Source organism: Bicyclus anynana, chromosome 11, assembly GCF_947172395.1.
Source record: "Bicyclus anynana chromosome 11, ilBicAnyn1.1, whole genome shotgun sequence".
NCBI lineage: Eukaryota > Metazoa > Arthropoda > Insecta > Lepidoptera > Nymphalidae > Bicyclus > Bicyclus anynana.
In genome coordinates this window covers 1366778-1488673 of record NC_069093.1, presented here as the reverse complement: position 1 = coordinate 1488673, position 121896 = coordinate 1366778, and the positions used below count along the sequence as shown (strand labels likewise).

Here is a 121896-nt window from a genome sequence, read left to right as displayed (position 1 = left end):
TATAAAACTTAACACAACAAAGGTTTTTGAATTTCATATTTCACTCCTCCTGTAGCAGAATCTTATAATATTTTTCTGGACAGACGTTGAATTATTTGTTGTCGTTAATAAAAAAACATTTGTTATTTATTAAATGCGGACGAAGTCCCGGGCATCCGCTAGTGTGTAATAAGAATATTTAAAATCCGACAGTAAATAAGATAACCCACTCTTCCTTCTTAAGATGATATTATTACAGATGTTCATTTTTACTATCAATGTTAATGATTAATATTGAGTGGACAATATATTAACGCGCTCTTCAAAGTACAGGGTGTAAAACAACCAATATCCCAGTTGCAGGCTCCTACCCCGAATTTCTTAGAAGATTAAAAACCTCAATATTTCATAGCACAACCCAGAACTGAAACCCAGGACCGTAAGTTACAAAACTAACTGGATATAGGTGAATGGTAAATAATAAAAAAAAAAAAACAATTATTTTACAAAAGTTTTTAATAATACTCTTACATCTCTTTTTTGTATCTAAATACAATATTTACAAAAACCTTAAATTATTTTTCCTACTTATAAACAAAATATATAATTCCTACATTATACGTAATATTGTCACAAATTTCGTTACTGTCGATATATTTCATCTAAATCGATACAGTAATGTAGAGACAGCTTTAGGCAGTGTCGTTGCTGATTTGAGTATTGATTATAAAAAGCTTGAAGAAACTAAATTTACAACTAATAAATACTATAACTATCACAAAGGCACACAAGATGATGAATTTGATGATCCCACTATAAGGATAAACTTAAATTATTTCTCATAAACTTTCTCTACTAATCTAAACTGTATCAAATTTTATAACATAGAAATGAATTTATCCAATTAGGTTATTCGTGCTTCTTCACTTCCATTCTCATTTGGCATTTGCATGAAGTTTGTAGATTAACGACTAATTAAAGATTCTTTAAAGTTTTAATAATTTTGTAAAAATTAAAATTGCCAAATTGATGATCTACCATTGTATGTGAGACTCAATATAAAAAACGAAAAATTTAGATGAAATGCGGTGAAGCGAAGACCAATCAACAATTTTTAGGTCTTCTTATTTTCGAAAAAATTAAATTAAAATTGTTCGATATTTTGATGCATTCCAATATTCATATCAATCATTTGTGCACCTTTGGGAGAAAAATCTTAATACAAGCCAATGACGATAATTTAGACTTCGAATTGCAATTCACTTGATAAATATATAACTTGAAGATCGAGATAATTTTAAATTTAAGCAAAATATCAATACAATCAATATGTTATTTTAAGTAAAATACAACTAAATAAAGCTAAATATATTTAGCATAAGATAGCTGTTTGAATAACTTAATTTTCGATAGGTGTAACACAATTTTCATAATAATTTTTGGTGCTAAGTTATCGCAAAGGCTTGTTATAATAAATCTACATACAAATACCAATAATGTTATATAAAAAATTTACATTATATCACACGAACCCTATCATCCGATATCTAGTGCTGATATAAGAGCCTTTACATATGACGACCTTGTTATGCTTAAAACTCTAACTAAACTAGCGACCAAAGTAATTCACGAAATAATAACTGTATAGATAAACGAGACTGAACAAGAATATGTTGTTGAATAAGAGTTGCATGTCAACATTAAACTCTTCATCAATAACAAAAAAGATAAAGATCGCTTTGCAAAATAACTTTTCAAACATGCAATTGGCTCGTTTGGAGAACTTGATAAAACTTTACATTAAAAACTTCAGTGTAGAAATAAGTCGTTACATGAAAAGGCTACGAAATCATTTAAGACCAATAAATATAAACATATTCAATATGGCCCTACAAAGGTCGATATAGGTGGTTTTTAGTTTAAAAATTAATCGATTATGGACGGAGTGTGTTAAAATGAGTATTTTGAAAACGACATCTTGAGGTTATTTTAACGGCTACTGATTTTGTATGAACTAAAACTTAGCTTAACCTTGATAGCTAATTTGTAAGCAGTGTAATAAAACTCTTTTGAAATACAAATTAAATCAACTAATCCAAACAAAGATTTACGCAAGAAACAAAGTAAGAAGACTCCTAGAAAAACTGTTAAGTTAATCTATGATCTAAATTATGGTAATCATTGTATGTATAACAGTTAAAATAACCTAAGCCGTATATCAATTTATAGATGGTATTTTAGTCGAATATCAAGGGAGGATTAGATACTAGACACTATTCTAAAGTTATCCTTATCTCCTAGCTGCGGGAGCCTGAGTGTGGTGCTGACAACCTTCGACGTTCTCTGGCCAATCGCAAACGTTCTCATTGTAGTTGAAGACCAGGTTCTGTGGGCACGGCATGTGGTGTTTTCTCTCACCCTCGCACATGTAGTACATGGTACAGTCCGCTTTGTCGGGGTGGTAGGATATGTGGCCGTCTTCCTCTTCGCAGGTGACCTCGTTGGCTGTGAAGCAAAGAAACGCAAATTGGTCATAATGTAAAATTTATAACTCAAGAACGGCAAAACCGATTTGACTGAAGATTGGAGACGTAGCTAAGAACCAGGAGACGGCTATAGGATACTTAGGGTAGTTGTAGGGTGAGAGTAGAATAGGATAGAGGTAGGGAATGAGTCAAAGCGAAGCTTGACCGGGTCCGCTAGTTACTAATAAAAATTATTCTGAATGAAATTGCCGCATAGATTTATCAGGGGCGAAAAAAAGCAACAATTCATTATTCATTGTGCATATTGAACTTCTTCAAAGAAACACATGCTACAAAACAATCAGTGGCGTGAACATGGTTGATATTGCGTGGTTGTTAATTAGGATAGGCACTATATGTACAATACATAATATTTAAAATTATTTTTCCAATCTCTATCTCTCTCCAATCGGTCCCTTGGTCAACCTTGGCGAGTTATCTTTTGGTATACAATGCTCCTCCATCAAGTACGGTCGCTGGTCATTTGGACGGCACTGTAAAAGGTGATCCTGGTTCCATGAGAAGACCCTACAGGCAACTCCTAACAAGTTAGCCCGCTTCCATCCTAGATTGCATCATCACTACCATCAGGCGAGATTGTGATCAAGGGTTAACTTGTAAAGAATAAACAAAGTGTATAGTCCAATTAAACGAAATACTTACGATTTTTCGTCGTGTATTGACTATTAGGATTCGAAGATTCATAGGGTCCGTCATACTCAAGCTTGACCTTGAAATCACCAAGCTCTTGTTTCATAGCAGTGATGAGCGGGTACTTTCCGGTACCACACGATCCTCTGAAGTCGTCCATGTCGATTGACCACACCATGATGCCTCCGAAACCTTCTTCTTTGAGCCACGCCATCTGAAAATAGAATGCATATGTTTAATCGAATACTCGAAGCCAGTGGACGTTGGGTTCTAAACTTTGTACTGAACCCTGCACCGGAAAGTGCAGTGTTGGTTGACCCCCAACTAGGATGGTGGATCGACGACATCTAGCGGGTTGAAGGTTCTGGATGCAGGCGGCGGTGTAGTGTTTGGAAGTCGTTAAAAAAGGTATATGTACAATAGTGATGATATAAACTTTGACTCAACAGAGGAGTTTACAGGTGTATTTATGTGTCTGTCTGTAGCATTTTGGTTTACATACGAATGATTTCCAAAACAGAAATCACTTTTTCGGAAAATGGTTTTATGACGAAAATTGAATTCAAAGATATAGGCATATTTTAGTTGAAATAAGTTAACCAATTATCTCTCAAATTATTTAATTGCATTTGAATGCGGTTTGGTTTAGGTTCTTTTTGATTGAACTGATTTTAAGAAAACGCCACTTAGCTAATCTTGGCGTTGAAATAAAATAATATTTTAAGTTCTTTAAAAAAATGATTAAGTACCTACAGGTAGAATAGTTTTGAAACTAATATATTTAAGTATTTAATATACTTAAGTTTTGGCTGGTGGGAGGCTTCGGCCGTGGCTAGTTACCACCCTACCGGCAAAGACGTACCGCCAAGCGATTTAGCTTTCCGGTACTCATCCTCATCCTAACAAGTTAGCCCACTTCCATCTTAGACTGCATCATCACTTACCATCAGGTGAGATTGTAGTCAAGGGCTAACTTGTAAAGAATAAAAAAAAAAAGTAGTTTTAATTGTTGATAACTTAACCATGCAATAAATAAAATAATCAACGTACCTTGGTCTTCAGTGACCTCTCGTCATCGAAGCCGACCCACTGGTCTCCGCGGTACGCGAAGGGCACCATCTGCTCGTTGTCCCACACCAGCGTGGTGTTGTCCTCGCGCAAGAAGTCGCAGATCTCGTAGTACGACATGAAGCCGGCTTCGTTCGTGAAACGGCTGGCAGCGCCTGTAAGATCATGCAATGTGTTTACACGTCACTCATTACTTTGCTAATTTTAAAGCAAACAGCCTTTTGAGAGGAATTTCTTCAGGCAGCAGGGGCGTAGCTACTGCCAGATTAGCCATATCAATGATACGGGGTCCCCGTATTTAAAAATGCCTATAGAGTTTCACCAAAAAATCCCAAAAAATTTGATCACGCATTTTGGTTTCTTTTGTGAGAAATTTTTACCCTGCATTTTCATTCAAAGATTTTCGCTCTAAAAGCACTTGTAGTTTACGTTAATGGGATTTTTTAATACAAGAAAAGTTATAATAGTAGCCTGGAGTTGGATTTTTGGTGGTGTCAATACACCCCGGAGCACTTAGTCCTAGGGGCAGACGCAACGGTTTTACATGCTCTCCGTCTTTCACCGGTTGTGTCTATTATATTATTTAAGTACAGTAAAACAGATAGCCCTGAACATGAACTCTGCCTCCGATTCCGGAAGGTGTGGGTTTGAATCCAGTCCGAGGCATACACCTCCAAATTTACATGCATTTTAAGAAATTAAATATCACGTGTCTCAAACGGTAAAGGAAAAACATCGTGACCAAACCTGCCTACCAGAGAATTTTCTTAATTCTGTGCGTGTGTGAAGTCTGCCAATCCGCATTGAGCCAGCGTGGTGAACTATTGATTGAGAGAGAGGAGATTCGAGCTCAGCAGTGAGCCGAATATAGGTGGATATTGACAGGAAAACAGCATAAAGAACTCACCACCACCAGACGCTGGGGCGCCGATGTCGAATTGAGTCTCGTTGACGAGAGTGAACGACCGTCCGTAGGTCGGCATACCGATCATTAGCTTCTCTTTAGGAGCACCTTGCCGCACCCATTCGCGAGCTGAGTAATCCTGTGGAATACAAGCTTCAATTCAATAGAGTTACATCATCACACTAATTAATATTATAAAGGCGAAAGTTTGTGTTAAAGTGTGTATGTTTGTTTCTCCTTTGCGCTGTGGCTACTGTACTGAAATTTTGAATGGAAATAGACTTTTCACTCAAATCCATGGTTCCCGCGGGATTTGTGATGGATGAAGCCGCGGACGGCCGCTAGTATAACAAAGGTGACCCAGTGTGTAGTAGGTACATAATATAATATGATTGTACCTTTTATATAAAATTCTCGTGTCACATTATTAGTCGCAATACTCTTCCGAAACGGCTTTGACAAAGTACTATTCTAATAAATTATTATATTGCTTGCAAGCTTGTTAAAAATTTTTCATACCATGCAAAACTATCAGGCAAAACACGTTTGCGGGGTCAATTAATATCATTCTAGGTTACGTTACTCTGAACTTCTCCTGTAGTTACTTCAGGGTTCATTTCATTTAGGCTTTACACGGACATTAAAAGCAGAAATCAAGGGCGTATGAGGCCAGGATTATTAATTAGTAAGATCAAATTATCACAATATTGGTAAATTTGATTTTACTAAGTTTTTTAATTTTAGGTGCAACTCAAAAACGAAATACAATAAAACACTTTTTAGTTTATCTATAAGTTTACATATAATATATCTTTTTAGTTTATATATAGTAAACCATAGATTTACGAGTCGGTACAAGTACATTTAAACCTACCTTTCAGAAACTAAAAACATGAACTTTTTCACATCAAAAAAGTTTACACTGTAAAAAATTAGTAGGTAAATTCACAATATTTCCCTGTATACTTATTGTTGCATCCAAGCTATATACCATACTAGTTTCAGAAATTGCAAGCATATTTATGCAGCTTTTACACATCGAGAAAGTTTCCAGTATAAAAAATAAGTTAATTTAAAATATTTCCCTGTATATTTTGTATCCAAGTTAAAGAAAAAAAGATACTTCGTACGTTCACCACCTGCTAGCAACTACGAACTATAGTAATATAACAGTTTAGAAAACTCAGTTTACTGTAGAATTTACTGGCCGGTAAACTGCAGGCGCTTTAGACTCGCGGGAAAAATAACAAGGAAGAACCTGATAGAAAAACTTCGCTCAAACCTATTAAAATTAGGGTCCACCCACATCTATACTGTTTTACCATGTGTAGTACATAATTTTATTTAAGAGGCAAAATAAAATGCGTGTTTTTGAACGTGCATTTTAATATTCTTATATATGAATAGTATAATGTACTGACATGTGGATTCTGTCATAGATTTTAAGTAGATATACGTAGGCTTAAGTATTGTACTAACACCTAAATTAAGTTTAATGTTAACTAACACTACTATGACCCCCTTTGTAAGTCGAAATAAAAGATTTTTATTTTTTATTTATTTTTATTTAGAATGTCGACTTATGATCTCAAAAAAATATTAAAATGAAAAATGGCATTATCAAAATTAAGTGGATACGCTGCACGGGATTATGACCTTGATTAAGTGATTATTATTTTATCTTATTTTTCATAATCTTATGAAGTATCAACTTGGTACCTTATAAGATTATGATCTTGCCTACTTATGTGACTAATTAGTAATTTAACTCATAATTACTTACTTTTCTTAATAATGTTGAATAAAGTTGAATTAAAATAATTCATTATTAATGAATTATTTTAATTATATTTGTACCTTTATGCCACATTGTAACTTTAAGGAGAACCTTATAAAAAAAGAAACATCTTATAAATTTAAATCTAATTTTTTTAAAATCTTATACAAAAATATTTTCACGTCAAATGTGGGCGTAGCTTTACTTACTCGTTTAGGTAGTTATTTAGTAAGCAGTATAAAGTTGTTCTGAACTTACCACGGTGAGTTTCTTCTGGTAGCTGGTGGCGGTCTCCAGGGGGAACAGGGGACTGTTGTGGCCCACCTGTCTCTCCCACTGCCCGTGGAAGTCATACGTCATCACGTTGATGTAATCCTGTACATATTATGACGTCATTGTTGTGTTTATATTTCATCATCATCATCATCATTATCAACCCATATTCGGCTCACTGCTGAGCTCGAGTCTCTTGTCATAATTAGAGGGATTAGGCCAATAGTCCACCACGCTGGCCCAATGCGGATTGCAAACTATATTTGCAAACGTTTTTTGACACAAATGAAAGTATTTGTTTTGAGAATCTTAAATATATAGGTATCTTTTTGTCAAATATTTAATTTTAAAGTTTCAAGTTATTCATGTAAATAGAAATATGGAGGAAAAATGGCTACTGTATTTTTCTAGTTATCAGATTTTATTCGACCTGCACGTACTATTTAATTTTGAAATATAGCCTTAACGGCTCAACGGTAAGAGCGGTCGGACTCATCACCGAGGGGTGGTGGTTCGATCCCCGCCCCGTTGGACTATTCTCGTACCCAACCACACACACACAGCCTTTCCCGACTAACTGGAGGGGAATGGGAATATTGGTCATATAAAAAAAAATATATAGCAAAAAAAATGACCCGAAATTAAAATACATTTCTATATACCTAGTGTAAATAAATTAGCTTACCAAATACTTGGAAATTTCAGGAACGTCGTATCCGGCGGCGATAGCTTCAAACGATGCTGGCACAGCGGCTGAGAGGAGCAGTCGAGGCTGTCCGGATGTCTTGGCCTCACCCTCGAAGGCCAGTCGCAGCTCTTTCAGAAGAGAGACGAAAGCGGCGCGGTCGTCTGCTCCACTGTTAGATGAAAGAAATTGTGAACTGATACATCAATTTTTTTTTTATGATCCGTGATAGCCCCCCCGATTCCGGAGGGTGCGGTTTCAAATCTGGTGCGAGTCCATGCACCTCCAACTTTTCGGTTGTGTGCATTTTAAGACATTAAATATTACATGTTTCAAACGGTGAAGGACAAACGTCGTGAGGAAACCTGCATACGAGACAATTATCCTTATTCTCTACGTGAGTGAAGTCTACTAATCCGCATTGGGCTAGCGTGGTGGACTATTGGCCTAACCCCTCTCATTCTGACGATGTGGGTGACGTATTAGCCCAGTGGATATGATGTGATAGCTTATAATACCTTCGATTCGGAGGGCGCAGGTTCGAATCTGGTCCGGGGCATGCACCTCCAACTTTCCAGTTAAGTGTATTTTAAGAAATTAAATATCACGTTTCATAAACGGTGAAGAAAAATCCCCGTCAGGAAACTTGTCTACCTAAGAATTTTCTTAATTCTGCTAATCCGCATTTGGCCAGAGTGATGGATTAAGGCCTAATCCCTCTCATTCTGAGAGGAGACTCGTGCTCAGCAGTGAGCTGTATATGGGTTGCTAATGACGATGATGATGCCTATGACGTCTTATACACAGCATTGTAGGTACTGGAACGTTAAATTGCTTGGTACCTATGTCTTTGCCAGTCGGGAGGTAACTAGCCGATTTACCACTAGACCAAACTTGAGCTAATTTAGATATTATGAAACCTAAATTATTGACCTGAGCTGGTAATCGAACCCAAGACCTCTATGTTGAGAACCACAGCATTACCAATTCATTGCCCCAGAGAGGTCATCGAACTCTATTATAACTGCATGCAATCATTTGCATTTAGATTAGAATACTTATGACTGAGCATACGCTGAGTCGATGCTATGCATACAATATGATGAAACTTATCATGAAGAATTTTGATTTAAGCTATTGAAACGATGGATATTTATAACACTTCAGAGTCAGGTCTCCCTTATAGTAGATGGGATATAGACCATAAAACCACCACGTAAGTCGAAGGCGGGCTAGGAGACATAGGGTGACAATGTTGACTGTTTAACGATCACTATCAGAAATGTCATTAATAATGACCAAGACGGACGACTTATATATATACATAGTTTACGAGACACGAGGTGTGAGATCACCTATTTACCACCACTGCGCTACGGAGGCCGAGGCAAATCTTACATCTCATAGCCCAGGAAGCTATGAGATAGTAAGATTTACTAAAAAATCGAATCAGGAATCGGATCGAGGAAGTTATAATCCACCACTGGGTCATCGAGAAAGATACGTTATAAATTGAAAAGTATAATGTTTCATGTTATGAATTTGGCGGATACGCTGTCGCGTATCTCGTGAGTGACATTGCATACCGCGGGTACTCCCAGTCGATGTCCAGGCCGTTGAACTGGTAGTCCCGCAGGAACTCGATGGCTTCGTACACGAACTGGTTCATGCGGAACACGTTGGAGGTCAGCTCTTTGAAGGGAGTGGAGCCGAACGCCCAGCCGCCGATAGCAAGCAGAACCTGATGAATGAGATTTTATTTTTACCCGACTTAAAAAAAGGATGAGGTTCTCAATTAGATGCGTATGTTTTTTTTTTTTTGTGTTTGTTACCTCATAACTTCTTCATTTATCAACCAGGTTTGATTTTTTTTTTTATTTGAGAGAATATACTATACTACAGCCTTTCTTGATAAGTACTGTTAAGTATTTATAATAAACTAGCGGATGCCCGCGACTTCGTTCGCGTGAAACTCGATGTAAACTTTCAAATACCTCTACCCTACCCTACCCCTACCCTACCCCCACCCTACCCCTACCCTACCCCTACCCTACCCCTACCCTACCCCTACCCTACCCCTACCCTACCCCTACCCTACCCTACCTCTACCTTACGCTGAAATTTTTCCTGAATTTTCTTTGCTATAAACCTCACGGAGCCTGAGACCTTTCCAACGAATGCAAAACCGTGGAAATCGGTTCGTGCGTTCTGGAGTTATAGCGTCAGGAAGGAAAACCCGACTTATTTTTATATAGTATAGAAAAAAGATAAGTCATGAAATGACATGCATTTTAACCGACTTCATAAAGGAGGAGGTTCTCATCTACCTTCATTTGTAATTTATTTGTTGGTAAACAGTACTCATCAAGAGAGGCTGTAGTATAGATAGGTCACATTTCATTTTCAAGAAAATCGGTTTGGTTTAATATTGTGTTAAAATCAAAATAACTGAAATACTTCTTTGAAATCGGTTCAAGTTATCACTTTACGCCCGCACAATTCAGTTTTTCACAAATCCTGCGGATACCATTTTTTACGGAATAAACAGTAGCCTGTATGTTGTTAAGTCTCTTTTATCTTACATTGAAAGTCACATAAAAATCGGTTCAGCTGTTCCAGATTGCCCAGATGAACACACAGACAAATAGACAACAATTAAAAAAAGTTTGATTGTGCATTAGTATCGTATAAATAACTATAAACTCTTAAGTCCTAGTAGTGCTATAATGTAAATGAAGTGAATATCAAGAGAAATGGGAATAAAAAAAACAACTAGACTTTTTAAGTTAAAAAGCTCAGACAGAAGCTCAAACCATTGTTTGGTCAAGATGTCTAAAGTGCCAATCAGTCTGAGATGAAATGCAATGCTACTAGAATGAATCTAAAGTAAAAAAAAAGGGAAAAACAATTCGTAGTGATCTTACGTACACAACAAGAAAGAAAAAAATATCAAAGGCTTGTTTACATAATTATCTGTGTAAAATTAACGTGTCTTAGCAAATATTTAGGTTAAAACTTAAAAAAAATCATTTTATGTGTCACTAAACACAAAATATTACTTATATAGAAGTTGATAAACTCAGTAATACAATCTTACAATACATTTGCATGAATGAATTGGTTTGAATCCAAATTTAAATATGAATTTATTCAATTAATGAAGTTCATCTGATACCGAAGCGATACGCCTCAAGACAAATATCCTAATCGGATTTCATCTCTAATTAATTGGCACTTCGCGATGAGTTTATTGTCTGATCAGATAATGGTTTTAGTCGAGTTTCATATTAATGATAGCGAATTACTGTATAATTTTCAATCAGAATATTTAAATGACCGTGATCCGCTGTTTTTTTTAGTTAAACAGTTAAAAGTAAACAATAACGTAGGACTATCGTAATATATGTAATAAATAATGTTTTATACATGGACATTGGACAATAATAATTAAGGGTGTAAATCCTCGAAAGCTTGAAAATTTCGGTGTAGTGCCTTTAGGAGGTTAACACCTAAAGCTACCACAGTCCAAACTCTATAGTTGCCCACCGTACTTGTGGTATAGTTCATTTCATGTAGGATGGTTCGGGTGACAGTTCGTTTCACTCTTGAAAGTTTGCCGCGATTCACGATAATAGTACGTATTATGAACAAATCTTGATGTAATGCTATCTAAAAAACACTATAGGAGTATGAATTGACAAAATTTAAATTTTTATTAAATGACAAAGGTCTGGTCACCACAGCTTCTTAGTTATTTTTAAATTTGGAATCGGTTATTACCTTCAAATTAGGGTTCTTCTCTCTCAAAGCGACGACCTTGTCATACATATCGGCATCTTTGTCGTCACCTTCAGCAAGTTTGTGGTCTTTCAGAGTGGCGAAGGCGTAGATGACGTGTGTGCAGAGAGTCGGGTCAATGTTTTCGGGCGTGAATCTTCCAGCGCTCGGCCGTTTTGCTGACCAGGATGTGAGGTAGCAGAGGATGTAGGGATCACGTCCTGAAAAATGGATAAAAAATTACTAGTTGAAGTACTATGTTGAATTACGAAGCGTAAATAGCTCAACCGATAAATAAGCCAGCCTCAGCTCCGTTCCATCCCTGGTTACTCCTAACTCGGTCTTTTCCGATTAATTAGAGGGAAATGGGAATATTTTTTATCTATACTAATATTATAAATGCGAAAGTAAGTCTGTCTGTATGTCTGTTACCTTTTCACGGCTAAGTCGCTGAACCGATTTGAACCAAATTTAGTATAGAGATAAAGTATACCTTGGAGCAGAACAAAGGCTACATTTTTCCCGGAATAATCCACGGATTAAAAAATCAGATTTGACTTGAAAGAAGTTGCGGGCATCCGCTATTATTTAAAATACATAGTTATTATGGCAGATGTTATTTTCATATTAAAAAAATTTGAGCACGGCGACCGAATCAAGAAATTTCGTAACGAAAATAAACCTAACAGCCAAGCCCTCCATCAAGTTAACACATTTCGACATTATCATATCGGCTCAACTGGATAAGGGGTGTGAAATTTTGGGGCAAAACTTATTAAAGAGTTCAATTCCAGCTCAACATAAAGACATTCGTTTTATTTATTTTTTTATTTACTCTTCTCTAGAGAAAATAAAACCCTGCATAAATAAAATTAAATAAATAAATAATTATAATTGCATAAGTTGATAAAAAATGCTATGCAACAGCTTTACCGGTGCCACCCTTTTTTATTTAGTTCAGTAACTAGTAGATGGCATAGTTATTACAAAATCGAGCTTTAATAATAAACTTGTAAGACTCCTTCTAAGCAAAGTTTTCATTTGACGCAGCTTTGACTTATTCTAATAAAAACGCCCATGCTAACATCACGACCGACGGAATATGAAAACTTTAATAATGTTTCATTAAACGTCTCGGGATTTACGGAATTTCGTGATAAATTTACTTCTTACGAGGTAGGCACTCGTATTTGAAATTCTTCGTTCAAAAAGTCAATTACATTATCAGATATCGACGAGACCAATAAATTGTCTGATATTAAATTCCATTAATCATCATGGTATTATTAATATCAAGTTTCTTCTTATATTCCAATATCGATATTTAAATTAAGATTTGTCAGCTACTTTATGTACTGATTTATTATAAAAAAAAATGTAATATTATTCTGACTTTTGATCGAATCTTTGCACCAAATCTATCTGAATGGGTTACCTACTAAAGGTCACAGTCTACTAAAAACAGACTGTGTCGGATTAAGGAGGTCTAAGAGTAGACAAAGCCGCGGGCGTTCGCTAGTTCTAGTATATAGGTTTTTTCCCTAAGCTGACTAACCCGAAGATAAAACATTGTGGTGGGTATAAGTTTCATCTTCCAATATTTTGTAATACTGCCTTTTTTCATTGGGTATTTTAAATAACTATCTGGTAGCTTTAATTATTTTATTAACTGGGGTAGTGTTATCACGAGCGTAGATTATGATAAGATAATTTCCTAATAAATTTAATTATATTAAACGTAGAAAAAATATCTACCAAAAATTGCACAAATCAAACATGGCTTCCATATATTCATAGTCACATACATTTTTGATGTTATCCTAGAAAGTTCGAGAAGAATACTCATAAACATTGAAGTACTTTACTAACGCCCCATCAAGAGGGCGTAAAACATAGAAGCGCTTGTCGGACTGCCGCTTAACGTCATAAACCTGGTAAGCCTAAATCTCGAGGCGCAAACTTCGTGCCACAATGTACCAAACACCTGAGAGCTTTGTTTCCCAACAAAAAAGGAAAGTTGTTCTGCAAATTCATGGGTCTCCGTATTCTGGTTGTTATGGGCCTCAACTTGAAAGCACTCGATGTCTAAAACTTTTAGTAACTATGTCGCGAGCGGTCGTTGTTCGCAGCCATTCTTGGCAGTTGGGAAAAACGGAGCACCTAAAAGTGACCCTTGTAACACCCCTTTTTAAGATCGGTCGCTTTTAGTGTCACGTACATACGCGAGGTTGGAGTTTTGCGAGTGGAAAATGTAAATTTATGAAAACAAAGCTGCGAAGCATGTTGTTTATTATGTATGCTGTCGGCTTAACGGGATGTGTCATATCTCCATAACACTGTTTAAGATGGATGTTGTCAGTTGCTTGTTGATTTACAGGTGTTCAAAATATGGCTGTTTATTGCGTGGTCATTTTAATGAGTTATCCTTGTTAAACCCGTTCAGCTATAATGGTAATAGCTCAATAACTGTACCTCAACAACGAAAGCTGTTTTCCATCCCCGCCGCTGGACTATTATCGTACACTCTCCTAGCACAATTTTTCATTCTAATTGTAGAATAACGAGAATATTGGTGATATTCAAAGATTTGGCAAATATTCTTTAAAAAAATTAAAAGAAGAAAGAAAAATGATCTTACTTACAAGGAAATACTCAACGACAAAGTGGTATTAACAAATCAAAAACAGCCGAATAGTTTCTGAAGTTATTTATAGAGAACACATAATATTAAGGGCTCAACAGGTATACATTTCAGGGAATTTAATTCAATTTCGAGAGGTCTTACAAGTAATTAAATAAAATTAAATCTTTATTTTAAGTCTATAAAAATAAGAGAAACAGGTCCTACAAGAAGATTCTGTCATAAAAACAAAACATAAAACTAAAAGAAATAACAATATAATTAACTTATCTTGTTTTACTGAGGTTCTTGGCGCATCTGTATGCTATGAGTACTCGTATTGCCTTCATTAAAACTACTATAAACATAATAAGTTAAGTCATAAAGTTAACATAATGTTATGGTTAAGGAATGAAATATGTAATGAACCTTTTTAAAAATAGTTTTCATTCTGTTTTATAAAAGATTCATTTTAAGTTTTTAGATAAAGAACTTAGAGCAATGGTAATGGAATTATATAACTTATCTACGTATCTGATTTTATTATAAAAGATTAAATGGTTTATGATTTAAAATTATGGGTAGATAGGACGTGATCTTTAGTAAACTTAAGAGTTTATATTCTCTTAACAAATTGGCTAAGGCCTGGTCTAGTGATGGGATTCGGCAGTAACTAGTTCTTACGCTAGCGCCAATAATGTACCATCAAGAGACTTTGGTGTTCTACCACGAGAAGAAGAAGAAGAAATACTTTATTTCACACAAAAATACGAAAATAAATTAAAAATATTAAATATTAATAATTAATAATTTAAACTTATAATTAGCATGCTAATCTCTACCAGGCAACTCCTGATGAGTACGATATCTTGAAAAATGCCGTCAATGGTGTGAGTAAATTATACCGGTACGTGTACTAGGTTCATCCGCTATAATATAGTCACTTAATAGGTAAGATTGATTTTGCAGTAAACAATGAAATATGCATCCAAATTCATACTAGCACAATTGAAGGAAAAACTATTAGTGAAATAAAAATTACGTGAAACATAATGCTAACGTGCCGATTGCTTTGGAAAAAGTGCGGAGAAAGTTTTCGCAAGCTGCCATTTGATATATGTATAACGTTTCTCTAGATTATATTTTGATAGCCTATTAGACGTGGTAACGTCTCAAAACTTTCTTGTTATAAGTACTTGGTGAAAGTTAAATACGTTCTTTCAACGTTGGTGACATATTGTTCAACTTCTACTGAATATTTGATAAAGGAAAATTTTCGTTTACATCTTTGTAATATGATGTGTCAAGAAAGAAAAAAGAAAGAAAGAAAATAAATTTATTCAAATTTAAAAGTTACAAACAGTATCCTTAACTAAAAAGAGCATGTCTGTCTGTAACCACAGGCACACAGTTAATGTGGAACCAAAATGTCTACAAATGCAAAAAGAAAATAAGATATGAACGACCGATGAAAGTTTTTATACCAAAAAATGGTTCCTAATCTTTTAAATGTGAACCTCCCTAGTCGATATTTGTAAAGTTTACTTTGAAGTTCCTTCTCTGTGTCTCGGAGAACAAGCGGGTAATAAACCCCAAGCAATATTAATTATTGTAGCGTTAATTTAAACCTTACCTGAAGGGGTTTTCTGTAACGATATTTTAATAAATGGACAGTACGTGTTACTAACTCTTCACTCTCTCCAGACATTAACAGAATTTAATTCGGAACATACTTTCGATTCGAATGACATTGTTCTAAAAATTTAATGCTGAATTCACTTAATCTGATTGACAAATTAGGGCATAGAGATTAATTATTGTATTAATAGTAGGTATATAATCAATTAATTAAATTAAATTGTAAGGAAAAATTTAAAGGCCAATTAATAAAAATAAATCAAAGAAATCTTGAGATCTTTAGAAATCTACATAACTCAGACATAATTTCTATATCTTTTTAAAACTTACTAGATTTGTCGACAGCAGCTAACGCGTTGTTCTTAATAATGCGGTTGATTTTAGTTGGCTTCTTGATCTTGCTGAGGACGTCTGACAGGCTGATCTTGATGGGTTCAGGCTTCACTTCTTCTTCGATGACGATGGTGGAAGCTACTGAAGCCCAGTCCACGTCCTTGGCGTCTTTACCGCGAGATATACCGCGTAGTTCTTCCCTGTTGACGTTAAGAATATATATAACAAGGAATTTTTTAAATATTCATAATTGAATTGTCAGATTTCCTAAGCCCTCATTTGCACGAGAATTTTTTTGACGGACGTTAAATAGCGTTTAAATATAGTGTGAAGGCAAATGAAGGTCTAATTTTAACGTCCAAAATTAAAAATGCAACACTGCTCGAAAAAAGCGACGTGTTTTAAAAATGCTCTCATGTGAACATATATATACTCGGGAATGCATTTGTTGTATTTGAACGTTTTTTTTAACGTCCGTTAAAAAGCTCGCGAATGAGGGCTAAAGAATGTGATAATTTGTAGAAGTTGGTAGTTTCCATAAATTGCAAGTTGTTTAAAATTTGGATGTTTTGAATTTGAATTTTTTTATCTTAGTGCCGCAAAAGCAGTGGGCGTAATACTATTTCGGTTCAATTTAAAATTATATAAACTGTCTATACCTATAATAATTTAAATTAAAATAACTGCTAAAAATATATATTTTATTAAACTAAACAGCTAGAAAACTTGTATCAGCTAAACAATAATGATAATGATGATAATAATTGTAAACTGTAATCCAACGAAAATTATTTTTCTTCAATAATTTTACGTACGAGCACTCAAACACAATATTCGAATATAGAAAACCAAGTGTACAAGCTACTTGTAGATCAAAAAATGAATGCGAAATTTAATAGAAATAAAAGAGTCAACGTTATTGTATCAAAAATATATTATTTGAAGTTGGCAAAGTTCAGTCTGTTCCCGAGAGAAATTCTCGTGATAAAAGTAAATTTTGATTTGCTCACTCCATTAACTCTCAAGACGAAATGTTTACGAACCATTTCGTTGTTTCTCTTCAGATGTAGATTAGGGTGAAATACTTCTTTTCTGCTGAATCCACTTAAATGACATAGAAAATTGCTCGAAAGTCGTAAACTTTGAGCTGGATTTATTCAAAGTATTTTATACCTTGAACTGGTATAAAATACTTGGGTTTATTTCCAGTGTTTTATATTTCCAACTGGTGTAAAATACTTGGAATTAATCCAGCTTTTAGACAGAGCTGTTACAGGACTTTAACTTAGCAAGCTTACTGGCATTTTGACGACTTCTCTAGCGCCTTTTTTATTGTGTATTCCCTGTAAGATCTTTAATAATGCTGTCGCATTTTCACCGGTTTGGGCAAGGGCAGAAGTTTTTCTAAAATCGAGCTCGAGGGCTATAAGAATCTTTAAGGCTCGAACATTAGATGAAAGGGAATATTTAAACCTATAGGGATTTGTGATCTAGTTGTGTTCGTAGCTTGGGTTAATTTTATAGTTAATTTTGATGGCGTCCGTGGCGCAGTGGTATGCGCGGTGGATTTACAAGGAGTTGGGTTCGATCCCCATCTAGGCTGATTGAGGAGGCTTCGGCCGTGGCTAGTTACCACCCTATCGGCAAAGATGTACCGCCAAGCGATTTAGCGTTACCGGTACGATGTCGTGTAGAAACCGAAAAGGGAGTGGATTTTTAACCTCCTAACAATTTAGCCCAATTCCATTTTAGATTGCATCATAACTTACATAAATGTGAGATTGTAGTAAAGGGCTAACTTGTAAAGAATAAAATAAGAAAATGATTAGTTTGTCTCACCTCATAGCACCAATGAGGGGGTACTTCACATCCCCACCACACACAGATCCGGAGAAGTCATCCATGTCCACCGTCCACACCATGGCACCACCGAAGCCGTTGTCTTTTATCCATCTGTAAATTTAAATAAAAGAATTATAGTAAAATGTAAAAAATATTGTATCTATTATCTATACCTAGCTACATAAGATGCAGTAAGTTTAGCATAATCACGAAGTTTCTTACTTATTAGATCTTAGCAACTTGTACGTCGAACAGCTCAATATAATTGCCGGAAAATTTTACACTAACGCCCTGAATTATGGGTTAGTGCCCGCAAGACGAAAATGTTGCCGCTCTACGTCATAATAAAACCGTTTCCCACGATAAATTGGCGAATAGAATTTATTAAACTTATACAAAAATATATACCACAGAAGGATAACTACATCAATTAATCTTAATCCACATCAACCTAAAATACGTTAGCCAATGGTAGTTCTTTACTAAGGACAAACTTAAGTTGGGACTGCAAAATCCACAGTTCTGAGCTGCAATAACCTTCTTCTTGGATTCGTTTGAAGTTGTTTAATCCATGTTGTAAGCGTACATACAACCAACCGTCCAGTTACTAGTGCAAGATCGCCATTTCAACACCTCGGGAACCCTACGACGAATAGTAATTCTTCAACCGTGTGCCTCCTTGCTTTATTTCATTATTTAAATGCGTGCGAGGTCTAGTACTTTTTACATTTCTTTTTCTAGTTCTGCAAAATGTGTAAGTATAGAAGAAATACTCTTAAGTAAAATTTCTTACCTCATCTTATTTCTGATTGATTTCTCGTCATCGAAGCCGATCCACTGGTCACCGTGAACGCAGTATGGCACTTTCATCTCGTCATCCCATACGTAAGCTCCGCCGTTCCTTAGAATCTCGCAAACCTTTGAAAAAAGAAAACATCATCTAACTATCATTTCATATGGAAGATGGGAAGGCCTTTGGAATGGGATGGAACTTGTGTGGACACCCTTGCGCCTTCACACATTCCTGACACGATGGGCTGTGCGAGCGCTGCTGCTGCACCAGCAGAGATCTTCAAGCGGCGCAAAGAGAGACGAATATCTTAGCAATCCATGGATTCACTGTGCGGGGTCGCGTGGTAGAGATAAAAACTCCGAGCAAAGATCAGGACTTGTGACCACTGGATGTAGTGTTAAGGTTTCACACCTTCATTCTTTGATATCCTTTTATATTGACAGGATATGAAAGGATATAAAAGAATACGTCCTCCGATGTCTGGAATGATGCCATTCGAACTACAGCGGAGATATTAAAACTGTAAATGCCTGTAAATTCAAAGACAACTATAAACTTTAACTCTTCAAACATTGACACTGCTTCTGGCAGAAATAATGCCACAAGCAATATCAAAGTCTTCTAAGATAATTCCTTAGACAAGTTTTATTTCAAAGAACTCTATTATAGCTTGGTAAATTCGTTCGTAACACTCCCGATGGTCCCGAGGGGGTAGCGTTGCCCCGTTACTTCATACCCGTGCAGTCCTTCTCCTCACGTCGCCCGCATATCATGAGTGTTATTAAAGAACTTGCCAAGCTATAGTATTATAGAAGAAATGAAGTCTATAGATAAACACAATTCCGTGGTTTCTATCCTCTATATTCCTTTCCATTAAACTTAATCGCTGACTTACCTTAAACATACATAACCGTTTCGCAAATTGCGTTCACCGAGGTTTGAAAGAAAATCATAAAACGTGTCATAAATTTTATTACTCATTAACTCCGCCGTTAACTGCTAACAAGAAAAAGCTGAGCTTTTAGCTGGCCTTTAACCTTGAAATTAAAGATCTTGTCAGTTAGTAAGTTTCTTATGAGACAGGGCTGTAATCCCTCGAAGATCCTCTTAGCACGTTTACACTAAACTATTACGATTATTTCTTACTAGTGGTTCCCGTTATTATAGGAATACGGGGATAATATATACACTATAGCCTTCCTCGATATGGTCTAACTCACACTGAAATAATTTTTCAAATCGAGATTAGCGCGTTGACAAACAATCAAACAAACTCTTCAGCTTTATAATAATAGTATAAGGCTTTGTGAATTTAAGTAGGTATCTCTTTCTATACGTAAGGTATACACGAAATTGTCACGATCGTTTATAAGCCTAGAAAGAAAATAAACATTTTGTTGGAGATATTTTTATTGGACAGATAAATGACAGCACAGAAACCTGAAGGAAGATTTGTGCGTGCGAGTTATATTTTTATTTATAGCTGTTGAACTTTATAAGCCAAGGAATCGGCTTCTTTTCTACCGTGAGAGACCAGATTCATTTTAGAGATTAACTAAAACCAGTTTAAAGTGACAAGACCACAAACATATGCAAATCACACCAAATCTCATATTGTCCTTACACTGTTTACCATATTATGCAAACATTAAGTTACTCAGATAAGACCTTGAACGATGACATTCTAACACGAAATCTCGTTAGAGCACACACACACTAAATGACATAACGGTGAAATATAGCGAGCGCGACAAAACTGCAAAGCGTCTCATTTCGAAGCTAAACTTACACGGAGAGGCAATATAATCCGAGCACGTGTGTGTATACAAAACAGTAAGTCTAAGCCAGTGGTTCTTAACCGTTGGTCTGTGTTTCACTGGTAAACCATCTACCAGTCTCGAAGATATCAGAATAAAATCATATATCAAAAATGGTTTGCGAGACCTTTTTGAAATGCTGGCTTTCAGTTTTTAGCTGAGCAATTATAATTAAAATATTTTTTTATTATTCAGTCAATACATTATTTTATGATTTAGGTATCAATTTAATAAAAACTATGCAGTCACAATTTTTCATTTCAAGTTTCAAGGTTTTTTCAAGGCAAGTGTTAATAGAATACTAGTAAAGTATTCTATCAGGTCCAGCGTAAAAACTTCCAAAAAAAAAATCTACCGAAACAAAAAATTTTCTTTTGATCTTTCTTAATTAATTAGAAATAATATAAACTAACACATTAATTTCCAATTTAAGAGAGAATAAAAAAAAAGATTAAGCTGACCTGAAAATTTTCAAGATATCCAATATTATTATATATATATTAACATCAAACAATATTATAGAGCAAAACAAATAAATATTAAATGGTCCACCGTCACTAAACGGTTAAGAACCACTGGCCTAAGCCATTTATCAAGTGAATGCTTGAAACTAAATTTAGTTTCCGGATCAATTTATAATACAGCGCCTTGTTGAACTAAAAGTTGGTACTATAATTTTTATAAAACGACATTAACGTGCGGAAATCTGCAATATTGGGTGCATTGTGACTGCTGCAACGTAATCTTAGTTCTAGTCTTTACATAAAGCTGAAGAGTTTGTTTGTTTGTTTGAACGCGCTAATCTCAAGAACTACTGGTCCGATTTAAGAAATTCTTTCACTGTTAGATAGCCCATTTATCGAGGAAGGCTATATATTATCCACGTACTCCTACGTCAACGAGAACCACGCGGGTGAAACCGCGCGGCATCAACTATAGCATAGTACTTTATATGACGTAGTTCGTCTGGGGATGTACTGCAATCATGCTTCTTTGCATGCATCTACCTAGATCTTATTATTGACGGATTTTATAGAAGTGACTTTAAGCTTTGGCTCATCACACCACCAAGAGTAGTGCGGCGGGTCTTGGTAGTATGATGAGGATTGCATGCCAATTTATTGTTCTATTTGCCCCCTCCATTTGTGTTTTTTTTCATTTTTTTTTTGTTTTTAGTACGTAACTTTTGTTTGTGCCCGTGAACCTTTTTAAAGGCTTTCACTGTAAACCAGCGTCTGAAACTACTGAATACCATGCTGTGTAGGAGACCTTTATTTGGTCAATGCGCTTTTTTTATATATCTGAAAGCTTAAGTTTTTACTGACCAAATCAAAATATTTTGCTTTCTATCTTTTTATTTTGTATTTATCTTATCTTGTGTGTGATGAAGTTTCTTCTTCTTCTAGATCAGTGATAATCTTTAATTTATTTGATTTCAATATTTTATTGCCTGACCATTCCAACTCAGGCATCATGATCCTATGCCGCATATAACTTATGAGCCAGAGTCAGAAAATTAACATAAGTAGATCGTATCTACGTATTGAAAACGGAGTACGACCTAATGCCGGTAATAATTTTTAATTAAAATTGCTTCGTAATACGCAAGTCAGTCGACGTCCCTTTGCGAATTCCCCGCTCGTCTGCTGTCGACTCGAGAATTGACTTTAAAGTCCATATTATGTTCTAATGGATCTAAAGCTTTTGGAAAACTTCTAACATTATTGTTCATCTTTAAACATAGCTTTATTACTAGCAAAGTATAGTAATATATATGACTTTAAACTACCTTGTTTGTTCAGTGATTTGTGTCTGCTACTTCATTAGGCTTTATCTTGAGTAAAATTCTCAGCCCGGAAATGTAAAGTTGGTGGTGTGGTAAGTGATGATGCAATTTAAGATGGAAACTGGAGGAGCATGAAACCCACACCCCTGTCGGTTTTTACACAAATGCCGGTAGGGTGGTAATAGCCACGGTCGAAGCCTCCCACCAGGACCTGGACCAATTAAGAAAACCTCAATCAGGAATCGATCTCAGGACCTTCGTCTTGTAAGCCCTCCGCACATACCAATGCACCACGGAGGCCGTGTTACGTAGTTTATATATTAGAGATCAATTGCGAGTATTTATTTTGGACTGCATCATCGCTTAACGTCGTAGTCAAGGGCTAACTTGTCATAAATAACATGTACAAAGAGCCTATTTATATGCACATCTCCGTGTTTGTCCTTTTATAATGTCACTTTAAACGCAATCGTGTAAACACACCAATATGTTGGCTGACCTAACAAAAAGCTACATAACATTTTCTCACCTCATAATACGCAAGGAAGCCGGCCTCTTTGGTGTATTCGCCCGCCTTCCCACCGCCGCTGGCCGGGGAATTCACTTTAAAGTTGTTCGGGTTGGACAGAGTGAAGGTTCGTCCATACGTCGGCATGCCTGGAACGTACATCATACTTAGAACGCTCCACGGTACGAGGGGTCGCAGATTTCTTAAAGGGAGTTTGTTATCCCTGGAATGTAAGGGTAGATAGTAGAACGAGAGGTTGCGTAGCCAGAATATCTTAGTCAGTTTAAAAAAAAATGATGTTGTCAGTCGGTGGACTCGTCGGAGTCGTGTTGGTCGACGTCAACGTTGAGGTGTCAACGTTGACGTCGACCAACACTGCGCATTTTAGTGCGGGGTCGTCATTACAGCACCAACCAACGTCCATCGGCTCTTCGAACTAATCATACCAGGATATTGTAAAATAACAATTACATACTCGTAGGTAATCTTTACTCCTTTTATCGTCCTTATTTAGTAACTTGGGTTTATTCTCGGTAGTCCTTGTAGGCTGTAGACCCTAAAGGCTCCCGTGGTGCCTTCGAGACATAATTGTTTATTACTTTCTTAATTGTTGCATCCATCAAAATATAGAATTTTCGAGTAATTTTTTCATGGTACACCTGGTTTTCTAGTTATACCAGAATATTGCAAAGTACTAGTAACAATTACATAATCTTTTCTTTTTTATCGCCCTTAATCCCTATACTTTTTTTAGTCTGTACTCTTTTATTCGATGTACCCATCTAATGTATGATGAAATCTCGAGTAATTTCTCCTTAATAGACTTAGTTCTTACGTACCAATAATAAGTTTGTCTTTAGGTGCTCCAAGCTTCGCCCACAGATGGGCGGCGTGGTCAACGGAGAGCTGTTTCCTCCACTCCGAGTCAGAAGAGGGAGAGTACAGGGGAGCGTTGTGGCCGGTCTCTCTCTCCCATTTGCCGTGGAAATCGTAAGCCATCACGTTGATGAAGTCAAGGTAGCTGTGGGAAGAATTTTAGAAGTGAAAAATCAGGGAATATTTTTGATATTTAATCATTTATTTTATAACCAACAAAAGGTGCCATGTATCAAAACAACACTTTTACCCCAAACCTCTGATTGCGAAGATTGGTGGCTCAAACAATGGTAACTTAGGGCAAGCTAAAGACACAATATGCGCTCTTAATGATTACTGCCTTCTTTATATTTTGATCCATTAGATGTCGGTGGAAGTTTTTTGCTAGAAAGCAAACGTCTATTGAAAGAATACAGTCTCCGTTATTCTAAAGCCCGCACCTGATCCAAAAATTAGCGATGCTTTAAAAATAGTCTTACTTGATCTGATCTTTCAGATTTCTCAATTTCTTGTAGACACATTAGTTAAAGAACGACTTCCCGAAATCTAAATATTTATAGGCGAAAGGTCATTTATCACGAAATCGCTAAACCACTTGATGTACAAAGTTGAAATTCCCAAACACAACAGCCACAAATGCCGCTACAAGAAGCAAGAAGGGGCCACAAAAGTAGCTGAAGCGCGCGGAGCCCTTAGATTGGATTTTGCGAGAGAGCCGGATTGAAGAGATCAAGGTCGGCCGAAGTCGTGGGCGTCCGCTTATAGAAGTTATAACTCACCTAGCAACAGCAGGTACGTCGTATCCACTCTTGATGTTGTCGGGTCCGACAGGCACCGCAGCGGTGAGGAGGAGACGGGGCTTCTTGACTTCTTGCGCTTCTGCTTCGAATGCTTCGCGGAGTTCTGTGGACAATGGTAATAAAATTTAGATATAAAACACAGATTTGTCAAGAGCACAAAAAGTTTTCTGCCATCCATCAAACTTCAGTTTGAAAAATGCGGCAGATTATGTATAAAATTATATTTCCCTAGGAATTCTGGTATAAAGTTTATCTCACATTAAAGCTTGTATAAAGTCTTAATGTTCCGAAGATTCCTTAAAGGGTTTATATGAATCTCCGAACTCGACAAAATTCAAAATCAAATTTCCTCGAGTTCGAGGTACTTTTAAGATGAGCTTTTTACTCGAATAGGTGTAAATACATCAAGACACTGGTAAATCGCCAAAACATATATATTTTCTAATCTCTCATTATTCCTACCATCTGTCTTGAAAGATATGAATACAAATCCCTAGAGATTAATATTTCTGAAATAATTAGATTTCAAAATTGTCCAAGACATTGGAAATTTCATTAATGATGCAAAAAGGTTTTTTAATATAACACACAAAGCAGGTCTATGTGACTACAGAAGAATGATTACATATGAAATTTGGGCCCAAGAGAACAAGATCTCGAACTAATGCGAAAATAATTGCAACTCCCGACAAGAGGGACATTTGCGAAGGAATTTTAGAAAGGCCCGTCTAAATGTAGCAAGGACAATGCGGTTTGACTAATGCCTAGGTAACTTATACCCGCATCACTCGTGATACTCCTATTATTAATAAAAACTGTGAAAAGGTTGCTTATAATACTTTTGTGACTAGGCTGGTAATAATACTTGTATTTATTACGACGACCGCGTCTTCGTCCGCGTGTAATTTAGTTTTTAACAAAAACCTCGGGAACCATGGATTTTTCCGAAATGAATTGTAGACTATGTGTTACTAAAGGGTATTATCTATCTTTGTTTTAGCCAAATCGGTTCAGTATTTGCGACATCCATACAAACTTTTGCATTTATAATATTAGTAGGATTCTGCAATGTGTTACCTATACACAACTTCGGGTAAAGGATATTGCTTAGCGGATACATAAAAAAGTAGGCCTAGAAATCGAGTCATCAAATATGGATTAACGAATTGTTAATAATAGATACTTAAATCCACTTTAGTGCAAAATAAAGCAACATACACTTTTTATAAAATATTCCTTAATGTCCATTAAAATGTAATTATTACTGAAATCGAGGTTAAAACATTGCTATGAATTACATTAAACGTTTCATAAAATTACAATTTGGCCAATGTTTTTTCTTTATAAACTTGAAGCCAGTGATAGGCTGAAAAATTATAATTCTTTCTTCAGAACTCACACGGAAATTGAAGTTTTTTAATTTATCATGCTGAGCTCGAGTCTCCTCTTAGAATGAGAGACCATATAGAGGATTGTTCCACCACGCTGGCCAAATGCGGATTGGCAGATTTCACACACGCAGAGAATTACGAAATTTGAGGCAGAGGTTATCACTGGGCTATCACGGCTCTTATTAAAATTCTTGCAAAAACCTAAATATTAAATTACAATGAAATAAATCCTTTAAATCATCCTGAGACCACCAAAATATTCGTGACAAACTTTACTAAGAGCTTTAATATCGACCTTGAAAGAATAACAGTGTTTTGTTTGCCGCAAAATCTTCTAGAAGAAATTCTGAAGCATTATTGGAAAACTTCTGTTTCGTATAAACAATTACACTTACAGATATTTATTTAACAAATAATCCAATCCAATACGAGTAAATGTACTTAGTCCAGACACAATAATTGTTCACAGTTTCTTGTGAAATATTTGATTTAAATTTATTCCTCAGTAACAAAGGATATCGTAGTCTGGTTAATAAATGACAGCATGTCATGAATCGGACCCATAAATCTCTCTCCTATTATTAAATTCAGATTATTACGAGAGGACAGATGTCTCGTTAGTCGACAATGTACTGGAGAAATAATTAATCGAATGTAGTCAGAAAGCTGGAGGCAAATAACAAATAACAATTGTTGTATAATCACAAACATCAAAACAAGGACCGCTTAGACCCCGAAGGCTTTAATCCCGAAGGTCGGTAGGCTTTGTTTTCGTAGACATTAAAATTAAATGAGCGATATTCGAAGGCACAAAAGGTATTAAATATTTAAAACGAAGTGCTGATTCAAATAAGCAGGTAAAATCTGTCTCAAGAGTACTTAGTGTTTAGAATTGAAAATTTCATTTTGAAAGACTTTACAAGAGGACGATTTTAATTCGAATCTATACTAATATTATAAAGCTGAAGAGTTTGTTTGTTCGTTTGATTGAACGCGCTAATCTCAGGAACTATACTGGTCTGATTTGAAAAAATCTTTCAGTGTTAGATAGCACATTTATCGAGGAAGGCTATATATTATCCCCATATTCCTACGGGAACGGGAACCACGCGAGTGAAACCACGTAGCTTCAGCTAGTGTGGTAATAAAGTACAGACAAGCATTGGACAGGTGCATTGATCTGTAAGGAGAACCAGGAATGCAAAATTTATATCATAATACACTTCATGCAAAAAAAATTCAGTTTCATAATATCATGGATGTAGATTTAGATAAAATTTAAATTGCTGGCATTATTTCTTCATAATCTGAATGATTTATTACCTTCATGTTGTTTTGCAGGCACGAATTACCGCTGTGTACTTTACTGGATAAAATCATTAATATCTTAAATGTAGACGAGTACTTTTGCCACACCCTAGTGCGATCTACTCGATGGTTTGTTTTTTTTAAGAAAATAAACAACAAATACGGTCGAATTGAGAAACCTCCTCCTTTTTTTGAAGTCGGTTAAAAATGTAAAATTTTTAAAAAATGCAGACTTTAAAGGCAATTTTAATTACTTCGGCTTAAAAGAAAATATTAGCTATTATTTATGAGATTATTTCCTTCAAAAAATAGTGAAGGTAATGGCAAAAATAAGCTATAAAATAAAACAAATAAGGTTTAGCATTGACTGGTTGAATTTTTTATATACTCGAAAACAGTCAACGATTTCGAGCGAGTAAATATCACACTAGGGGAACAGATAACTGGTGGAATTTATCTTCCGTTCACTGTCTGCTCGTTAGAACGTTCGCTGCTTGTAAACCTTCAATTTGTGAGAAAATATCTCGAAAATATGCTCGCTTGAGAGTTTTGAGTGTACGTACTTCAAACTTAAGAGCGGAGTCACACTGTGACGTAGCTTCTGGCGATCAGAGAGCTCGTTTTAAGACGAAAATGCCAAAAGTGGCTTGGGAAAATACAAACAAAATAAAAATTATATAACAATTCTGTTGTTTTTCTATTTAATTATATAAATTTTAAATTGCAATAAAATATATTCTATAAGTATATGACCTATAGTTTGGCCAATTCGTTCGCATACTCCCGATGGTCCGCGCGGGCCGGGAGAGGGGTAGCCATGCCCCGCGTGCACGACTTCATACCCGCGCAGTCTTTCCCTCAGCCACGCTCGCACGACCTCACAACCGCGCAGTACCTAAATATTGTCTACAATGGCGAAATGTTCATACATGATGTAAGTAAACACAAAATCGTACATGTGTGCACATTGTGGTGATTTTGTAGGCACGTAACGTAACATGTCTAATCAACAAATTGTTTGTTTGTTTGATTGAGCTCGCTAATCTCAGGAACTACTGGTCCGATTTGAAAAATTCTTTCAGTGTTAGATAGCCCATTTATTGAGGAAGGCTATAGGCTATATATTATCCCCATATTCCTACGGGAATGGGAACCACGCGGCATCAGCTAGTAGGTAGTATAAAATCATCTTTGGCTTATGGATAAAGCCATGGCTTGTTAAACATCAGTTCAGTTTTTACTGTACAATTTTATGTAATCAAAAAAATAATCATTCAATCAATCATTAGAAAAAACTGTACAAATTGACAGACACAGACACAATCTAAACAAGTCGACTGTTCAGTTGTAACTGTATACTAGGGTTTACTGAAACCCTCGACTCCTTTTGAAGAATCTACGCTATGTATATGTACATGTTTCATCGCTTCATTGTGACGTCACAGTATTGTGTGGTCACAATAGTTACTTGCATACAATACGCAGTTTTTCTAATATTTCTTATCAAAATACAATGACAATATACACGTCCAAGCTTGATGTTGTTTGTTCTCTGTTTTCACCTGCAGATTGAATTAAGTATAGAGATGTGCTATCACCAATCAATAAGTAGGTATTCTACTTTCTACTAATATTATAAACGCGAAAGTTTGTATGGATGTTTGGATGTTTGTTACTTTTTAACGCCGCTACTACTGAACCGAATTAGCTGAAATTTGGTATTGAGATATTTTGTAGCCTGTATTAACACCTAGGCTACTTTTTATCCCGGAAAAATCCATGGTTCCTGAGGGATTTGTGAAAAACTTAATTCCACGCGAACGAAGTCGCGGGCGTCCGCTAGTATATAAATAAAATTGAAGTGTCTGTGATTTCAAAACAATGGTGTTTCCTCAAGTGCTTGTAGCTTTTTACACGATATTAAAATACAGTCAAACTTTTTTAAAAGTTTGGGCTAAAATCTGGTACGGTTGAACCGATTTTGATGGGTATTTCTCAGAAGATGGAGGAATTTATTGAACAACATACAGGCTACTTTTATCCCGCTAAATACCATTTGACACCTGGGTCGGGCTGTGAGATAAAGAGACCTTTCTTCCTCTAACAAATATTCAATAAACATACTAAAGACAGAGTTAAAAAGTTTGCCGGCGCCCGTGGCGCAGTATTATTCGCAGTGTATTATATATATAAGTCGGAGGTCCTGGATTCGATCCCCGGCTGAGGTTTTCCTAATTGATTGTTTGGTCTGGCTGGTGGGAGGCTTGGGCCGTAGCTAGTTAACGTTCGTCAAAGTTCTATAGTAGGCCATTAGAAGAGGTTGATAATGATGAATGAAGTAAATTTAGTTACATGATAATGGCTGCACCATTTAGGTAAAACTCTTAGAATAAAATAAACACTTCAGTATAAGGTCAGTTATAATAAACATTAACAAAAAGTGGGAAAATATCCTGAGCATCTTCAGCACAAATGTCGAGGACGTATGAATCACAATCTTATATAATTTTACAGCAAACAAAGGTCAGCAAACAAAGTTCTAAATGTTATGTATTCACCCATCACGTTACTTTGATGCGTGTTGGTGGGTTGAAAGTACAATGTACTGATCGTGAATGGCTGGCTTTAAATGTTAATGTTTTAGGGCAAATTTTTAATGTAAAGAATGTTAAAGAAAGTTTGTTTTGTCTAGACATAGTGCAGTTCAACGCACTACAGAGTAAATGAACATACATTTAGTATAGGTTATTTGCTTATTTGAAAATGTAAATGGATATATGTGAAATTTTCGAAAGGCCACTCATAACAAAATCTCGAAAACTAGACATTCAAAGATGAAATTTGGCAGGGGGGTAGTTTATAGCCGGATTAAGGGCGGGCGGACGAAGTCGCGAGCTAATAATATGATGTTTAAAATGATTGCTACTAGCCAATGATGTGTTGAAACACGTCATACGTCGACAAAGACACATTTTTGATGTGTGTTTTTTATAAGCATTGATTGTCCACTTATGTAAGTTCTTTTAATTCATGACAGGTACACAATATGTTTGGTTAGTTACTAATGAAGTGGGTTAAAGCTCTAGGTAGCCTCTCTAAAAGGAGGAAAGCCATATAAATTTACTGATAATGATGATGGTGATATTACAAAACGCCCAAATTCTGTAAAACATCATAATTTTAAATTCTTAAGTATTTAACGATGACCTTTAAGAAACAATTAGTAATTTCTATTGTGTCATTAGTAACCATACATATTTTTTATACCTAATAGCTATTACATAAGTTTATATAATAGGTATTCAAAAACAAAGGTTACGTAATTAATTGCATGAGCAAAGTACCGAAATATGTTATAAATCAGGAAAATAATAATTGTTAGGTATTTATTGCTTTTGCTGTGTTGCTAAAGCTCAATCTCTTTTTTTTTCAAAATATTGAATAATAGTATAACTAGTAAAGATTAAAAATAACAGTACAGTATAATAACAGTTTTACCTACAAATAAAACTTACCTATTATTTTTCCTGAGATATCCGGAATCCATGTTGAGTTTAGCCTTCCGTTTTTCATGTGTTTTGACTTAGCATTCCCCCGTTTCCATTACATTAAAAATCACGATGAATCAGTGTTGCTAGCCCACTTTATTTATTTTACATTGAAAACCTAAATCAACTCTCGAATGAAATGTAAACAACTAAATAACAACAAAAGTAACGGATCCAAACCCTGACCCTTTTTAAAAATTCACACAACGAAGGCGAACAAACAAAATTATCGTGTGTTTTGTTTTCAACGGAAATTCGTAGAAACATAACCTTTTTGTATATTGATACATTTTATATAATTATTATTAGCACCCGACGCAAAAAAAGGAGTGTTATAAGTTTGACTTTTTTTTTATTATTACTTATTTATTATTCAACAAAAAACACATTTCAATTAAGCCTAACCATAGTGCAACACAAACCACAGTTGGTTTTACTGTGCACAGGTTATTATTACATAATACAATATTTAACAACTAAAATAATTAACAAACAAAAATCAGTATCGGGTAGTTAAATAAATATCGTAAAAGTGTGAGTAAACCGCTGCTGCGACGTGTCTGTCTGTCTGTCAGTCTGTCTGTGGAACCATAGCTTCCGAACGGATGAAGCGATTTCAAGCTTTCACTCGAGACCCCAATCATGTACATTTGCAGATATTCGGTTATTCTTCCCCAATTTTAACCCCGAAAACGGCTTACCCGATTTTCATCAAACATGTCTAAAAACACTCGCACATAAGTCACCTTTCTTATAAAATAAACTTAATTAAAATCGATTCATCCGTTTGGGAGCTATGGTTCCACAGACAGATAGACACGTCAAACTTGTATCTCGCAAACACGCCTCTTTTTGTGTTATAAGTGTTTACAAAAGAAGAAAGAAAAGATCTTTATTTTTAAGTAATGCCACATATCACATTAAATCTAAATTATAACGTCATATTATGGCTTAACGTCCACTCAAACAGTGGAGCACTAAAGAATGCCCTGTAATATGTGGCATAACCTAGAAAAAGGCCCCAACTCAGCATTTTGCCGCATACTTTCAATAAAAAAAGTATGCAGCACTGATTTTCAGTTACTACCCAGTTCAGGTGCCGCCACGCACACAGTTCAACACTTTACGTAAACTATTAAAAAGTCCTACTCCTATCAAGTTAATTTTACTCTGTATTTATATTTTTGTGTAAGAGAAAATAAACCTTTATTAACTAGCTAGATAAGAATTTTATATTACAAAAAGAAAGTAAAGGCAATTACCCAAAAGTCCGAGGCCAAACTTAATCTCAAATATAAAAGGTAAATAAGAATCCTAAATACAAAAGAAAAGCTTTGTTACTACTTTTCCAGTCTACCCTCTTATTAGCGCGTTTATTAAAGGCCCAGTCGCTGGAACATGAACAAATGAACAAACCCGTAAATTTAATTAGAAGGAAACATTTTGTTCACTTTTGTGTACACTAAACGGTGATTACTTGATTCCACCGCCCTCTGGAGTTTGGTGTAATCATAGACGTAATAAGAAATCCAGACCCCGTCTAATGAGCTAAAAAGTGACGCACACCAATTCTGCCAGTTTGCGCCGTACGAACACAGATGCACACATGAAGACAGACTGCTATTAGAGCGGTTTCAGACTAACATTTTAAACGCGCGTATGAGCTCGTTTTTATACGCGCGTATAGGCACGCCTTTTGGCACACGCTCTACCTACTCGTGCGAGCGTTGAGGCGCTTCTAAGCTCGTATATGTTATGTTGATACACGACACCACCGTTTCGAGCGAACACGCCGAAATATGCCCGTTTACGCGAGAGCGGTTTTTTAAAGCGCGTAATGTTGTGCGCGTGTAAGCAAGCGCAAAAAATACGCTAGTCTGAAATCACTCTTAATCACTTCACACTCACAAATAGATAAATAGATACTCGTCGCTATTAGGGTGTTTCAGTTATTTGGCAGCGAGATACTGTCTGTTTTTTATTAGTCAATGGGTGTAATCTTATTTAAGACTTGGAGCTAGTTAGAGGCCAGTTCCTACTTTTCTTGACGCAAAATTAAACTATACGCGCCTTGGTCCGAGAAGAGCTCACGACAAACTTAGCCAAAGCGTAACTTTACCGGAATTATGTATTATCCGCTTCTATCTTACTTATCCGCTTCGTAACGTAATGCGTTACGCGCCACTGTCTGTCTCTGTCTGGTTTCCTTTTCTCTCACGCATACGTCAGCAGGTTTGAGTTATCACTCGATCGAGCGTCCCGAGACGCACAAATTATTTTTTAATATTTTCTTCGGCAGAATATGACTTAGCTTCGCGGCAAGACTTTGTTAAAGATAAGGGTTACTTTAAGGGTCGGTCGAAAAAGGATATTTTGAGGGTCCAAACCTTGAAACCCACTGCTTTCCAAAGTCACCATGGTCCAAACCCCATAATTTGCTAACTTATGATAGGATATTTATTATACTCAAAAAGCCGAGACCTGTGAAGCTAGTTTAAAAAAGTTTCAAAGGCAAAAACCAATCTGCCACTTTCAAGCACTCTATTTCCCCATTTATCACATACTATTAATGCAAAAACGACCTAATACAGTTACAAATAAAGTCTAGAATCACGTAAATATATCTCTACAAAGTAAAGAGTAAATAATGCAGAGATAAATTGTAATCAGGCGGCAGATTTTGTTTAATGTTGCAAATTTGTTGACTGTCTCGCGCCAGTGTGTACGCGCCCTAAAAACGCTTTGAAAACTTTTTTATATGCAAATGGGACAATACTTTGAAGTAGATTGTTAAGGACCGTATTCATTTGGACAATTTTTATAATTCCTCTTATTTATTGCTCAATATTATGTATAATTTGGCACTTCAAACGTAAAGTCATTCTTACAATGTTAAATCTTACTAAGTTATTTGAGGAAGGAGGAAAAAAGCTTAAAAATATTTTTGGTATGCGTTTTGCAAATAGTAAACGAGATATTATTTTATAATTTTTGTTTTTTGTCCTGTTTACATTTAACATTTTGTTGAGATCTGATGGTCAATGAAATATCTTAAGAGATGAATCGTTGAAAATAAACGACGAAGTGCGTGTTGGATTTGTGCACTGATGATAATGTCTCAGAAAACATATAATGTACGATATCTTAAAAATGTTTAATTGTTACAAACATCAAAAAAATTACTTGAAGTCTAATGAAATTTTCTTTTAATTTTTAAAAGAAAATTTCATTATACTAATTTTTTTTTTTCTTTTAATTGTATTTTATCAGTGTTACAACTCTAGTAATGTTGTAAACACATACTATTAAATTACAAAGGAATAGGTAGTATAAAATGTGACATTTTCAGTCCATCTTTGTAAGACCATTGTCAACCTTATCAAGTAAGAATGTCATAGTACGATGAACACGAGTCTTTATACAAATTGAAGGTTTGTTTTATAGGAGTTTCCGCGAAGTTTTATTACGGAAATCCATATCCAGTGTTTGGTAATAAATCTAAACGCTACTACGGTATGGTAAGGACTATTTGCCGGGTCTACGGTATTTTAATGCTATGGTAACATCCCTTTTATATTGCGAATATTTGCGCTATAAAGAAGTTATTAATATGCGTAAGAATTTACTACAAGTTGCAGACCTGCTCTACTTTACTACTTTTATTAACTAACCGAAGCCCGTGTCTTTTTCCGTGTAGAATACCTATTACCTGTGTATTTGTAATGACTAATAGTTACAATTATTTTTATTATAAACAAAAATCTCAGACCAATTATTGTAGAGGACCTGCTTCGCTATACGTTACTTTTCTGTCTAAGTATATGATCAAAGATCTAATGCGATTATTAAAACTGTCTATATAGTTGTAATCGTGTTCGTCGGTTAAAGAGCTCCGTAAAAATACTTTTTTGAGTGATTCAATGGTGTAAAAAACGGGTAAAAACTTCTAGTTTAGTATATGATATATACCAAATCTAAGCTCGTTTTCCTCAGAAAATGACAGACAATTTTGTTGGTGACTATGAGTGCGATACAGGTCTTTCTATAATTGGTCTGAGACAAAAAAAGGATATTTTCCAAATCGTTTCAGGTGTCTTAGAGTACGGTCGGTGTACATGCATAAAAAACATACCAATCAACTTGAAAACCTCCTCCTTTTTGAAGTCGGTTAAAAATATAAGTCATATACACATGTTAATATCCTAATATGCCACTAATGCGTGTTCCTTCATTTTTAAGTTCCGTTCCTAAAAGAAAAAAACGGTACCCTGAAGTATCACATTATTGTCCGTTTATTTATAAGTAGCCTGTATTATATTTTTATTGAAAACGTAATAAACTCGCACCTTCAGTTCACCTTCGCACAGTTTCACAGGCTTGATCAGAGTTGATCATCGCTGGTTCACTGTTTAGAACCAGTGATGATCAACTCTGATCGACAAACACACATTTATATGTTGACTATGGATATCTATGTCATAACGCAGTTATTGTATGCTTAAGAATTTACTATAAGTGGTCATGTACATAACTAAGAATATGTTTGTACTTAACGCATTGCGTCCATAAGGCCTAGTTCGCACTACTTTAGTATATTAGTCGAGTACGAACAATTTTTGGGCGGCAAATCTATAAATTGTTCGTACTCGACTAAAATACTATAGTTGTCTGTACGGCCTTTCACTTTAGACAATATTATGTATCCCATCCTTTAAGACCCAGCCAATGTAGGTTTGTTTATTTAGTACGGGTCCCTAGTCCATATAATGACGTCATGCTCTATTATTCACGAAAAAGCGAATTCAGCTTTGTGATTGTAAGCAGTTTTAGTAATTGTTATGTGGCGGGGCTCATTCGGGGCAGTCGGTACTACCGCCTAATTATTTTTAGCCAAGCCGAAATGCAGGCGGAACAAAAAAATCAGCCTTTAATCAGTGTTCGTGTGACATCACACTAATATTATAAAGGCGAAAGTTTGTGTGTAAGTGTGTAAGCGTGTAAGTGTGTAAGAATGTTTGTTCCTCTTTTACGCTGCGGCTACAGAAGCGATTTGGCTGAAATTTAGATTGTAAATAGATTTTACTCTGAATTAACACATAGACTACTTTTAATTCCGGAATAATCCATAGTTCCCATGGGATTTGTGAAAAACTGAATACCACGCCGACGAAGTTGCGGGCGTCCGCTAGTACAAAATATAATATAAATCTTGGATCAAAAGATTTTGATTTTAGGCCCTGCTAGTATAATATTTGTGATCAATTTGCAACTCATTTTTATTGTGATCAATCAAAACCAGCAAAGTTATATTTAGCATCGGACAAAGGACGTGAGTTACCCAACGAGTCGTGTGTTGCTAACTAAGCAGTAGGTCTATTGTGGGCTGCAGTTGAAATCCACACGCATTGCGATAGAGGCAATGGTACTTCGCCGGTCATCACGACTGGTTGCGCAAATGGGTATTGGTTGAAGCCTTCGATTAACAATTTAGTAAAATATGACGTATTATTTGACTCATTGGTTCAAGGATTAACCTATGATGCTTGTTATGAAGCTTTGAGAAGTTTGGAAGTTGGAGTTGCACTAGTCATTATGATCAAAATATGATAGTAATAGCGCTACGCATTAAATATTGTTGCCCACCATCCCGGCATTTGAGGAACGTAGGCCTAAGTTTCGAATATTTCGATGAGAGTGGTCTGAATCTGTATCGTAATCGGTACTGGTCCAATTTGAAAAATTCTTTCAGTGTTTGATAGCTCATTTATTTAAATTCATCATTTGGCTAGTTTAGCTAAAATAGGTTGATTGAATTTCAATATTAAAAACTGAAAAGAGTCATGTTTGGAAGTCCATAAATAGGCCTATATCCAGCAGGGGACGCCCCTTTATTGATAATGATTAGGATGAATTAATAAAATAAATACATAAATCAATAGATAGAATCATTATAGTATCCTTTTTTTGAAAATTACTGAGTTAATAGCGTATGTAAGGTAAGACTACATCTTTGATGATAATATTTACAAATTAGTTATCTATCTATAACTAATTTGTAAATATTACAATGGTGAATAACATGTAAATAACCATTTTATAGGCGAGATCACTGGTCATATTTTTTTAACTCTTGTATGTTTTTGCTTCTATGTAAATTGTTGAGTTAAAGCCAAGATCTATGTCTGTCACGTTATATTGCTAAACCTCATAGTTACACTGACATACTGATGACCAATGAGTCACAGTACGAAACGGGGTCATACGCCATGCGATAGAGCCTTAACGGAAAAGTAATTGCGAAAATGTTTTATCTCCTGAATTCGACGTAAAAATGAATCATTTTCCATGTAGGAATTCTTTTTATACAATATGACGTAACATGAAATCATTATCGTCAAACTAGATCTAGGTGAACTAGTAAATCTAGGTACACTTAATTCTGACAAGCGTCAATGACCACCGTGACGATAGTCTGACGCAACGCGCTCCGCATTATAATGAGTGCAGTGTGGGGTCACTCTACGTGCTGACCTTACTAAGAAACCATGAGTTACTTTCACTGAGACCCCGTATAAGGTGCGATGTCTAAGTCCCATTGCGTATGACATTCAGATGTGTAGTACCGTTGGTGCTGGTTCATCAATAATAACGCATATTCGACTCACTGATGAGCACGAGTCTCCGTTCAAAATAAGAGGGGTTAGTCCATCGTACTATTCTAATGCGGGTTTGTAGGGCTAATTATATAATCAACAATATTCTATATGAAAACTAAAGCAAGCTTAAAATGAATCATTTTCCAAGTGGGATTTCAATTTATACGAAAAGTGATTTTTCAGACTACTCGTAATAATAAAAAATAATTATGACTATCGATAATATGATAATCTATCGATAGTTGATAATTTAGCTACTTTACCACAGGCCAACACTAGTGGTGACAGGTGCGGGCTCGCGGCCACTCTATCGATGCTGCGGTGAATTGTGTTTAGATTGACCATAGACAAAATACTTCGTAGAAGTGGCAAATTTTCAAAAGTATGTAATTTTAACCTTTCGTCTATTATTAGTTAAAGTAGAAAATTGTTAAAGTTATTAATTAATTGAAAATAAAACAACATTATAAATTAGATATGAAATCGTTAATTTCGAAATTCATATAATTCATAGAACGGGATCTACTTATACATACAGGGACACAACTATACATTTATTTTAGTATGTGGGGCTACAAATTACAACTACATTAAACTACCATGTATCCATCAACCTGAGGCGTAGGTAGACACATATGGCGGCTGAAATAAGCATAGCGGTAATAGTTTCCCGGATGAGCTTTGACACAAATAATTAATAAATAAATATACTTAAACAATACACATCACTATCTAGCCCCAAAGTAAGCATACAGAGTAGCTTGTGTTATGGGTGCTAAGATAGTTGATATTATAATATTAATATACAATTATATACTACATATAAATACTTATATAATGTATAAATACACACAGACACTGGAAAACACTCATGCTCATCACACAAATATTTTCCAGTTGTGGGAATCGAACCCACGGCCGTGGATGCAGAAAGCAGGGTCACTACCCACTGCGCCACGCGGCCTTCAAGTAAGTACAAAAAACTACTACATATTTACTATTTTGTGCTGTATGCTAAATTTACGTATCTATTGCTGATTCTTATCACTATAGGTACAGCATATTTAACTAAATAATAAAAGTATAGATAGTTTCTAGACAAAAAAGTATATCAATTCTATTGCTGTAAGTTTATAAAGTCTACGGCACGGGCTATCCGTGTCCGATATTAGCCAATATTTAGTCTGGACCTGATATTGGTCGACTAGCGGTCGGTATCGTCCGTAGACATGGCTTACAGGCTATTTCTTATGTTTATGTACTATACGTACTCAATTTCCTATTACAGAAAGAAATAAATAATATTAAAAAATGACAGTACAATCAGTGGCGCGCACTTCATATATGCATTAAATCACTGCATACCCTAATAAATGATTTGTCAATGCTTATCAAATACACATTTTCCCAGTTTGGTTACATTTTGTTTCTAGTGCATACCCTGATCTACAACCTTATGCACGCCCCTGAGTACAATAGTTAAATAAGCACTTATGAAAATTCAAGACTATTATTTACAAGTATCTCTGACACCTTCAGACTAATTCTCTAACTTTGACGTTAGTTGACACATAAGAAGTTGAAATTCTATGTAACAAAATGTAATTGGGTTCCTATTGCCAACCCTTCGTGGATATCATACAGTAGGTAGATGACATTTCTCAGTTGATTGGATGTTTATTTTAATAAAGAGGGGAAGAATCGATGATAAACTAAGCAAGCTCTTTTTATGAAAGAAACGTGACTTATTTTTATTATGTTTTTGATTTGATTGTCGGAGTTTTAAGTGATATTTGGGGTAGACATACAAATATTATAAGCAGTCTAACCAATTTTTGACGACCTCCGTGGCGTTGTGGTATGTGCGGTGGATTTACAAGGCGGAGGTCCTGGGTTCGATCCCTAGCTGGGCCGATTGAGATTTTCTTAATTGGTCTAGTTCTGGCTGGTGGGAGGCTTCTGCCTTGGCTAGTTACCACCCTACCGAAAGGGGTGTGGATTTTCATCTTACTCCAGTTAGCCCGCTTCCATCTTAGATTGCATCATCACTTACCATCAGGTGAGATTGTAGTCAAGGGCTAACTTCTAAAGAATAAAAAAAAACTCACACAACTTTGTGTTTATATATAGATTTATAATATAATATATAAACCCGTTTTGCATACGCTTTCATTGTAAATGTATACCAGGACAACATTAATCCATTATTTATGAATCATGCAAAGGAAAGTCACTTTCAAAAAGTTTATTTTAACATCTGAGTGGCTAAGTTTTGTTGACTCACGGTAAAATGCTTTCTAATATCTATCGGTAAATTAGTAAGCTGTAAAACAGACATTTATGTGTTTTTGTTTTTTGGGTTTCTAGGTAAGTAGGATGTAATATTAGATGACAAATTTTTTCTTCTGCTGATTAATATATGAGGTGAATTTTTACCGAAAACCAAAAATTCTGATTTTAGGTTATTTAAATAATGAGGTAAACCTATATATCTAATCATTCAAATTTTCTAATCATTATCAAAAATATTGTAAAAAATATATTTTGAATGTCCAGAATTTTCCATTCGCTTACAAAAAAATTCAGGTTAATTTAAACATTTTTTATTTCCATTATATTTTTTAATTATAAAATAGAATTGCCTTTATGATTATTTCTTCTAGTGTCTGTATTTATTCGTCACTTATCTATGTGTTTGTGTCAGCCACACTATGTCAAAAACACACAAATACGTTTAGAAAAGTCATACTCATAGTATATTTTATTTTTTAGATACATTTAAACTTGGGAATTAATTTGATTTAAATAATGTAGTTTAATTTTATATATCTTTTTCTTTCTTTTTTGTTATTATTTTAACTAGTTATTAGTTTTAATATGGTTTAGTTTGAATATGGGCTTATATTGTTTTCATGGTGACTCTTGTTCTTGGAACGGGGTCTTACCTGAAAATCAGGGCTGTATGCCCTTTTTCTAGGTTATACCACATATCGCAGCTTATACTATTCTAAAATAATTGTGATGTGTGGCATAATGTAGTAATAAAGATATTTTCTTTCTTCTTCCTTTATTTCTAGCAGTCCTATCAAAATATAGTATCTTACCTTTAAGCAACAGTACGAAGTTCTTCTTATCGTCGCCGCCCTTGGGGTACTCCCAGTCGATGTCCAGACCGTCGAAGTTCCTGTCCCTCAGGTAGGGGATAGCCGAGTAGATGAAGGTTTGGCGCGAGTAGCGAGTCGCTGACATCTCCTTGAACTTCTGCGTTCCGAATGACCAGCCGCCTGGTAACGGGAACATTCAATTATTTAATATATCTATACTAAGAGGAAAGAACGAAATGCGTATGTAGAGATGGATGTGTGGTGTGACAAGATAAAATAAGGAATGAGTATATAAGAGGAAGTCTGAAGGTGGCGCCAGTGACAGAAAAATTGAGGAGTAGAAGGTTAGCTTGGTATGGACATGTAATGCGTAGAGAAGAAAGTCATATTACTAGAAAAATGTTGAATGTGCAAGTGGAAGGTCATAAGAGGAGAGGAAGGCCAAAGAAGAGATAGTTGGATTGTGTGAAAGAGGACATGTGTGTAAAAGGAGTGGATGATGAGTTGACGAGTAATGGAGACGAATGAAAAAGATTGACATATTTTTCCGACCCCTCTTAAGTGGGATAAGGGTACGGTGATGATGACTAAGAGGAAAGATTTGATTGTTTGTTTGTTTGCATTGAGTAGGCTCTGAAACTACTGAGCCTAATGATGTTAGAAGAGAAACGATGTAGATAAGTTATACGCGGACCGCAAGTGGCACGTTAAAACTATGCTAATTAGCAAATCTTTGAATTAAGCTAGTTGACATATGCGAAATTGAGATTCTGTGTAACAAATGTCATCCGGTGCCTACTGGTGGATATCATAATAAGAGATTTGATGTTCATTTTAATAAGTTGATAATAAAGACCAAAATAGTGAATAGTTGTACTGAGCTCAGTCGCCGAACTGTCATGGCGCCGTCGACATCGCGGCTGAAATAATTTACGTGTGCCAGTTTTAAACATCGTATGTGGTTTATGTAACCAATCTACCTCTTTTTTCTTCTAACATAATTGACTAAACTGATTTGAAAAATTATTTCACCGTTAGGAAGCTACATTATCCCCGTGTTTCTATGGAATGGGAATCAACAAATCAATCAATCGCGGTTAACCTAACCTATAATTTCCATGCAGTTTTGACTAATAGATAGTGTGACCTACCTCTAAGTTAATATATTGAAATAAAATGTTAAATAAATTAAAGAAATAATAGACATTACACATTAACAAAAAGTTGAGATCCTAGTTAAATACAATTTATATATACTAGGTACCAGTGTACCATACTGGTAGGAAACATGTGACGAAACTCAAAGAATTCCTTTTCAATGTTACATACAAAAACGTCTATACAATATAACTATGCCGCGTAAATGAAAACCTAACCTACATTTACCCACCAATTGTCTCAAAATTCCATTGTGCGAAAATCAATTTAAACTCTGCGCATACCGCTCTAGTACGAGTTTACCCGATGCGTATTCGATGATCGAATTATTACGTTACAGTTTATTTTTCCAAGATATTTGACATTTAAGATTGGAATTCTTGGATGGCGTAACAGATCGTTTAAAATATAAAAATAATTAATTACGCTCATTTTGTACCAATATATTTTGATGTTTTTTTTAATAAATTATTGGTGTTTTTATATACTTTTTAACCGATTTCAAAAAGGAGGAGGATCTCAAGTTGACCGGTATTTTTTATGTATGTACACCGATTACTCGAAGGCGCCTGAACCGTTTTGAAAAAATCTTTTTTTGTTTTATTAAAAGCTTAAAATCAAATACGTACCAATAACACATTAATCATTCGTAACTTAAATACTTCTAATAGTCTGTCTCCAGAAGGTATGTATCTCTTGAAATTATAGTGATAACCCTCATAGAAAGTAATCTATCGATAATTATCAATATTTCCCCATCCTACCTCCATCCCTGTACCTATGGGCCCTATCTCAATTCGATTTCACTGCAGAAGGTTTTTCCTAATTAAATGCTATGTTTGCTAAAGACTTTTTACCTTTTCATTGTCTCTCTATTGGCATCTTGATATCATCCGCCCAGCAAAAAATACTTGATAATAATATCGAAAACATCGCCGCTTGAGATCTCGTGCTAAAGGTATAAGTACGACAAAATAGTGAGGTGAACGTTGCAAAAAACCCGATGTCGATTACATTAAGAGCCTTTGTTACGTTCCGTTTCACTCGAGCACAGTTTTTGTGTGCCGCGTGAAAATAGGTGAAAATATCGAACGTTCCGAGGCCGTGAGAACAACGGCTTGTTCACACGATAGTGATGGTATCGATGTGCCGATAGTTTTTAGTGTTGTTACGCGAGGTGTTATTTTATGGTCTAATTAATTTTTATAATGGTTAATTTCTACAATTTCATCTAAGATTATTAATAGATACTCATATTTTTATTTAACCATTCGCTGCCCGCGAGTATTTTATCGAAAAACCCGTCTGCGTTGAAGAAGCCGACAGTCAGAGAATGCGGTTTTAATCTACCGTTGTGAACCATTTAAAAAATCTTTATATTCCTATATCGCGCGGAGCATGATACTGTGCTCGCCTATTGCCCTAAGTTTACTTTATATTTTTTTACATGTCACGTAACGGATACGAAGGGCACCCGGTCGTCCATTTAGGAGTCAAGAGGAGTCAAGAGTTAATATGATAAACAAAGTATACAATATGAGTGCACGAGTTAAACTATGTTTTTTTCGAACATACATCATACTTTATCTCATTAGTAAAATTATAATACAGTATAGTTCAGAAGTTGTGTAGAAACTCATGGACATACATGGGTACCAATATACCGGTTAAATCATATATGTTGTCTTTACTTTGACAATTTTTAAATCCCATTATAACCGCACGCGGATTATGTACGATAGTAATATAAGCACTATACTAGCCGACGCCCCGCGTTACACCCGCATAGTTCCCGTTCCCTTGAGAACACGGGGATAAAATATAGCCTATGACACTCACAAATAACGTAGCATTCTAGTATTAAAAGAACTTTCAAAATCGGTCAAGTAGATCCAGAGATTACCTTCGACAATACAACAAATTTTACCTCTCTATAATTTTTTATAAACGGGCAAAGGTCTGGGATAACACAGGCTCTCAATCTAGAGTGTAAATATGCAAAACGATCTAATGTGACAATCGGCGATACACAGAGGTGTTACACAATAGTACCAGTGTCACAGTATGACAGTGTTACGTAGACGAATGTACTTTCTAACGCACGCGCGTGACACTTCCTCACAACAACGCCTAATGAGCACAGGGAAATGATTGTTTAACTGAACCTTTATGTAAATGATGAGCTATCGGAGTTTTCAATGTTTTCATACAGTGACGATCGCGTAAACGTAAACGCGATTCTATATGGAATTGAAACAGTTGTGCAGATGGCATGGAAAGGCGCTGTTCCGATTCCTCAGAATTTCGCGTTTACGTTACGCGACCGTCACAGTATGAAAATTGCCACTAGGCAAAGTAACTCTTTTGAGCAGGGGCGTAGCTATCACCGTATCAGCCGTATCAATGACTAGCTGACGCTGCGCGGTTTTATTCGCGTAGTTCCCGTTCCCGTAGAAATACGGGGATACTATATAATCTATAGCCTTCCTTGATAAATGGGCTATCTAATACTGAAAGAATTTTTCATATCGGACGAGCAGTTCCTGAGATTAGCGCGTTCAAACAAACAAAGTTCAAAAAAACGTTGTTTTTTAGGTTGTGTGTTCACAAGAATAAATAAGATTTTACTACCGTATCTATAAGTATCAAAGAAAATAAACATGTTTTATAATACATAAAAAATAAGCAAACTAAGAAATATGCATAGAATATGCATTGTAATCATATTGAATTTGTGTTTTTATTTAGATAGACTGTACCAGGAACTAAAATAATAACTACTGCATTATGGTTGATCGGAGCAAAGGTTATTTTTTTCATTAAAATACAAAAACTATTATTACAGTTTTTTAATCAAAAATAACAAAACATTTTATACTAGGAAAAAAGATATTTTAAATGCATTTTAAGGTACAATATTAAAACATCGACTTTGATTTTTTTATTTTATCGGCAGGCTTTTCTTTTAACACGTATGAAATCCTTTAAAAATATTTACTGAAAAATAAAAAAGATGATTACTGAAGAAGAATCACTAATATTTTAGAACAATAAAAGAGAGAAAATGTAGCCATGTGGCGCGTCGATTCTTTATCTACAAACGCAAACGCTTCGAAAATGAATTAATGCATGGTAATGACATTTGATAGGTCACGTGTTCAAGTTATCGATCGGATCTGTCATTCTCATAAATTTTTTAGGGCAGTGGAATCCGCCAATCCGCATTGAAGCAGCATAACGGGTCTAAGCTCCATAATATCCCCTCTCCTATATTAAGGGAGGCCGGGCGCAGAAGTGGGCAGTTAAAATGGTCTGTTAATAATGATGATGTACATACATACAAAGAATATGGTAAATATTGTGTTACATACGTACCTAATTACAGTTATTTATACGTTTATGCAACTTTGTTTTAATTGACGTGTTAATTTCGTAATCACTGAAATTCATACAGCGGGCAACGAATAGAAAAATAAACGTAGGTATACGCCATATATGGTCATAACCAGGCCGGAAGCTGGCCGGAAAGAATAACTTTTAGCTATAATTGCACATCAATTAATCACAGTGTGTACCAATTACTGATGATTTGTGTAATTGAATATATTACTACCGGTGGACACGCAACTTTATGTGTTGATTTTGTGGAATTAAAATATTGATATTGATCTATTATTATTATAGAGCATTCTATTTTCTACCTTTTATTTTACAGGAAAAATCTAGTCGCGCGTATCTTGTATGTATGTATGTTGTACTCTTATGTATGTAACCAATAACAAAAAAAAACAAACAAAAAGAAAAATAAAAAAGCCCAGTCCAGAATTGTAGAAAGAAATTAGAAAACAGTCGGGACCTATTAATTAATGCAGACTCAAATCATTCTTTCCAATATTGATCCCGACTGTTTTCTATTTGCTTTCTACAATTCTGGACTGGGCTTGTATTTTTTCTTTTCAGTTTTTACATTTTATGCAGTCGGGTTTTATTATTTTATTATAGAACTAGCCTATTATACAAAAAGTACCCACTCCAAACAGTCCAGACTGCAGTGTGCCTGAGAACGTTTACCATTTCTTAGTGGAATGTGTCCGAAAGAACATTTTATAGAGTTTGATGTGATAAATGTTGTATTAGGAAGCCCTGCCAGCAAAAATGCAAGATTTTTTGTACAAAATAGTAAAAGATAATTTGGATAAACGTACGTAATAGTACATCTATTCTAATATTATAAAGCTGAAGAGTTTGTTTGTTTGGTTGGTCCGATTTGAAAAATCATTTTAGTGTTAGATAGCCCATATAATGAGGTAGGCTATAGGCTATTATTTATCCCCGTATTTCTACGAGAACGAGAACCACGCAGGTGAAACCGCGCGGCGTCAACTAGTTATGATATGAGTCCGGAAAGTTGAAAATTACAGCCGAGGCGATATTGCAATTGGTGAAATAAGACATACTTTACGAGCAAATGTGTTATAAAGTTATCAGTCTTAAGATAGTTTCTGTTAATGAATGTTTTAGCTTATGTAGCATGACGAGAGCTACATAGTCACTTTAGTGACTAAACTAATTTAAAAGAGAGAAAAAAAACTAGCTTTGTCCCTCAAAAGAGCTGATACTGATGACAATGTGATCTGACTTTAAGCTAGATGATCTATAAACAAACCAACTTACCAATAGCCAACAAAGTCTTCAGCTTAGGGTTAGCTTTCTTCAGCGCGTTGATTCTGTCGTACAACCCAGTCTTGCCGTCCTTGGTCTCGTCATTGGTCTCGAAGGAGCTGAGCTTGCCCTTCTTCATCCAGCCGAAGGAGAAGATGATGTGGGTGCACAGGTCGGGTGAGATGTCCTCGGGGACGAACTTGCCGATCTTCGTCCGGTATTGGGACCAGTTTGTGTAGTAACAGACGATCTGAGAAAGATACGAATTATTGAATTGAAGCAGGTATTTTGTGCATTTTTTTATCTTTTACAAGTTCGCCCTTGACTACTTATCTTACTTGATGGTAAGCGACGATGAAATCAAACAAAAAAAAATCCACAACCCTTTCGGTTTCTACACGACGTTGTACCGGAACGCTAAATCGCTTGGCGGTTCGTCTTAGCCGGTAGGATGGTAACTAGCCACGGCTGAAGCCGTGGAAGGATATTGAATATGAGTGAATAATTGATTTATTTTGCTGTTATCAGCAAAAAACCGTCGAATCCAAGCGACAACGTAATTTTCAATTAAAATTAACTTCGCAATTGAACATTTTCTGTCGGATCTCGGTGACGTTGTCGTTTGGAATAATCTAATTTTTGATAAAAATTATATCGACAGTAGTATGCAGTATGGAAAAAGAATACAATAGAACAAGAATTGTGCCCTCGGTTAATGGTAGCAAGAATCTTTATAATCATGGATACAAATTAGATTAAAACAAAAAAAAAAGAAACTCGAGTGGATTAAAAAAATGTTTTATGTTTAATATGGTTATAATCTGTGTAGCTGATATTAATTTTCGATTGTTTAAAATCGGATAATCAACGATTTTCTTTTATTTGAAAAAAAATTTGCCTAGCTCTCAATGGACTCTCTCTCGGTCTTGTTTTTTAACCGACTTAATTTTTTTTTTTAATGTTTGTTACCTCAACTTCGTCATTTATTAACCAATTTTGATTTTCAAATAGTATATATACTTCCAGATTGGTCCCATTTAATTTTCATGAAAATCTTAATTTTGTGTTAAAATCAAAACAGCTGAAATACGTCTTTGAAGTCGGTTCCATTTTTAAGTTATAAAGATTTATGTTATATTAGTGCGCAGTTATAGCTTGTATGATAGAAAAACAATCTAGAAATAAAGATTTTTGTGATTCGAACACATGCCGCGTCCTTTTCATTAGCTCATTCACGCGCAAGGTGTGATTAATATCAACAACTTGTCGTCGGTTACAAAAAAGCATTTGAAACTGTACCACAACTCTGTCCTTACACTATTTTAAACTATCATGTCCTTACATATATGCTATTGACCTACCGTCGCGCTCAAAGGAATCTAACCTTAATATACATAAACATAGAGACCTTTATGCCACTAAACTGTATATAAACATTAAACATACTCATTTTGAAGGCTAACAACTTTACTTTTAATACATTCGAAAAGCTTTGTCGACATCCGCGTTAACTTCTGGGGACAACTTTAACCGTGTCCTCAAATAACTGTTCCTCTGCATTTATTATCATAGCATTAAGATTCATTTTCGTTTGGATTTATGTGCCTTCGATGGTGTATAAGCGTTTGTAGCAGGCGTTGGCAAGGTTTAATTTGCGCCGGTGTCGTTTCCTGACATGCCTGTCTGAGGGAAATTCTCTTGCCTTTCTAAACAGGTATATTCCATATTAATTTTATACAATTTTTTCTCTAAAATTAACTTTTGTCTGTATAAAACACTAACAGTCCTACTTTGTTAACCGACTTGAAAAAAAGGAGGAGGTTCGCAATTCGACGTGTATGTTTTTTTTTAATGTTTGTTACCTCAGAACTTCGTAATTTCGTAACCAATTTTGATTTGTTTTTCGTTGGAATGTGTATACTCCTGAAGTGGTCTCAATGTCACATCATATAATTTACTAACTGATGATCAGCTTGAAGGCGATGCTGTGTTAATATAAGCCGTTTCTGAAAGAACTACATGAAATAACTAAATATTTATGAAAACCTAAATCTTTATGATATTCTTACATGGCTTGAATAAATACATCATCGGGCTAGCACCGCCTTCAAACTGATCATCAGTTAGTACATAATATGATATAGAACTTAGCATGATAATATTTTTCGCTTTTTAGTTTAGTCACTATGTTTTATGTTTTTGAAGTCAGTTGAATTTTTGTTTTATTACAATTTTACATGTTATGTATCGCTTTAACTTCTAAGAAAGAAAGAAATTAGTAAGTATGTCACAAAGTTTCAAATTGAAACTTTGAAACAAAAAGGCCGTGAGAGCCTCGTGGATGACCTCTGCCTCCATTTCCGGACGGTGTAGGTCCAAATCCGGACCGGGGCAAACACCACCAACTTTTCAGTTACGAGTATGTGCATTTTAAGAAATTAAATATCACGTGTCTCATACGGTGAAGGAAAAGCATCTCGAGGAAACCTGCATACCTGAGAAATAGGAGTTGAGGCTTGAGGCGACTATCTCAAGTGGTCCAGAATACGATTTCTGGATAGAGTGGCAATTTAAGAGGAGCGCTAGATTTATAATACATTCATAATATTATGTTTGAAAAACGCTAATCATTAACTTATTTGTGAGTATCTACTCAAATGCTTGCTTTTTTACCACTTTTTATACTATCCTAAATAGACCGAAGCTGTAAATTGAATTTAGGACCAATATGTCGTAAACCAAGACATTACCATCAGGCCAGAGAGGTGGTCAATGACAAATGACCAATAACCAATCAAGCCACACTCACATCCGTTGTCCTTGCTTCGTATAAGGTCACAATAACGTACTGATTACATTAAAATTATCTCGAAGGAATTCGTTTTTACATAAAAGGGATATCCGTTGTATGTACCGATATGTAAAACGAATTATATGTATTATTAATGTTTGTATATAATTTTTTATTACAATTATATTTTTATTTCATTACAATATCTATTTATATGCTAGTTTAGCTGACTAGACAAACCTGTTAGTCATTTTTCAAACAAAAATACTAAAATGCTTTTGCAATGATATCATTGCCGATATCATTGCTTTAAGTTGCAGGCTTACTTAATTTTATAAGGTTGGCATATATATCAAAATTATATTTTATCTTATTTAGCCTTTAGGTTACTGTAAGTTGACGGGTCACCTAAAGCTGAAGTTCGAAAATACGCTAACTTTAAAACATATTGTAGAATAAGTCTAGGCCAAATTTTAACCATAAAAAATCCCAAGTTTATACCAACCTTGTATCCATCTTTGTCTTTATGGTCATCAGTGCCAACTGAGTTGTCTATCGCGGCAGAAGACTTGCGGCTCGCAATGGTTGGCCGACCACGTATTTTTGGCCTGTTCACGCTAGCCGATATCACCTGATCCGTGGACCTTGATACGCTGGTTGTGACTGATGTGGACACCTTGCTCGGCTTTCTTAATCTTCTGCGTACACCTGGAAAGTGATGGATGTTGAATTTTTTTATTGTTGTAATTGTGGAACATAAGCATATCGAATCTCCTGTCAGAATGAGAGGGGTTAGGCCAGGGTCCACCACTCTGGACCAATGTGGATAGGCAGACTTCACACATGCAAAGAATTGAGGAAAATCTCTGGTATGCAGGTTTCTTCACGATGGTTTTCCTTCACCGTTTGAGACAATGATGTTTAATTTCTTAATACATTTCAAACCTTTTAGTATACTTTTAATATTTTAACACTTTTTATTGTAATAATTTTTGGTAACTCTATATTTTCAACAACATTAACATAAAATAGATAATAAAATATTACGCCGCAGAAAGGAATATGAAAATGAAATGTTATACTTTTAAACTTCTTCCACTAAATCAGCATTAACATGCATACAGATCTAAAATTTAGCACATAAAACCAACTTGCAGAGCCTTCAAATATAACGAAATAATAAAACCAAACTGAAATACACCTTTATTATTTTAATATAAGGTTCATTTTGGAATAAGCAGCAGTCATATCAGATATGCGAAGCGTTGTTCCCATGAGCTTTTGAATCCAAAATAAAGAAAATTTATTGCTCGGAACGGATTGGAAAACAGTAACCCCGGTCTCGCGTGAAAATATTTTTTGAAAATCTCCGCTCTCGACGCTTTTTTTTCAGTCGCAAAATCTCATAAATAAAATATTATACCGCATTAGGTATTTACCTACCGGCGATTTCTTCGACGCAATCGTGTGAATATTTGAACAGCTCATAAGTTACGTGCAAGATATATTCTGTTTTCATTTGGTTTACTATTTTTCATACATATTTATTTAAATAAACGAACCGTTAGGCTAACACACACACCTAAGAAAGTATAAGTTTGTCTGTCTGTCTGCCTACTTATTTCATTAGGTGCCTTTTGACTATTAATGGTTAAACTGCTTCTATTTAAATTTCGTATATAGATAAATGGAATCTCTATAAAGAACATAGGCTACTCATTGTTACGAAGATACAAACAGAAGGGGGTGATATATGGGTTGAATGTATATTCGATAGTCCTTCATTTTTGATACATTAAGAAAATTTATACAGTAAGATGATAAAAAATCTACTAATATTAAAGTTATTTTACTACTAATCTTACTAATACTAATACTTAGATGTAAAATACATGTCACACAAAAACTACTAAATAGACTTAGATGTCATTTCAAACGGAGATAGCTTATGCATTAGATTAACACTATACTTTTTATCCCAGAAAAATCCATGGCTATCATATTATTTGTGAAAAACTGAATTTCATGTCATGTGTGCTAGTATTGAAATAATTTCGTCGTATGATTTTAGCCGAAGGACGTTGGTGCTGTCGGGAGCACAGCGGCGTCTTTAGTTCACCTAGCACTCTCTAGTACCTATTAAAATATAATAAATATATATTAACAGCACTTCAAGTTACTACAAACTGTCTTTACATTAAACAAACACCTTGTAAGTAGATTTGTCTAGTTTAGGCTCTGCTACAACTAGACACATTTATTTAGGGACAGCTCTAGATTCCATGCATAATGTAGGAATGCATACAGGAGTATTTTTTACTTCAGGTTATGTTAGGTTACACCGCGCCCGGTGACGTCATCTTATCCCGCGCGGCGAGTGGCGCTCGTGCGCCCCTGGGATCGCGGCGCCCGTGCAACGCACTCCCTGCCCTATAGGTAAAGACGCCTCTGCTTAAAATCTATGCCCAAATCAGATTGCAATATTTTTAAATTGTATGTATCCTTAGAAGTAGAGTGAAACTCACTGGTGGAATCTGAGGTGGGCGTGATGACAGCAATGACGAGCAGAACGGTGAGCGTCCACCGCAGGAGTCGTGGCGGCCACTGCAACAACACACGGACGTTAGTACTCAATACATTGAACAACATTTACAACAGTCTGTAGAAATTAATTCATTGTCCGACCTAATCTTTGGAAAGGCTGAAAAAAATTGAGTTTTAACCATTCGCTGCCCGCGAGTATTTTATAGAAAAGTCCGTCTGCGTTGAAGAAGCCGACAGTCAGGGAATGCGGTTTTAATCTACCGTTGTGAGCCATTTAATAAATCTTTATATTCCTCTATCGCGCGGAGCATGATACATGATACTATTGCCCTTAGTTTACTTTATATTTTTTTACATGTCACGTAACGGATACGATGGGCGACCGGTCGTCCATTTAGGAGTCAAGTGGAGTTAAAGGGACTTTTACTTAAAGATAGGGGAGGTTGGTTTTAAAATTCAGACAAATCTGTAAGTAGTTCCGGCGTGTAAGGGTAATTTTTTTTTGTTCAAAAAATAAAATTTGTCATATCTTTTATAGTATGACCAATATTCCCATTCCCCTCCAACTAGTCAGAAAAGTCTTTGCCAGGATTGGGTACGACAATAGACAAACGGAGCGGGGATCGAACCACGCCTCGGTGATGAGTCCAACCGCTCTTACCGTTGAGCTATTGAGGCTTTAATTAATAAAAGTACAAACTCTCGCGTTTATAACATTAGTAGAACTAAGTTATAATTGAAGAAATTGAAACCGCGGGGCAAAGCAAGTGGGAAATAAAAACAGTTTTAGTGGGTAATTGGAATTCACTTTTTCGTTTTCACACCAGAATACTGTTGCAAGTTAGTTTAAAACTCATTGCAACAGTGCGCGGGGAAACTAAACGCAATGTACAAGCCAACTTTACCGCAGAGTTTTGGCGCGTTTACCATTTTCCCGGTTTTTCTTTTCGCGGGAAAGTTCTACTTGCGTTTGCATGAAAGAAAATCTGAACACATTTCGCGAAAATTTCCCAAAAGGTACTTGAAGACTTGTGTGCTCTGAGTTTTTGAATACATTAAATAGGTTATTACGAATGGGCTTTCGTTTTTTGCACTGTAATTTGTAATTTATAAACGCAATACTGAAGGATTTACATAATCCTTTATAGGTACGGTAGTTTTTGGTTTAACGCCCTTTACAAATTGTGTACCTTCTTTCTGCTCAATATTATAATGGCTATATATAATCTATACTAATATTATAAAGCTGAAGAGTTTGTTTGTTTGATTGAACGCGCTAATCTCAGGAACTACTGGTCCGATTTGAAAAATTCTTTTTCACTACTCTTGCTCAAAAACACTGTCATATTACCACTCCACAGCGGGGCTAAACAAGCATATTAGCCTCTAGGGGCTAAAGTAATTTTGTTTTTTTAATTCTTGTCTGTTACGAGTACTAGCCTACTATAAAAAGGAGGAGGTTTTATTCGAAAATTGAATCATTATAGGTAAGGCTCTGATTGTTTTGAAAAATAAATAAAAAAACTTTAAATTGGAAATAAATGCAGCGTTCTTGTCTGTGGAATGCGTTCATTCTTTTATTTAATTTTTATTGAAGACATGGGACATCCTTTACGGTGTAATACCTTTGCCTTTAACTCATGTGAAAAAAATAAAATTAAAAAGCGAGAATTTAAAAAACAAATAATACACACTTGATTTAATTCAGAAAATAATTGTAAATTTGTGACCGTAACTTTCATATATTTCAACATTAATTGTGATTGGTGTCTTTATCTACTCAGAATGGTGATCCTAATTTGGAGGTGGATGAAATTTTCAATCTGTTACCATCAAAGTCCAGACGCATTTCCTTGAATACTTACCTACGAAAAATTTAATAAGTGAAGAAAACAATAACAAATGGATTTACTTACGAAAGGAGTTTTTTAAACTATTATCTCCCACGTTTACCTCATATACTCGTTATCCATCTTCACAGTAGTCGGAAATTATGTTACCTACCGGGTAAAAGCATCTCCCGTAATATCCAAAATTGTAGACTTTGTACATTTAATTTTCAATTAAATAAATCATTGAATATTGAACTAAACTATTTTATTTTCTCGCAATCGTAGTGAAAAGCAGAGTGTAACACGCGGGGCTAAACCCATTATATACTCGGTTTATATTTAGGCGGCCCTCGACTTACGTCTCAGACCCTAAAAATACCTCGTATATAATGGGTCTTTTTAGCCCCTTGTATAACAATCTACTATTAATGTTAGATAACCCATTTATTGAGTTAGGCTATAGGCTATATATTATCCCCGTATTCCTACAGGAACGGGAACCACGCGAGTGAAACCGCGCGGCGTCAGCTAGTAGCTATATAATAGCTTGTGCTTCCTTTGCCTTTATAAATGCAAAAAAATATTTTTGAGATAAGACGGTACTTCCTTTTTTTAAGCTTTTAAGATAACTTTTCACCTCAGGATTTTTTTAATCAATCGAAAAATATACTTGAAGCGGTACATAGGTAGAAACTAGCTATTCATATGGAAAAGCCCCGTAACTAGGAGCAATATTATGGCAAAGGCTTAAGCTATAACAAGGGATCCTTAATTAGGCTCGGTTTGTAAATCGCCACTAAAATTAGCATTTTAATAGCACACATAGTGCCCTGAACTGATCTCTTATCGTTCACTAGTTAATCATAAAACTTTACGAGGTACCGTCGGCATAAACTTTCAAAAATGTGTATCATCACATCACATCACACTCATCACACTCGTATTATAAAGGCGAAAGTTTGTGTGTAAGTGTGTGAGTTTGTGTGTAAGTTTTTTTTTTATTCTTTTCAAGTTAGCCCTTAACTACAATCTCACCTGATGGTAAGTAATGATGCAGTCTAAGATGGAAGCGGGCTAACTTGTTAGGAGGAGGATGAAAATCCATACCCCTTTTCGGTTTCTACATGACAAAAAAGTATGTTTGTTCCTCTTTTACGCTGCGGCTACTAAAGTGATTTGGCTGAAATTTGGGAATTTCATCCCGGAAAAATCCATGGATCCCGCGGGATTTGTAAAAAACTGAATTCCACGCCGACAAAGTTGCGGACGTCCGCTAGTATTACATACAACACTACTGCTTGTATGTGATATACTAATTTATGTATATTACATAAATGGTGTTTTGTATTTTTAGGCTTGCGCGACCCATCTAGTACCTTCATTATTGCTTTCCATCAGGCAAAGTTGTTGTCAAATGCAGGATTATTATTATCTAGATATTATTAATTAAACTCGGCTGTTTTTCTCTGATAAAATAAGATTACATTATCCACGCAATATCTACCATAATCAGCTAATGTTTTCATATATTTTATGTTTTTATCGATTTTGATTATATTTTTTTGCTGACTGTACACTTCAAACAGGATTATCTTCAGGTTTTATTATTTGGTAACCAAAGTAACTACAATAGATAAAGGCTTAAATTCTAACGGAAAGTAGAGTCGCTGTAATTTTTGAATGTTATTAGGATTAGGAATCATATTTTTCCTCTTATTTCCTCTAACTCTAAATATATAACTAATTAACCATAAATATATAATTTTGGGTTACTTAATAAGGTGGGTTCAGGGTTAAAATATACTGATAACGATGATAGTGACTGACAATGCCACGAGCAAAGTCTATTCTTACATTATTTAATTTAGAATTCTGTGGGCTAATCTCGCCCATATCATATTATATTATTTCTATTTTATATATTATAGCTTAATCACATAGGCACATAATTAAATAATTACCTGAACTAAATAAGCATATTTATGTAAAATGTAATATTAATGACATTTGAATGGATATTATAATATAATGTATTAAATTATAGATATTACGTAAGTTTTAATTATGTGCCTATGTGATTAAGCTATAATATATAAAATAGAAATAATATAATATGATATGGGCGAGAGTAGCCCACAATTCCACTTAATTTATAACGGATAAGTAGGTAACCTCTTTCGTGTGGATTTTTCTCTTTAATCCAGACGTGTAGAGCGGTAACGACGTCATAAGAATTCAAAATGGAGTCACTCCAGTGAACTAAGTAGAATTTTATTATTATTTTATGTCTCGCCGAATCGAATTTCATGCAATTTCATAAGAATAGAATTTATGAAACTATGAAATGGAACTTTCTAGGTGACTGGATATTTAAATAACAAAAAGAATTTTATTCTTATAATTTTACTGTTTACGGGGGTTAAAGTACTAAAACGATTATAAATAACTAAAGTAGCAGATTTTTAATATCTCCATAAACATGGTCAAAGTTACCTTAACTATTTGAGATGTTTCTTAATGGATAAATGAAGTTTCTACGTAGAAGAATTTCACAAGTTGGACGTATAAATATTTTGCAACTTACTTTATCATCATCATCATCATCATCGTCATGTCAGCAGATGGACGTCCACTGCTTGACATAGCCATTGTAGGGACTTTCAAACATCACGATTCTGCCACCTGCATCCAGCGATGAAACTTACTTGATTCCGAATTATTAGTTATTTTTTTGGCAGGAACAAACCTCAATGTTATCATCAAAATATCATCCTTCTCTCTTCATGTTCACAAGCCGCACAGCCTAATCAACGAGTTAAAAACTATTTAACCGTAGCTGAGATGCGGAGGTAGTAGAAAATAACTAATTAATTAGTTGTAAAAACCAGCAAAAACCAGCCGTTGGTCTGTTCAAGCCACATGCAGAGGAATAAGGACAAAGCCCGGAGCAGTTTTAATTTTAAAATCACCACAATAGGGCGGTGGGACACAAAAAAAGTAATTAAAACGAATGCAAAAGGTCCGTAAGTAATTTCTCCTAAGATTAAAATTTCTCAAGCCTTTTCATGGCGCGCACTAATGAAACACCGTCCGAATACTAAACTTTTCCTAACAGAATGATCGGGCATTTCTCTTTTAATCCTTATGGATCGTTGTTATTATCTTTGTTACTTTGAAAAAGGATTAAATTTAGAAAAAAAAATCGGTAAAATTCGGTAAAAATTTTCAGCTTCGACTTTTGAGTTTAGAGACCTTGGGGATCACGTTAACCCTTCAGTCCCATCATGATTTAACATTGTAACCCTAGAAATGGAAAACGCAGCAAAGACGTACACACTAAGACTAAGCGGGCGATATATTAACAAATGCACAAAATGAACGTAGAATCAAGTGAAATCGTGATTTATCGTAGAACAAACTGCACACCGCGGTCCAGTGCTGGTATTGTGGAGCGGACGCAAGGCCAAATGAAAGGAATGGAGCGGACAAAAACTGCACAGACCAGCTGTTGTTCAGAGAACTATTTATTAACCCTATTTGCGCGTGATATGTTAATTTTACCACACTCACCGAAAAAACGTTAATAATTCGTTAATCAATCGTCGATAAGTTTGCGCCTTTTAGTAGCAGCCCCTATATTCCTTCGCATAAGCTGAAAGGACAATTCCATTCAGCAAGAAGAGGAAAAAACCAGCTGCTGTTCAGAGAATTGTTTACTAACCGGCCCGGCGGCGATATCTTGCCACCTCTTGTTTTATCAATATTATAAGCCAAGTGTCTGTATTATTTACAATATTTTACCAACTTCCAAAATGGAGGAAACAGAATGGACGGCCAATGGATGACCAATTAAAAAAAAAATGGCAGCAAATAATAATAAAAAAAAATATATTGCCAATTGATGATTTATATGTAGTTCCCATTCCCGTGGGAAGAATAAAATATATAGTTAATTCGTGAATATGTTGGTAATGTCTGCATTAGAAAAATAATTTTTATAATCAGGGAGTATTTTTGAGTTAAATCGTACCCAATTAACAATCGAACAACGATGTATATTTTTTATAGTCTCTGTATTGTTCTACTCTGCGCCCGCGCATGTTATAAGGTCACTTTGTACTGATAGGTTAGCTCTCAGATTGTCTCAGTGCTGGACACACTAGTAAGGTAAAATACTACATCACCAACCCATTTTATCAATATAACTTACTAACAGACGACCCACGATTTCCCCGCATAGTTCCCGTAAGAATCATCATCATCACATCAGCCGATGGATGTCCACTGCAGGACCCTATGTCCTGCAGCATCGGCTGATGTGAGGATCCCTTTTGTAGGGACTTCCAAATATCACGATACTGAGCCACCTGCATCCAGCGAATCCCTGCTACTCGCTTGATGTCGTCAGTCTACCTGGTGGAGGGTCGGCCAACACTGCGCTTACTAGTGCGGGGTCGCCATTCCAGCACTTTGGGACCCCAACGATCATCGGCTCTTCGAACTATGTGCCCCGCCCATTGCCGTAAGAATACGGGTATTAAATATAACCTATTATATGTTATAGCTTTCTAATGATAAAAGAATTTTCAAACTTGGAAATAGATCCAGAGATTGAGCCCAATTTAGATTTTCTTAATTGGTCCAAGTCTGGCTGGTGGAAGGCATCGGCCGTGGCTAGTTACCACCCTACCGTTTACCGGCAAAGACGTATCGCCAAGCAATTTAGCGTTTCGGTACGATGTCGTGTAGAAACCGAAAAAAGTTTTACATCTTACACCTAACAAGTTAGCCCGCTTCCATCTTAGATTGCATCACCACTTACCATCAGATGAGATTGTTGTCAAGGGCTAACTTGTAGAAAAAAAAAATTGTTGCTCGTAATATTAACTTTTCTAACTCGTATGATCAAATTATGAGAATATGTGTCACACGACAGTGGGAGATGATAAATGAACTGGCGGATGGGTATTTTGACGATATTTTCAGACCCGACCTGACTGATACGGTGATTTATGGCGAGGCCATTTTTTGGTATGATTATGCCTTTATTTGCATGCATTTACACTCACGACGACATGTTCTCCACCCACACTAAGCAATTTATGATGAACTAGCCGACGCATCTTTAACCTCCGTAGTTCCCCTTCCCGTGAGAATAGGGATAAAGTAGCCTTAGCCTGTGACACTCACAAATAACGTGGCTTTCTAGTGGTAAAAGAATTTTCGAAATCGGTCCAGTACCTCTTGTATAGATTTCACTACAAAACATTATTGCACAAATTCAGTAACACCACAAAACGTGACTTAGACTTCACACACGTAGAGAATTAAAAAAAAAATTTGGTATGGAGGTTTCTTCGCGATATTTTTACTTAACCGTTTGAAGCGCGTATTTATATTGTTAAAATACACATAACTGAAAATTTGGAGGTGCATGCCCCGGACCGGATTCGAACTTATGCCCTCTGATTCGAAAGCAGAGATCATATCCACTGGGCTATCACGTCTTGTTTTTTTTTTACCTTCTTACTTATAATGCTTAATTTATACAGTTACTAAAGATTTTAGTTGCTGCATTGCATGTAGTATACGCTACCTATTGTAGAAATACTAATGTATTACGCATGTAAAATTTTTGTAATCTGACCTCGTTATAGGCAACACTTTTCCATGGAAAATCAAAATTATACCAATTCTTTAAAATTAAGGAATATTCTCGATTTAAATTTATGCCAGCTAAATCTACCATAAATATTTTGAGCAAATTCAGCAGCTGCGCTGCAGCAAAATTGAATGTTGCCAAGCTCACAAAGAGTCGGTCGGGCTTGTTAATTTTTTATCATCAGAGGTTGGATGCAGCTCAGAAACAACATTAGGTCGGCGGATACATTTCCAATGAGACACCTTTTTTGTGCAGCTTGACCCAAAATCGAGATTAGGGATGGGACACGCAAAATTATAAATGTTATCGATAACTTTCGGTATCATCCTCTGCTATCAAACAATCAGTTTATAGTCAAGCGACTTATCACAGATTTAACTGAATATAAAAAAAGCTTTAGATATTGGATAGAAGCAGGTGTTATTTTGCGGAAGTTCCTCATGAATATATAATAATTAATTTATTTTGCTATTATCCGCGAAAAACCGACAAACCCATGCAACAACGTTACCCAGGTCCGACAAAATCCTCTCTACGTAATAACGTATACCTATTCTCAGCAAAAAAAAGGACAAATCCTAGTGGAAACGTTATGTCGCGACAAAACCCTTTATATACTATTTGAAGCTCAGCTTAGCTTTCTTTACCTACATACTCGTATTCTAAGTGTCGGCAAAGAAATGTAGCTTTTTGTCTCATCCGAGGAATACTACTGATAAGCTTGTGTCGACCCATGCAGCATTGCTGTGTAACGTGAAGCATGAAGCACGTGGCTTGTGAAGCTTAACGTTGAGTCCATCAACTTTAAGCTAAATGACCCTTTGAAATGGGACGGCACATTTCCTCGAATGTCCTGCGAAGTTTAACTTGTTCCATGGCATAACAGTTTTTAGTATAAATAGCACATTTTTTTTGTTATGAAGTCGTTTGTTTTTTTTTATTATATTCCACAGATTGTTATACATTGCTAAAACATTAACAATGTTGTATTAAAGTTTGCCTCGGTTTCCTCTTGACACATTGATACATCGTTAACAGGTTTACCATATATATTTTTGCATATAAAGAAGTGAGTCCAATCAAATGTGTCAATAAATGCTACCTATAAAATTTATTAAGAACTTGATTATAAATAATCTAATGGCTGTCGACCATGGACACTGGCCTTGGTTGGCCAGTTTTACTTTATTTTGATCAGTTATCAAAAATATAAGTTCGACGAACGTCTGGAACTTGTTTAAGTTTTTTTTTGCCTATAACATAATTTTTTGCAAGTAAATATATAAACTGATATTTCTTTTAAACAATTACACTTTTTATGATGCCATAGGAATTTATCACGTTAAAAAGAACGAAAAACAAATATTCTTGGAAGTAGTCTAAAGACCTAAGCACTGTTTATTTTGTAATAAGGTATATTCCTAAATTAGGCCTAAACTGCGTGATGTGTCATAAATCGTCAAGACATTTTTATATCGCACTAGATTGGTAAAAAACTTGTTTATATCGATATTTTACTAAAAATCGTTTAAGTCAGCCAATTTTTTTCATTAACATAAATGCTATATTCGCCTGTTAAATATACATCAACTTTGAATCCAAGGTTCATAACACATTATAAAAAGGTCACTACATTTTTTGATTGTACGTGTTAATATACTATTTTTATTATAATTTAGATATGTTACATAACCGTGTCGTTTTAAATATCGATTGTATTAAAATTTAAATTAAATTATTGTATTAACTGATCAATTCTATATTTATTTCTCATCAAGTGGAAAAATGTAGTATTTAATAATAGATATTGACATCGTAGATTGGTAAAAATACATTCGGATTTTAAAAGTTCAATTTAATCACGTTGCATTAAAAATTCGAGTTTTATTTATGGTTAAAAAACAAAGCTTGTTTATAAGAGATTACTTTAACAATAAGACTGTCTTAGCAGTTTTTTGTATTGTATATATTTTTGTAGAATAAAAGTTTTTTTTCATAAATCGATATTAAAACACTAGATGGCCCATCCCTAAGCCATGATACGTTAGCCAAATGGTACTGCAGAACGCTGCCGTATCGAGATAATTTGGAATTAGCACAGTTCTGTGTGTATAAAATATGCATAGATCATAATGGACTTATTTTAGGTCACAAGCGAAAGCAGTTTGCTACCTTTTACATTATTTTAAACTTTGAAATTGGGTCAGAATGGGGTTGAAGTGGGTAGTTTAATAGGCATTAGCCTCAACTATTTTCTGTTATTAGCTAACTACGGCAAAGCCAAATGGAAGGGTTGTGATTATTTGTTTGGTTTGATATTTTATATGTTAGTGAAGAGATAGATATTTTATGTTTTATCGCGTTTTTTAGTCGCGTTTGTGAAACTGAAGGAGCGTCGGAAAATCAGTGTTTTTGCTAAAATACGAAGCAGTATTACTTCCCCTGTATGACTTTAATGAAATTAATGACGCATTTCTGCTATGCTGGTATTCCTTTTGCTTAAACACTCAAAGACGTAATGGTAACTGTCGAATAATTTCTACATTTAAACCAAACAATCTTCCTGAGCAAGTATTTATAACAATAAAAAAGCGGGGAAGAAGGCGCGTAAAAGCGTATTTTACTCTTGGTAAGGTGCTACGTTTTGCTATTTAGCAAACATACACTTGGTTTCTATTGATTTATGCATAAGTCAATGTAGATGTGTGCAAATCAAACATTATATTATTTCTAATAACTAATAATAAAAGGGCTGAACGTAATATGCTGGTCGGTATACAACGTTTTTTCTGGAAACAATTTTCTGAAAGGTTTGGTCTCGTTATAAGTGAATTAGAATTGTGATAAGACCCAAAAATAGATACGTGAATGAATCGATATAATTTATTGTCGATGATAATTTTTATAAGAATATCTATAATTTAATATGTTTTACTTTGCTATTCTCCTATAGATTTTACAAAATGTTTTGAATGCGAATAGTTGAACATCTGTAGAAGTAGAGAGGTTTCGACAATGAGTTACCGTAAAGGAATATAAAAGAAAAGCCATTACTATTTGTAAAACAAAATACATTGAATGATGTTAAATGTATCTTTTAATATTTTAAATAACTTTGATTCATACCTGATATTCATTGTTGATGTCAGCAAAATGATCCAGATACTCTTGAAATCTAGTGACTGAATCTAATTATTATAATAATGCCTATTTGCTACGCTCTTGCTAACCTAACCTAACCTAACAAGCTATTCTGTAATGCAATTATATATATGCACTTTTGCGTAAAATAATTGTTTTTTACAGTTTTTTCATGTACTATCTGCGCCATAGACCCAATGGACGAGTATTATACTACATAATTATTCAATAAAGAAGCTGATCCAAATGGCCTCTAAGCACCTTTATCATTAAGGAACTCATCAATAGTGTAGTAACCTCGACTAAGTAAATGTTTTTAGCACATTGCTAAAACTATGCATTGGCAGGTTCATCACTGAAACTCAAAATAATATAGTTTTATTCTAATATTTTCGGATAATATTACGTTTATCGATATCGATGTTTACAGTATCGATTTTCAGTTGTAAATGTACATCCCTATTCTAAACTTTGTTAAAACATTGGTTTTGAACAAGGGTTGAAAGCTCCACGCCTATTTAAAGTTGTGAAAATTTTCATTGAGAAGTGAATTTGAATTGAATTTTCCACACGTCACTGGCAACGGTTAGTGCAAAGTTTATTAGGGTCGTGGGTTCAATTTTGAAGTTGCTAAGTGTTCGTGGAAATATATTTTATTATTACGTTTATTCAACTAGGTATATTTAATTATTATGATATGGTACAAGTAACAGATCATTGTTTAGATCATCTTTGCATCACAACATACAAAGAATTGAGTTGTACAAAAATGGTCAAAAAACAATGGTGATGAATTGAAGTATGAGTATGAAGTACTTAATACCTTTCTTATAAGTAATTTGTGACACCTCTAACAGTATAAACACTAACTGAATTAAACCTAGTAGTAGTAGGTACCTAGTTTATTAAATTTACGTGATTTAGATACAAAGAAACTCTATACGAATTGAAAATACATAGTTTTTTAGGTCCAGCGATGAAGTTAATCGAGTGATGACAAGGATAAAATTTAGAATAACATCGTCGTTATTAACCCATATTCGGCTCACTGCTGCTGTGCGAGTTTCCTCTCAGAATGAGAGGGGTTAGGCCAATAGTCCACCACACTGGCCCAATGCGGATTCGCGGATTTCACACACGCAGAAAACTAAGAAAATTCTCTGGTATTCCTTGACCGTTTGATGCACGTGATATATAATTTCTTAAAATGCACACAACTGAAAAGTTGGAGGTGCATGCTCCGGACCGGATTCGAATCCACACTCTCCGGAACCGGAGGCAGAGGTCATATCCACTGGGCTATCACGGCAGAATAATATTAAAATTGCTTAATCGTTAGAAATCATGAAAAATTGTAGTTTGTTTTACTTTTCAATAACAAAACAATTCTCGCACGAGTGAGAGAAATATCTATTTGTACGCATTGTAAATATTTGCTTAGAAATTGACAAGTAACACAATTTGCAGCAATCAGAGCGCGACGAGCGGACACGCAGGCGCGGCGCAACTTACGATCGAGTTGACGCTAATTGTTGATCATTTAGCAGTCCGTTTGTATTTCAAGATGGCAATCGTTACGCTGGAGTTACGTTGGGGTGGTGTTTACGTCAGTTGTGAGACTGTACGTCAGACGTGGGGTTTTGTGTCACACTTGAGACTTGACGTCAGAGGTGAGGCTTTGCGTCAGATGTAGAACTTTACGCTAGAGGGGAGAGTTAATCATTCGCTGCCCGCGAGTATTTTATCGAAAAGCCCGTCTGCGTTGAAGAAGCCGACAGTCAGGGAATGCGGTTTTAATCTACCGTTGTGAGCCATTTAAAAAATCTTTATATTCCTCTATCGCGTGGAACATGATACTGTGCTCGCCTATTGCCCTTAGTTTACTTTATATTTTTTACATGTCACGTAACGGATACGATGGCTGACCGGTCGTCCATTTCGGAGTCAAGTGGTTGGTACGATGTGAGACTACGTAGAAGAGTTACGTCAGGTCAGATGCGAGACTTTACGAGATACGTGGAGACTTGTTTTCGAGGCATGGGGAAGTAACGCAACAAACTTTTTAACTCTGTCTTATTGCCAATAATTAAACATAATCAAATCAGATATTCGATTGTTAAGTTTATAAACATCTTTGAAACTTTTAAATAAAATGAAATGTAATTTTATAAATACTAAGCTATAATAAATCTCAACATTCTTATCAAATCTATTAACAATTTGACAGTTTAAAGAAAGACAAAACCAAGTAAAACTGAGAGAAAAAAGAAAAAGAAAACTATGAACATGAAATGGTAACACAAACAATAATGTGAAATTGTTTAACTGAGTAAAGAGAAGAAAAGTAATCTTTGATTTTTTTTTTAATTTGGCGTTAATATTAATAACTTTAAACATATAATTAGAAGCGTTGGATCATTCTGTTATAGATACCGAAACGCCTTAAGTTAGAAACATACGATGATAAATTTTTAGCTTATAAAATGACCAATCTATCTCTAGAGCACAGGGTCCTGCTCTATAGCCGAGAACGCAGTTCCCTAAATTAGGACCATATCGGTAAGTACAGTCGATAATCGCTTTACTGTCGTGATGACGTCACGAAAGTTACACGATAGCTGAGGGGACGATTTGCTGAACAACCCGTGTCGGTCATAACTGTAACGAGCGAAGACTTAACATCTGTTTTTGCTAAAGTACTACAGCTAGTGCCTGCAGGAGCTAGACATACCTTACAAGCTTTTATTTAACTTGTAATTAATGTATGTATGTTTTTTTTTATTCTTTATATGTTATCCCTGGACTACAATCTCACCTGGAGGTAAGTAATCTAAGATGGAAGCGGGCTAACTTGTTAGGAGGAAAATGAAAATCGACACCCCTTTCGGTTTCTACACGACATCGTACCGGAACGCTAAATCGCTTGGCGGTACGTCGTCGGTAGGATGGTAACCAGCTGGGGATCGAACCCAGGACCTCCAGCTATGGTTGCCTTCGTCAATTATATTTATTTGCTCTTATTTCATAATCGGTTGGTACAGAATTGGTGGGTAGATGCTTGCTTCACGTAACATTACAACGTAATTATTATGTAAATTTGTTACACATTTTTGCACAATTTGCACGATGTGACAATAATACGAGTACATTGCAATCGCAGACAGCTAGACTCAGTTGTCAAGGTGGAAATATTTCAGTTTGTAACGAACGGCCTGTAGGGCCAGACCTGCGATACTTTGGCAACCAAAAAAAAACTAACTTCAAAAATAATCAACCTGCACGTCAGAAAAGGATATAGAAGGTTAGCCAAATACTAAAAGCACTTCGAAAATCTTACGATTTGAGCGTAATGTAATGGAATGGGAGGGTAGAATTGATATTGAAATAGTGGTAGAATTGTGCAAACCAAGAGGGCGCCGCGAATAACCTAATAACAAAAGCGATGACGTGAGTGTGGTTTGCCTAAACAGACAAAAACGTGAGGTTGTTGAAAAAAGAGAAAAAAAAACAAGAAAGAGAGGCTAGATCAATTTTGCCCCTAACAGCTGTCAACTTCGCATCTCGCAAATTTCAGTCGACATTAAAAATCCCGTCGTTTTGTCGTGGTATATACCCGTTTAAATAATATTCGGAATGGGAGGGTCCCAAAGTTACAAAATACGTAACCCATAAACTTTAGTTTTCGAGTTACGAGCGCGATTGATTTTTTACTTATTTTGAAGGAAATAATCTCTTAATTAAGCGCTAAAATTTTCTTACAATTTCAGTAAATAAATAAATAAATGATTTATTGAGCAAAAACATTTTTCATACAAAAACCTATAGGTTGAAACGGCAGTTGTGCTAAAATCTATAAAAGATTTTGCGTTAAAACTACCGTCTCCTTACGAACGAAGATTACAATATTTTAATCTGTAGTACATGTACAATTAAAAACTTGTTATTAAATATAACAAGTTTTTATTAATTAAGCCAAAGCATTAAAAATTGCTTTTAAAATTTGTAGTTTTTTTTCCACCGCTAAAAGCGAAAGAAGTAAATAACCATTTATTCTTCCTATTATGTAATCTACCAAACGTAATCGGTCCCCATGACGCTTTAGTAACTGCAAATTTAGCATTCAAGGGAATCAAAGTAAAACCCGAAGTCAACGTATCATGGAATTCCGCTATTTATTAATATAAGTAGGATGTCTACATTACTTTCCTTTACTTAAGTTTCTACATTCTCCAGATATAGCGATCTGCGGCGGTGGTGAAAATATAAAAATGTGCAGACACACAAATTAACTGGAGTGTTAAATGCAACGATTTCACACTCCGCCAGCAGTTTCTAAACGTATGCTAATTTTATTTCTTTATACGGATTTTATTTCGCATGGTAAAATATTTTTTTCTTTTTCTTTTTGTTAAATATACAAAGGAGGAAAAATTGACGTATCATAAGTGCTTGTAAACTAAACTTACTTATTAAACTACTTCTAATATTATTGTAATTATGGTATTGCCTTTTTATTGTTCTTGACAAGTTGGCCCTTGAATACAATCTCACCTGATGGTAAGTGATGAAGCATTCAAGATGGAAGCGGGCTAACTTGTTAGGAGGAGGATGAAAATCCACATCCCTTTCGGTTTCTACACGACATCGTACCCGAACGCTGATTCGCTTGGCGGTACGTCGTTGTCCATAGGGTGGTAACTAGCCACGGTGGTGGTGAATGGAACGGAAAAAATTCAATCTACTTAATATTAAGTACGGTACGAACACCAACGATTAGAATGTAGGCGGTATTTTTTAACTGGTAAAGTGTTTTTCAGATAGCATGGGTACGGTGACAGTTGCTCTAAGTCGTTCATAATACGTACTGTTATCGTTGGCAAACTTTTAAGAGTGATACGAACCATGATAACTGAAAAACACTCTAGGAGACCGGCACCCGAACTGGTAGTCCATGAGGATTCCTTCCACACAAAAAAGAGTGTTGCTATTATAAAGCGATAAATTACAATAATATACAATAATTATTTTGATTTACAACTTCCTTATTAAATGCGAAATCTGGTTTGAATACCACCAAACATATTATTTCTCAATGGGATATTCGTCAATAACACCGACTAGTATTGGCGCATACGTTTGAAATAGGTATTTTCTGTTTCTTTTTATTCAAATATCCGGGAGACTCTCCTGATTATAAAAGCGTACAATTACAGTTGATATCTTTTGACATTTAATTGTATAAAACAACAAAAAATGAAATAGGTTGTCATCATCATTGACAACCCATATTCGTCTCACTGTAGCGCACGAGTCTCCTCTCAGAATGAGAAGGGTAAGGCGATAGTCCACCACACTGGCCCAATGCGGATTGGCAGACTTCACAGACGTAGACAATGGAGAAAATTCTCAGGTGTGCAGGTTTTCTCACGATGTGTTTCCTTCACCATTTGAGACAAGTGATATTTAATTTCTTAAAATGCACACAACTAAAAAGTTGGCCCCAGATTTGAACCTACGCCCTCCGGAATTGGAGGCAGAGGTCATATCCACTGGGTTATCACGGCTCAAGGTATTATTACAATATAGTATATAGTAATTCAGGAAAACATAATTTTCATAAAGCTATAGAGACATAAACGTATAGAGAATTTCTATAAAGCGAGTTATTCCTAAATATTCCGCAAGTGAAACTAACCGAGAGCAATTTTCCGTATTCCGCACTTTATCTCAGGCTTCGGGTGTAAGATGCAGATGCTCTTAAATTCCGCCAACACGTCGCGCTCATAAATCAGAAAGCTCGTTACAGTGCTAATGCAAATTTTGTTGCTATTTTCAGTTCACCATGATATTGTTTTTTTTCAGGACATAATATAGACCTCAGAATTACATCACATCACATCACACTATTACAAAAAGGCGAAAGTGTGTGTGTAAGTCTGTATGTTTGTTCCTTTGCACTGCAGCTACTGAAACGATAATACACATAACTGAAAAGTTGAAGGTGCATACCCTGGACCGGATACGAATCTACGGCCTCTGGAATGGGAAGCAGAGGTCATATCCACTGGGCTCTGATCGATCTGAATTATTTAAACGATAATAATCGTGACGTGACGACGTTTAATACAGTCTTCATGGGTAATTCCACACGTTTCACGTGTAGAAGATCGATAGAAGAACATTTCTTAGAAGTTAGAAGAATCTGGGACCTTTAACCCAGGGCTGAAATTATTTTTCGTTGTATTTGCGCAATTTATGGATTGTTTTATTATTAAAATTATATAGCGAAAATCAAAAAGAACAGTCGATAAATAAACAAATTCATATTGTTTGGATTGCAAACAAGATTATATAAAGTCTATTGAGTCAACTAGTTAAAATTAAACTTTACTTCTCTAATCTGTATAGTCAATTTACAAGATGAACTGACACATTCCAAACTGTTCTAGCTCGCTCTTTTTCATCAAAACCTACCTAATACCCCCATCAAGGCGCACTTATGGACAGATCCCGACAAATTGAAAACTAAGGCCACTCTATCCCATTTTAAACACGCTTTATGTTTTGGTGAAAATCGAATTTCTAGGGGCATAATAAATAAGGCAAGCCATTGTTGTTCCATCTTAAAAAGGGATGTTTGAGATTTTAAAGAATACGCCGTAAAATCGACGAAATGAACTTTTTATGGGCGGATCAAGTTTGAAGGGATTTTACTTTACAATTACTCGTAACTGTGAGCTTAGATTGTTTTATGAGTTTGAGTCTATGCAGAGTAAGTATACCTTGATTTATTTTGTTCACGTGGATTTCTATCATTTTGATCATCATAAATTCAAAATTCAAATTCAATATTCATTTATTAAGCTATAAGCTTATTAATTGTAATTAGTCTATGTAGAGTATAGTATACATTGCTATTATTATAATATGATTTATTTTGTTCACGAGGATTTATATCATTATCATCATCATATCATTTACAATGATGTCTCATGAATATGTTGCTATAAGCCTATTAATTACAATTAGTATATGAAGAGTATAGTATACCTTGCTACTATTATAATTTGATTTATTTTGTTCACCAGGATTTCTATAATTATGATCATCATATCAGGTGATGGACGTTTACGGTGATGTCATATGAATATGTTATATGCCATAACCTTATTAATTATAACATAATTTTTATGTAAAAAATAACTACTAAGTTTATTCCCGGCTCTTTTTATAAAATTTGATTTCCATTAGAATCATTCTTGGTTAGATTTAACTATTAAAAAAAATATTTTTCTAGATTCTGTTTTACGACTTGTTTTACGACATTTTTAATGTTCATACTCATCTTAAATTACAGGTTTCTTAATAATCTTTGCGCTAAACAGCGGACAGACATATTGACATGGCGAAACTATAAGAGATTACGGAACCCTAAAAGCTCCGTAGTCCACGGTGATATTATATGTGCTTACTTAAAATAATTTAAATGAATTTGATTTGATTTAAAAAAGTGAGAAAGTACGAGTATACGGTGATAACAAAAATATAACTGTATTTAATGAATAATAGATGAAACATTATCACAGTGTGTGAAGTCTACCAATCCGCATTAGGCCAGCGTGGTGGACTATTGGCCCAACCCCTCTCATTCTGAGAGGAGACTCGAGCTCAGCAGTGAGCCGGATAATGATGATGTATTTTATAAGTAATGGGTTTTTCCATCTAAGATTACTCGAAATCCAGTGAGCCAACTGTTTTCGTCAATAAAGTACAAAATTCGTCAAACTGTTCATTATGTCATTTAACTTAACAAACTCTTACGCATGTTAAGCAATTATATCACAGCTGTGTTGCCCAAATCCAGGGTACTGGTTGCGTTTCAGTACAGTTATCCAACCGGTCGACCGACCAGTCGATTGACGGGTTTGTCTTTTCGTTGGAAAGTAAAAGTTCTTGCGGGTTCTAAATAGAATAGTTACGTAATTAATGTCATGTATTGAAGGTAATTTAGAGCAATATATTTTTTACTGATGTGGTAAGATGGAAGATTTCAGTTTGCTGCATATACAGTGTTCCGTTGAATATATTCTTTGAATGCATTTTTTATTTTTACGTAATTTTGACAGTTGTTTTATAGTCTGGCTTTAGTATTTATGATTGAGAAGAAAAAAATGGCACGTACATTGCGTACAATACATCGTAGATAAAAAGATATTGGTGAATGGCTTCAGCCGTGGCTAGTTATCACTCTACCGACAAAGCCGCAAAGCGATTTAGCGTTCCGGCACGATGTCGTGTAGAAACCAAAAGAGGTAAAGTTTTTCATCCTCCTCCTAACAAACCGCTTCCATCTCAGACGGCATCATCACTTACCATCTGGTGAGATTGTAGTCGAGGGCTAACATGTAGAGAATAAAAACATCATAGCACTTTTAGTTTAGTTCGAATCCTGGGGCTATGAAATCAGCATTTCATTATCTAAAAAAAATTCAGCACAATTCCCAAGTTCGAACGAAGTAGGAAAGTTGGTGATGTTACACACTCGTGTCTCGGAGAGCAATCACGCAAACCCGCATTGAGGCAGCGTGGCGGGTTTAAGGCCTATATTTCGTCTTCTGTAAAGAGAGACACTGTATAGTGGACCGTTAAAATTGGCTAATGGTTCGAAAAGCTTATGGTCGTTAACTTTCCATTTTATTAATTACCCGTTAAAGATAAAAGAAAGTAACTTTATTCATTTAATCGTTGTTTAAGGACCTTATAAAAATAAAATCAGCATTAAAAGTTCATTAATAAATTAAAGTGGCTCTGAATGGAGGCGGTTAACACCTAAAAATTTATTAAAAATCATTTGGAATTAGCATCTCCATTCATTTACAAAATAATTCGGATTATCTAATTTTTTTTTTATTCTTTACAAGTTAGCCCTTGACTACAATCTCACCTGATGGTAAGTGATGATGCAGTCTAAGATGGAAGTGGGCTAGCTTGTTAGGAGGAGGATGAAAATCCACACTCCTTTCGGTTTCTACACGACATCGTACCGGAACGCTAAATCGCTTGGCGGTACGTCTTTGTCGGTAGGGTGGTAACGAGCTACGGCCGAAGCCTCCCACCAGCCAGACCTGGACCAATTAAGAAAACCTCAATCAGCCCAGCCGGGGATCAAACCCAGGACCTCCGTCTTGTAAATCCACCGCGCATACCACTGCGCCACGAAGGCCGTCAAAATCATCTTCATTAATCAATAACAGCATATTATAGACTAGCGGCGCCCGCGACTTCGTCTGCCCTATTTAGACCTCTTTAATCCAGCCCTTACAGTAGTATCGCTGTTAAAATGGAGTAACTTCTGCCGTTTTCCAAACATTTTCCTTCACTGCTCTGCTCCTATTGATCGTAGCGTGATGAAAAGTATACTATAACCTGCCCAGAAGTATGAAGAATATTTGTAACAAGTTTCGTTAAAATCCGTCGAGTATGTTTTGTTTCTTTAACGAACATACAGACGGATAGACAGACAAAAATAATACTGATTGCATTTTTGCCGTCAGTATCGATCACTAATAACTGATAGCACGCCATTTTTTGACTGTAACGATCGCTACCAGATGTTAATGATAATAATCTTTATAATAATGATAATATCAATTATTATCATCTAGTCCGGGAACTTTTTTTACAACTGATTACTATCAAATTAATTCTTTGTGAGTAGCTTCATCTCGATGAGACGATCAACTTTTTTATTTACGAAAATTTTTGATTCTAAGTTATTAGGAAATGAAAATTTCTGAGCGTCGGAACGAGATAATGTACCACGCTATTTGTAGGACATTGTGGCTGGTTAGTAAAAAATTTTAATAACCCCGTTATTGGTACAATTTGGGAGGGGGGTAGTTTACCAAAAGTTACAAAGCTTTAGCTTTAATGTTTTATTATTTCCTGTGACCGCCATATGGTCGCCATTGACGGTCAATTATTCTCACGTTTCTGAAAAGCAAACGGCAGTACCCACGCGGCATACTATACACGTCATGTACGCAGTGACCAACACACGATCAATTATAGTCGTGGGTGCTAAAGAAATGTGAGAATAATTGACCGTTTGTGGCTAGCGATATCTTTGCCAGTGGGGTGATAACTAATGGTAACTAGCTTGGTATTCTGTAGGTAATTCTTGTCTCTTTTATAAGGAGTAGGCTTTTCATATAGGCTGATAATAAATGATGAATGGGATATAACCTCAATCCGAAAACCTGCTTGAAGGGACAGCAATACGCAAAAGTACTGCATGCAGGTAGCACGTTTGACGTAAGACTTGCGATAAATGTCAATGAGGTCCGACGACTGGTCGCCAAACCAGTTTGAATTTAAACGTTACTAACTTCTTGTTACCTACGTACTAATTAGTGAAACCACAATTATTGTACCTTTCAAGTATTTAATTTAGGCAGTTTAATAAGGCCACCGATCAATTCTTGGATATTTTTACTACTATTTACCTATTAAAGTCTTTCTTTTATACCTATGAATCAAAACTTGTACCAAAAGTAGATAGAAAAAAATGTAGTTCGGAGTTATTTTGGTTCTGCTCTTTCACTGTATGAATCTGTACTGAATTACAAATCTGACAAGTTTTGCTTGTACGTATATTTTCTATGGTGTTGTTTAGCCCATTAATTGCCTAGGCTATTTATTATAACAAAAATCTATGGGCTATCCATTTTGAGGAGGCTCTATAACAAAAAGATATACGAAACTTTCACGCGAGTAAAACCGCGGGGCTTAGCCAGTGTGTTTATAATAATAATCTAAGTTTCACACAAAAACGTATGGCGTAAGGTTTGCTATCATGGAACACATTTAAATTTTACTTTAAAAATACCTTAAAACCGTGGTGAAAACATAAATGACTGTGGGTCAAGTAAGGGTGAAATAAATAAAAAAGATAACATTTCATTAAAAAAGGGCTCCATCAAGTTGAGTAAACACAATTAAATTGCTCTACATTTAACACGCCATTAATAAAAAATACAAACTCAAGCATGAGCCTCGATTGTTTTTATTTTTGGGCACCTAAATGTAAGGCAATAAATTATTTTCTGCCCGCACTTAATATTCAGGCCTCCGTGCCCACGTTTGGCACCCCTGACATTAATCTACTAATTAGGTCGACTACAAACGGAGCGTTAAAATGCTGCAATTAGTCTCCGATGATTATTATTTGCAATTGTCAACGTATTACGTCGGTTGTAATTGTCGAGTCATATTAATTGTATTATTTATTTATTTATTTATTTGTTTGTTATTCAACATACAACACATTGAAATAAACTTATGTAGTTCAGTAATTATTTTTTGCTTCTATATCGCATAATTGTTTTTAAATAAATAAATTTAATATGAAATTTAAAATGCATATAAAATTCATAACATCTTTAGCTATTAATCACCAAAGGAAGTCGCATTTCATAGACATTTACACAACTCAATTGTGATTTCTCAACGATTTCAAGGAATCATCTCCTAGTTATTCCAATTACTACTGATATCCAACATAATATATTTTCGTCGATTTTTTTAAAACTTTTTAACGTTCAGTTTGCAAACAGCTTACCAAAAGAGCGGTGCGCCCACTTATTATCTCCTGACCATTTCCGCATTCAGAATAAGTTCGCCAAATTAGCTCATACCAACAGTATCAGTCTTAGTTGATTGAAAAATAATAAGATAATTAATAATAATGACTTAAAACCTGTTAGTTACTATGTGCGTCAGTGACATCGTCATCATTTATTGTACCTGTTTTAATGGCACCGTTCACAAGCAAGCTCTATCTACTGGTAATAATAAGAGCATATATTATACTCACCTAACTCCTCCAATGCGATTTAATCAAATATAAGATGAACTAGCGAAAGTAAATACAAAACTATATAAATTTATTTCCAAAACTATAAATATTGTTCCGGTATAAAAAGTAGCTTTTAAATTGCTCAATAACCTCATCTACCTCCCAGTGAAAGTTTCGTTCAAATCAGACATTCCAAAGATTAGCCCGGACAAACACAGACAGACAAAAATTTTAATAATGTTCAGTTGGAATTAGTATCATGTAAATTAATATAATCACTTGAGAAAACTAAAGAACTTATTTCGAAATCACAGACAAATACTTCAGATTTATAAGTATTAATCGTGACTGTATTAATAGGAGATGTTAATGATAGCTGTAGTGTTTGTGTGTACTAAATAGATACCAGGGGCAATGGTTCCTAACAACCCGATTCCTATCGGGTTACCTTGAGTTTTACGAAGGTTAATAATAATTTAACTTACTCAGCCAAAAACACATTCAGACTAAAAAACTTTATAACGGGTTACCCATTAGAAAATGTCAGTCTTCGCTACTGATAGATACCTATATACTCGTACATTGTCTGTACTGGTAGTGGGGGGTCAAGCAGACAGTATCTACAGTCTGTCACCGGCACTAGACGGGAGCAGTCGTGCGCTGCTTTCAATACCAGCGTAGGGATGAGCCAATGATTATATTAAGGGCTTCTATTATAGTAAAGACGAGGGTCCTTACAATACCTAATGATCAGAAGCGGTTTATTGGGCCCTCGTGACGGAATGTAGCATCAGCGAGTTAGTTTTTCAATTGGAACTGAGATTTTCTTGTAAGGAAGAGAAACCCAACAAACTTATTTACTTTGTAATCGAACTAACCCCAATGACTTGTAGCCTGTAGCCCAAATACCTCAGTGGACCTCCAAAATCCGTATATTTACCAACATACAATTAAAATGTAATTATCAAACATTTTGTTCCAAGTTTCCAAGTAAGTAGATTCGTGCAAGAGAAAGTAGGTATCGTTAACGATATATTTAACTTTATAGTTGCATAAAATTGTATTTAACCGCTCTGTAACGTGATTATGAGTACGTACTCCGGTAACTGTCGAGAGGCGGTGTTTCGTAATTAATTAAACACCATTTTATCTGCTTATTTAGCTAATAAGTAGGTTCTTAGTAAATACCTATTGAGATTAAATCAGAAAACTGTATAAGAATAATTGACCATCTATGGCTTGCATTATCTATGCATATTATAATTTCGTAGGTGCCATAAATAACAATATTTTTCTTTTATTTTTGAACCACTCTTTTTTTTTATTCTCTACATGTTAGCCCTTGACTACAATCTCACCTGATGGTAAGTGATGATGCAATCTAAGATGGAAACGGGCTAAGTTGTTAGGAGTAGGATGAAATCCACACTCCTTTCGGTTTCTACACGACATCGTACCGGAACGCTAAATCGCTTGGCGGTACGTCTTTGCCGGTAGGGTGGTAACTAGCCATGGCCGAAGCCTCCCACCAGCCAGACCTGGACTAATTAAGAAAATCTCAATGTAAACAATAATTACGTTCCAATTTTGACTGATAAGTGACTAATACTTTTGAATATTAATGTTGTAGTCACAGATTATAGACAAGACAAGCTTCCTAATTAACAATAGCCCAGTTTTGTGCACCATAAATAAAGAAACATTAATTAAACATTTTTCGCTTAACGCACCAAAATTGTATAGATCAAGGGCGTTTAATAATATTACTTACGAACTTATTCGTAGGCTTCAGAGTCACTTACCTGTAAACAGAAAGAAAATTAAATTAATATTGTTACTTAGCCAGATACTTATATATTATGTTGTACCTGACAACAACGATGTCTTATACTATATATAATATAATAAAGCTGAAGAGTTTGTTTGTTTGTTTGTTTGATTGAACGCGCAAATCTCAGGAACTACTGATCCGATTTGAAAATTTTTTTCAGTGTAAGATAGCCCATTTATCGAGGAAGGCTATAGGCCAGGGTAGGCGAACCTTTATGCATCAACGTGCCATTTTTTCTAAAAAATGTTTAATGGGGTCATTGGCGTGCCATCAAATAATTTTGACTTTCTGATTATTTGGAGAATAACAATAATAAATACTATCAAAACTCTTTATAAAATAAAGTAAACAAAAGAGGTACATTTTGGAATGTTTTTATTACACGCATAAATTAAATTATTGTAAAATTAGTGTGACTTCTGTTGCTGCAGGTTAGATGACAAATAATTTATGTCAAATACCTACTTTACACATGTTTTATGATCGGCGACGTGCCCAAAATATTGTGTTGCGTGCCATCAATGGCACGCGTGCCATTGGTTCGCCTACCCTGCTATAGGCTATAATTATCCGCGTATTCCTACGGGAACGGGAACCACGCGGGTGAAACCGCGCGGCGTCAGCTATATTCTATATATGTTTTTTTATTGTAGAGTAAATGCCGTTTGGCTCCATGCCAGACCACTACGACGTCACGGGTCCAAAATACCCTTCCCAAACGGCCCTGTAAGCCGTGGTCCGAGTCTCAGAGAAGACGCCCTTCTAGAGTCATTCCGCCCATCTACTCTGCTTCTGACTTCCGCCCGCATCTGGCGATGCTTCTGCGCTCGCCCAAGCCCCCGGTGATACCGCTGAGGTTCCTTAAGGAGCCTACGGCACTTACACAATCAGAAAAAAAAGTTTTTTTTCCAAAGTTAGACTATTTTTTTTATTATTTACTACATCCAACGGGAGGTTTTTGAACCTTTCGTTGTTGAGTCCAGCTTCTATACATTGGAGTTAGGGATTTTAAATGTATTTTTGATGTACTATGTGCGTTATATTTTGCGTCTCCCAAGATTCGAACACACTGACCCTTACAAATATAGAATCACGAAAGCTTCGCGATATTTGCATCTCAGCTCAATTTCACTATTGCACAACGGTACTAAGAAATTAAAAAAAAACCAGTACCTACATTACCATAACAATAAAAATGCAATGCCGCGGAGTACGCTCGTTAATTAACATAATTGTTAAGAAATTAACATAATTGATAACAAATTAACATTTTTTTGTGTTAACATTTAACAAAGTATGAATTATGTTTTGACTAATCTCCCTTCACAATACAAATACCATTATTGTTGAGGTCATTTTTATTGCATAGTGGTCCAAGCACCAGTGATCTACTCCTTCGCTTTATCTTAACAGTAGGTAAATAAAAAATATTTTATTATGCTACATAAAAGATAAAAGCATTAAATGATACAATGCAATTTGATTCAATTAATTTATTTGCGGATTGAGATGCTACACGCTGTTGGTAAATACGAATATTTACATTTAACCCCGGAGTGGGCTACAAATTACTGAACCTTAAATGTTCATTATTCGTTAATCAAAGATTACAATTGTCAAAAATATTCATGTGTAATAAACCTATGTCTGAATCTTTTACCGTCTATGCCGCCAATTTTTAAGTATTTTAGTGATAGAGATAAATTGTAGCTTTGAGCAAAACACCTAAGTTACTTTCTGATAATCTTTTAAAATTGGTTCCCGCGCGATTTGACAGAGTTTCAGATTATGGTTGCGGATGTCATTACCATAGTCTTGCAGATACTCGAGGCACGTCAGATCTGCTGTTAAAGAGAGATGCTACTGTTGCACTATCTTATCTCCCTCTCTATTTTTATACATATCTATAAACTTATGATGATTATCATATTTTTGCATCGACCATTTTAAATCGGCACAAACATGTAAAGATAATTAGTTATCAACTCTTTTATAATTACTAAAATCAACACACCATTATAGCGTTTATTTCGAACAAAACAAGACTTATTAACCCTACCTATTTTATATTTTGTAAATGATAGATTAATTTCAATTCTATTATTTCAGTGATAAGGTCTATAATGTAATGTTACGAACCGAGACTTTCAAAGCTCTCTTACAAAGATAAATAAAAATTTCGCTCAAACAAATTCCAGTTTTACCATACAAAGAATAAGGGTGATTGATAACGCAATGGTTTTGCAAACGAAAATATAAGTTCCGTTCCGTTTGAAACAATAGTGAAGGTTGATATATTGAACGCATTTCATAGTGCTTCGGAAGTAGTTATGAGCTAAGGTCATATTATTATCATATACGAAATTCCACTGTATGTATTCCGTTGTTCTACAAAACAACGTAAGGCATAGGCTACATTATTAACACTGCTAATAGGGTATGAGCTTGCATTAGCAAATTGCTAAACCCACAGTTTTTTAACATCGCCAAAATGTGATGATGGTGATGATGGTGATGATGATGACGATGATGATGATGATGATAATAATATTATGACTCAGAAATACTTATACTAAATTGACCTATAAAAATTTAATTAGCAAAATAAAAGAACAGACAGACAGATGGACATGCCAAAACTATAAGACTTCCTTGTTGACAACGAAACCCAAAAAAATGATCATAGCGAGAACGTCACGAAGGTCATTTACATCCTAGTATGAATTCGAATTCGTTTATTGAAATCAGTAATGAATTATTTTAAAATAATATGATTACTTAATGTAGCAATCTTATAATTCGTCAAAATAAAAACAACATTACGAAACTTTCAGTCTAATTGATGAGCTCTGGAGAGAGCTGAGATTTTGATTTATTACACATTTAATGAAATCCAAAAATAATTATCCGCGGAGAGAGGAGAGTTCTAAAGTTAGAAGTTACCTGTCTTCACCTTTAATTTTAACTTTTCACTACGTATTTTCAGAAATTTAATTTCGCTGTCTGTTTGATAAATGTGAAAATACTTGGGAAATATCCTAGAAATTTCAAATGTAATTATTAATAAGTTTGATTGAATATTATTTTCAAAAGATATAACGAAGGTATACATTTTAAGTATCTTTATAGCAAAAATACGTTTCGTTGTTTTTATTTCATTTGAAGGCAAGTAGTTATTAAAAATTTAAGGTGACTTTATTTACCAAATTTATTTTGGGCTTAATGTCAAGTTAATGTCACAGACAAGGAAAAGATTTTGTTTATTTAAAAGTATATTTTGCTATACGTTGGTTAAATTATTATTCTCCATTTCTTGTTTTTTATTAATATTTTATTTATGTTACTCGTACTTGTTTAAAATTTATGAGTGCATCACTATACTCAAATTATACTCAAATTGTACGATAAACTCGAAATTACACTTACAAGTTTACACTCAATAAAAGCGTTTTAACTTTTTTTTTAGAACAATACTGGCTACTTTAATTAGATACTTTTTTCAATATTAGTTTAACGAACATTTAGTATAGGTACCTGATGTTTATTAAATCTTTGTTTATTTATTCACCCCATTCTCGCAAACTATTCGGAACAATGCAGCAGCAATTACTCCCCATTAGATCCTGTATTCTACCCAACGTTCGGGTAACACAATTCAACCTTATTGCAAATGTAACATGCATACAAGATGTAATATTTGCAACCTACCGCCAGTGTGAACCCAGCCTTGCATCAACCGTTGTACGGCGTAACAATGACATTGTATACACTGTGAGTACAAAGCACTAGATATCAAGAATCTTATAACTGTGTAACACACTCAAGTCTGATATTATGATATTGTAGTATGAGAGAATGTGAATGACTAATGTTAGTATTTTAACATTCACATTCAACTGTATATATATATAAGACGATAATATAATAGACAAATGAAGCTATGTGTTGCTCTGAACAGAATTATTTATTCCTTAGTATTATTACAATGATAAAACTAATACGCAATATTTATGAACACATTAACTCACCTGAAAACAGAAAAACGATATTAAAGTTCCTTGTTTGTCTTGGTGTAATTAAATAGTTTCGAAATAAAAACAAATAACCTCTTACGACCGAAAAACTTCACGCTTTTTTCCCTCTTAAAAGTGACAGATGACATTTGACAAATATAATATAGTGTCATCTGTTAACGTCACTGATCACAGACAGTCGATAGACGCGCCAAATTTGAATAGGGTATACCTACATACATGGTACCCTTACATATATAATTTTGGGGTTTTCAGGAAAGAAGGAGAAGCTAAACAATTTTATAAAAAAGCCGTCAATGGATCGCAGGCTCCTCCAATATTTTGCAGTAATTTGATTACAGGTGCTACCTGCTTGTTTACTACAATATATTTTTTTGTACGATGAAAGATTTAGCTGCAAATATAATAATAAATAGGATGAGGATGAAAGGAGGAGGATAAAAAAATTAACCCAAAATAAATAAAGGGAACACGAAATAACTTATTTCAAAATTGAAAGTCATTTATGTCAGAAATATGGTAGGTATAATGTAGTTTTAATTACAATACCTATATGATTGTGTACAGTTCAGTTGTTTAAACCACTTCCAGCAGTTCATTCGCTCTTCGACTATTGTATTATGATTAGCAATAATACTTTTGAAGAATTGAATAATTTATATCAGTGTAAGAGAAACGAATGAAAGGGGAAGTGACGAGAGGGAAATAATAGAGCCGTCAGTTTTGGTTTTAATTTTGGATGAGAGCTTTGTGTTATCACTCTTTTTGATTAAATTCTCCTCTAACTAAATCCCTTTGATATTAAAAGCTATATAAACGATAATCATAAAGATATTGGCTATTCACACATAAGTAACCAAGTAAAAATACAAAATAGATAATTAACGGACGATCCTGATTTCACCTATGTTACTTTGCTTTGCTGGATATTTTAAAATTGTTTCAGTAGTACAGACAAACAATAAAATGAAAAATATTATTTAGAACTAGCGGACGCCCGCGACTTCGTCCGCGTGAAACTCTATTACTACCCTACCCCTACCCTACCCTTACCCTACACCTACCCTACCCCTACCCTACCCCTACCCTACCCATACCCTACCCCTACCCTACCCCTACCCTACCCTACCCCTACCCTACCCCTACCCTACCCTACCCTACCCTACCCCTACCCTACCCCTACCCTACCCCTACCCTACCCCTACCCTACCCCTACCCTACCCCTACCTACCCCTACCCTACCCCTACCCTACCCCTACCCTACCCCTACCCTACCCCTACCCTATCCCTACCCTACCCCTACCCTACCACGCGACGGCGACGGAAGCTTAAAAAATGGAGTAACTTCTTCCGTTTTCTCAACATTTACCTTCACTGCTCTACTCCTATTGATTGTAGCGTGATAAAAAGTATAATATAACCTACCCAGAAGTATGAAGAATAATTGTACCAAGTTCCGTTAAAATTCGTCGAGTAGTTTTTTTTTTCTATAAAGAACATACAGACACACAGACAGACAGACAAAAATTTTACTGATTGCATTTTTGGCATCAGTATCGACCACTAATCACCCCCTGATAGTTATTTTGGAAGTATATTTCATGTACAGAATTGACCTCTCTGCAGATTTATTATTAGTATAGATTATCTACTTATTTTTTTTTAAATTTTGTAAAATCCTCGAATGTCATGAAATTATCAATAACACTCTCGATCAAGTCTCTTTCAGTGCGCTTTCATTTGAGACCCCACTAGTATATTTGCAGACATTTAGTTATTCTTCCCCACTTTCATCCCCCCAACTTTTAAGCAGCTCAACCGACTTTCACCAAACATGACTAAAACATTCGCATGTAAATCACCTTTCATACAAAACAAACCAAATTGAAATCACTTTATCCGTTCCAGAGCTATTATAGCTATCCAGGTGTTAAAAATATACTCGTAAATCTTAAGTGATAGATCACATACGCATAATTTTATGTCGTGTCCAATAAAAACGCGTAACTCCGTGACAAGTTAGACCCAGTGAGCGGGTCAGTGTTGAGTTACAGGGTCGACGCTGTGAGTACAGAGAGACCTTCATAAAGTCTCATTTTTAAGGATTGGACCCTCTGGGGCATGGGGCAATTTATAACGGTTGTATAGTAAAACTATCTGATGCCTCCGATTTCATCCAAACGAGATTCAGGGAAGTTTACTTTGCCCTAGGAACTTTTCTTAGGGGATTAGTGGTTTGATCTGTGCGTGATGAGTCCGTAATGATTGCCTTTTTTGGTATTTGGGAATAATGAAGTTAGACATAACTAACTGAATTTTCACGTTAAATTTTCTTTAAGAGCCCCCAGGATAAGCTTTTGGAGAGGAAAGGGCAAACAAACATACCTACATGAAATTCTTTAATAAATACTAGGGGACGCCCGCGACTTCGTTTGCGTGATGTAAGCTTTCAACTACCACTACCCCTACTCCTACCCTACCCTTTAAGGCTGTTCGCGCGACGGAAGCTTAAAAAATGGAGTAACTTCCCCTGTTTTCCCAACATTTTCCTTCACTGCTCTGCTCCTTCATTGATCGTAGCTTGATGAAAAGTATACTATAACCTGCCCAGGAGTATGAAGAGCAATTGTAACAAGTTTCGTTAAAATCGAGTAGTTTTTGTTTCTGTAACGAACATACAGACAGACAGACAAAAATTTTACTAATTGCATTTTTGGCATTAGTATCGATCACTAATCACCCCCTGATAGTTATTTTGGAAATACATTTCATGTACAGAAATTACCTCTCTACAGATTTATTATAAGTTTAGATATAGATTAAATAAAAGAACTTCTAATGTAATACTTCTAATCAAAAACGCCAAGTCGTCCTCAAGTCGTCACGTAAGCCAAAGAGAGTCCCTCACACATATGGGGCTTTGTGTTTTATTTTACGAAAAGGAAAAAGGCTTCTACGGTTTCCTGTTATTCCATATTATTGAATACGAGATGAATTTCTGAGCCCGGTCCGATCTCATTGCGGAATCCCTGTTTTTCCGCAAAAAATAATATTTACAGAATTGTTATTTTTTCGTTTTGTGTGTAAAATATTACACTAATATTATAAAGAGACAATATTTTAGAACAGGCTCCAAAAGTAGTACACCGATTCCAAAAACCATTTCACTAATGGAAAGCTACATTATCAGCAAGTAACATAGGCTTTTGAGTTGAACATTTATCAACCCATATTCTGCTTACTGCTGGGCTCGATTCTCCTCTCAGAATGATAGGGGTTAGGTCAATTATTCCACCACGCGGCAGACTTAGTACTCGCAGAAAATTAAGTAAATTCTCAGGTACCTATGCAGGACAGGATTCGAACCTACACCCTCCGGAATCGGTTATCACGGTTCTTAGTTGAGTTGTTTGGTGGTGCAACTAAGTCCCATCTTAATTCCAAGATTAACCATGTTATAATAATATCATTAAGTTTCAACAAAAACTTGTTGTAGGTCTAAAAAAAAACAAAAACCACCCAAGTTAAAAAAGAAACTAAAACAAAAGATTGCCAGACGCAAAAAAAGAACTGCCGAAACGGTCGTCGCCATACGTAACCGATATTTTTAACATTCGCATTAATTTTATTTTTTTAGTTGTATATTTTGTAGATCTATGAATTAGTCTATAATAATATTTTAAAGAGGTTTGAGAATTTGTTGTTATATTTGTTGATCTTTGGATTTACTGAAACAGTTTTGAAAGTTTTTAACCAAAACAAAGCCACGTCTTTTGTGAGTGGGACGAATAGAGACGAATATCTTAGCATTCCATGGATTCACCGTGCGGGTGCCGGGTCCATCGCGTGGTAGAGAGAAGAACTCCGAGCAGAATCCTGAACTTGTGACTACAGGATGTAGGGTTAAGGAATAGGTTATATTTTATTCCCGTAATGTTTCGGAAACGGGAACTACGCGGGTGCAAATGCGGGGAATCAATCATCAATAATCATCATCATCATTATCAACCCATATTCGGCTCACTGCTGAGCTCGAGTCTCCTCTCAGAGAGGGGTTAGGCCAATAGTCCACCACGCTGGCCCAATGCGGATTGGCAGACTTCACACACGCAGAGAATTAAGAAAATTCTCTGGTGTGTAGGTATGATGTTTTCCTTCACCGTTTGAGACACGTGATATTTAATTTCTTAAAATGCACACAACTGAAAAGTTGGAGGTGCATGCCCCGGACCGGATTCGAACCTACGCCCTCCGGAATCGGAGGCAGAGGTTATATCCACTGGGCTATCACGGCTTTTTTCCATAATCACTATTTGCATTTTAACAGCCCACCTATGTATGGCCTATAGGCCCAGAGCCCAGACCCTACTTATGAGAGAGGGAATGTGGAACTCCTACCCACAATGCTGCTCATCACAGGCTGATTTTAATGATAATGACTTAGCCTAATAGCTATCTGACTAATTTAATATGTTGCTGTTTCATTTGTGGCACACCACCGGTTTCCCAAATCCAGGCTAAGAATTTTCACTAAAAATTTCTTAAAAGTTAAGCATAGCTTAGCTCGGTATCGCAAAGCTCGACCTAGGACTCTAACCTACCTAACCTACCTAAAACCACTTAGAACACAAGTGTTAGCACTAGACATACGAGGCTGTTTGTGTAACTACTTTATAGAAATTAGTTCCATTTTCTCTATTGAAGTATCCTCAGTTACTACATAACTGTAAAGAGTATAAACACATCTGCTTGTCGAAGTGGAAAGTTAGACAACAAACGAAAATACACTCTGTATCTATAAACACAGAGCTTGAAATTCACGTGCAGGATGATTCCCGTTTAGCGTACGTCCTTGAAATGAAATCGTCTCGTTTGACCAGCCAGCATCTATACTGTGTCAGTGGGCCGTGAGATGACGTGGGGTCATTGACATCGACTGTCACAATAGTTCAAATTCAAAACTTAACAAACAAACAAACTCGTTTACGTTTGAGACTTCGCCCGCGTGATGTTCAGTTTTTCACAAATCCCACGGGAACCATGATTTTTTACAGGATCGTGACTTGTGTAAATCCAGATAATATAGAAATAAATAATTAATCTATCTCCATTCCATTTTATCCAAATCGCTTGAATATTTAACGTGTGATGACTGGTAATAGAATAATTTATTTCAACTATTATTAAAAAAAGCAAATATGAGTTTGTTTAAGCGACTTAGTAGCCGATTTTAAAAATTCCTCCACCAATGTAAAGATGCGTTATCGGCTATTATCAAAGACTATATTTTATTCTCGTATCCCCATGGGAATACTTTCCCGTATCGGGAAAGTTGAGTAAAACTGCGGTGTGCCCGCTAGTTAAAAACGGAATTACTGCCATAAAAATATTTTATGCAAATGGTCACTTAAACACTCTTTCGTTTTTATTCGAGTAATATAGCCTAGCTACAAGAAAGTAGTAAAATCAAGTCTTAAATCATTTTAGAGTGAAGTATGCATTAAAATCTAGTTAAAGCTAAGTTTACCTAGATAGTCAAAAGTGAAAGCAGGATATTTTGGAAAAAGTAGCGTAAATTAATATTTGTTTTCCGGTCTCGTTTCTCTGCAGGCTATTTACCTATAACTTAATGTTTTAAATTTTACAAAATAACGTTTCCTTAATGGTTAATTACAATTTTTTTTTATTTATATTTTTTTTATAACAACTCTAATATAAAACACTGTTATTAATTATCAAGGAAATGCAGCTCTCTCGTTACGGTACTTCTGAGTCCAAGCAACCTTCCTGGGTTTGGTATCTGACCCTTGAACTAAAAGTCAAGTGAAAGCCTATAATAACTTAAATGTAGGTACTTAGCAGTATTGATACTGAATTTATTTATTCTCCTCGGTGTATTATGTGCATAGGTACCTAGTGTACATATAACAATAAATAAAATGGAAGTTTCTGTTTGTAATTTCAAAATAACTGTCTTTAATCTCTCTCACTTTAAGCACTTGCGTAAGTTAGTTTTTTACACGATATTAACATAATCATGTAAACATTTTTAAAATTTTTGTCTGTCTGGACTAATCTCTGGAACGGCTTAAAACTGAAACTTAGAAGAAGTTATTGAGCAACATAAAGACTATTTTGTAACCGACTTAAAAAAAAGAAGGAGGTTCTCAACTCAACGCGTATCTTTTTTTAATGTTTACTGTTGTTTAACGTAATGTTACATCATAACTTCGTCATTTATTAACCAATTTTGAAAATTCTTTTTTTGGTTGAAAGAGTAGGTCCAGATTGATCCCATTTAATTTTCAAGATAATCGTTTCAATAGATCCAGATATTATTTTTCGCTTTTTAGAGTAACGCATCTTTAAAGTCGGTTCAATTTTCTTGTGAATAACATTACACATATTACACTCCCATGTCATTAATATTTTCTTTTAGTGTGATTTCATTAGAGACCCACTCGAGTATATTTGTAGGCATTCGGTTATTCTTCCCCACTTTAACCCCCAGAACTTTTAAACTACTCAACCGATTTTCATCAAACATGCCTAAAAACATTCGCAAGTAAATCACCTTTCATACAAAATAAACCAAATTGAAATCACTTTATCCGTTACGGAGCTATGGTGACACAGACAGACTGACAGACAGACACGTCAAACTTATAACACCCCTCTTTTTGCGTTGGGGGTTAAATAGATTTTATTATACCCGAAAAATTCAAGGTTTGTAAAAAACTGAATTAAGTTAGTTAGTTACTTCAATTAGTTAGAATTAAGTTAGTTAGTTAGTTTAGTTAGTTAATATTATGTTAGTTGCTACACAGCGAGTAACATTAACACATGAGGACACGCGTCGTGGCCTGTCGCAAGCTACGACTTCATTTGCGGTCAAGTATTGACGATCGTGTTACAAGAACCTAGTTTCCATGAAGTAAATACCTCAACTTTAATTACTAAACCTAATTATAGAATAACGCGTTGCAGTTGTTGGCTGCAGAACCCGCCACCGACTTCGAAACAATCAAGAGTGCGATTGCGGTATTTTACAGCCTATTATGATGATTAATTAATCAATGACAAATATCACATCACACTATCACACTAAAGTGTATAAGTGTATAAGATTTGGCTAAATTTGGAAAGGAAATAGATTTTACTCTGGATTAACACATAGGCTACTTTTCTTCCCGGAAAAATCCATGGTTCCCGCGGGATTTGTGAAAAACTGAATATCTCGCGGAGGAAGTCGCGGGCGTCCGTTAGTTTAGGTATAGCAATGAGTGATAAATTTAATCATTCAATACTATCCGGCCGCAATTTTACTAGGCAGCCTATTTGCTATGTGTCTATGTGATTATTTTCTATTATTTCTTATTCCAAATAAATAACTGATTTTTACATATAAGATATTGTACCAACGTATATGTTGTAAATGGTAGGCAGCCAGCGGATTTGACACGTCACAAACGAGCTAAGGATCGATAAGTCATATAAACTAATCTACTAATGTTTATAAGTTTTGTAGGGGGAAATCTAAGGATCTACCCAACCGATTTCGAAAATATTTAACCACTAGAAAGTCACATAACTTGTGAGTGTAATAGGCTATATTTTATCCCCGCATTCTCACGGGAATAGAAACTACGTGAGTGAAACCGCGAAGCGTCTGAAAGTCTTAATATATAAAGGCGAAATATCATCGTTCATCATGATAGCTCGAAAACCGCTTGACGAACAAAGATCAAATTTGGCAGGGAAGTAGTTTATAGTAAGTAGGTATCCACTACGAACGGATTTTGTGATAGGGCCGGATTAAGGAGGTCTAAGGGCGGACGAAGTCGCGGGCGTTTGCTGCGAATGGTTGAGACGGAAATTATTTTCCGCGATCTTATTTCCGAGATCAAGAAGTGTTGTACATTTTAAAATTCAGATAAAATATACAAATTTATTAAACCGGTGCAATATTCATTATTTTGCCTGCCTTCTGAACTGGTGGTAGAGTCGTTACAAATAGTCAACCTTGACGTTTTAAAAGTGCTTGTAAACTAATATTATTATAAGCCTATTTCAAATAAATGAATTTTGATTTTTTGATGCTAGCCTGATAGTCCGGTCAATTTAGACATTGGAAGTTACATAAATTCCCACCAAGCTGAATTTCGGTAAGATTGTTTAATAAATTATCATGTATAATAATATCATTAAAAATTAAATCTGAAAGTTCCCCATCTTTCCCCTGTAAGGAAAAAAATGTATTCAAGGTCAAAGGTCAGAAAAATGAGTTTTTCACGATTTTCAGCAAAACGGTAAGTTTTATCATAAAAATACCTCAGACAAAAATTGTAGATCATAAAATTATCTACAAAAAATAAATTAAAACTTTTTTTCTACGAGCTACCGTTTTAGAGATATAACAATTCAAAAAGTTGTAAAAGTTGTAATCGTCATAATATGCATTAGTACACCACGTATTGATAATTGAAACAGCAATTGAGTAATTCAATTTGACAAATACAGCTATTGTTTTTGGTGAAGATATAGACTTACTTGTATTACTGACTGCTCGACTCATTTTTTTGACCTTTGACCTTAAATAAATTTTTTTCCTTACAGGGGAAAGATGGGGAACTTTCAAAATTTGTTTTTATGATATTTTAAACAATCTTACCGATTTTCAGCTTGGTGGGAATTTATGTAACTTTACTCTTATTTTTTTGGTTTAATTTGACCGGACTATGAATTTTGAGCCAGACATTTACAAAATTATGTTTATACATCATAATATTATGTTCCAATTCCAAGTAATAGGTAGATAGGTACATAATTACCATATTATTTATATTTTGATGGCCTCTATTAAATAGATTTGTATTTAAAAAAAAAAACTAGTTTTTCGACATAATAAATCACACGAAACAAGTTATACTAAAGATAGAATCGAATACGTCGCAAAAGTTTCAAGTTTTTAGTTTGCGGATGACTAATCGAATATAGAATTAGTCGTTGATTGCTATAATATTATATACAATTTAATTTCAATACAAAAAATAAGGAAAATATTTATGAGATAAATAATTATTAGTTTTGGGATTTGTGCAAAACTTACATTTACAATTTGCGGGCGTTTGCTAGTAAAACAAATAGTAAACAAAAAGTGTTTGTACAATTCAGAGCGTTTTAAAAATCACTTTCCATTACGTAACACTTACGTGTAGATATTATAAATAATTTAATGAGAACGTCACTGTAATTTATGCGGAACACAAAAATCGGAGGGATCCGTGAAACGAGACGTACTTTCCTGTGCTTTCTTTTCATGGTCTACTTTTGCCACACTATCGTGCCACAGTGTAAGTAACATACAGTGGACTTACCTGCTGTATTTTCTAACTGTTCTTATCTGTATTAGAGTAGTTGGAGGTGAGAGCCTAATCTCATAAGATTGAACCCTCCTCTATATGAGAGAAGGCCAGTGCCATTATACAAACTGATGATTGCAGCAAAGAATACATTACGACGCTTTTAATGTTAAAAAAATCAGGGATGAAAGACCCTGTAACGACTAAAAGGCAGGTTTTTTTAAAATTGAATTAGATTTTAAAATATATACTGTGACTGACACGCTGCAATTCAATTTCCCTCAATACAGGTTGGCTGATAACGTTTGACTCTGAAAGTTATGACACAATCACGTCCTTATTATTATTAACGTCACAGACTGCTCAGCATGTTCTTCGAGCTTCTCCGAGCTCTCAACCCAATTTGTCTGTAGAAACAAAGATACACAATATTTCCAAGCTGATTAATATTTATTACCTACTGGACCAACGGGGCGCTTATGACTTCAGCCAACTATATATTCGGTAGACTGTGGCAGCAGGTAATATATTGTCAAACAGAACACGTAGTTAGCGAACGAATATATTGTTATACTTTTATTGTATTCTTGTTCTTTGTTACAGAAACATGTTTAAATTAAAATATATAAAACATTCGCTTCGCTAGATACGTATACTTTCGGCTTTATGAAATCTCTACATTTTGTCCTACTTCAGTTCAGAGGTTACGTATACAGAACACAGGTAGATAAAGAGCTGGCGCTTTCTACTTCATATTTCCAGTAGATCGATGACATCAATCGGGATCAGAGCCGCTTGGATGCAACACCGTGGTGTTGAAAGTCCTTCCAAAAGGCTTCGGGTATATCTACAAAATGACGTCCATCTGTAGCCAATCTAAATCAAAATTCTCTTCTTTCAATGCTTTTTCAAATTTCAAAGAAATCAAAGATTACAAAAAGAAAGACCACAGTGAAAAACTATGTAATGCCTCATTATATGAATCGTAAACACGTTAAGTCAAACTTAATAGCCCCGCAGCTGGCCTATTCACTATTTTGGTCTTTATTATCAACTTATTGAAGTGGACAACAAAGTCATCTGCATACTATAAGTATAATGTATCCACCGTAAGTACCGGATGACATTTGTAATTTGTGTCGTAGTATGTGGATGACATTTTGTCAATTGTTTTGTTTTTTATTTTCATGGGTTGATAATAAAAACCAAAATAGGAAATAGGCCAGCAGAAGGGCTATAAGTTAGTGGTGGATTATAGTGACGTTTCAATATTCGAGCATTAAAAAACGTCAAGTGTGACTATTTCTAAAGACTACCATAATTATTGGTGTACAAGGACCTAATCACAGTACAGACTTTATTAATATAATGTTGGAATCAAGTGAGAAATCGGACTTAATAATGATTTTTCTGGAATATATAATGAAAAAAATGGAGGGATGAAAAAGAACTCAAAGGTCAGAGAATACTGTGACGTCGGTGGTAGAATGGCAAGTACACCAGCTTTGTGAAAGTAGGAGGGGTTTTTAGCCGGTAGGAGTTCGGCACTACCCAAAAAGTCCGGTGTCCATGAGGATCCCCCCCCCCCCCTCTACAGAAAAATAAATGATGATACTCTCTTTTAAAACAGAGCTCCTGCATTGAGTTATTAAAATTCACTAATGATGGTAATTGGAAGGTTAAGGACGTACTTATTTACATCAAATTAATTGGGAACTTTAAACAGTTTGTGAGATGTAGTTTATATTTACTATTGTTTATCTTTATTTATTTTATTATAATTATAAAGTAATACAATTAATGTACATATATTTATTATGCATATTTTATAGCATTTTTTGTGTGTAAATATTATTGGTATTTTTTATTCTGTGTATTATTTTCTGCATTATCTCGCATATTAATACATTAATTCCTTGATCCAAGTTTGCCTGACAGGTATTGCTATAAGCAATAAGACCGCCTATGCACATACTTGTTTACTATGTTTTCTTGTATTTTCTTTGTTATTGATTTTCTTTTGTTCAATAAAGTATATAAAAGTAAATCAAAATAGAACTAGCAGACAAAGATAGGATATAATCTAGAACGGTGGCATTCCTGCATACGAGTGATGTCTACGTAATTGTTATTCACAGACAAACATGCTGCGCTAATGGAATTTAATGTGAACTAAACTATATATAATATAAGGGTGTATGTACAATGGAACATAATACCCGTTTGAGTTAAGAGCGTTGCACTGTTACTGTTACGAAATATCTTATTCAAATGTCTAGTTGAGGTCCTAGGAGAGAACCAGTGGGAGATGTCATAAAATATTAAACTGAAATTGTGAAATTTTGAAAACCTTTCTGGCGAAGTTGGTATTTCTGCGGTTTTCAGTAAAAAATACCTGGATATATGAACGATTCGATAGACGCATACCTCTCTTTTTAAAGGGTAAAAGTTTATCAACTTATTCTTCTACCATACGTAAGTATCGCGCTCAGTGGAGTAGCGAAATTCAGATCACTTTTTGCGGAGATTTTGTTGGCACGAAATATATCTATAGTAGAAAATCGTTGACTTAGTATATGGTATTCTCCTCCTCCTATGGTAGGAGGCGTGCACTTCATGTATGCAAAAATGCGCTGCTTATTTACCCTGAAATCATTACGAACCTGAATTGCAGAAGGAATTTTCCACTTTGATTTGTACTGTAGTGAAATCCTTACTTTAGTTGAAATCCTTATGCCACTGGGTAGGAGAAGTATAGAGGAGGAAAATGAGTTATCTTTGTTTCTTAGTTCATTAAAATTATTACAGGGCTATTACGTATAGTCACAATATTGCATAATCGTTGTAAATCTCAAAATTACAAAAAGCATTTTTGCAATAACTCATCTGACCGGTTGTGACCGCAGAACAATTCGGTCGACTATTCCATTTACGATTGTGACAACTATTACCGCGATTGTGTAATTGTAATTCCATTAGTTATGTATTTTTAATGGAATTGGAATACCAGTTAGTCGAATTGAAATATAATAATGGAAGTAATATACCGTAACGTAGCGGTGTGTTTTATTTAATTTGATGCTTTGTCGTATTTCTATTTTAAACATGTGAATTGGTTGTTAAATTGTAAAGTGTTTTATAATATTATTATTATTAGTAAATAATCATACAAAAAGCGAATCATCAATATATTTCAAAAGCCACTTGACGTGCAAAGTTGAAATTTGGCAGGGAGGTGTTGTCAAAAATAGGCTGGTTCAAAATGATAAGAACACTATTCTAACTCAGACTTTTTATAGTCATTATACCTGAAATAGCCGTGCCGAGCCGTGATAGCCCAGTGGATATGACCTCTGCCTCCGATTTCGGAGGGTGTGGGTTCGAATCCGGTCTGGGGCATGCACCTCCAATTTTTTCAGTTGTGTGCATTTTAGGAAATTAAATATCACGTGTCTCAATCGGTGAAGGAAGACATCGTGAGGAAACCTGTATACCAGAGAATTTCTTAATTCTCTGCGTGTGTGAAGTCTGCCAATCCGCATTAGGCCAGCGTGGTGGACTATTGGCCTAACCCCTCTCATTCTGAGAGGAGACTCGAGCTCAGCAGTGAGCCGTATATGGGTTGATAACGACGACGATACCTGAAATATCTACTCGTATGATGATTTAAGAGTATTTTTTATAAATGCATCATAAAAAAATACTCATTCGACACAAAAACAATGAAAAGAATTTTCATAGCGAAACATTTTTCAAGTAACTTCATTTGAATTTAGATTGAAATTTCAAATCAAAGTGAATGCGGCTACTCGTGATTTCATATATGAATCGGTCCTCGAATTATGCACGCTCGATACCTCACAGCGCCTGGTCTATTATAATAGACAAAAATATTTTTAGATAAACTGAATATTGTTAGAATATGATATTTTTAGATTAAATTAATAAGCAAATATTCGGAAATCACATTATTACGAAGTAGTATGTATGGTCATCGATCTTTGCCTGTCCCTTAAAAATTAAAAAATAAACAGAAGTATTTCCAAAAGCTGTACAAGTTTAATCATACAGTTATTTTAGTGGTAAGTACTTTCAATTATTTTTTTGATAAAAATCACAGAATTAAGAATAATACAGAATGAGTATAAAAGTAGCGCGGCCGGTGAAACCCCATAAAAAAAACAAACGCAACGCGTCTCCTTGATATCCGCTTAAATTAACATTTTTCATAATTTGTATTTCATGATTTAAAAACAATTACGTAAATTGATATCATAACAGACTAATAATCTATAATTACCTATAAAAAAACTCCACCTATGTTTTTAGTTATTGTGAACAGTTTTTAATATATTTAGAAACATAAGACGCCATTTTTTTTGTAAATAATAGTGAAAATTACTGATGCGACGCTTCGTGTCGTACAGACCCGAGAATGTATTCGTTTTTGAATTTGTATTTGGAATGGCTGCATCCCTGCTGTGTCGTACGCTCTATCTGTATTATTCTTTAATTTGTGATAAGTATATTTTTAAAATTTAGAAATGTAAGTTGTAATAACTCAACCTTTGTATATTTATGTTTCAAAGCAAGCCCACTGTCCGTTGTGTTTGTATCGTGTTGGGCAATCGCCGAAAGGTGTTGAAACCGTACAAGGCCGGTTGGTCGGTAAGGTTGTTTCCAATTTATTTACTGAGGTTTCTATGCAAAGAAAAAAATGTTGGGGTTTTAGATATTTGTAGGTATTTGAAAAACGAAAAGAAAATGAAATTCTTTGTAAAATCTTAGAGACATAAACCTATTTAAAAAATACATTAGTAGTATGTATGTAGATATTGCAGAGAGTTCTTTCGCAGACCATTTTAAGTGTTTAGTTTTGGCCATAACCACTGAACTAGATTATTTTTTTCAAGTTTTCCTAACGTAAAATAGTAAGTACAAACCGTTATAATAATTTTTATGTACTGTTTTTTTTGCATTTTTTTATTTGTTTTAATGATAATTTGTAACTTGTGTATGGATGAACATGAAATTAAATTTTACTTATGCCCGCCATTGACGATCAATTATTCTCACGTTTCTGCAACACTCACGACTATAACTGATCTTGTATAGGTCACTGCGTGCATGACGGCTCGACTTATGAAACGTCTTCGCTGCCGTTTGTGTTGCAGAAACTTGAGAGTAATTGACCGTCAGTGGCTGACTTTATATTGATCGTTTTACAGCGTTGGGCTCGAAAAAATATGTTGTTAATTCTTGTTTGGCCTATTTGTTTTACTTTGTGTCTTATTCGATACGAACCTCGAAATGGCAAAAAAGCTACAATCAAGTTCATCATTAACAACCCATATTCTACTCACTGTTGAGCAAGAGTCTCCTCTCAAAATGAGAGTTGCAGACTTCACACACGTAGAGAGTTAATAAAATTCTCAGGCGTGCAAGTTTCCTCACGATGTTTTTCCTTCACCGTTTGAAACACGTGATATTTAATTTCTTAAACAGCTAAGTTAGATACGAGTGAAAATCTCGACATAAATCTTTGTACGGCCCACTTCCTTGTTATCGTGTCCCATAGAGCTATGAATCGATGGTGAAATAGATACGGCATAAATAGTTCCGTGTGCGATAAAGTTTCGCACACTTCTTGTCAATGTTGCAAGACTCGAAGTACTCGTATGTGTGTGTTACGTAATTGTGTTCACACACTGATACAATACAACATACCTACATATTGTAAAAAAATATAATACAATCACTATTTAAAATCTTATATTTATTGTAATGTATTGTATTGCTGTAACTCTATGTATTAGATAAGATTTTTTTATGTATTGTAATTTTATATTATAAATCTTGGAAAATTGAATTTGAAACAGTTCCTATATTACATAATATAATTATATATAGGAAGCATCATTAGCAACCCATATTCGGCTCACTGTTAAGCACGAGTTTCCTATTAGAATTAGAGGGGTTATTCCAATAGTTCACCACGCTGGCCCAATGTGGATTGGTAGACTTCACACACCTAGAAAATTAAGAAAATTCTCAGGTATGCAGGTTTCCTCATAATGTTTTCCTTCACCGTTTGAGACACATGATATTTAATTTCTTAAAATGCACACAACTGACTGTTTAGATGCTTAGACCGGATTCGTACCAACACCCTCCGGAATCGAAGGCAGAGGTCCACTGAGAGGAGTCCACTGGGCTATCACGGCTCTATATATTTGTGTTTTATTTTTAACTAGCGGACGCTCGCGACTTCGCCTTCTCTTATTCGACCTATTTAATCCAGCTCTTACAGTAGTATCGCTGTAAAAATGGAGTAACTTCTCCCGTTTTCCCAACATTTCCCTTCACTGCTCTGCTCCTATTAATCGTAGCGTGATGAAAAGTATACTATAACCTGCCCAGGAGTATGAAGAATAATTGTACGTTAAAATCCGTCGAGTAGTTTTTGTTTCTATAGCGAACATACAGACAGACAGACAAATTTTACCGATTGCATTTTTGGCATCTGTATCAATCACTAATCAGTAATCACCCCCTGATAGTTATTTTGGAAATATATTTCATGTACAGAATTGACAGATTTATAATATGGATTTATTTATCAGTGTGGATTACACAAAATAAATTAAATGTCATTTATAGTATTTTTTTATAAAAGTGTTCAAAACATGCAGGGAAAAGTACCACTTCACCTAATCGTCGTCGTCATCAACCCATATTCGGCTCACTGCTGAGCTCGAGTCTCCTCTCAGAATGAGAGGGGTTAGGCCAATAGTCCACCACGCTGACCCAATGCGGATTGGCAGACTTCACACACGCAGAGAATGAAGATAATTCTCTGGTATGCAGGTTTCCTCACGATGTTTTCCTTCACCGATTGAGACACGTGATATTTAATTTCTTAAAATGCACACAACTGAAAAGTTGGAGGTGCATGCCCCGAACCGGATTCGAACCCACACCCTCCGGAATCGGAGGCAGAGGTCATATCCACTGGGCTATCGCTGCTAATCGGAGTATAATGACCGTTTTATATACATTTCAAAATGTCACGGCACTCTAGAGTCATACAAACACAGCCACATATAACTTATGTTGTGACTAGTAAATAAAGTTATGTATGTAATCACTTGTTTTGATTAAACAACTTCTACTATGAGTAATTTAAATGTATACTATCTATTTAAATTTAATTGAAGACCACCATTAGCTTACCTTACATTACACCACCTATATAAACATTACATTAATTCAATAGTAACTGAACCGTCGGAGAGTGTAACAGAACCTTCACTCCCCACCACTCAACCCCTCTCCGAGCACGCAATGCGTGCAGCAGCGCGTCGCGCAGCCGCTTCGCAGTTTGTATCGTGCCACGATGCAAGAACCAGCTTATGACTAAGGGCCCGGTATGGGTTCGAAACGAGTCGGGCATACTCCGACCTTATATCACGTGAGTTTTAGCCGTGTTTCATAATCAATTAATGTGAATAACACTCACGATAGTTTAAATTCTAAAATTACATTACATTAGTCTACGTTGGTTAGACGTCTTCTTAAGAAGGTTCAAAGTATACTCAGTTTATTAGCCGAGGGACTTCTTTCGTGGCGCGGAGTCTATGTCAGATCATGCTCTTAATGGGGGTGAAGGCCTCCATGGCGCAGTGGCATGCTCGATGGATGGAAACTGAGGTTCTGACTTCGAACCCCAACTGGGCCGATTGAGGTTTTATTAATTGTTCCAGGTTTTGCTGGTGGGAGACTTCGGTAGTGGCTTGGTACTATCCTACCGGCAAAGACGTTCCGGTACGATGTCATGTAGAAACCGAAATGGGTGTTCGATTTGATTGCATCATCATTTAAGTTTATTCGTCAAAATATAGCACTTACATACTTAATATTAAAATTAATGAGCAAATATATTCAAGAAACAAATCTATAATCTATTCATGACCATAGTAAATTAATAATTTATTAAATTCTAAAATCATAATTTTAATAATAACAAAACTGAATAATCGTAAAATAGTAGGTACACATTGTTTAATATGGATAATCGAAAATGCAAATGAACGAAGCCCGGTCAATGAAAATCAGTTGTTACAACAACAATAATTATTACAACAAATACAATCGCAACGATACCTCACTGATTAACGATTCAATTATGGAAAAGCATTTGTTTTGGTTGTAAAATAAATTGTTTATTTCAACAGACTTGACTACAGATCTATACTTGACTCGCTGCGAAATATATTATGATGCAAGCAGACGCCCGCGACTTCGTTCGCCCTTAGACTTCTAAAACAATAAACTACCTCCCTGCCAAATTTCAGCTTTGTACCTCAAGCGGTTTTTGAGATTTCGTGATGATACCTTTCGCATTTATATATTAAGAGTCCCCTCCAATATCAAACGCATAGTTTTAATTTCCATGAGACCACGAAATAAAATTGAAATGAAATTACTCATTGATAATGTAGCATTATGCATTTAAGTGGTGGAAGATTTTTAAAAATCGCTTAAGTTGTTTCGAAATATATTCGTAACAAACAAGCAAGTTTTGAGTTTTCATTGCCAAATGTTATAAAACTAGATAAGTCTATAATGATCGATGGTGAAACACTAGAAATGGAGAGTTCCACAGTTTTCCTGGGAGTGACCTTGGATTGTAAACTTCAATGGGGTGCTCATATAGAAAAACTGTCTGGTAAACTTAGCTCAGCGGCATTTGCCGTGAGAAAAATAAGACAGTTTACTGATGTCGATACAGCTAGGCTTGTTTATTTTGCGTACTTTCACAGCGTAATGTCTTACGGTATTTTATTGTGGGGCAAGGCTGCCGATATACAATCTATATTTGTACTTCAAAAAAGAGCAATTCGAGCAATATATCAATTAAAATCACGCGAGTCCCTTCGTCAAAAGTTTAAAGAAATAGGTATACTAACAGTAGCCTGTCAATATATATATAACTGTATAATATATGTAAGACAAAATATTAATTTGTACAAACGAAAAGGAGATCTAAACCCACGTCTTACTAGACACGGGCATAAGTTAGTTATTTCTGCATATCGTCTCCAAAGAGTAAAAAAATCTTTTGTAGGTTTGGGTGTACTCTTCTATAATAAGATCCCCAAGACTGTGATGGACCTGCCAATGCATAGCTTTAAGCAATGTGTTAAAAAACATTTACTTAGTCGAGGGTACTACAACATTGATGAGTTCCTTAATGATAAAAATGCTTGGAGGCCGTTGGATCAGCTTCCACCTTCACACAGGAAGTAAAACTATAACAAATGTAAACAGTAATTGTTATCAATTGTAAATTATAATACTGTATGACTTTTTCAAAAGAGCAACTGTTGAGTTTCTTGCCGGTATCTTCTCAGCAGGACCTGCCTTCCGAACCGGTGGTAGAATCTTTACAAATAGTCAACTGACGTGTCAAAAGTGCTTGTAAACTGAGCCTACTTGAAATAAATGATTTTTGATTTGATTTGATTTGATTTTGCAAAAAGTCAAATCTAACCTCTTTATATTATTAGCATAGATTATTATCAGATAAGTAGTATATCCCTATTTTTTTTAATGAATTTTTGCCATATATTTTAAATATGACTAATATTCCTATTGCCCTCCAACTAGTCGGAAAAGACTGTATTAGGACTATTAAACAATGGGGCGAGGATCGAACCTCCACCCCTCGATACACTAACACACTTAATGTACTAAATGTCAAAGTAAATGTTAAGTAAGTAATATTTTTTTATAACACATTTATGCTCGTAAAGTATCGCTTATTTCACCAATTTCAATATCGTAATCTCATTACGCACATGTGCCGTAATGTAAAGTAAAATGCACACAATATGCCGTAATGTAATATAAAACCTTTATCATCCGTCTAATAACGAACGGTACTTTTTTAAACCTTGGCAAAGAGTGTCCGGGCCCACCCTATAGTAGTCCAGTGCCCACCCTAGGATACTGGGCTACCGATTTGAAATTCTCTGATGAACGACGAAATACTAATAATTTTACAAAAAATATCAAATAACAATTACAACTTATAATAAAGAAAATCATATAAGTAATAAATATTTTTAAAAATATATTAAGACCTTTTCTGATACCTATCATAGATACAAAGAAAAAATAATAAATAAGTCGAGCCGTTTCAGAGGTCTGCGTCCGTAAATATTGCTAACGAAATTTTTATATCGCGTGTCGATTCTGTTCAGTGGTATGTGGGCCCGGCCCACCCCAGGAAATATTCCTAGATACGCCAATGTTGATGATAATAATGATAAACCAGATACAGTTCAATAATAAAATGAACTTTTCATATAGGCAAATTGGATAGATACAACACAAAACGCGACAAATGAGTCAAGGCTACAAATTTCATTGATTATGCATAATTTTCCTTATAATATAAACGGTTTATTAATAAAAACCAACTGGAGCGTATCGCTTCACCCAGTGGTTACTCGGGCGTGCTCAGTTTTTGTGCACATTTGCAATTGTGTGTTAGAGGAAGTTGAGTACCGAGTTGTATCTATTTGAGTAGTCAATAGGGTAGTTGACTCATATCAAATTTATTATAAACAATATTAATTTCGTGTAGTACATGGAATGAGAGTCCGAAGTATATCGATATCGATTAATAAAAAAATACAACCGACTTCAAACTTATAAAAATGGTTTTACTGAACTAAAAAGCGAAAAATGACATCGTATGTGCTACCTTCTTAGTTTGCTCAGTGCGATCAGTTTGAAGGCGGTACCAAGGTAGTGTTGTGTTAATTAAAGCCCTTTCTGAAGGAACTGTCTAAAAATCCTAAATCTTTATGATTTAAACGGCTTGAATTTGGATTTTTTTTTGAAAATATATATGACTGGCTCACGCCGCGTGGATTCACCCGCGTGTTTTCCGTTCCCGTAGAAATACGGGAATAATATATAGCTTATAAGCCTTCCTCGACAAATGGGCTATCTAACATTGAAAGAATTTTTCAAATCGGACCAGTAGTTTCTGAGATTAGCGCATTCAATCAAACAAAAAAAAAACTCTTCAGCTTTATAATATTACTATAGATTTTTAAATGAAGTTCTATAAGAAATTCTTAACTTTTATTAAATTATATCGATATATTTCGGAGCCTTATTCCATTTACTATACGAAATTAATTAATTGATATGACGCAACTACCCTATTAGGTTTTATACCAAAATGGCTGTCAAACTTTTTCAACAGACCTACAACATTATTGCGGTCCGTCATTTCGAATGTAAAAATTTGATGGATCGAATCCATCCCAATTAAATAAATCAGTAACCTGCTGGCATATTCTCTGATTTAGTCTTTATTAGCAACCTATTAAAATAAACATCAAATCATCTGAGAGATGTCATCTACCTACTGCAAAATATCGACAAAGGATTGAATTGATTGAAAGGATAGAATTCACCAACTCAATTTCGTACATGTCAACTAACTTACGTCAATGTTAGTGAGTTAGCCTGCCAGTCTGCACTGCTGGATCATCTTTGTGAACGTCGGTTTTGATGAATAACTGAAATTGTGTTTCCCATTTCTGCCAATCGTCGGCCGACAGGGCTGTCATCCATAAAGCTCTGGCAGATTTGTATATTCCATTGCTACATCAAATCAGAAATGAGGAGATCCAAAGTCACTGACATAGCTCAGCGAGTCGCGAAGCTGAAGTAGCAATGGGCAGACCACATAGTTCGAAGAGCCAATGGACGTTGGGGTCCCAAGCTTCTGGAAAGCGCAGTGTTGGTCGACCCCCCACTAGGTGGACCAAATGGCAAGAGGGGTATGTCCAACAGTGGATGTCCATCGGCTGATAATGATGATGATTGTCTGAGACGGATATGACGTCGTTTGATCTCGTGTTGGCTTGTGCCGACGCTAAGTGGCGGGACTTGTTTCCGTAAAAAGTAGGGATTTAGAAAGGGGTAGCGATCGGTTGGCGGGAACGACTTGCGTTATAAGGTGCTCATGCGGTCGGATACAGTATGCTCGTGGCGTTCGAGCCATCCACATTTCTTGTTGTGTAATTCTTTATGGGTTACTTGGAATAGGCGGGGAAAGTGACTTGAGTGGAAAAGGGGAGTGTTAGATATCTGTCAAGGGCGCCCTTAACCCTACATAAATCGTTCTCAAGTTCGTGACTCCACTCGATTCTCTGCCAGTCTTATTTTGTTTACAGTTTGATTTGTTAATTAAGTCGTCCTGACAAATATTGTGACCTACCTTTGTTCGACATTAGTTTTCATTTTTTTAATCCACTTTTGAAGCCTAAAGTACATTAATATTGATTTAAAACCCCACCGCAACAAAAGCAGTGTTCAGATGGCAACTATTTTTAATCAAAGTACCCTCAACACTATATTATATGCCAAATTATTTCAACAAGAATTAAATCTTGACTCCGCGCCACAGAAGAAGTCCCGCGGCTAAAACCTGAACTAAAGTTGACAGCGCCTTACACAAATGACAATAAGACCGCCATCACAATGACGATGAACGCCATTAGGACATTAGCGCCGCGTCTACGGGGCTTGTTTCGTGACGCGGTATCACAGCTTGTTTATAGTACACACGATTCCAAAAAAATCTTAGATCTGTTATGTACGAAGTGTCATTACATAATTGGAGTAAAGTTAAATAATGCGTTACATTTTCATTGTTCAAACGATCTCACGACAGCTGCTGACGGTACATCTCGTAACATCTTACGTGAGTCTTTTTGAAGGAAGTTTCGATGTGAATTGCCTCTGTATTAGGTGTAAATAGGTAATCAGATCAATTTTATACGCATTATTATGACTACCCGTGTTTTTTGCCGCGATTTTCCCCGTTTTTGACGTGACAACGTCATATAATTCGATGAAAAATATATACGTCGTTCCCTCGCTCTAGGGTTGCCAACTTTTTTTACAAGAAATAAAGTTTATTCTGAATGTTTATGAAGATTATTAAACAGTATTTTAGAAAAACGAACATTTTCTTTTGAAAATGCAACCATTCCATCAGTTTTTTTCTTATGATGTTGTCACGTTCATCTATCGTCAGTAAACCGACTTTACAGACAAACAATTTTCTTTTTGATGTATAACGCCTTCGCAATCATGTACGAGTAAATTGCCAGATAAGAAAAATAGACCGCCATTAAAAAGGCTCTATCGTTTTACCTTATTATTTTAATAGACAAAATCATGTTAGGGTTCATTTACATGAGCAGAATAATATATAATCTATCTACCAAATCTATTTAGTAGTTGCGGCGGAGCAAAGTTACAAACATACAAACAAACAAACTTTCGCGTTTATAATATTTTAGAAGGATTTTGTCACATCATCGACACAACGAAGTTCTGTAAGCTTTGTATTTCTAAATCTGTTTATCAGTGTATATGATTTGGTCATAAATGAGAATCCGCATTAGGTGAAGTTTTTATCATTTAAATGCATAGATTTCAGAAGAGGCTTTAAACTATAAAAAAACGTAGTTATTTTTTTTAAACAAAAAATACTGCTAAAAAAATTAATGAAAAACAAAACCCAAACAAAATAATATTCACGGGTCAACCCGCACAGGGCGTGCTGGCAGTTTTCTATTTTTTACACCACTAATTAATATAATAGTGCACTAATTACTGGCACGCACACACCTTTGGCTAACGCAACTACAAAGGTAGTAGGTACATCGACACGCGACCTTGTTTTTGAAAGCTGTTTCACTACCACACTGAGCGAGAACGGAAATAAATAAAATATTATTTAATACTTTAAACATGTTAAATATACTAAATATGCCGCGATTTTATACGCTTTGACAGATTTTCATACAAACTTTTATTCACTTTATTACAGTTTTTTGGGTTTTTTAAAGATGATTTTCCAAAGTGCTGGAATGAAGACGCTCCGGAAAGCGCAGTGTTGGTCGACCCTCCATTAGATCGACCAAGGACATTAAGCGTAAGGTTGCAGGGAGCCGCCGGATGCTGGCGGCTCGAGAGTGTGATGTTTGGAAGAGGCCTATATCCAGCAGTGGACGTCCATAGGCTGACAATAATGATACTATTTATTCTAGTTTTGAAAGTCGATCTGGGTTCGATCCCAGGTCTGGTCCAGGTCTGGCTGGTGGAAGGCCTTGGCCGTGGCTAGTTACCGCCCTACCGACAAAGACGTACCGCCAAGCGATTTAGCGTTCCGGTACGACGTCGTGTAGAAACCGAAGAGGATGTGGATTTCAGACTCCTCCTAACAAGTTAGCCCGCTTCCATCTTAGATTGCATCATCACTTACCAAGTCAAGGCCTAACTTATAAAAAAAAAACAAAGAAACGTATTATGGCGAGAAAAATTAAAAGGCAAAAGTATCTGCAACACTTGTCTTTTCCCATACAAAACAAAAATAATCTATAATATAACGAAATGACATAAAAAGGACTGAAACGATTTCATTCATAGTTTTCTAAGTTTTCCGATACGTTTAGCAGAAGTACCATGGGGAATAAAAATTAAGAAAATCACACAGAATAATACAAATTTTACAAATTTTCAGAAAACAGACGTTAGTTACTCAATCATTGCTCAACAGCTGGACCGATATGGAAAAAAAATTACAAAAATATAGGTTATAGTCCGACTTAGCACATAAGCTAATTTAAATTCCAATTTTCCCACAGAAATAACATTTACGAAAGCAAAACCGAAGGGCAAAGCTATTAAAGGTAAACATATAAACGATCAAATAAATAACAAATCAGCATGATGCAATCCTTTGCCAAGATAACCCGTTATAGTACCCCAGGGAGTGCATTCGGCTTATCGTGGACTAACGGTCGTGTTTAGGATCTTACAGGGGACTGTTCACATTTATACGCATTGCCTTTCTTTGAGAGATTACGAAGAACGCTTACAAAATTAGGAAACTGTTTCTGAATTTTTTTTATAGCATAATATAGATTATGATACTTATATGGTTTTATGCTATAAATACGCTAAGGTGGCAATCTACAAAGATGTAAATCACTTGATAAATCAGATTGATTAGTTATGATACGAAAGCGTAATAAACGAACAAATTAACTATCGCATTATTTAGAACTATTAAGCTATTTCTTGTTAATTTACTTCGTTGAAGTTATTAGTAAAACTTTTTAAGAGAGATTATAAGTTTATAATATCGATCTGTGAGCTTTTAAAATAATGGACCGAATATGATGTATTCTTTAAGTTTAAAATGTCTTTGTAGATCCAATAAGCTAGTATCGATGGATTTCTTTTAAGATAGAAACACTTGACGTTAAAGTCATATTTTTTTATTATTAGCTATGCATGCATGTACTGTTGAGAGTTATTCAAAATTTTAACTTGTTATTAGTTGAAATACTAGCAGACTACATCCGCGTGGAAGCAGGTTATCAGAAATCCCGCGGGAACCGTGATTTTTTCCGGGGTGAAAAGTTAAAAAAAACTTTTTCCATTCCAAATCTCAGCCAAATCGCTGCAATAGTCGTAGCGCAAAGGAGGAACATATATACACACTTACACACACAGTTTGTGTGTAAGTGTGTAAGTAAGTGTGTGATAAATCAATTAGAACTTCAATTTAATATTTTAAAATATTTACAATTTTACATTGTTACCAGACGTAATTTAACGTTCATTGAAAACAACAATCATATTAAACTGAGTAATTTATTTTATGGAAAATATTTGACCGCAAAGTGTTTTGTGTTTTAATTAAAAGCCTCATAATAAATTACATGTCAGTGTGCTATTGGCGTTATTTATTACTAGCCGAAGCTCCGCGGTTTCACTCGTGTAATTTTCATTCTCATGAGAATACGTACATAAAATACAGCTTATGATGAAGATAAATTGGACGAACGAAGTCACCTACGACAGCTAGCTTATCATTTACTTGACATTACAAATGTTAAATCACATTTTTTATATAGAATAAGCTCGCGCTTGGCCACGATCTCACCAGCTGACCTGTTTCCTATTTTGGTTTATTATCAACCCATCAAAATAAAAAACAAAACAATTGACAAAATGTCATCCATATACTATGATACAAATTACAAATGTCATCCGGTACTTATGGTGGATATCATTTAATATGTAGATGACACTTTGTTGTCCACTTCAATAAGTTGATAATAAAGGCCAAAATAGTGAATTAGGCCACTGGTGGTAAGTGTAGATGTGGCTAAAGGTGCAGCGCGCTTGCCTAGACGATGCCTATTATTCACTCTCTTCTTAAAGATCATAATATAAGTGTCTATTGAAAATTCTTTTGACTAAATTTAAAAGATTCTCTTGTTATCCATACTAATAGTATGTGTATCAAATAACGAATAATATGTTAATGATAAGCAAATCAAATTATTATGTTCGTCTCTGTTTTGAATATTCATAACAAATAAATTAACATTCATATCAGTATGTGAAGCTTTGTAATCTACCATGAAATTAAAACATTGAATCGTATATTACGAGTAGGCCTTTTTCGCCATTTTGTTTTTTTTTATTTTTTTTTTATTATTCGTGGTTGTTAATTACCGGTAGATTATCAATATCAACCTATTTTAAAATCCCTCAACGGGGACTCCTTGGTTATGGAGCTAAGAACAACCACGTCATGATAACTCATGATTGCAGCAACCCATTTTTTGGTTCACTGTTGAGCAGTCCTCTCAGAATGAGAAGGTTCAGGCCTTAGTCCACCTCGCTGGCCCAATGCGAATTGGCAGATTTCACACACGTAGAGAATTAAAAACGTTCTCAGGTATGCAGGTTTCCTCACGATGTTTTTCCTTCATCGTTTGAGTCACGTGGTAAAAATGTCACAATTTTTTTTACTTAGTAAAAAAAATACATATAAAACTCTTAGGCGAGCTACACTATAATTTATTTTCTTTATTTAATTACAACATGCACGTAGATTAAAATCGAGATTTCATGACATAATCGTATCTATATAAAGTTATTTAATCGTAATCTAAGGTATAAATAAATGTGTATAGACCCTATGGAACTGTTCCAATACCTTTTAACGGTAAATGATACTGTTAACCTAATCTCGCGGACCTTTAACGGAGGTTCAAGAAATGATTATACAGATGATTGGCAGGCGTCCACAGATCCACATCAAAATTATTTTATCTACCGTAAAATTAAAAATCCGTTAGCGATATAATTCTTTATTTTTCGAACATCATTATTTCTAACTAATATTATAATTGCAAATTGCAAATTTTCAACGCTTTCAATCGTTTACTACTAAATCAACTTTAAAAATTCTGTCATTAATGGAAATCTACGTTATCACTGAATAACAAAAGCTATAGTTTTCTTATTCCCCTAATAACAGAAATTTCGCGGGTGAAAGATTTGATTGTTTGTTTGCATTAAAAAGGCTCTGTAACAATTTTAGAAATTATTTCCTGTTGGGAACCGTCGCTATCCCCTTGTTGTAAATGAAATGTAAGGAAATGAAATTTTATTTTCCTCAGTGTATTACCATAAACATATTGTGCAATTTTTACAATTTTATATGGCACTGTATAAGTAATTATTATTTACTTACAATGTTATAATTGTTACAAATAAAATAAATAGGTACAATTAAGATTGACATTTAAATATACATAATTGAACTTATGTTATTCGAAAAAATGTCCTAATAAAATTTTAATCTACCGCACAGAGACATGTTATTTTATAGAAAATATAAAAAAAAACCATGCATTAATATTAGATTACACAAAGTAATTGTCAATCAAATTAAAATGTATATAGCGAAAAATTCTTCTAATGAGTAAAACGATTTATTACACAGCCAACAAACGTGATTTGCTTTAAAATTTCGAGTAGTTTGGTTTTACTTTTAAGTCTGCATCTAATTTATTATATACTAGTTCCCGTTCCTGTAGGAATACAGAGATAAAATATAGCCTTTAATCTTCCTCGATAAATAGGCTATCTAACACTAATCCGTCCGATTTGAAAGAATTTTGCAAATCGGACCAGTAGTTTCTGTATTAGTGCGTTCAATCAATCAAATAAACACACAAGCAAACTCTTCAGCTTTATAATATTTTTATTGTATATTTCAATGCTACGTTATATTTAATCCCCGTATTCCTACAGGATGGGTCGCTACGCGGGTGAAACCACGTGGCGTCTGCTATCTTTTATAACTTATAGCAAAAAAATAATTAATAAAGTTAGATAAGAATTAGTTATAAGTGGTTTCCTCTTACAAGGAGATTGTAGAACTTAAACCCATCACGCTCAAATGCCAGCTATTGCACACGTTGTGTGCACCAAGCTTTACACAATTACCTCTATTAATCGTCTTAAAATCATGATTTCGAGAGCACTAATTGAGTTATTTAAATCAGAGGTCGACCTTAACCGACTTGCATTTGAAAATAAGGTTCTGTGTTTGTAACTATTACGAAATATCCGCTATTAAGTACCTATACACTTCACTTTTTCTTATGTCGGCTAACTTCCTTGACTTGCGTAATTACCAGTTTGATTCTGACTTAGGATACGTCTAGAAGTTATTTTTAGGCATAAAAAAAACATTTTTTTATAAATTTTTGGACATAACCAAATTTATGAATGTTATTTAAACAGGTACATACCACGATAAAACGACGAGATTTTTAATGTCGATATTTTTAAATAACATTCATAATGAACAACCACGAAATAAGTTTAAAATCAATAACAAATTTAGTTGGAAGGATTTTAGTCAGCACTTCACTGTAGAGTTAAAACAACCAATATAAATTATCAAAAATTGCTTGAATGAACAAATTTTCATTCTAATTATGTTTAGTTATACTGCAGTAAGAACAATATTTTCTTTTTTCTATTATTTTTTTATATTTATTAGTTAATGAAAGGTCTCGCACCGCCAGACCAATCAAAAAATCTGAAATCTAAACGATATTCAACTTTAACTGACATGTTGGCTTTGTATCTGTGTTAAAAAATTGTAATTAACTGTGAGGGTTCCAAATATAGTTAGAGATTTTTTTCGTTATTTGAATTATTTATAACAATTTGAATAGATTTGCGGCTGTAAATCAGATTAAAATTTCGAAATCTAATAACACCGAGCATCTATACAATGGATAAAAACACCGTTTCACTAAGAGAAAGTAGCAAGCCCGTAGAAATCGCGACCGTGCGTACGCGGTTTCGTGCGTATTCAAATCTGAACCACATTTTTATACGCATTAGAGTTTAATTTAGTTTAACAACTCTCTGGAAACTTAGTTCATATGAGAATATTGTTTTAACGTATTATTGGTCGTTTTTTCTTTAGCTTCGACGCTGAGAATACGTTGGATTTTTTTGTACAAGGTTACTGTCCGTAAATGTCAAAGGTATATGAAATATGTGAATGTTTTACACCAGCCTGTTGCTAGGAGTTTAAAATAATTTAAATTTACTTTGGTTTTCATTACCGAAATAACTAAATTAAATATTTACAACAAAAAAAATGTCTTAATAATTGTGTGAAACCCGCAGTGCCTATTGGCGTGGCACAGGTAAACTATATTTAAATCAGTAACCAGTTTCAGGAAATGGAGATATTATATTATTTTAATATGAAAGCATAAAACGCGGTTTCTACACAGCTACGCACAAGAATGCTTCATGCTACGACAATATACTAAATCTACTAGTAAAAGAGTTCAACGCAAACACAATTAGAATGTAAACTACGAAGCTGTAACTATTCTGTAGTATTAGTATAAATAGGTAAAGTTTGTGAGTTTATGGTATTGTAGGGGATCTGATGAACCGATTTTAAAAACTCTTTTACCACTGTCTAGTCGTAACTACGTCATTTTTGTTAGAGCTATATGCTCGGGGGAAAAAACAGAAATAGGCGGGTGAAACCGCGAGGCGTCTCCTAGTGATGTAAACAATAAATAACAATCATTATTTATTAACAAGGAAGTGTTTATAATAATCGTTAGGTTTTATTGAAAAAGCTTCCAACGCTAAAGTTCAAAGTTGTACCATTAAAAAATGATTTAAATCTTATTTATTTTGTGATAAATTTAATGTTCAAATCTTTAACATCTGTTATTAAAATTGAAATGTTGCCATTCTTCATTATAAGGCATTATTATTCTAGAAACTAGTAATCGTGAATTTGCGCATCATTAAACATTGATTAACGGAATGGTATTTTAATGCGTTTATTATAATTTTAAAATGTCGATTTTGTGTCAATGTGCAAGGTTAATGTTGTATATTTTATTGGCCAAAATAACACACTTTGTATTTTACATACATACATTTAAATTATAAAGGCACTCTCCACTGTCACCAAGTTCTACTGCAAAAATAATTTCAGAATAACCTTTTTCTTAATTAGTTTAATAATTAAAGTTATTTTTTTATTGTGTAGTAAGACTTTTTTAAAAATAATAAAATAATAATTCTCATTTTCTCTTTACAAATACAATCTTCCTTGATTTGAAATTTTGGTTTAGGCGGTTAGTCGTCAATACATTTATCGAACATACAAGGCATTATTGTATTTGTAATATTTTGGCTAGGCAGGAAAAACAAGAAGAGCGGAGAAGGGGAGTGTTAATCGATTGTTAAAGAATTCCTTAACCCTACGTCCATTGGTCACAAGTTCGGGACTCTGCTCGGAGTTTTTCTATCTGTCATGCAATGAATCTAGCACCCGCACGGATTGCTAAGATATTCGTCTCATAAAATTATGTTGCGGAAAATCTGAGACGTTATAGCAAAATCCTGGACGTAGGTTTTATCTAGGATAAAAGCTAAAAATATGCTCTTGAATTTTTTTAATATCTTTTAACAATTTTATATATAAATTCAACTAGCTATAGATACGTATAAATACTATTATAAGTCGAACAAAAGCCTTATAGCCGTGATAGTATGTAATTGAATTTTAACTCTTCTTTAAATTCCGTCCAAAGACTATCCAAAAACAAGGTTTTTTGTTCAAATTTACCCGTCGATTGTGAACATTTTTAACCGACTTCAAAAAGGAGGAGGTTCTCATTAAACAACTTCAAAAAAAGGGAGATTTCTCAAATCTACCGTATATCATACATTTTTAATTATTTTTTTTTGGACAGGTAATCTCTTCAAACTACATAAAACTGTAATCCTCACAGACTCATCTCATATTACATCGTAGATCTACAATTTTGTCTAGAAAACTAAAACTTTCAAACACAAAGAAAATTTAATAAAATTTTGAGAAAGTTAATTTGGAAATTCCATCGAAGTATATTACGAAAATGCATTTCGTTGAAATAATTTTTAATTTTTTTTGTAATTAGCGAATGATAACAATTTGCTAATAGCGAGGTAAAAAAATACGTATTCGGTACAGTCGACGACAACATAATTCACCTGTTGGGCAAATTTGCATTTTTGATTAGTAGGTGTTGGATTATGAATTGACCTATTAAGAATTTTTCTTTGTCTTACATATAATGATTAATATTGTGAATACACGCAATATTTAGCTATTTTATTTATATTAATACATCATATCATCTCATTTCAAGTATTTCTTAAACATATTGTTGGCATATTTGAGGAAGTAAAAACAAAGATTTACGTATTTACGAGGCATTTACTCTGAAACTTAAAATTAAACTTAAAACAATATTAAATGTAGTTTTAGTTTGTAACGGTATAGATACATATTTTTTTCCAATAATGAAACCAAGGAATCCTAAGTAAAATTAAAGAAAAACGATTTCACGTAAAAAATAAACCTTCACCAAAATTTAATTAAAAAAACTTACCATTATGCTAATTCCACACACAAAAAAAAGTACACGCAACAAAAAAATACACCACTAAACAAACACCAAAGTATCGCAGGTACAGTCGGTCACAGAAATCACGAATAAAATCACCAAGAACAGTTAATGAGACACTTCATATAAGAAAAAAAAAAACTTTATCTCTATATATAAAACATGACTGTCCTGTAGTCTGTCACTCCGGCGAGACTGTTGTGGACTGAATGCGGCCCGAAAGTTTCGCCCCGATTGTCGATTCAACTGGTGTGCGCGCACGCAGCTCTAACTGTCTTGATACTTGCACTAGAATATTGATAAAAATAAAAATGAAAGTGATTTTGATTGTGGTTTGATGACCTCTTGACTTTCAATTGACGTTCCTTTCTTTTGATTCACGAATTTGAACTCGATACAATGTAAATATTTGTTTTTTTTTTCTATCTGTTTTCGGTTAGAATGTCTAAAAATTGGAGATAATATAGTGTTAGATATATTTGTGCTAGGAACCCAGAGCCAACCATAGATAATAGAGGATCATTATATGCTCCTCTATTATAGTTAGTCTGATCTGTGGTATTGAAAATGCCGGTTGTAGATTCATACTTTGTTATCTAATTTATTGTTTTTGATGATTTTATGGTGCTAATTAATGTAATCTTGTGTTGTTTATTTTAACCACTTCTGATTTTTAATAATAGATTAACCCCTAAAACCACGTGATTATTTGGAAATTCAAAGAAATACAACAAAGTGTGTGTGTAGTGTGCGTATTTATTTATATCAGATGATATTAATATACAATTGTTTTTTTATAAATTAAAAATTCTTTCATTTCAAGTAAGCTTACTTTTAACTATTCTATGTAACAGGTGCCTCTATGACGTTCATAATACGTACTATTATCGTGTAGTATTAGTATCTTAAGAAACTCCTACAGTTGTTTTTTTTCAAATCATCATTACTTATAATAATCATCCCACCTTCATCTCCCAATTTTAATCGTGATTTTAGTATTTTTGTGTAAATGAATTGTATATGGCGAAACGACGTTTGCCAGGTCAACTTGTAGTTATCTTCCCTTTTATTATAAAGAGGATTTTTGTTTCCTTGTTTGTATAGGACGAGGAGCGTAGAAAACAGCTTAAAAAAATGTTTCACCAATGAAAAGTTACATTGTTAAAAAGTAACATTAAAAAACGATTATCTTCGTAGTCCCATAAGGATAGAAGTTACGCAGATGAAAATGCAGCGTGTCTGATAGTATGTAATTATTTCAATCCCATTGAAACCGAATTAGAAATTTACCTAAAAAACATTTTTGCAAAGTTCAAGGTTAGAATGTGAATATACCTCATCGTTTTTAATATTACAAAGCATTCTAAAAATATTTTAATCCTAACTTTCAACGTCCAAAGTACTTAAAACTTTTGAAAACTTCTGTGTAACTTTCATCTTATAGAAAATATTTGAATTCTTCAAAATGTTAGTGAGTACTTTAGACTTTTTAATATTTAATTTGAAAGTCATTATGAAGAGTAATTTGTTAAGTTTGGATTATTTATTTTAAGTGCTTTAACTTTAAGTAAAAATAATTATAGCGTAAAAATTATACGAGAGAATAATTATTTTAATCCTTACGTATTTTTAACTGATTTGCAAAAGGGAGGAGGTTCTACGATCCATTGTATGTATGTATTTTTTTTACTGGCATATTAATTAGAAGCCCTGCTGGCAGTAGGTACATTTCAATGAGTAGGTATGTCAAGCTGTCGGTCATTAACATGGAATAGTGATCGTACAAAGTCAAAAAACATCCACCAACGTGCATTGGAAGAACGTTATGGGTTTGAACTCCAAATCTACTCCTCTGGGGGACTTTGTAGTAGGTTATTGAAATAGCCTGTTAAGTGATACTGATATGTCAATACCATCTCTATCTTACATCCAAGTCCGTTCAACTATTTAACAGTGGTTGTGGTAATCCGTCTAAACAATTAAATTAAAATTAAAAATAAATAAAATCTCATGTCACGGTATTTGTGGTAACAACACTCTTCCGAAAAGGGGTGACCAATTTTAATGTTTTTTTTTTATATATTTATGGTATATTTTAGGTAGGTCCAAATGACATTAAATGGGAACATGAGAATTCGCGCCCTCGTACAAGTCTATGTCCAGCAGTGATCGGATACAGGGTGATGATGATGAAAAATATCCTAAGGCATTTCTTATCCATTATTAATTAATTGCGATTTTAATATTTTTTTTTTTTGTTCAACGTTTGGCGGATCAGCTAGTACAGAATCAGATAGATAAATAAATATCACCATAACCTTCTGCGTCAGTCAGATAAAATAATTATTGTAAAGTCAAGTATCAAGACCGGCCGAGCGAGAATTCACATAAAGTTTGAGTAAACTTAAAATTTTTACGCACGTTTCCTTTCACCCCGCGTGAATGTCACCGTGTGTGTGCGAGGGGGACGGCAACACTGTCCTTCTCAACCGGCCACAATAGTTCATTATGCTTACCGACTTCCTCATAATTAAGCTTCAGATATTAATATGTGAATAGTTGAATAAAAATTCAATTCCCAAAATTAATGGAAAGGCCACGTAAAATGATGATATCTTGGGTGATTTACATTAGGATCTATGTTCTTTTGTAGGATTAAATCCTTATGATATACTTCTTTATTGAGAAAGACTACAATAAGCAAAGTTCCTTATTGTAGCTAGCTAACTTATCCTAATAACTATACATTTCTTAGGCTGCATTTCCGCGCTGGACAGCCAGGCTGATCCTTTGTGCAAAAAATGAGCCAGCCCTTCTGTCACCAGTCGAGGGAACTAGCCGCGCTGAAATTATTAGATAAAATTTTTTGGCACTGCAACTCCATGGCCGAAGGGTCTAATTAGGCTACTTCAGCCTTTTAAATGTTCTCGTCAAAAACGCAGTGACCAATTCCTTACCTCACACGGACGTGGGTTTCATTCACTGTCAAGAGGGCGTCAGAAATGATACTTTCAGGCAAAAACAGCCTTCCGGAACGAGTATTCTGTCGAAATTCTATAGCTTGACAAGTTCGTTGATACACTCCCATGATATGCGGGCGACGGGGGCAAAAGACTACGCGGGTGTGAAGTCAAGCGCGCGGAGGGCAGAGGGAAGGACGGCGCGGGTATGAAGTCGTGCGAGCCAAATTTGCCAAGCCATAGAAACACAAGAGATATACTTCTGCCTATCTCTTCTACGGCTTCTGGGAGACTTTAGGCCCAACAGTCGAAGCTTCTACGCTCGCCCAAAGCCCCTGGTAACGCTAAAGTCCCATTAAGAAGTTTTCGACAGTTACACAACCAACAACAACAGTAAAAAGAAGTATTTCAAGCATCCTATCCCATAATATATCCCATTTTTATTTTAGACTAGCGGACGCTAGAAAGCTTAGAAAAATCCCGCGAGAACCACGGATTTTCCGGGATGAAAAGTAGCCCATGTGTTAATCCAGAGTAAAATCTATTTCTATTTCAATTTTCAGCCACATCGCTTCTATAGTAGCAGCGTTAAAGAGTAACAAACATCCAAATAAACATACATCCATACAAACTATTGCGTTTATAATATTAGTAGGAAAGGTTTGCGATTAACCATGATCTCATTTGGTGGAGTAAAATACAATAAACACGAAGTCGAATTTGAAAACAAGTTAGTTTTTGAAATAATCGTCAACGTGGCATTGAATAAATGCCATTTTTTGTTTATTTAACAATTGCAGATAAATAAAATAAATGAAATAGTTTGATTTCAAAATACAATTAATGATAAAACTTAAAAACATATCTGCAAGTCGTACTTTTTTTAACCCAAACTGGAGTGTTACAAAAACCAATTAATTTTGGTATTAATCTTATAAAACGATCTCATTTTTAAAGATCAAGGCTATTATAGTTCATTATATCTTCTGAGTTTGCAAACCAATGAAGTGAATAAATGAACGATATTCAACTATTTTTTTATGAATAGTGTAGGTGTAGGAACTTCGCGACGTCTTTTTGTCCGAAATTCCTCAGTGCCTGAAGACAAAAGTCTTCGAACAGTGCGTATTGGTCGCTAACTATGGGCCTGTTAAGAAGGCTCAAAGTCACACAGCGGGCGATGGAACAAGCTATGTTAAGAGTATCTTTGCGTGATCGAATCAGAAATGAGGAGATCCGCAGAAGAACCAAAGTCTTCGACATAGCTCTACGAGTTGCACATAGTTGGCACAGAGTTCGAAGAGCCGATGGACGTTGGAGTCCCAAAATGCTGGAATGGCGACCCCGCACTAGTAAGCGCAGTATTGGCCGACCCTCCACCAGGTGGACTGACGACATCAAGCGAGACGCAGGGATTCGCTGGATGCAGGTGGCTCAGTATCGTGTTGTTTGGAAGTCCCTACAAAAGGCCTATGTCCTGCAGTGGACGTCCATCGGCTGATATGATGATGATGATGAGTGTAGGACTAGGGTAGGTTAAGGTAGTCCTACCCTACCCTACCCTACTACTAGTAGGGTAGGGTAGGGTAGGAGTAAAGAAGAAGTGCATAACTCAATGCGAAACTTGACCCGGTCCGCTAGTTATACATAATTCTAATGCAATTCTCTATAAGTAATCTTAACTCTATTGCTAACGTCTAGCTGGACTTTCTAGGATTGGTTCATACCTCTCAAATAACCCCATATCAAAATTAGGAAATATTAGTAAATGCCTTTAACGGGAAAATGGTTCTACAATTTGAATGTGGACGGATAATAGGGCTGGAATCTGATTGTAAGGCTCGATATGGTTGAAAAAAACAAAGACAACTCTTTAGGGAACCTAAGTAGGTATTATAGATACAGTAAAACACATAAACTAATAAACACACAAAGAAAACTGATTCTCTGGAAAACCTTAGTAACACGGCAATGACGATAGGTAATGAGAATTATAGACGTTAGGAGAAAGAGAATTTATGTGTGCAGACAATGGCTAGAGGCCGAATTATATGCCTGTGTCTAATAATATTAGACTATTGGTCAGGGAGACAGAATCAAGACCGGGAGTCGCAGCAGAAAAAGCTGAAACCAGTAAGTAAGGCTCAAGTATGCCTCTCTGACCGAGAGTTACATATTTGTACCTTTTGCCGTGGAGACCCTTGGGCCATGGAGTCGCAGTGCCAAACAATTTTACCGAATCATTTCACCGCGGCTAGTTGCCTCGACTGGTGACAGAAGGGCTGGCTCATTTTTTGCGCAAAGGGTCTTTGGCCGTCCAGCCCGGAAATGCAGCCAGTTTTCCGCCATTCCACGATTGTAAGGGCATGATTTGTATAGTTATTAGGATAAGTTAGCTTAAGTTCCTTAATGCATTCTTTCACAATTAGTTGATTTTGATGATAATTAAGTAAACAGACATCTCCACAGATCTCTTAAAAAGTTATATAAACCCAATAAAGCACTTTAACTCAGTAAGAAAGTAAAAAATTTCGGACTTAAAGTCAACACGTCGATATTTAATTACACCATCGTAACACGAGGTGACATTGCGAAACGTTCAATCACTCGCCAGTAAGTGAAAGTAACTTTGTACTTGTTTGTATGTAGCTATGTCTGTGTGTCAGCGAAAATGGTGCCAAAATACCAGACACTAATCACTGATAAAATTATAAGGTTGAGCGGCACTCATAATAAAGGAGTCAATTCGGGCTTCTGTACATAAATTATAATTACCTACGAAAAATTGGGAGAGAGTTAATGATATTCTATTTCGGAAAAGGTTGTAAGGCGTACAGATGTATGTGAAACTAAAGGTGTAAGAGCATTAAGTAAGTTGCTAGGCAACGGTTTTTTGGTTAACGTGTTTTAATTCGATGTTTTTCCTTCCTCTATCTAATTATATTACAATTTAATGCGTTTCTGTTCTGCTTAGATGACGTTCTTTTAATTTATACTTATACACAAAAGCTTGTGTGCGTTTGTGATGTGAGCTTACTACTACATCCAAACTAAACAGTCTTCCGAAAGTAGAATAACTATTATTATTATTTTGATACATTTTACTCTCACGCCCGGTACAACATAAACATATATATAAGGCCAAAAGGAAAATAAATAAACTTACTTAAATACGCAAAATAAATAAACATAAATATACGCTACATAAATACATATATGCACCGGGCGGAGGATTCACCCCGGCAGGGAGACCAAACGGCCGGGGGTCAGGGCGACAGGTGAAGAAACCGGCGGACTATCCTAGCCGAGTCCAGCAAGACCGCTTTTTGCATCTTGCCTGCGAGCGAACTGCCACGGAACCCCAGCCGCCTTAAATGGTGAGCGAGGCTGACTGGGATCAAACCATTGGCAGATATGACGATTGGGATGATTTCAGTGGACTCCACATGCCACATGGCGGTAACCTCGTGAGCCAGATCTAGATATTTACGTTTTTTCTCTGTCTCAGCTCTCACAAGGTTCTCGTCATATGGAATTGTGATGTCCACTAAAAACACCCTCGACTGTGCCCGGTCCAACACCACGATGTCAGGCTTATTCGCAAGAATAGTCCTGTCCGTGATAATGGACCGGTCCCAATAGAGCCGGACTCCGTCGCGTTCAAGCACTGGCACCGGTGTGTACTTGTAATAAGGCAACCTCTGGTCCAGGAGACCGTACGTCAGAGCAAGCTCTTGGTGAAGGATTTTGGCTGCTTGGTTGTGTCTGTGCAGATACTCAGTGTTGGCAAGAGCTGAACAACCCGAAAGCACATGTCTGAGTGACTCGCCGGGATGGCGACAGGCTCGACAGATGTCGTGAGTGCCATCCTTCAGAATGTACTTTCGGTAGTTCCGCGTCTTTACCACCTGATCTTGTATCGCAAAGACAAACCCTTCGGTTTCCCCAAAGAGGTCACCGAAGCGCAGCCACTGCACAGACGCTTTTTTACTGACATGGGGCTCATGAAGAGCCTTAAAAAAGCGTCCGTGCAGCTCCTTCCCCTTCCATACGGTCTCCCGGTCAGAGATGCTCTGTACCACTGGTTTTTGCCATTCGCTGTTGGCCAAGGATAGCGGGGTGAGTCCTTTATCACATGCTATGACTTCTGTATGCATCAGGGACTCCCTTTTCGTCTCGAAGTAGGTCCTGAGGCTGCATATCTCCCGATTGTGCATGGTCTTGGCGCTAAGTAGGCCTCGACCACCACCCTTTCGGGGGACATACAATCTCATGACAGACGATTTTGGGTGATGCATACGATAGAGTGTCATAGTCGTGCGGACCCTTCTATCCAGGACGTCTAATTCGGTCTGAGTCCATCTGAGCACGCCAAAGGTGTACATGAGAACAGGCATGACCCAGCCGTTATAAGCTCGAATCTTATTGGCGCCCGACAAATAACTTTTACAAATCTTTGTCAGACGTCGATAAAAACCCTCGCAAACTGACTGTTTCATGTCCGCCTCTTGCACCCCTATGGATTGTGACATGCCCAGATACCGGTAAGATTCAGTTTCAGAAAGGGTCTGGATGTTAGGGTCTAATGGATCCTGTCAGAGCCAAGCCCTCTGGTGGAGATGATGGATGTGCCGACTGGTCAGGTGGTAGTGCCGGTCGACGAGTTTGGCTGGCGGCTCGCATGCTGCCACGTCCAGCGCCAGCCCCAGACGCGCCCTGGCGACCCCCAGGTAGCGGCCCTATACGCGCATCATTATTATCCATCATCATATTTAGGGGGAGGGGTGAGTGGTGATTACATCACTCGGGGTCCACTCATGTCCCCGAGGAGTCTAGTATTTTACGAGCCAGCTAGCTCTGCGGAGAACCAGAAGATGTTAGTTGGTTCTCCGATGACCCTTAGTCGCCTCTTACGACACCCTCGGGATAGGTAGGGGTGGCAACATTCTGCTCTGCCGGTGCCACACGGCTTTTTATTATTATTATTATAACTATTTATTACACCATGCTTGTACGGTGTATCATGTCATTGCAATATCACCCAAGTTAATAGAACTTTCCACTATACATTTCCACTGACTAATCATTATCAACTCTCTAAATATAACTAAAGATTAATAATTTGCTTATTAGCTTTTACCGAAATATTAAGAAATTAATAAAAAATGGAAAACATGTTTACTTTTAAATTAGAACAGGGTTTACCAAGCTAAAATTTGCCCAAATTCGTTGTGAATATCTTAAGTTCAAAGCTCACTTGAGCCTGCGCCCGCGAAACGGCCTTAGCACCTCGCCTGGAGCAATTAGTATTCTTTGTTTAGAGAATAATGGATATACGCTCACTACATCAACTTTAGAGCGCCTTACGAGCGGGATGACCACGTGCGGACGACAAGTGACCACTTGGTGACCACCAAAAAAATACACTTCAAGTTGAGCACCTCTTCCTTTATTTGAAGTTCACTGAAATATACTTCCATTTGAAACACTATTATTCAACTTGTGATAACTTGATGATATCATTATATTATCGTTTGCGAAAAGTGTAGCAATCCTTTGTCAGTCCTTTGTGGTTATGTATTTATAACACGATCCGGAAGGTCAAGGTTACAATGGAATTCATAACGTTATTACTTAAGAGGACCAATAGAAATTAAATACATAATACATGTATCTATATCTCTTTGAACTTAAAATGAAAATACGCGTTATATTATAATTATAAAGCCATAATAGCCCAATGGATTTTGACCTCTGCCTTCGATTCGGAGAGCCTGCACCATCAACTTTTCAGTTATGTGCTTTTGAAATCGTGTCTCAAACGGTGAAGGAAAACATCGTGAGGAAATCTGCATACCAGAGAATTTTCTTGATTCTCTAGGTGTGTAAAGTCTGCCCATCAGCATTCGGCCGGCGTGGTGGACTATTGGCCTAACCCCTCCATTCTGAGAGGAGACTCGTACTCAACAGTGAGCTGAATTTGGGTTGCTAATGATGACATTTAAAACCTATTTTACCAGCATACAGTGCCAATTTGATTTTGAAAATACTTTTACCGCTAGGAAAGCCGTTTTAGTTGTGAATGTCATATCATCATTAGCAACCCATATTCGGCTCACTGTTGAGTACGAGTCTCCTCTCAGAATGAGAGGGGTTAGGCCCATAGTCCGCAACGCTGGCCCAATGCGGATTGGCAGACTTCACACACCTAGAGAATTAAGTAAATTCTTAGGTACGCAAGTTTCCTCACGATGGTTTTTTTCACCGTTTGAGACACGTTATATTTAGTTTCTTAAAATGCAATTGAAAATTTGGAGGTGCATTCCCCGTACCGGATACGAACCTACGCCCTCCGGAATCGGAGGCAGAGGTCATGTCCACTGGGCTCTCTGAAACGGGAACTAAACTAAAACCGCGGGGCTTCAACTATACTAAAACAAACAAAATGTTTGTTCGCAAGAGACCTTTACCAGTAAAATGCATGAGTTTTTCTCAATCTCATAGCTAGATTGACCTCAAACAGACCGGTTTGCAATGTCGCGTGGCATATTATCATCACATCGCAGCCACAGCTGTTAGTGTCATGTGACATATTCATCAACTACTTGCTCGGTATACGTTGCTATGCAGATTTTTTCCAATTGACATAGTCAATAACTTTTTCTTCAAGTCGACATTTGTATCGCATTGTACAAGTTACGTAATACGTATAGAGTATGGATGATATAGGATAAACAAAGAAACACCCATTTTTAACAGATTTGACAAAAGGAGCCGTCGTAACCCTTAGTCGGCTCGCTGCTGAGCTCGAGTCACCTCTCAGAATGGGAGGGGCTTGGCCAATCCACCACGTTGGCCCAATGCGGATTGGCAGACTTCACACACGCAGATAACGAAGAAAATTCTCTGTTTCGCATGTTTTCCCTCACCGTTTGAGACACGTGATATTTAAATTTTTTTAATGCACACAACTGAAAAGTTAGAAGTGCCTCGGGCCGGATCCGGATTCCGGGCACCCTCTGGAATCGGAGGCAGAGGTCATATCCACTGGAATGGCTGAAAAAAGGCGTGGAAGATTTAAATTTGAGGAATGATTATTAAATTGTTTGTTTTAATTACTATTAATTAAGTACTTACAATGTCTGCCAATTGATCCATCCATGCGTCAGGTTACCCAAGAGCGGCGCTTGCCAAAGGTTAATCCTTGTCATCCAGAGGGATAACAGCGATAACGTATTGGGTACCTTGCCTATGGGTGAACAATTAGATGGTGTATATTTTTTATAATTATTTTATTGATTATAAATTAAAACCCAATATACAGTTAATTCATTGTTTTAATTTATTTTAATTTAATTATCAATATGTATTTGTTGTTGGCTGAATAAAGAATAGTGACAATTACTTGGGTGTTTTGTCAAATCCTACCTTATAGAAGTAATCTTATAACACAAATTCGGAAAGTTTAAATGTACCACTAAAATGAGCA

The 121896-nt window shown here is 35.3% G+C and overlaps 1 protein-coding gene across 1 annotated transcript; it reads right to left on the bottom strand.

The window, feature by feature from the left end:
- Positions 1–477: 477 nt before the first annotated feature.
- Positions 478–111673, bottom strand: LOC112048072 (probable chitinase 10). Its single transcript, XM_052884148.1, has 19 exons — positions 111433–111673; positions 51796–51874; positions 49776–49978; positions 46492–46729; positions 40660–40839; positions 24632–24755; positions 23816–23997; positions 22998–23125; positions 18866–18990; positions 18070–18183; positions 16228–16430; positions 11643–11860; positions 9449–9603; positions 7863–8034; positions 7163–7279; positions 5131–5266; positions 4206–4378; positions 3168–3369; positions 478–2484 (listed from the first exon to the last, which is right to left on the bottom strand). Exons 1-19 carry the CDS (start codon positions 111433–111435, stop codon positions 2270–2272), a joined length of 2967 nt encoding a protein of 988 aa, XP_052740108.1. The 5' UTR covers positions 111436–111673; the 3' UTR covers positions 478–2269.
- Between the last annotated feature and the right edge of the window lie 10223 nt (positions 111674–121896).

What these genes read in the sequence shown, in the direction of transcription:
- LOC112048072 (XM_052884148.1), bottom strand. An exon ending in ATCGACTGGGAGTACCCGCG is followed by an intron (nt 8,035 to 9,448) that starts GTATGCAATGTC and finishes TTCATCTAACAG; the next exon opens with TGGAGCAGACGACCGCGCCG. An exon ending in TCAATACACGACGAAAAATC is followed by an intron (nt 2,485 to 3,167) that starts GTAAGTATTTCG and finishes TTTGCTTCACAG; the next exon opens with CCAACGAGGTCACCTGCGAA.